Source organism: Lampetra planeri, chromosome 3 (genome assembly GCF_965212315.1).
Source record: "Lampetra planeri chromosome 3, kcLamPlan1.2.h2, whole genome shotgun sequence".
NCBI classification, from domain to species: domain Eukaryota; kingdom Metazoa; phylum Chordata; class Hyperoartia; order Petromyzontiformes; family Petromyzontidae; genus Lampetra; species Lampetra planeri.
In genome coordinates, this window is record NC_136109.1 from 18,434,131 (window position 1) to 18,554,190 (window position 120,060).

General features: G+C 49.7%; 3 protein-coding genes across 6 annotated transcripts; 1 reads left to right on the forward strand and 2 right to left on the reverse strand.

Annotated features, from left to right (window-relative positions):
* Positions 1 to 656: 656 nt before the first annotated feature.
* On the forward strand, positions 657 to 72,359 carry LOC144739587 (phospholipid-transporting ATPase ABCA1-like). 3 transcript variants are annotated; one of them, XM_078622524.1, is made up of 51 exons: positions 657 to 774; positions 1,634 to 1,690; positions 3,047 to 3,113; positions 4,508 to 4,601; positions 12,405 to 12,546; positions 13,395 to 13,534; positions 14,451 to 14,578; positions 15,402 to 15,599; positions 16,572 to 16,661; positions 17,343 to 17,646; positions 18,083 to 18,222; positions 19,125 to 19,241; positions 20,132 to 20,326; positions 27,506 to 27,708; positions 28,345 to 28,518; positions 28,912 to 29,134; positions 31,087 to 31,308; positions 31,966 to 32,170; positions 32,777 to 32,881; positions 35,772 to 35,949; positions 37,500 to 37,631; positions 38,178 to 38,317; positions 39,195 to 39,332; positions 39,852 to 40,126; positions 40,504 to 40,582; positions 41,350 to 41,555; positions 42,085 to 42,133; positions 43,303 to 43,398; positions 44,082 to 44,123; positions 44,865 to 44,992; positions 45,802 to 45,926; positions 47,559 to 47,657; positions 48,763 to 48,952; positions 49,492 to 49,586; positions 53,015 to 53,120; positions 54,614 to 54,688; positions 54,960 to 55,129; positions 55,363 to 55,540; positions 56,648 to 56,763; positions 57,931 to 58,078; positions 59,193 to 59,316; positions 59,805 to 59,934; positions 60,488 to 60,608; positions 60,690 to 60,752; positions 65,824 to 65,930; positions 66,477 to 66,618; positions 67,152 to 67,286; positions 68,096 to 68,199; positions 68,539 to 68,631; positions 69,710 to 70,064; positions 70,828 to 72,359. In XM_078622524.1, the coding sequence occupies exons 3-51, from the start codon at positions 3,048 to 3,050 to the stop codon at positions 70,888 to 70,890; spliced, it is 6,948 nt and encodes a 2,315-aa protein (XP_078478650.1). In that variant the 5' UTR covers positions 657 to 774; positions 1,634 to 1,690; position 3,047; the 3' UTR covers positions 70,891 to 72,359. The 3 variants fall into 3 exon arrangements, with proteins under 3 accessions (XP_078478650.1, XP_078478655.1, XP_078478652.1); XM_078622529.1 differs by lacking the exon at positions 44,082 to 44,123; XM_078622526.1 differs by lacking the exon at positions 1,634 to 1,690 and having other exon boundaries at positions 670 to 774.
* On the reverse strand, positions 72,243 to 80,647 carry CAAP1 (caspase activity and apoptosis inhibitor 1). 2 transcript variants are annotated; one of them, XM_078622548.1, is made up of 8 exons: positions 80,394 to 80,647; positions 80,187 to 80,240; positions 78,924 to 79,166; positions 77,766 to 77,850; positions 77,338 to 77,416; positions 76,085 to 76,185; positions 75,526 to 75,735; positions 72,243 to 74,586 (listed from the first exon to the last, which is right to left on the reverse strand). In XM_078622548.1, exons 2-8 carry the CDS (start codon positions 80,229 to 80,231, stop codon positions 74,339 to 74,341), a joined length of 1,011 nt encoding a protein of 336 aa, XP_078478674.1. In that variant the 5' UTR covers positions 80,232 to 80,240; positions 80,394 to 80,647; the 3' UTR covers positions 72,243 to 74,338. The 2 variants fall into 2 exon arrangements, with proteins under 2 accessions (XP_078478674.1, XP_078478667.1); XM_078622541.1 differs by having other exon boundaries at positions 80,187 to 80,646.
* A 1,338-nt stretch (positions 80,648 to 81,985) lies between these two features.
* Positions 81,986 to 85,419, reverse strand: FAM32A (family with sequence similarity 32 member A). The gene is made up of 4 exons (XM_078622559.1): positions 85,254 to 85,419; positions 84,053 to 84,212; positions 83,424 to 83,477; positions 81,986 to 83,147 (listed from the first exon to the last, which is right to left on the reverse strand). The coding sequence occupies exons 1-4, from the start codon at positions 85,322 to 85,324 to the stop codon at positions 83,079 to 83,081; spliced, it is 354 nt and encodes a 117-aa protein (XP_078478685.1). The 5' UTR covers positions 85,325 to 85,419; the 3' UTR covers positions 81,986 to 83,078.
* Positions 85,420 to 120,060: the final 34,641 nt, after the last annotated feature.

Sequence of the window (120,060 nt, forward strand, 5' to 3'; positions counted from 1 at the left end):
AGACGTGGCCATTATGAACTCTTAGACACACAGCCACGGTGCTTAAACCTTGAATTCAAAATCACAGAGATGATGGTGCAGTGTCTCACACACGGTCATTATGGACTTGCGAATCCAGTGGTTCTCAACCTCTTTGGTATGGCAGCACAAGTGTGTACTTATGTTCCACTTATTTCGCACCGTACGTAGCCAACCGTGTTTAATAGGACGCGCGGGGGCATGACAACAGACTTCACACAAAAAGCAGTTCTAATCGAAGATACCGCTTGAACTCCACCACCCCAAAGACACACACAACTAACTCTTCAGCCAGCGCGGTGTCGCGGCAAGGCATTCTTGTCGTGTCGCGTGTCAGTTGTGTTCTCTTGCACGTCTCCCGAGGGAGGACATTCAAACGTTGCCCTGCACGGTATCCATACCGCCCCGCCACCGCCGCAGATCCCTTTAGAAGACAGGCTTATACTGCCCCCCCCGCCGCCACCCCTCGACTGGTTGATAACCCCTAAGACTAATCCAAATCTATGTGTCACGCAGAGAGAGAGAGAGAGCTCTTGGACTCTGTAAAGACTCTGCGCTGTTGGCTACAGTGAGAGATAATCACCAGTTACAACACCATCGTGGGGTGGGTGAAGGGGTGGGGGGGTTCCAAGTCCAATATCTACAGCGACGTCGCTCGGACGCAGAACCGGAGGCCGACTTCGGGGTGGGGGGCCAGGGAGCGTGTTCGGAAATGTGCGCCGTCGATATCTGAAGCGGAGGCTCGCACGCGCACAGGTGAGCCAAACGTCGTGGGTTCAAGAGAGAGAGAGAGATTGGGCGTTTAATTAGTCGGTGTACAGAATCGCGGAAATGTTGAGACTTTTGCCACGTTCTGCCGGCTGTTGTGTGCTTGTCAGAGGCTTCGCAGTGGCTATGTCAGAGGGCACTGAACCGGCATTACTGAGGTCGTGTGTATTATATATGCTGAGGTCCGTATTTGCTTGTTACATCACACGGCTCTCGACAGATGGGCGACGGATTTTGGGAGGCCTTCATCCAGCAGTGGATTGGCCATGGTTGATAACGAGGTTCAATTCCTACGTTTGGGTAATATGTCTCATCGTCGGTGGGGGTTCACAATGACCGTGACAGGTTCATAATAGCCATGTCATTCATGGAAGCTGTGCCAGCACTGTTGATATGTGAGGGTTCAAAGCCCTCGGTTTGAATGTCTCTCAGAAGGTTCGTAATGGTCTTGTCGGAAACAGTGAACCAGTACATACCATAGAAAGCCTGGGTTCAAGGTTTGTGCCTTGGGTCAGGGTGCCTCTTACGGGATTACGGGTTAAGAATGGTGGCTTTTTGAGTTTCATAACGGCCGTGCCATAGTGAGCCAACGCCACAGAGATAATGACTGTCTTGTTATTGATACGGCCTTTAACCAGACAAGGCCCATCAAGATCCATTATACCACGTGTTGCAGATCTTGAACAGTACACGTACTTGAAACTGTTTATTATGGACTATCGTTACGTCTTGTGATTCGTGTCGTTTAAACAGGTGACACCTCATTGCGTTGAATTTCCTTGTAATTGATAGTTTTCTTTTATCAGACGAGCCGTCCTGTTGTGAATGCCATCCCTTATTTATCCAGGTTGAGCACCCATTCAGTCATCTCTCGCGATTGAAATACAGTACTTCATTTCACCAGGTGAGACTCTATTGAGATATATTTTATTTGTGGTTCACGTTCTTAAACCAGGCGCACCCTGATGGCCATTTTATCGTGACTGGCAGTATTTATTTAGGGCGCCATGATGGCGAGATGTTAACTACCTTGCCTGGTATACAGGAGGTCATGGGTTCGATGCCGACCCTGACGCCTGTGTATTTGGAGTCTGCGTGTTCTCCCCGTGGTTGCGTGGATTTTTCTCCGGGTCCTCTGGTTTTTCCCTCCACATTTAGCCACATGCGTTTAGATTACTTGGCTGCTGCTATACATTTCCACATGACAGACCACTTCGTTGACCTATCATTTGTGTGGCCAGGTCGCTTCTGAAAAAAATATATTTAGATCAGTGGGCCTTACCTGGTAAAATAAAACATGGTTACTCGTTATTTAACCAACTGAGAGACCACTGTGGTTCATTCTCTCCTTCGGTTAGCATAATTTAACCAAGTAATCCTGATTACGATAACAGTAATTATATAACGATTGGCATTTGTTTTTAACCAGGGGAAGGACAATATTACATCGTGAATTAGTGAGTGTAACGGCCAACCTCTAGATTCGCTCATTTGTTCATTAATCCTCATGAATATATGGCCATTCCTCACAGCTGTTGGGAATTAGGGTCAGCAACGTCACATATAAGCATGTCCTCTTAGGAAAAGCCACTTATATTATTAACAACATGTGCAGAATTAATGCCCTGGACCCACAGAGCCAAACTGGGACTCCCTTTGAACTGAGAATCAAAGCCAGAATAAGGGTCCTTTATGACCATATAATCAGACTAATGCCCCCTTCGGGTTCAGTGTTTATGGCTTATATAAACAAATTGTAATATTGTTGAATAAATGTAATATACTCTAGTAGAATTGTCTTGTTGTCAGATAATTTTATCCAGAACACATTATGTTTCAACCAGTATAAGGCTTCTTCTAAATAGGGTTCAGTGTTAATGAGGGAGGCTCACAGAACCAGGTAATGTTCCCCGACGAGTTCATTGTTATTATGCAAGGTTCATAAATCCAGACCAATGCATCCTTAGGTCTCAGGGTTAATGACTCATAATGCCAATCTTTGGCTCACTTGGGGTACAGCGTTCACGGCACAAATTATTACGTAAATGATTTGAAAAAACTACAACAGAAAAATTGTGCAGACTCGAAAGCCACAAGTAATTTGTTGTGTGTTTTACTCATTTGTGCACGTGTTATGTGAAAGTTAATGGCTCATAAAGCCAGACTAACGCTCCCTAAGGGTTCATAGAGCCAGACTAAGGCTCATGTAATGTGTCCCGTTTGTCACTGTAATTCTCCGGTCCCCCACCGCCCTCCCCAGGATGGCTTTTTGGACTCAGCTGCGTCTGTTGCTGTGGAAGAATTTTACTTTGAGAAAAAGACAGAAGGTGCAATATCAAACACATGCACGCTCACAAGACACACACGCACATGCGTGCAAATACACGCATACACAATTATAAATAGTACATGCATTTTGCTTTGGAGTGTTCCACACAAACGCGAGGGCAGCTGTTAGCGGTGTGCCCCCATGCACTTTAATCACAGGTGTTATTAGAAGCCGAGATTGCAGAGGTAGTTTAGAACTTTGTGTCTCGGCAGTAATGCAATGTACCTAATAGAGTCGGCTTAGTGACATGTATTTTGTTTAACACATAGGCTTTTTCGACCAATATCCATAATACAGGTTTTTTGGGTTTTATGACGTAAATATAAATGTGTTGTTAAACCCGCCACCACCCAACACAGCCAATTAGTAAGGTGGTGGCGGGTTTAACGACACATTTATATTTACACGGTCTAACCCAAAAAAAAAACAGTATTATGGATGATGTAGTTTTTTTACGATGTGAGAACTTAAGACACCAGGATAAATTTCATTTGCAAGTTTCCTGGAGCATTAGGCTGTCAGTAGAGGGCAATGATTGGTTTGTTGTATCATCCCAATTGTGTAATTTGTGGGTAATGTTCACATTTTTGGGCACATTTGAAAACTGACGTCAGCACTCAAATTGGCTCACTCTTGCGAATTACATCACAATATCTTTAACGTCCGCTGCGAAGCAGATGGCTCGAGGTATCGTTTCGGTTGTTACACCCACAGTATTAATCAGGGCGGCCACTAGATTTGCACCGTGAACCTTTGCAACAAGTTTTGGATGAACTCGTGAAGCAAATTAGAAAAGGGGACATGTGAACTGCAGATTTAAGATATGGGTATATGAGGCAGGGCTAGGCAACCTGCATGCAGCTTTGAATGTAGATGCAGAGCATTAACTACAATTTCACAATCAGGTGGTCAAGCCAGATAACCTTATCAGGAGTAGCTGGAGTTGTAATATCGCTGTGATGTCTCCTTCGTATTGTAGATATGTTGTACTGACTGTTCTGGATGACCATAGTCGCACACTGAAGGCTTTTTAATTTTCCATTTGTGCATCAGATATCCACATCTGCCATGGTTTGTGTGGATGTGATATGACGTGTTATTGATAAACGTGTTGAGTTTTGTTCCTCTTATTTGTGTGTGTGCGTCACTGCCAACACAGCAGCAGCATCACCAAATAATTCCCTGGTAAAGTGAACACGCAGCCTTCGGTCGGTGCCTGGGTAAGAAGGCTCCTCCATCGCCTTCTCCCCTATTTCCTCTCACCCTCCACAAAAAGAGGGGCAGTGGATAGAGGATGTCGCGTTGTTGCCGTTGAATTGTCTGCGTTAATTTGTCGAATGGAATGTCAAGGAGACCGTTCAATGACTGTCGGCGCCCCTGTTGTCTCCCCAGGTCCGGCTGCTGCTCGAACTAACATGGCCACTCTTTCTCTTCGTCATCCTCGTGTTGGTGCGGAATACCCAGCCGCCCTACAGGCAGCACCAGTGTGAGTGCCCCCCTCCCCCCACCCTAGGTCTGCTCAGAATTAAACTTTCAACTATGTTTTACTTCACCAGGTAAGGCCCACTGAGCTCTGTAGCTCTTTTTCAGAAGCGACCTGGCCATCACAAATGATCATTCAATGAAGTGGCTTATCGCGTGGAAATTGACAGCAGCCAATAACCCTGAATGCATGTTGATCATAAATGTGGAAGGAAAAACCGGAGGACCCGCAGAAAAATCCACGCGACTACGGGGAGAGATACATCTCCAAATATATGTAGGGCTGTTACAGAGAGCCCGTTATGCATGGCAGCCTATGGTAAACAAGCACAGTGGGCGGGGCTACGTCAGTGCACGGGCAGGTGCCCTCTACGACGTCCGCGCTTCGGACGTTACGATCCCCCGGGGCCCCACCCCTCAGGGAGGGGGGTGTATAAAAGGGGAATGTATCGGGGGGCTCGGGAGTGATGTTTAGCTAAAGAAGAGGAGGCGGAAGACGTCTGAGATAGAGCCCTGGACTCCCCCTGGTACGCCGTCCTTATCAGGACCGCGCAGGCTCGAGCCAGTGGCGTGGTACCAGAGCCAGAGCCAGTGCTGGTCTGGACTCTGGGTACCGGGCCCGACTGACCAGTGTCGGGCCAAGATAGCCTCCCCTAGCCCATTAGTGGAGGACTCAGAGGCAGGCTAAGGTTAGCCTAGAGGTGTGTCCTCAGATAGACGGGTGAGGGGGCCGATACCCCCTCAATTGTGTATGTCACAAAGTTGGTATTCAAATAAACAAGTGTGCCTCCAACTCCGGTGTCAACGAGTCATAAGCATTACTACATCTGGCGTCAGAAGTGAAACAAAGTACGAACATGGATACACGCCGGACGACTCGAGTCGGAGTACCAGGAGCGGAGGACACCGCTGCAGTTGGAGAGCCCGAGACGGCTGAAGATGCCATCGAGCAGCCGGGGCTGGGTGCATCCACGCCACAGCAGCTGGAGGAAGGGGAGCCGTCGACGGAGGGGCTGAGGCAGGCGCACGCGAAGCTGGCCGAGCTGCTGTACGCCGCAGCCGCCATGCTCGATAACATCACACGGCTGGGGGCTGCGGGACCGCCACGAGGCGACAGCAGCCAACGACCACAGCGCCTTCCCGCCATTTCAACGGAGCAACATTTTGAAACTCCCGCCATCGCCGCAGCTGCTGTTGAGGGCGTGGCCGCTCTAAGCATCGCGTCCAACGGCGGGAGTACAGTACCTGCCGCGTCACCACGGGTGCGACCGGCGATGCCATCGCTGCTTCGGGCCGACGCTGAGTCGAGTGAGGGAGACGAGGGAGCGCGATCGTCCTCTGCAGCCGCTGCCTTACATCAGCGACTGCCGCCGCTCAAAGAATTTGTGGGCGAGGAGGGCGACTGGGGCGGCTTCCAGCGGCGCTTCCTCGCTCACCAGGAGATGGCACAGTGGACAGACGCCGAGGCTCTCCGAGCACTGCCAGCACTCCTCGACAGCGACGCCCTCGCCACACTAACATCGGCAACGAAGGAGAGGCGTTCCACGCTGCGGAAGGCGATGCAAGTGCTGTCCGCTGTGTATGGGCCACCATCGGACTGTCGTCAACTCTTTTACGATCGCCAGCGGGGGACGAAGGAGTCGCCCCTGGCGTACCGTACAAGCCTCCTGGCGCTGGCAAAGGAAGCCTTTCCACGAATGGACGACGAGGGGATCGACGCCATGGTGACAGAAAAGATACTTTTGCTGGCGGACGACTTAGACATCGTCATTGTCGCACAGGACGATGCAGAAATGTGCTCCCTCCAAGCGGCCCGTCTCCTCCACGCAAACCTGTCCTCTCAACGACGGAAGGCCAGCAAGGCGGCGAGCGGGCGCGCCGTCGCTGCGGCCACCCTCCCGGCGGAAGAGGTTTGCGCCATCAACCATCGACGGCAGCACGGAGCGGGAGCGCGGGGGGACCGGGCCGGTTCAAGCCATCTACAACGTCCATCGTCGCCACCAGCGCTTCCACGCTGCTACAACTGCGGCATCCGGGGCCACGTCGCCTCGGGGTGCCGCTCTCCTCGGCAGCACGGGATGACACCTCAACGGGACGCCGGCCCTCGTCACAAGCTCCACCATCATAATCCGGCGAGTCGCGGCACCCCTCACGTTTGGCCCACGCACACGCCCGTCGCACACTTAAACACCGCAGCGAAGGGGGGGCCAATATCGCGTACCATGGCACCAACACGCACCGCTCTGGGTACTCACATTGAACCCAGCCAGTGGTCCGTGTTGGCCCATCGGGTTGTAGCCGCGTCGTCGGGGTCGTCGGCCGTTGTGGGTCACATCGATGGGGTGGAGGTTCGCATCTTGGTCGATACAGGAGCATCGGCGACCATTATTTCGGAGTTGATTTATAACATTCTCCCTGCCCAGAGCCGTCCTTTGATGCCTGTTAATGTGCCATTCTTTGCTGCTAACGGGGGTTCACTTGGCATCATCGGACAAATTCGAGCCCAAATTTGTGTCGGGGATATTAAATTATCTGGGCCGATTTTTGTTTCCTCCTCGCTGGCGGTTCCGTGCCTGCTGGGGACGGATTTCCTGGCCAAAATGCCGATTAGGATATTAATCGACCAGGGATGCATTGAGCTCCCATCGGGCCGACGCATGGCGTTTTTGCCATCCCCCGCTACGAGCCGGACGGCGTTCGCGACGGTGCCGGCGTTCGTAGATAGAACGGTGCGCGTTCCTCCGGGGGCGCAAATGTTAATTCCTTTGAGACTTCGGCGGCCCTTCGCTAAGGGCATTGGGGCTCAAGGGGTTTTGCTGGGACCGTCTAGGGCCGGGGTCAGTGGACCTAATTTACTCCCGGCCCAGACCATAGTGAGAGGGGATGGAGAACCCTTCATCGCGGTCCTCAATGTGGGCTCGCAGACGGTGGTGGTCCCACAGGGGACCGTGCTTGCTCACGCAACGCCGGTGCCCTGTGAGGAACCCGTCGCGAGTCATGTCGGCGCTGCCCCTGCACCGCGACCACATTCAGACAGCGATGAAGGGTGGCTCGAGGCGCTTTGCGCGGGATCGACGGACCTGTCAAATTTAGAGCGCCAACGTCTTAAGACACTACTGAGGGAATTTTCCGACGTTTTCAGTCGGGATAAATACGATTTGGGCTGCACTCATCTGCTGCGTCACCATATTGATACGGGTGACAGCGCGCCAATACGCCAAAATCCTTTTCGGTTGAGTCCCGCCGAAAAGGACCATGTCAAATCGGCTGTTGATGACATGCTAGCCGCCGACATAATTTCTCCCTCCAACAGCCCTTGGGGAGCGCCGATCGTCCTGGTTAAGAAGCAGGACGGTTCGTTGCGGTTTTGCGTTGACTTTCGGCGCCTTAATAAAATTACGGTTGCCGACGCATACCCGCTCCCACGGATGGACGAATCGCTTGACGCCTTGGCGGGAGCGCGATTCTTCTCCACATTGGACTTACTTTCGGGATTCTGGCAGCTTCCTCTGGACGATGATTCAAAGCCTAAAACTGCTTTCCGTACTCCGCACGGCCTGTTTCAATTCAACCGGTTGCCGATGGGCTTACACTCAGCGCCGGCAACTTTCCAGCGGTTGATGGAATTGGTTTTGGCTGGATTGCAATGGGAGTCGTGCCTGATTTATTTGGATGACGTCATTGTCTTTGGCAAAACTTTTGAGGAACATCTCCAGAGGTTGCGGGCGGTTTTCCTAAAGATGCGGGCTGCTAATTTGAAATTTAAGCCCCAAAAATGCCATTTGTTACGCGAGTCGGTGCGTTATTTGGGGCACATCGTGGGGCGCTCAGGTATTTCTACCGATCCCGCCAAAACGCAGTGTGTAAGCTCCTGGCCGACTCCCACCTCAGTGGGAGAGGTTAGGAGTTTTATTGGGTTTGCGTCGTATTATAGACGCTTCGTCGCTAATTTTGCGACTATCGCCAAACCCCTACATGCTTTAACATCTAAAGGGGTTCGGTTTTGCTGGGGTCAGGAGGAGGAGGCTGCTTTTTGCTCCCTTCGGGATGCTTTGGTAAACGCTCCTCCCCTGATTTACCCTGATTTTTCAAAACCGTTCTTGCTCGACACCGATGCGAGCAACACGGGTATTGGGGGCGTGCTCTCCCAGGTGGTTGACGGCGTGGAACATGTGGTTGCGTACGGCAGTCGGGTGTTGTCTCCAGCGGAGCAACGGTATTGTGTCACCCGTAGGGAACTGTTGGCAATTGTCCATTTCGTCCAACAGTATCGCCCATATCTGTACGGTCGGCATTTCACCGTCCGCACAGATCATGCGGCACTGCAGTACGCCCTGAGGGTTCAACAGCCATCGGGACAATTGTCCCGATGGTTGGAGGTCCTCCAGGATTACGATTTCCAAACCACATACCGTAAGGGCGTTCACCACACCAACGCGGACGCTCTGTCACGCTTGCCAACCACCTCCGAGTGTGCATGCCTCCTGGGGTCTGGACGTTGCAGGCCTCCAGGGGACACATCGGTACCTGTCTTGGCGGCCGCCAACGACGACGATGCAATGGTTCCTAATTCGATCGAACAACAGGGCAAAGATTCCCTGTTGGGGTTGCCCGTCATTGAATGGGGGCGCCTCCAGATGGAGGATGTCTCCCTCCTCGGGTGGCGACGTCGCGTTGGCGGTGCGGCGGGGGGAAAAAGAGGTGGTTCCGACGCATGGGAAATGTGCCAAGGTCTGCTAATGCATTGGGACGGGAAGTCACGTCGACATCGGCTGGTTGTCCCTACTGGGTTGCGGGGTAGGGTGGTATGGGCCGCTCATGAGCGCCTCCTACACCTGGGGACCCAAAAGACTCTCGCCTTGCTGCAACTTGATTTTTACTGGCCTGGCATGACGAGGGATGTGGGGGATTTGTTGGGATCGTGCCCTCAATGTGCACAACGCAAACCGCCGGCACGGGAGTCTAACCCGCCCTTGCAATCGATCAAAGTGTCCAGGATAAACGAGCTGGTCGCTCTGGACATTTTGGGACCATTCCCCGCCACCCCCAGAGGGAATAGATATTTGTTGACGGGTGTCGAGTATTTTACACGCTGGCCTATGGCCTGGCCTTTGGCCAACCAGTCGGCAGCAGCCATCGTGGAGGCCTTTGTTCAGGGTTATGTCCTGGACAAAGGTGCTCCGGAGAGGCTGCTGACCGACCAGGGCAGAAATTTTTCCGGTAAACTACTCAGACAAGTCTGCGATCTCCTGGGCACAAAGAAAATTCGGACCTCCCCATATCACCCACAAACTGACGGGATGGTCGAACGTTTGCATCGCACCATCTCGTCCATGTTATCACAACAAGTTTCGGACTCGCAAACGGATTGGGACCTACAAATTCAGGGGGTCTTGGTGGCGTACCGGATGGCACCCCATGCGGCTACGGGGTTTTCTCCCTTTTACCTCATGTACGGCCGAGAACCAGACCCGCCTGTTCGTGCCCAGTTGCGGATCCCCGTGCCGCAGGGAAAAACTAATCTGGCTGACCACGTTAAATTTAATCTGGACAAATTGACCGAGGCACGGGATGCTGCAATGCAAAACTCTGACCTCCGTCAGAAGGCAAATGAGCGCCTCAGATTGAGTCGAGCGCACATGCTGCAGTGGAAGCCGGGGGACAAGGCATGGTTGCACTGCCCCCAGGTGCCACTGGCAACCTCCTCTAAACTTGTGCGGCTGTGGCGGGGCCCTGTGGAAGTGGTGGTGTTACGTCCGCAGTGCGTGCGCATCAAGTGGGGGAAGCGGCGATGGTTCGTGCACCCCTCCAGATTAAAACCCTTCGCTGCGGTACACAACCCCACTTCACACGCGCGTGGCCAAACATGTGGGGGGTCGGCCGACTTGCTGGGTCCGTCTCTGTCGCTCTCACCAAATGCCTTGCCGGCTGTGCCACCTTCAGGAGCATCAGGAGTGACGGGCTCACGCCCGATCACCCCTCCTGCGGATACCGAGGGTCACGCGGAGTCAGAGGAATGCTCACCTCAAGACGGACAGTCGCCACCTGATGGTCCGCCACGCGGGGTTACCCCGTGTGAGGGGCCCGCTGCAAGGACGCGCGCTAAAATGCGCAAACTGTTGTGAGGCCGGAAAATGTGTACATAGCTGTTGTGTTTATTGGCTGTTGTGTGGATGGTGTGTTTCCCGCTCCTCGGATGTACATATGTTGGGTTCACCGTTTGTTGTGTGTGCGGGGTGGGTTCCCTGCTGGTTGTATATAAGCTGTTTTTTTTACGGAATTCGTATTTATTCGGGGGGGTGCGACGGGTTGTTTCTCATCTTGTTGTTGTGTCTTGTTCTGGTTCCTGTTATGGTTCAAAAATAGTGAGGCACACGTCAGGGGGTGAAGGCACCTTTATTGTCAAATTTTGTATGTTGGCAGCCGGGACGGCTGCATGCTATGTGGGGGGGAGTGATGTAGGGCTGTTACAGAGAGCCCGTTATGCATGGCAGCCTATGGTAAACAAGCACAGTGGGCGGGGCTACGTCAGTGCACGGGCAGGTGCCCTCTACGACGTCCGCGCTTCGGACGTTACGATCCCCCGGGGCCCCACCCCTCAGGGAGGGGGGTGTATAAAAGGGGAATGTATCGGGGGGCTCGGGAGTGATGTTTAGCTAAAGAAGAGGAGGCGGAAGACGTCTGAGATAGAGCCCTGGACTCCCCCTGGTACGCCGTCCTTATCAGGACCGCGCAGGCTCGAGCCAGTGGCGTGGTACCAGAGCCAGAGCCAGTGCTGGTCTGGACTCTGGGTACCGGGCCCGACTGACCAGTGTCGGGCCAAGATAGCCTCCCCTAGCCCATTAGTGGAGGACTCAGAGGCAGGCTAAGGTTAGCCTAGAGGTGTGTCCTCAGATAGACGGGTGAGGGGGCCGATACCCCCTCAATTGTGTATGTCACAAAGTTGGTATTCAAATAAACAAGTGTGCCTCCAACTCCGGTGTCAACGAGTCATAAGCATTACTACATATATAACAGGCGTCAGGGTCTAGATCAAACCCATGACTTCATGGATACCAGGGGAGGGAGTTAACATCTCCCTTGTATCGAGAGCCGTCCCTAGGGTAAGGCGAATCAGGGCGACTGCCCCAGGCTCCGCGCTTTGGGGGGCCCTGCGCTTCGACGACACGGTGTCAGATGTGATACTTCTGGTTTAGTTTGAAGGCGTCGGAGGGGGCCCACACGGTGTGTTTTGCCCCGGGTCCTGCACCGTCCTATGGACGGCCCTGAGTTTATCCAACATTTTCCAAACTAATTATTAATTGTGTTGCTATGACAGACATACCCTATTGAAAACTGGCAATATTAGCCCAAAGGGTTGGCCAAAATTTGGAGACCCAAACCAGAGCAGAGAGGACAACACTCCACTATTTACAAATATGCAAATTAATGTTGTCCCGACAGGTTCCATACTGCTAATTCAATTATTAACATATAAAAAAAATGCACGATTGAAACCATTGCACCAGTAGCTCTCAACCTTTTTACCATGGTAGCCCTCCAATCAAAACCACGGGTTCCCACTCCCCCCCCCCTTCCAAATTGCTAATAGCGCAATACACCGAGAGAGATCACATATCCACGCCAGCTCTTATCAACGCGATGTGAGCAATGCTTGCGTTTGATGTCACGTCGTATTCGTGTGTTTTGTCGCTGCAAACGTGGTGCTGACGTTATCCATTCACAATCATAACATCTCCTGCATGGTTTCGATGCCAAAGCTTGCACCCCCCCCCACCCCCTTAATTCTGCCTCTGTCGCCTTTCAGGTTACTTCCCCAACAAGCCACTGCCGTCGGCAGGCGCCCTGCCCTGGCTCCAGGGGGTCCTGTGCAACGCCAACAACCCCTGCTTCTCTCAGCCCACGCCCGGAGAGACCCCCGGGCAACTAAACAACTTTGGGGGCTCCATGTAAGATGGGGCGGGATAAGTTGCATAAAGACACAATCCAGGGATGTAAGATGGGGAGACAACCAGAGAGACGTAGAACACTATCATACAAAGGCCGAGTGCGGAGGCTGCTACCATGTTCTTCACGAGACATTTAAAGGTTTCTAGATTTGAAGCTTTCGTGACTGCAAGGATTCATACTCTTAGTTTTTTCGGTAAAGTCACGTAGGTAAAAAATGAAATTAAAATTAATAATTTTATTATTATTATATTTTTTCTTAATTTTAATTTCATTTTTTTACCTACGTGACTTTACCGAAAAAACTAAGAGTATTTAAAGGTTTGTCCCGCTCTGCAGATTGTTAATGATTTTCCGCCAATTTAAGGGGCATGTCAGTCAAGAGATGTCTCGTGATTTGTCTCTGCCTTTAAGACATTTCTATCTTCCCATTTTGCCATTTTTATTGCAATTTTCAGCTTCATGCAATGAGATGAAGCAATGTCTTTTTATAACTCTCGCAGAGCGGCACTTCACCCCCTGGTTAAGAGAAGAAGACCCTGCAAAAGCAAATTTAACTTCTTCTGAGGTCCCTTCACAATTGCATTGTCCTCATGCCACGCTTCTCCAGAGACAAAAAAACAACGTCTTAACTCTGCGAGTTGGAAACTAAGCCGCCGTGGGATTCTAGTGCAGTAATTTGTGACCATGCTCAATCAACTCACCAGACTTGAGAATCCACTGTAATCACGAGCAAAAAAAAAAACGTAGAGCCTTAACCCAGCGGCGTCGGCCCAGTTGCACCGAGCTGTTTGCGAGCAGGGAATGGAATACCACGAACACCTTTCCACGTTTCCTTGTGTCGCCCCAGCGTGTCTCGCTTGATAGGTGACATCCAGCACCTGCTCTCCAACGAGACGCAGATGGAGCGATTTGACGAGGCCCTGGAGGACGTGCGGGGTCTGAGCCACCTGGCGGAGACTCTGCGCTACCGGCCCGACGTCGTGGCAGGTGAGGACCGCAATCTCCTTGAATCTCGACTGCAAATCAGTTACGCTTGTACCTGGACCCCAGCAAGCCAGACTCAACAGACTGGTGTGTGGCTGCAGTTGTTTGGGCACTTCGATTTGGCACCGTTTTGGTTTGCATGCATGTGACTGTGGTCGATGCCCAACAAACAGCCGGCCACATTGTCAGGGACTGGCCTTATATGGGCAGCTAGATTAATAATACATTATCATTGCCAAGTTAAAGTTGATTTCATGTTTACACGGATGATCCTGTTTAGCCAGTTGTTTGGTTTATTTTACCAGTTAGATCCGTGGTGCGTGAGCACGGCAGCAATAAAACAAAGACAGAAACATCTAGGGCCAAACCCTTGGATGGCACCTGGCTACAAGGTGAAATGGAAAGTTAAGTGAATTGGTTGGCAAGGCAATTGAGTGGTTGAGTGGTTTGGATATCGACCTGTGATGGCAAACGCAAGCAACAGACTCGGGGGCAAGGGATCTATTTGGGTGGCCAAAGCGATCGGCACAGACTGGGAGACCTGGTGGTGCATTCGCCAATCACCCCATGACATCCAAATCCATCTCACTGACTTCATAAAATGAGTGAATTCTCACCTGTCCACCCACACTCAACTGAGCTTCTCACTGTGAGCTCCTGAGAATACTTTTCTTCCCACATTCCCTCAGTCATCATCACTGCAAGGTGTTGGTTCACCTCTCACCCATGCTCCCTGGGACCTGTCCCCTTGTACATGACCTTCAAAGTGAGCCCCACCTGCGCCACAAAGCCCACCTAGCCTGGCACTAGGTACCATGATAACGCCACTGTCACTCAGTGGTGAACACTTGCTGTTTTCTTGTGATGATGTTGTTGATAATGCTGACGGAGTTGTTGATGTTGTTGTTGTTGCTTGTAGGGAGAGGGGTGCGGGTGAGGGATTTCCTAAGGGAACATGAGAACCTCACGTTGTTTATGCAGAGAGACATGGGCTTGCCGAGACAAGTATCCACCGAGATTCTGGAGATGCGAGTCCGCCTGGAGCAGGTGAGAATCACGTGCTGTGTCCGTCAGTAGAAACTACCCAGAATCCATTGCAGCTGCCACCATTGTTTGATGGCAATACTCCAAAACTGCAATTGCTTTTACATTTTATATCTGTATTATTGTAGTTGACAAAGTCAGTATGATTTAATATTTAATTCTGATTCCTATTTTTTATCGATGTAATATACAATTTTACATTAGCTTATATTTTGTTATTGAGATTTGTGTTTTCGATGCACCTTTTTTACATGCATGATTTGAATTATCCCAGGGCACCCTTATAAACAAGACCATGTTTCGTGTTATCAGAACACGAATGTTTACATCTTCCAGTAAAATAAAAAAAATTCTACTTTTACTGAGACGCTACCATGATATAATGATTAGTAGACTGGATTTGCTATCCAGAGGTCATTGGTTCAATCTCGTGGTGTGGGACTTGAAATACTGGGACAGGATTCTTAAATACCCTCACTTCTGTCGACCCAACAGTGAATATGGGTGCACCACAGTTAGTTGATTGCGTGTGGCCGGGTAAAGTTTGCATACGCCCATCTCGTCTAATTAGTGGCCAGCTTAGCAGAGTAGGCCAAATACCCTTTTGAGGTGTTCTGTAGAGCTCCGCAAAGGCCCTTCTGCCAGCAGTGTCGTAAGCAAGCAATTGCAGGGCTGCACCTATACCTGTTTACATTTACTCGTACTAATGATCAAGGAATGTCCATCACCTCATTGCGGTTATCCCATAATCCTCCTCCCTCCTCTCTTCTCATCTCTCCCCCCACCCTCCCACCACCTGACCATGGTCCTACCCACTCCCCTGTAGTTTGTGGAGGGGATTCCGTCGCTGTCTCTGAAGGAGATTGCGTGCGACGATCAGCTGCTGCGCCACTTCCTCGTGTTCCGCTCGGCGAGAGCGCGCTCCACCGTGCGCTCCGCCCTCTGCTTCCTGCCCCAGCCTCGGCTCCAACAGCTGGAGGATGTCCTCTACGCCAATGTGGATTTCTACAGACTCCTGCGGGAGGTGGGAGCCATGCGGCAGAGGGTTCGGGGGGTAGAGGGGGCGGGTGTGGTTGGGGTAGGGTTATGGGTTGGGGCAGGGGTAGGCAACCGAAATAAGAATGAGGTAATTTTTTTCGAATTCGGTAAAAAAAAACCCTCGATATTTCAAGAGTCGCAATGCAATGTGAATAACGTCACGAAGTAATCGTTAAAGTGCCGGAGCCACATTTTGCCGACCCCTGGGTTGGAGTTAAGAGTTTCAGAGGTGGGGGTTCAGAATAATTACAATAATTTAGTAGATTTGCTCATCAAACCATTTTCAAGAGCGCAAAGGAATGACAGAGGCTGCATTTTTACAGGCAGCCTGCAGTAGTTTCACTGCAGGAGGCGATGCTGCCCTGTGTAATCCCATTTGGGTAATTTGTGTTTTGCTTATGGTTATGAGTTATATAAAGAGGAGTGCCAGAGTTAGGGGTTATGGGTGGACGTTGAAGTAGAGGTGCATTTAGCGCCATGGATAAGGTTATGGGATTGTACTAGGAGTAGGTTTTAGCGGCAGAGCTCGTGATGGCGGTAAGGTTATGGTAGTATGTTACCATAGGGGTAGTGATTATGGTAGTATATTACCATAGGGGTAGTAATATGTGTAGTGGTTGTGTTAGAAATACGGGCAGGGATAGTGTTAGAGGTAGGGGTAGTTGTAGGTCTATTGTTCATCAGTACAGTACATTTAATGTTAAGTATATGTTACTGCTTTTGAAGTATTGCTGGGGGTCATGGGTTATGACTAGAGATGTTAAGATGATGGTTATTGACAGGGGTCGTGTTAGAATCAGTAAATCAGTATTCATAATCGTGTTAGGGCTGGAGTTAGGGTACGTGTAACGATTAAGAGTCAGTATTAGGGTCTAGGTACCCACTTCACCACCACGGTGACCACCACCAACATCATCATAATGCAGTGGTGACGATGGCGAACGTTCTCCGTCCACAGATGTCCTTTGTGCTGGACGATGTCTCTCCTCGTCTGTCAGCGGACGGCTGGAGGGAGGTGACGACGAGTTTAGCCGACCTCTTTCGACAGGTAAGGCGACGAGTCCCGGCGTCTCGCTGCTCATGCGAGCACCAGGCGGTGCTCATCTCCATTAAGCGGCCTTGAGTCTGCGGTGGGAAGTCCATATTCCCATGGCGGTTCCGGCGCTGTCGTAAGAATATCTGGCGTCGCCCAGTGTGAAAACTTGAAAACCTATGCGAATGCACGAATGTTAACGTCCAACACATGAACACGCAAACTAAGACTAAACTATTTTAATTTTACCAGCTAAGGCCCACTGAGCTATATCTCTCTTTTCAGAAGTGACCTGGCCACAAATGATAGCTCAACGAAATGGCTTATCACGTGGGAATGTATAGCAGCCAAATTCTCTAAAAGCATGTTTCTAAATGTGGAGGGAAAAAATGGGGGACGTGGAGAAAAATCCACGGGACCATGGGGAGAACATGCAAACTCCAAATATACAACAGGCGTCAGGGTTGGGATCGAACCCATGACCTCCTGTATACCAGGCAAGGTAGCTAACATCTCACCACCATGAAGAAAGATACATAGAACTAGGGCTTGAACCCAACATGTCTGTGGATGCCAGCTGAGAGGCGTTTGACTCAAATGTTCAGTCCCCCCAGCGACCTGGTCACCTCAGCTGTTTGGTTATTGTGAGTCGCGTCTTCTTGTGAGCGAGACTTCCCTTCCCCCCCCCCACCACAGTTCACATCGCTGCAAAGTTTCACGTCGCTGATGAGGGAGGCTTCCTTCTTGAATGGCCTGGGCCTGGCTGAGAACACGAGCGACGGCCTGCGTGAGGAGCAGGTTGGGCCGGTGCTGTCATCGCTTTCGGGTCTCCTGTGTGGACACCCCGAGGCGGGTGGGCGCAAGATCCTCTCGTTCAACTGGTATGAGGACAACGACTACAAGACCTTCCTGGGCATCGATGATAATGACGACGGTGGTGGTGGCAACGATGAGGAGCGGCAGGGAGGCAGACGCCAACATCAGTATGACAACTCAACAAGTGAGATGGTGGTGGTGGTGATGGTGAAGATGATGATGGTGGTTAGGGTTGATGATAGCTTTGGTTGTGGTAATGTTCGTGGTGATGTTGGAGTTGGTAATTATAATGGTGGAGGTGGTGCTGATGATGGTGGTACTAATAATTATGTAGTTGGTGATGGTTATGATAATGATGGTATTGGGTGTGGTGGTGACAATGCTGATAGTGGTGATGGTGGTGGCGGTGGTGGTGTTGGTGATTGATAGCAGTGGCGAAAGTGATGAAAAAGCTGTTTGTGGTGGTGGTGGTGATCATGACGGTGGTTGAGGTGATGGTGATAGCATTGTTAGTGATTCTGGTTGTATTGGTGACCTCCAAACACCACCTCTTGGCCATCTGTGACCAGCGTGACCTCGCGCCCCAACGACCTTTGTGTACGTGCGTCTCGGCCCTGCAGCCCCGTTCTGTAATGCCCTGCTGCAAGGCCTGCAGACGAACAGTGCGTCGCGCTTCGCCTGGACCATGCTCCAGCCACTGCTCCAGGGCAAGATCCTGTACGCGCCGGACACGCCAGCCACCCGCAGTATCATGCACGAGGTAACCGCACTGTCACCGATGCCGCCACAGCCGCCGTCGTTGTTGTTGCTGCTGGCGGTGGTGGAGGTGATGGTGTCAGTTGTGTTAATCATTGTGGTAGTGGTGGAGGTGATGGTGTTGACTGTGTTTATCATTGTGGTAGTGGTGGAGAGGGTGGTGTAGGTTGTTGTTCATCTTTGTGGTCGTGGTGGACGGGGTGGTGTAGGTTGTGTTCATCGTTGTGGTAGTGGTGGAGGGGATGGTGTCATTGTTGTTCATCGTTGTGGTAGTGGTGGAGGGGATGGTGTAGGTTGTTGTTCATCGTTGCGGTCGTGGTGGAGGGGGTGGTGTAGGTTGTGTTCATCGTTGCGGTCGTGGTGGAGGGGGTGGTGTAGGTTGTGTTCATCGTTGTGGTAGTGGTGGAGGGGATGGTGTCATTGTTGTTCATCGTTGTGGTAGTGGTGGAGGGATGGTGTAGGTTGTTGTTCATCGTTGTGGTAGTGGTGGAGGGGATGGTGTAGGTTGTGTTCATCGTTGTGGTTGTGGTGGAGGGGGTGGTGTTCACTGTGTTTGTCATTGTATTGTTGGTATTGGTGGAGGTGATGTAGGTGGTGGTGGTGATGATGTAGGAATAATGGTGGTGTGATGGTGGAGACAGCAGTGTCTGAGGTGGTATTGATGGAGGTGGTGGAGATGTTGGCGGTGATAATGGAGATGGTGGTGTTTTGTTGGTGATGATGGTGGTGGTGTCTGTGTTGGTGGTGTCGGTCTCATAGAGGTGATGGGGTTGATAAAATGAGAACAACAATAATCATGTTGATAGTGCTGGTGATGTTGAAAGTAGCAAGTATATATTTGTTGACGAAGCTGTTGTTGCTTCTGCTGCCGCTATTACTCCCCAACTGGCGCTGCTGCTGCTGCAGGCAAACCGCACATTCGCAGAGCTGGAGATGATCTACAAGTTCGGTCTTGCGTGGGAGGAGGTCGCGCCCCAGATCTGGGACTTCCTCAACAGCAGCTTGGCCCTGAGGCTACTCAGGGTAAGGCCCACCTCCCCCACCCCCCTCTCCCTGTCATGTTCACCTGCATCACTTGAACCTTATTGCGGTACCCCGGGGTACCATAGTACTCCGGGCTCTCGCAAAATGTCTGTGATGCAGTCATTTTTAGTCTGTTGATGGTCGGCGATGCGGCAATCGACTCATCTCGACGAGCTGTACACGATGCACTATGGTGCATAAGAGCGTTCAGGGTTTCAGCGCAATCGTCCTCGCTGCGTTTCGACATCGCGGAGTAGCACTGATTTCGGATTGATTGGTACCCCAGTCGCGGAGTTAAGTAAACCCCTGGAAAAATTGTGTCCCAGAAATAAAATATTTAATTGCCTCGGCCATTTTGTATTATTTGGTACCCCGGGGTACCGCCATAAGGATCATTTACCCTACCCCTAAATACTGTCCTACCATGGGCATGCTTAATTATCATCTCCAAAATGGCCATTATGAATGTCCTGAGACACATACAGAGACACCCAGACCTAGATGTTGATCCTGGAACCCAGAATCTCAACGGTGTCTGCGTATTGTCTCAGACATAGACATCATAAACCTCCTGAGAGAGGCAGAGGCACATGTATTGAGAGACACCCCGACCCTGGACTTGAACCCACGATCTCGGTAGTGCTGGATTGGTGTCACTAAACCGCCTTCATGAACTTGAATGGACCTTTATGAACCTCCCAAGAGAGGGAGACGAGCATCGTGAAAGACACCTATATCCAAGGTTTTAATCCAGGATCTCGGCAGTACTGGCCTAGTGACGTAGGCATCTTGAACCCAATAAGCAAGAGAGAGATGCACTGCCCCGGAGCTCGAAACGCTTGTCTTGCAACATGGCTACGTTGAACCCACGCCCTTTGTCCCGGCGGCAGGAGACCTTGGGGAACGCGGCGGTGGCCACCTTCGTCGACTCCCAACTCTCGGACACCGGGCTGGATGCCAAAACCATTGCCGACTTCCTCTCTGAGGGTCCTTCGAGGGAGCGAGGCAATGGAACGGCGCCGGGGTGGAGGGAGGTGTTCATGGTGGTGGACCTCGCCATTCGCTCGCTCACCCGTTTCCTTGAGGTACAGCCGGGACAGCGCATGTGTAGGGGTGTTAGAGAGAGAACCCGTTATGCATGGCAGCCTATGGTAAACAAACACAGTAGGCGGGGCTACATGTGTGCACGAGCAGGTGCCCTCTGCGACGTCCGCGCCAGACACCCTGGGGGGTCGATTCGGTCATTATGATCCCCCGGGGCCCCACCCCTCAGGGAGGGGTTGGGTATAAAAGGGGAATGTATCGAAGGGCTCGGGAGTGTTGTGTTAGCTAAGAAGAGAAGAGGAAGACGTCCTAGATAGAGCCCTGGTCTCCCCCTGGCACGCCGTCCTTATCAGGACCGCGCAGGCTCGAGCCAGTGGCGTGGTACCAGAGCCAGAGCCAGTGCTGGTCTGGACTCTGGGTACCGGGCCCGACTGACCAGTGTCGGGCCAAGATAGCCTCCCCTAGCCCATTAGAGGAGGACTCAGAGGCAGGCTAGGGTTAGCCTAGAGGTGTGTCCTCAGATAGACGGGTGAGGGGGCCGATACCCCCTCAGTGTGTATGTCACAACGTATGGTGTTAAATAAACAAGTGTGCCTCCAACTCCGGTGTGAACGAGTCATAAGCGTTACTACATCTGGCGTCAGAAGTGAAACAAAGTACGAACATGGATACACGCCGGACGACTCGAGTCGGGGTACCAGAGGCAGAAGACACCACTGCAGTCGGAGGGCCCGAGACGGCTGAAGATGCCATCGACCAGCCGGGGCTGGGCGCATCCACGCCACAGCAGCTGGAGGAAGGGGAGCCGTCGATGGAGGGGCTGAGGGAGGCGCACGCGAAGCTGACCGAGCTGCTGTACGCCGCAGCCGCCATGCTCGACACCATCACGCAGCTGGGGGCTGCGGGACCGCCACGGGGCAACGGCAGCCGACGATCACAGCGCCTTCCCGCCATTTCCACGGAGCAACATTTTGAAACTCCCGCCATCGCCGCAGCTGCTGTTGAGGGCGTGGCCGCTCTAAGCATCGCGTCCAACGGCGGGAGTACAGTACCTGCCGCGTCACCACCAACGGGCGGAACGTCACCACGGGTGCGACCGGCGATGCCATCGCTGATTCGTGCCGACGCTGACTTGAGTGAGGCGGACGAGGGAGTGCGTTCTTCCTCTGCAGCCGCTGCCTTACATCAGCGGCTACCTCCACTCAAGGAATTTGTGGGCGAGGATGGTGACTGGGGCGGCTTCCAGCGGCGCTTCCTCGCTCACCAGGAGATGGCACAGTGGACAGACGCCGAGGCTCTCCGCGCGCTGCCAGCACTTCTCGACAGCGACGCCCTCGCCACTCTAACATCGGCTTCGAAGGAGAGGCGCTCCACGCTGCGGAAGGCGATGCAGGTGCTGTCGGCGGTATATGGTCCACCATCGGACTGTCGCCAACTCTTTTACGATCGCCAGCGGGGGACGAAGGAGTCGCCCCTGGCGTACCGCACAAGCCTCCTGGCACTGGCGAAGGAGGCCTTTCCACGAATGGATGACGAGGGTGTCGACGCCATGGTGACAGAGAAGATACTTTTGCTGGCGGACGACTTAGACATCGTCATTGTCGCACAGGACGATGCAGAGATGTGCTCCCTCCAAGCGGCCCGTCTTCTCCACGCAAACCTGTCCTCTCAACGACGGAAGGCCAGCAAGGCGGCGAGCGGGCGTGCCGTCGCTGCAGCCACCCTCCCGGCGGAAGAGGTTTGCGCCATCGACCATCAACGGCAGCATGGAGCGGGAGTACGGGAGGACCGGGCCGGTTCAAGCCGTCTACAACATCCATCGTCGTCACCAGCGCTTCCACGCTGTTACAACTGCGGCTTCCGGGGCCACGTCGCCTCGGGGTGCCGCTCTCCTGGGCAGCGCAGGACGACACCTCAACGGGACGCCGGCCCTCGTCACAAGCTCCACCATCATAATCCGGCGAGTCGCGGCACCCCTCATGCTTGGCCCACGCACACGCCCGTCACACACTCAAACACCGCAGCGAAGGGGGGGCCAATATCGCGTACCATGGCACCAACACGCACCGCTCTGGGTACTCAGATTGAACCCAGCCAGTGGTCCGTGTTGGCCCATCGGGTTGTAGCCGCGTCGTCAGGGTCGTCGGCCGTTGTGGGCCACATCGATGGGGTCGAGGTGCGCATCCTGGTCGATACAGGAGCATCGGCGACCATTATTTCGGAGTTGATTTATAACATTCTCCCTGCCCAAAGCCGTCCTTTGATGCCTGTTAACGTGCCATTCTTTGCTGCTAACGGGGGTTCACTTGGCATCATCGGACAAATTCGTGCCCAAATTTGTGTCGGGGATATTAAATTGTCTGGGCCGATTTTTGTTTCCTCCTCGCTGGCGGTTCCGTGCCTGCTGGGGACGGACTTCCTGGCCAAAATGCCGATTAGGATATTAATCGACCAGGGATGCATTGAGCTCCCATCGGGCCGACGCATGGCGTTTCTGCCATCCCCCGCTACGAGCCGGACGGCGTTCGCGACGGTGCCGGCGTTCGTAGATAGAACGGTGCGCGTTCCTCCGGGGGCGCAAATGTTGATTCCTTTGAAACTTCGGCGGCCCTTCGCTAAGGGCATTGGGGCTCAAGGGGTTCTGTTGGGACCGTCTAGGGCCGGGGTCAGTGGACCTGATTTACTCCCGGCCCAGACCATAGTGAGAGGGGAAGGAGAACCCTTCATCGCGGTCCTCAATGTGGGCTCGCAGACGGTGGTGGTCCCACAGGGGACCGTGCTTGCTCACGCAACGCCGGTGCCCTGTGAGGAACCCGTCGCGAGTCATGTCGGCGCTGTCCCTGCACCGCGACCACATTCGGACAGCGATGAAGGGTGGCTCGAGGCGCTTTGTGCGGGATCGACGGACCTGTCAAATTTAGAGCGTCAACGTCTTAAGACACTACTAAGGGAATTTTCCGACGTTTTCAGTCGAGATAAATACGATTTGGGCTGCACTAATCTGCTGCGTCACCATATTGATACGGGTGACAGCGCGCCAATACGCCAGAATCCTTTTCGGTTGAGTCCCGCCGAAAAGGACCATGTCAAATCGGCTGTTGATGACATGCTAGCCGCCGACATCATTTCTCCCTCCAACAGCCCTTGGGGAGCGCCGATCGTCCTGGTTAAGAAGCAGGACGGTTCGTTGCGGTTTTGCGTTGACTTTCGGCGCCTTAACAAAATTACGGTTGCCGACGCATACCCGCTCCCACGGATGGACGAATCGCTTGACGCCTTGGCGGGAGCGCGATTCTTCTCCACATTGGACTTACTTTCGGGATTCTGGCAGCTTCCTCTGGACGATGATTCAAAGCCTAAAACTGCTTTCCGTACTCCGCACGGCCTGTTTCAATTCAACCGGTTGCCGATGGGCTTACACTCAGCGCCGGCAACTTTCCAGCGGTTGATGGAATTGGTTTTGGCTGGATTGCAATGGGAGTCGTGCCTGATTTATTTGGATGACGTTATTGTCTTTGGCAAAACTTTTGATGAACATCTCCAGAGGTTGCGGGCGGTTTTCCTAAAGATGCGGGCTGCTAATTTGAAATTTAAGCCCCAAAAATGCCATTTGTTACGCGAGTCGGTGCGTTATTTGGGGCACATCGTGGGACGCTCAGGTATTTCTACCGATCCCGCCAAAACGCAGTGTGTAAGCTCCTGGCCGACTCCCACCTCAGTGGGAGAGGTTAGGAGTTTTATTGGGTTTGCGTCGTATTATAGACGCTTCGTCGCTAATTTTGCGACTATAGCAAAACCCCTACACGCTTTAACATCAAAAGGGGTTCGGTTCTGCTGGGGTCGGGAGGAGGAAGCTGCTTTTTGCTCCCTTCGGGACGCTTTGGTAAACGCTCCTCCCCTGATTTACCCTGATTTTTCAAAACCATTCTTGCTCGACACCGATGCGAGCAACACGGGTATTGGGGGCGTGCTCTCCCAGGTGGTTGACGGCGTGGAACGTGTGGTTGCGTACGGCAGTCGGGTGTTGTCTCCAGCGGAGCAACGATATTGTGTCACCCGTAGGGAACTGTTGGCAATTGTCCATTTCATCCAACAGTATCGCCCATATCTGTACGGTCGGCATTTCACCGTCCGCACAGATCATGCGGCACTGCAGTACGCCCTGAGGGTTCAACAGCCATCGGGACAATTGTCCCGATGGTTGGAGGTCCTCCAGGACTACGATTTCCAAACCACATACCGTAAGGGCGTTCGCCACACCAACGCGGACGCTCTGTCGCGCTTGCCAACCACCTCTGAGTGTGCATGCCTCCTGGGGTCTGGACGTTGCAGACCTCCAGGGGACACATCGGTTCCTGTCTTGGCGGCCGCCAACGACGACGATACAGTAGTTACTAATTCGATCGAACAACAGGGCAAAGATTCCCTGTTGGGGTTGCCCGTCATTGACTGGGGGCGCCTCCAGATGGAGGATGTGTCCCTCCTCGGGTGGCGACGTCGCGTTGGCGGTGCGGCGGGGGGAAAAAGAGGTGGTTCCGACGCATGGGAAATGTGCCAAGGCCTGCTGATGCATTGGGACGGGAAGTCGCGTCGACATCGGCTGGTGGTCCCTACTGGGTTGCGGGGCAGGGTGGTATGGGCCGCTCATGAGCGCCTCCTACACCTGGGGACCCAAAAGACTCTCGCCTTGCTGCAACTTGATTTTTATTGGCCTGGCATGACGAGGGATGTTGGGGATTTGTTGGGATCATGCCCTCGATGTGCACAACGCAAACCGCCGGCACGGGAGTCTAACCCGCCCTTGCAATCGATCAAAGTGTCCAGGATAAACGAGCTGGTCGCTCTGGACATTTTGGGACCATTCCCCGCCACCCCCAGGGGGAATAGATATTTGTTGACTGGTGTCGAGTATTTTACACGCTGGCCTATGGCCTGGCCTCTGGCCAACCAGTCGGCAGCAGCCATCGTGGAGGCCTTTGTTCAGGGTTATGTCCTGGACAAAGGTGCTCCGGAGAGGCTGCTGACCGACCAGGGCAGAAATTTTTCCGGTAAACTACTCAGACAAGTCTGTGATCTCCTGGGCACAAAGAAAATTCGGACCTCCCCATATCACCCACAAACTGACGGGATGGTCGAACGGTTGCATCGCACCATCACGTCCATGTTATCACAACAAGTTTCGGACTCGCAAACGGATTGGGACCTACAAATTCAGGGGGTCTTGGCGGCGTACCGGATGGCACCCCATGCAGCTACGGGGTTTTCTCCCTTTTACCTCATGTACGGCCGAGAACCAGACCCGCCTGTTCGTGCCCAGTTGCAGATCCCCGTGCCGCAGGGAAAAACTAATCTGGCTGACCACGTTAAATTTAATCTGGACAAATTGACCGAGGCACGGGATGCTGCAATGCAAAACTCTGACCTCCGTCAGAAGGCGAATGAGCGCCTCAGATTGAGTCGAGCGCACATGCTGCAGTGGAAGCCGGGGGACAAGGCATGGCTGCACTGCCCCCAGGTGCCACTGGCAACCTCCTCTAAACTGGTGCGGCCGTGGCGGGGCCCTGTGGAAGTGGTGGAGGTGTTACGACCGCAGTGCGTGCGCATCAAGTGGGGGAAGCGGCGATGGTTCGTGCACCCCTCTAGGTTAAAACCCTTCTCTGCGGTACACAATCACACTTCACACGCGCGTGGCCAAGCATGTGGGGGGTCGGCCGACTCGCTGGGTCCGTCTCCGTCGCTCTCACCTAATGCCTTGCCGGCTGTGCCACCTTCAGGTGCATCAGGAGTGACGGGCTCACGCCCAATCACCCCTCCTGCGGATACCGAGGGTCACGCGGAGTCGGATGAATGCTCACCCCAAGACGGAAAATTGCCACCTGATGGTCCGCCACACGCGGTTACCCCGTGTGAGGGGCCCGCTGCAAGGACGCGCGCTAAAATGCGCAAACTGTTGTGAGGCCGGAAAATGTGTACATAGCTGTTGTGTTCATTGGATGTTGTGTGGGTGGTGTGTTCCCCACTCCTCGGATGTACATATGTTGGCTTCACCGTGTGTTGTGTGTGCGTGGTGGGTTCCCTGCTGATTGTATATAGGCTGTTTTTTTTACGGAATTCGTATTTATTCGGGGGGGGTGCGACGGGTTGTTTTCTCATCTTGCTGTTGCGTTCTTGTTCTGGTTCCTGTTATTGTTCAAAAATAGTGAGGCACACGCGCGGTCAGGGGGTGAAGGCACCTTTATTGTCAAATTTTTGTATGTTGGCAGCCGGGACGGCTGCATGCTATGCGGGGGGGAGTGATGTAGGGGTGTTAGAGAGAGAACCCGTTATGCATGGCAGCCTATGGTAAACAAACACAGTAGGCGGGGCTACATGTGTGCACGAGCAGGTGCCCTCTGCGACGTCCGCGCCAGACACCCTGGGGGGTCGATTCGGTCATTATGATCCCCCGGGGCCCCACCCCTCAGGGAGGGGTTGGGTATAAAAGGGGAATGTATCGAAGGGCTCGGGAGTGTTGTGTTAGCTAAGAAGAGAAGAGGAAGACGTCCTAGATAGAGCCCTGGTCTCCCCCTGGCACGCCGTCCTTATCAGGACCGCGCAGGCTCGAGCCAGTGGCGTGGTACCAGAGCCAGAGCCAGTGCTGGTCTGGACTCTGGGTACCGGGCCCGACTGACCAGTGTCGGGCCAAGATAGCCTCCCCTAGCCCATTAGAGGAGGACTCAGAGGCAGGCTAGGGTTAGCCTAGAGGTGTGTCCTCAGATAGACGGGTGAGGGGGCCGATACCCCCTCAGTGTGTATGTCACAACGTATGGTGTTAAATAAACAAGTGTGCCTCCAACTCCGGTGTGAACGAGTCATAAGCGTTACTACACATGGATAGCTGCATGAGTAGCGGCAAGGATAGAGGAACAGGTAGAGGTATGGATAATGGGACAGGTAGAGGCATGGATAGAGGTACAAGTAGAGGCAAGGGTAGCATGTAGCAGCATGGATAGAGGCAAGGATAGTGGCACGTATAGTGGCACAGGTAGAGGCTCGGGTGGAGGCAGGGTTAGAGGCAGGGGTAAAGGTACAGGTAAAGGCATGGGTAGAGGTAAGGGTAGCGGCATAGGTAGCAGCAGCACAACTCGCACACGTACCGTACACACACACACGAACCCTTAAAAACACGGGCCTCACTCAGTAGGCGCTCGCTAATTCTGCGCTCACCAAACGTGTGGCAGTGCATGGAGCTGGACAAGCTGGAGGGGGTGCAGGATGAGCCCGGGCTGGAGCGCCGGGCACTGGAGCTGCTGGAGGAGCGGAAGCTCTGGGCCGGCGTCGTCTTCCTGGACCTCTTCTCTCCCTCCGCCCTGCCGCAGCACCTGCGCTACAAGATCCGCACCGACATCGACCGCACCGAGAGGACAAGCAAGAGCCGAGACCGGTAGCAGCAGCATCACCAGCAGCAGCTGAGGCAGCAGTAGTGGCAGCGTCATTTCTAGGAGTTGCAGAAGCAGTTGTAGTTGCAGGAACACGAATGGCACAAGCAGAAGCAACAACGTCGTCATTGTCAATGTAAATAAATAATAGTCACAATCATCTTGGGGGGGAGGCCTTCATCCAGCAGTAGGTAGATCATAGCTGATTATGATAATAAAGAATTGTCCCATCTGACGTCTGTAAGTTGCAGGGTGGGTTCCGTTCACCTCTGAATATCGGAACGCGCAAACGACTCAGCGTACATTTTATTTAGAGAGGCCGTTGCTTTTTGAAGACACTGTACTCACCACAGAGAACTGTAGCGACGCAACCGCACTCTACCATAGCTGGTGCCAAACTGTGCCACACACCCTCCCACATGGCCTTGTGGGAGCCTCGGTACCGATAAAGTTAGTTTATTTTAGTTTTTATTTCGTTTGTGTTTTGATGATATACACGTTTGTGATCGAAACGGGAAAGGGTCAAGGGATCAAATTAATTTACCATAACTCGATCTCCGCCATCTCCCCCCCACCGTTCCTTTGCTCTGCAATCCCACAACCCGTTCTCCGGGTTCTCGGCGGCCGCGACGGGATACCAGCTACTGGGACCCGGGCCCTCGCGCAGATGCAGCTGAGGACATGAGCTACATCTGGGGTGGCTTTGCGTACCTGCAGGACATGGTAGAGCGCGGGATCGTGCAAGCGCAGACGGGCGCGGCCACCATGGGCCTCTACCTGCAGCAGATGCCGTACCCCTGCTTCGTTGATGACCCGTAAGGCCGCCCGCGTTCCCTTACACCCCCCTCCCAGTTGTCATCGGTAGTGCAGTGGCCGCAATTTCCGTTGGTAGTGCGAAGCTCTAAAATCAAGCGCTAGTCCTAATATTTAATGCTAGCCCGAACGTCAAACCATAGCCCTAACCCTCACACTAACAATCAACCTAACACTAACCCCCAACTCAAACCCTTCCACTAACGCTAACCCTATCCCTAACCACTAACACTACCCCTTGCCTTAACCCTTCCACTAACCCGAACTCAAAGTCTAACCCTAATCCTATCATTAACAGTATTCCTAGCCCTTGCACTAACCCTAAGCCTTTCCCCGCCCCTACCCCCTCAACTCTGCCCCTACCCCTGAACCCTTGCGCCCTGACCCCCCGCCAGCTTCACCACGTACATCGGTAATATCCTGCCCATGTTCATGACGCTCGCGTTCATCCTGCCCGTGTGCCTCATCATCAAGAGCATCGTCTGGGAAAAGGAGCGCCGCCTCAAGGAGGTGCTGCGGGCCTCGGGCCTAGGCCGCGGCACGCTGTGGGCCGCGTGGTTCACCGACAGCGTGCTCACAATGGTCGTCTCCTGCGCCTTCCTCGCCGTGATCATCAAGGTCGGCGGCAGTGGTGACGTCGCCGGCTGAGGGCGGAGATGTCCGCCAAAATATTTGTTTTTTAATCGGGCCTGCACGATTGGACGGTCAAGTCCAGGGCGGTGTCCACCATCAGTTTCACAACGGTTGGAAATTAACGGCGTCACAAATGGGCGGCAAAAATGGCTGTGGAGCTTCATTTAGTGAACAATACAAAGGAGTGTTGGAATCTGCTGGGTCATTTGTCATTGAGCGGAGATGGCTGAGTGGAGAGTTGGTTAAAATTCTGTAATAACACCAGGCAAGGTTCCTGCATCAGATAGAATGGAGCTTCTGTGCCGGATGAGACAAGCGCTCCGTAATAGGGTTCTCTATCGGATTAGACGAGGGTTCACCGCGGTTTGTGGCATGTACATTGGACGTTGAACTTCTTTCTCGTCGTACGTAGCCAACCGCACCCGTTGGAGGTGTGGGGTTCCACACCATTTGCATCACTTTCCAAAATCGGCTTCGCCTGATGACCGACCGTCGTCGAACTTTTCCTCCCACCCGCTTGTCTCCGTGCCTACCTCGCTAGGTTCTCTCTGGCCCTGAGCCGCTGCTTCGCTCTCTTCATGGTCCTCTCTTGGGTCTTCGCCGTCTCAATGGCCGTCAAAAACGTGGTCCTGGAGAAGGAGCTCCGACTCCGGGAGACCATGCGTTCGATGGGACTGGACGCTCGAACCCTCTGGCTTGCCTGGTTTATCGATTGCCTTGTCTCTGCGAGCCTCAGCAATGTGCTGCTCACCCTGCTGCTCATGGTAATGGCGCTGCGCTCTCTCACTTCTCCTGTCTCTGCGGCCCCGGTCCATCGGGCTTGTATCGAATCTCACCACCCCCCTCCTCCCCATCCCCACCCCCCAGCGGTTTTGAGAAATTGTCACAAATGGGCATCACTATTCATTCCAAGAATAAAATTTTCTCTACCTCTTTTGTCCCCCCCCCCATTTCGTTTTTACGTTTGCGTGTCATTTTCGTGAATTGTAAATAGTTGTAACACATCGTACCATGACTGTTAAAACTATTTTAATTTACGTGTCGTTGCATGCCTATGGTCCACGCGTAGCGATTTCTTTTTTATAAAACATACCACAAAGTAATTGTCGTTATTGAGACAGCCAATTATCACGGTTACTCCGTTCGTATAGCATCTCATCGCTAATATTTGTTAACAATTATTGTCATACGTTTGTTGGGCTTTTTTCTCCCAATTATATTTCACTTGTGTGGCTATTGACTCAATTTCTCTGCTGCCCTTTCTCTCTCAGTAATAATCACTACAGACGGTGCTCATGTCTTTGTTCATTAGACCTGATCACAAAGATCAAACCACTGCGATCAAACCAATTTTTATTAACATTCAATCAATGAGACCATCAACTCATTAGGCTTGTGAACCCGGTTTAATTAACAACGCCGCTGCTAACGAGCTCAGTGGCAAATGAGCGTGTGTTCGAGCTCACCGAAGAACCTCATCGCTTACTTCAGATCGCAAACAGCAAGGAAAATTTTTATGATTCCAACACATTTTAAATGAGCATTAAACAATGTGGCCGATTTCATGATGTGCGAAACATAGGAATTATACCTTGGCTGTATTTTTGTATGTGGACAAAATGGCCAAATCTGCATAAATTGTCAAAGATTTGTCTGTATTTCTGCCAGTTATTGGCAGAAACTCTTTCCACATCTGGCTATGGTGGTGAATGCACGCGATCCAGTGCTGAGGAGGCAGGGTTGGTGGATATCACCGAGATTTATAACACGCTGTGAAACTCCACAACCTGCCAGGCTGCCAGACAGCCAGGGCGACGTGCTGTACAGCAAGTGAGTCTGTGATTACCTCGTACACGTAGGAGTATTCAGAAGTAAGCCTAACCAAACACTGCCGCCCCCCTCTCGCCCCTATCCCACGCGACCTCCGACTCCCGCAGTATGGGAAAGTGCTGCAGTACAGCGACCCTTTGGTGCTCTTCCTGTTCCTGACGGCGTTCGCCGTGGCGACCGTGTCCCAGTGCTTCCTGCTCAGCGTCTTCTTCTCCAGAGCCAACCTCGCAGCGGCGTGCGGAGGCCTCGCCTATTTCCTGCTCTACCTCCCGCACATCCTGTGCTTCATGTGGCAGGACTACTTGACCTTCCCCATCAAGATGGGCGTCGTAAGTTCCACGAAACCCTGCGTGCATCTGTCCGTCCGTTCGTCGATTGGTTGGTTTGCTCATCACCGGGGACTGAGTTTGAGTAGACGGTACGGGAATAGTAGCCGCAGCCATCACGAGAGGTGTACTGGATGTGGTGTATGTATGTACATACGTTTTGTTGAACTTCTTTTGCACCGTATGTACCCAACCGTGCTAATCGGAGATATGCCTGCCTGGTGCAGATATATTTTTAAGGTGGCGTAACCTGGACAGAATTTTATCTCTGGCCGTTAACTCGGGAAGATTTATGTTCGTTCGTTAGTCTTTCAAGCGCCCGTGACCACCTATGGCCACGTCACCCGAACTGCTCTCAATACCAACGTTTCTGCCTCGTAAGCGCTGGATCGCAGTGCTTAGTCGGGTGACCTCCACGCACAAGACAGGCTGTTTTAGGCTGCTGCAGGGCCACATTGTGGGCAGTAAAAGGCCATGCAGCAAAATCCATTGTTGTACTGTGTATCTATGAGGCCTACCTTCACCAACCACTACGAGCTAACATGCTGAAGCCTTGTCAAATAACCCCCACGTACCCCCACGACCCGCACGTACATCACTCACGATCCGCACCTACATCACTCATATTATAACTGAGTGTTCTCTTTGATGTTGTTGCAGAGTTTACTTTCGACCGTAGCCTTTGGCTTTGGATGTGAAAGCATCTCCCGCCTGGAGGAGCAAGGAATCGGAATCCAGTGGCACAACCTGGCATCGAACCCGGCGGCCGGAGAGTCGTACACCCTGCTCACATCCCTGCTGATGATGCTGTGCGACGCGGTCCTCTACGGCCTCCTCACCTGGTACATCGAGGCCGTCTTCCCAGGTGCGTCGGGAGCGGATCTGGAGGTTGCCCGGCGTGCCGGTTTACTCGTGGTGTTCTCCCTTTGCAGTGCCCTTAGGAGGCAGTGGAGAACGGTAGATTACTGCTGCGTATACATTGGCGGAGTCTTGAGTGGTGTACAGTTCAGCTTGGCTTCACAGACGATCCGACCCAAAAGCATGCAGCTCTTCTTCACTAGCTACACCGCTAGGCCGTGTGTCCTGGGCTGAACTGCATGGATTTCCAGCATTGTGAGTGGTAGGATTAGTGGCAAGAGTTAGTGTTATGTGTTACGCTTAATGTTAGGGTTTGGTTTAATTTTAAGTGTAATGTTCGGTTCAATATTAGGGTTAGTCGAAGGACGATGAGCGTTGTGTTTCATGTTAGGCTTAGGTTGGTGTGAGTGGTAAGATGTGTTTACGGCAATGTTGGAGTTAGGCTTTATGCTTCATGGAACAGGGTAAAGCCTTCATTGTCACTGTTTGAGGATAGCATCAATGTTTGGTCTAGTGAAAGTGCCTCCCTCTCCTGATTTTTCTGAGGTGGTAGGTTCCTAATGGCCGTGTCGGGCCCTCCCTCCGTCTTTCTTTCTCTCTCTCTACTCCACAGGACAGTACGGAGTCCCCAAGCCGTGGCATTTCCCGTTCACGAGCTGCGTCACCACGCTGGGCCCTCAGTCCCCACAGGGGACGACCTCCTCCAAACCCATGGCCGGTGAGCCTCACCTGGCAGGGGCTCTACACGTGTACACGTACAATCCACTGTTGGATGAGTGGGGCCTCCCCCACCACGCCGTTGCAGCTTGTGTGGGTTATTCGATACCCTACGCCGCCGCTGGTCGGTGTGCGTTTGGTGAAGGTGGAGAGCAGAGGTGTGGGAGCGTACAAGTACTGTACAGTCGTGCCTTTGTCTAACGCTGTTGTATCGGACGTGTGTTTCGGCTACATGCAGTTTACTTATTGAGGTACGCTTTCCGGAACACGGGGGTGATGTTTCAGCCATACGCGGTTTTAGTTTATTGTATATCAATATATTGTGTGTCTGTTATTATTTTTAAGTGATACCAAGTGGGGTAAGTAATATACAATTAGTGAAACAAAGAGGGAGGGGGGTGATAATTTCAGACCCAGGAACGCAACCCTATTTTCCCATGAGGTAGAATATTTGTCGAACGTGGTTTTGCGCAACATGACATTTTCCAGGAACGTGACCCCCACGTCCGGCGAGGTATTACAAATACAGCAAATATTTCCAAAATCTTAAACAAACACAAGATCCAGGTCCGATTCAGTACAGTACACAAAATCCGTGATCTAATCCCATCTGTGAAGGATGTCATTCCTGACATGCAATATCCTGGAGTCTACAAACTAAGTTGCACCTGTGGTGATTGTTACATTGGGGAAACGAAACGACATGTCTCGGACCGTGTTCGTGAGCACAAGGCAGATCTGAAACACAGCAGAACCAATACCTCCGCCGTGGCTGACCATTGTTACAACGCTGTGGGCTCTCATGATATTGTTTTTTTCCGAGACCAAGGTGCTCTGCAAACCTTCGGGCTACTATCAAAGGTTTGTTCATGAAGCCATCCAGATATATAAACATAGACATAACTTCAACCGAGAAGATTGATACAAATTGAGCAATCATTGGAAGGATGTTATTAACCAGGTTAAACCTTAAATGCTTTATGATGTTGCCTTCATATCCACATCTCCTGTTGCTTTAGCTCCCCACTCCCAGCCCGCTCTCTTTCCTCCCCAACCCCCCCTGACATTTTGTCCCTGCGTACCCTTTAATCCCTTCTAGTCGCACTCCACTTGGCAGCAATCCACTCCCCCTACCCCACACCCCCCTCTCTATCTCTCCTCCCTGGCTCCTCCCCCTTCTCTTACCTACATAGCCTCTTGTTACAGCAGCCCTTTTGCCCACTTCAGCAATTGTTTCTTGCTGTGGTTGTCACTGATGGCGGACGCTTGTGTTGCACCCGAAACGTCATTATTTAATTTATTTTATTTTATACCTGCGTGACTTTACCGAAAAAACCAAGAGTACAGCACAACAGTGGCTTTTTCTACGATGCTCTCTGCTGCCCACCAAGCAGCCCGACAGCCTTTTAGCACTTTAACCCTTGCTTCCCTTGCCGAGATCTGACGAGTATTACGGGTGATTTGTCACTTCAGCGATCGTTGGAACACAACTAAGATCCTCGGTTCAATGTTAAATCTTTTGGGCTGTATCTTTCTTTAGCTTCATCGTCTGCCGTGTATATTTCTAAAACTTCTTTAAAAGCACCCATCAAGTTATAAACTTTTCTCATTTTCTTCCTCCTCCCTTCACCTTTGTCTTTCTCTCCGCCTTCATGTTTCTCCGCCTCGTCTTCTCAAACTGCAACAAAATCGTCAGCAACCATTGCCACGACAACCATAAAAGGCTCGAAGCAGCCAGAGGCCAGCAAGGGTGAGAAAGTGGCACAGAAAGGGGGTGGCCAAGAAGAGAGGAATTCTGGGAAAAAGGGCGGTGGTGACAATGGAAATCCTGGGGGAGGAGGCGGCACTAACAAAAGGGATTCTGGGAAAAGGGACAACCGTGAAGCAGAGGTTTCTGGGACAGCGGTCAATTATGACAGGCGGGTGGCATGGTCAGCTGACATTGCGGAGCGGGCATCCAAGAAGGGAAAAAGGGGTGCCCGGCGTTCCCAAGGGAAGGGCCAAGGAAGCGGTGGAATGAGCCGGAGCAAGGAGAAAAAGTCCACAACGAAGGCAACAAAACGAACAAACGCTGAACCCGACGGACATCTGAACAGGGGTAAAGTCTAGAGTCGCACGCTCATAATGGCTGTGTCAAAGATATTCAGAACTGTTGAGGTCCTGGTTTTGAGGTTCAAGCTCTGGGGCTGGGTGCATCTCTCTCTTGCTCTCTTTCCCTTTCTCTCTCAGGCTGAGTGTCCTAGACACCCAGTCAGCATCAAGGAGATCCTGGATATTAAGAGAATGACTAAATAAAATCCAGAGACCAAGAATGTGTTTTTTTGGCAAGCCATTAAACTAAGATGGTTACCGCATCGCACAATTCCATATGCGCTTCTGCTGCCGTCTGAAACCTTCTTCTTTCCAATATTTGGGAAACCACCGGAGCTATGCACTTCTCAATCTAGATTGAAAACTAATTTATTTCGAACAGCTTTTTGTGTTCAGTTTGTTATCCTTACCCTGCACGTACAGAGCGAAAGAAGTTCAACATACATACAAAAATTTACTGAAATTCCCAAGGCTATAATCGACCAGACTAAGCCTGCAATAACAAATGCTGACTAAATTAATTCTCTTCTTGGTTCTTTCGGTAAAGTCACGTAAAAGGGAAATAATAAAATAATACAAATAAAACATAATAAAATATTTTATTATGTTTTATTTTTAATAATAAAATAATAAAAATACAACATAATCAAATATTTGATTATGTTTTCTTCTACGTGACTTTACTGAAAGAACCAAGAAGATGAATCCCGCGACAGCATTCATTTAAATGAATGCTGTCGCGGAGCCCTGCGTGACACAGTGGGAGACCGACCTCTCCCCCTTTCCGCATCTGTCTGCAGAGGACGTCCTTGTCGAGGAGGAGTCGGTGGAGCTCACGCTGGGAGTGAGCGTGCAGAACCTGGTGAAGAAGTACTCGACCATGGAGCGCCCGGCTGTTGACGGGCTGAGTCTGAATTTCTACCAAGACCAGATCACGTCCTTCCTGGGGCACAACGGAGCAGGGAAGACAACGACCATGTGAGTCACACATGGGGTGCTGGTGGCAGGGAGCGGAAGTGTAAGCGGTTACGAACCCGGCGACCCAAGCTCCATTCCCGCTCATGGCCAACACCAGTGACGATTATCTGAACCCATCCTGGGTTCAGAGACAATGGCGATCGGGCATGGTGCTGGCCACCCACCCCCTCGTGTACCGTGCAAGCCTTCATAGGTGCTTGCTAACTGCACTTACTCCAACAGCCTGTTAAGGCTATACGGGGGATCTTTGTCTTTGGTTTGCTACTGGTGGAGGGGGTGGTGGCGATGGTGGTGGTGATAGCGTGGGTAATTTTGCGTGGCCGGGAGTTGGCTGTGACAGAGATATCCTCTGGCCCCTACATTATTTATCATCTTCTTTGGACACGTAGCTACGGTACAGATACAATGGGAGGCTAATCGATGCCCGTGTACAGTCAAGGGATGGCTAAGCTAATTGCTGCCTTGTCTGAGTTGGAGAAATTACAGCTGAACCTGAAGCATTCCACTAAGAGGTGGGGCCTTACCATCAGCCACATCGAAGACTTGCCTAGGTACTTTATATCATCAAACACTCTACCCCCTCAACTCCCCATGAGCGATGGGGCAGTTGTAGAGAGAGTGGAGACATTTTCGTACCTGGGCAGTTTGCTTATGACTGTATGGCAGGTTTGGCAGCAGAGGTGTTACTCCGAATAAGTTGAGTGGCATTACCTTTTCATCAGCTGCGTAACGCTGTGTGAAAGCTACCTGGCCTATCACTCCATACGAAGCTCCGGGTCTTCTGGGCCACAGTTATGCCCTCTCTTCTCTATGCTTGCAAAGCATGGAGCCCTTTAAAGGAACATTTGCGTTTGTTTAAAACGACGAGCGAATGCAACAAGTTGACACAGTAGGGAGCTCTGCTGGTGGGTTCATCTGCCAGTCATCTCAATCAGTCAACCCATAGCACCTGGGTCTGTCCCGTGAACACCTGTCAGCGAGCCTTCGACACTTCACGTGGCCTCAAAGTGTACCTGGCCTGGCACAGCGGCCGTGGTGATGACACCGCCACTTAGTGGAAAATGGCAGCTGTTGTTGTTGATGTCGGTGTGGGTGGTGATGATAAAAGTGATGACGATTGTGGTGTTGATGCTATTGCTGTATGTGCTGCTGCTAATGGTTGTGGTGGTTTTGCTGGTGATGATGACAAGAATGGTGGTAATGATGACAACGATAGTTGGTGATGATGACAACGATGTTTGATGATAATACTACTGCTGATAATGGTGGTGATACTCATTGACGATGTTGATGACAATGATGGCAACAAATGCTTGTGCTGCTGCCGATGACGACGATGGTGAATATGCTGCTGCTAATGTTGCTGCTGCTGCTGATGATGTTTGATGAGTCTGATTATGACGGCGATGGTGTACGTTGTGATGGTCGTGTTTAAGATCCTCACATAACTCAGTGTCCCCAACGCGACCTTTACGAACCCGACACGGCCATTGTGAACCACGTGAGTCACCCAGCCCTCCTCTTCGCTTGATGCTTAAATTCCCGCTCAGGTCCATCCTAACGGGGCTCTTCCCACCGACGGCCGGCACGGCCCTCATCTACGGCAAGGACATCCGTACGGAGATGGAGTCGATTCGGAGCAGCCTTGGCACCTGCCCCCAACACAACGTGCTCTTCAACCAGTGAGTGCACACAGGAACGTTCTGCACTCACCAGCTTGATTGCTTGCTTGCTCACTCACTCGCTCACCAACTCACAAGCCCAGCCACCGATGTATTTGCTCACTCGCCCATCCACCCTGTATCATCGCGAACGAGTGCGCACCCCGGCTCACTCACTCAATCGCTCATTCACTTATACGCCGACTCACTGATTTACTTACTCGTGTACTAATTGCATCAGTCACGCACGCACTCACTAACTTATACAATCACTGGTTCACTCGCTCATTTAACTTATTCACTCATTCACCTATTCACTCACCCATGAACTCGTTTGTTCACCCACACTCTCTCACTCACTCACCCACTCATTCTGTCACTCGCTCACTCGTTCAAAGTGTCTCCCTGCTGCAATGAGTTTAAGGAGGTGCTCACCTCCCATCGATCCAACACTGAAAATTCCACATTCCTATGGCCGGAGACCAGTCTTCTCCCTCACGTCAATCACAAACTCGGTCTCTCCTCCCTGGGCATTGTTAACGGGCGATGATGTCTTGTCTCCACGAGGTTGACCGTGGAGGAGCACATCTGGTTTTACGCGCGGCTCAAGGGCTGCTCGTCAGAAGACGTGAAAGAGGAGGTGGAGCGCATGCTGGAGGACACAGGGCTGCTGATGAAGAGAGCCGAGCAGGCGGGGAACCTGTCCGGTGAGGCGGCACATAACACGCGGCGGCCAAAGCAGCAGCAGCAGTCAGAGCAGTTGGCAGCAAGAGGATGAGGAGGAAAGTAATTTTCAGTTCTGTCGTAGTAGATGCATCATCGTAATCTGTAATGCAGCAAACCCTTCCCTCTCGCGAGTTCAGCTAACATCGCGGTTTTCTCGCCCAAATTTACTGAGGTACAGTTCACCAATCGCGCCCCTATGTAAGTGTTTGACGGTGACATTCCAGTACGCGTCGTAACTGTACTGCTCGCGATGATGATGCTGCTGCTGCCGCAGAAGAACGCACGCGCTATCTTGTTTCCCAAGCAGCCCATCGTGGGTCCCAGGTCACGTGCTATTCCCAGGCCCCAGTGAGTCAGTGAAGTTTAACCACACCATATTCTTTCCTTTAGTGGACAGTTCTGTACACGGATGCGTGTGGAAAGTGTCTCACAGTGCGACAGGTGAGAGTGAGTGGAGAGGTGAGGGGTCAGTAGGGAGTGGTAGTGCAACGTAGCCTTTCGCGACCGGTATTGTTCATAATGAAGGTTTTTTGAGTTACATAGCTTAAATGCACATTTATATTTACGCAATTTTACGCAAAAACCTTTATTATGGGTAGTGCCATGGTCAGTGTGCTGTGCTATGAATCCGGCGACTTGAGTGCGATTGCCGCTCATGGCCAATGCCAATGAGAATAATCTGAATCGGTTCTGGGCCTTCCCAAGGTCAACTCAGCCTCAAATGAGTACCTGGTGCGGTGTGCAAACATTGCCACTGGGGAGACAAAGGCGGCCGGTCGTGGTGCTGGTCACCCGCCCGCTAATAGCACAGTCTGGTAAGGCTATACGGGGGATTTTGTCTTTATATTTGTCTACCAGGTGGGATGCAGCGGAAGTTGTCGGTGGCGATGGCGTTTGTGGCTGGCTCTCGGCTCGTGATTCTGGACGAGCCGACCGCCGGAGTCGATCCCTTCGCTCGCCGTGGCATCTGGGAGCTCCTGCTCAAGTACAAACATGGTAGGTACGGGTTCAACCCCTGGTCAGGGGACAGGCTGTGTGCCTGCGGTGGAAATCCGACATTCCCTTGGCAGGAAAAAGTATATCGTGATGACAGTGGTTATACATTAACACACACGCACACGTAAATGAGTTATTACTGTATATACAAGACAAAGATAAAGTTCCCCCATAAAGCCTTTAACAGACTGTTGACGCAAGTGCTCTTAGCGAGCACCTATGAAGGCTGGCACGGCACATGTGGGGATGGGTGGCCAGCACCACACCCAGCCAGCTTTGTCTCCCCCGTGGAGATGTTTAAGCACAGCACCTGGTTCTCATTTGAGGTTGAGTCGACCGTGCGGAGGCCCAAGACCGGTTCAGATCATCGTCACCGGTGTCGGCCATCAGCCGGAATCGAACTCGGGTCGCTGGGTTCATAGCGCAGCACAATAAGCACTAAGCACTGCACTAACACTCCCCACACACACCACATGCGCACACATCAACGCTCACCGCCACTCCCCGTCGTGCTCCCAGGCCGCACCATCATCCTGTCGACGCACCACATGGACGAGGCGGAGACGCTGGGCGACCGCATCGCGGTGATAGCGCGCGGGCGGCTCCGGTGCTGCGGCTCCTCCCTCTTCCTCAAGTCCTGCTACGGCACGGGCTACTACCTCACCGTGGTGCGCAGCGGCGCTGACCTGGTGGGGCCCAGTGGAAAGGGCCAGCAGCAGCCGGCAGAAAGGCCGGGGAAAAGCGGCGGAGGTGGTGGCGGCGGTGGTGGAAACTTGGATACTAACGAAGACGAGGTGAAACTTGCACTTGCTGAATCACTCGCTTGCATCCTCAGTCACTCGTTCTGTCTATCCTTCACTCATTTGCTTTCTCGGTTGATCACTCATTCACTTGTTTACATTTTCACTTGCTCATTTAGTCAATGGCTTGCCAACTCGATTCACCAACTTATTTCTGAAGCATTCACTGCTCGCTCACTTGCTCCCTCACTTGCTGACTCACCAGCTTATTTACTTGCTCACACACAGGCTCATGTACTTTCTCACGCACTCTTCCACATAGCCAGTCACTCATTCCCTCACCTCCGATGAGCACGGTTGCTATGTACGGTGCAAAAGAAGTTCAACTGACATACACACAACTCGCTATTGTTGCTGTTTTCTGCTTGCAGACTGATGGGAGTTCAAGCCACAACAGCAGCTCCGATGAAGGATTTAGCAGTGAAAGAAGCTTGGAAGAGAAACTTCCCGGTAAGAGGATCTGCAAATCATGCGATGGGATTTCAGAATGAGAATTTCTACTGATGCTCAGCTCCAGCAGACCAGGTTTTGGGATTTGATTCTTGATTGAAACTGTTTTAGGATCCGAGTCTCAATTAACATTGGATTTCAGGATCACAGTCTAGATTGGGACCAGGTTTGGGGATTCGATTGTTCATTAAGATCAAGTTTCACATTCAGAGTGTCAATTGAGACTGGGTTTCAACATTGGGGTCACGGTTATGACCAGGTTTCAAGATTGGAGTCTCCATTGAAACTAAAACTATTTTCATTTTACCAGGTAAGGCCCACTGAGCTATTTAGTTATTTTTCAGAAGCAGCCTGGCCAGGAATGATAGCCGAATGAAGTGGCTAATGTGGAAATGTATAGGAGCTAAATACTCTGAACGCACATTTCTAAATGTGGAGGGGAAACCGGAGGACCTGGAGAAAAACCCACGTGACCACGAGGAGAACACGCAACTTCAAATATACAGCAGGCATCAGGGTCGGGATCGAACCCACCACCTCCTGTATTTCAGGCGAGAGAGTTAACATCTCGCCACCACGGCGCCCCTTGAGGAGCACACATCTGTGTGCCACCTCAAGGGGCACACACGAGAGAAGATCTACCCGTAGAGCAGCAGCAGGAGGATGAGTGCCGGCAGGTTGCCATCGGCAACGTAGGCCTTCTATTGGAAGTACAGGGACACTAGCGAACCTCTCACCACTGTGGCGCCCCACCCCCCGCCTCCCAGGCGAGGTCCTGATTCTGCAGAGCCTCGTGGAGAGGCTGGTGCCCGGTGCCCGCGTGGTGGAGAACGTTGGCCAGGAGGTGACGTTCGTGCTGCCGTACATCGGAGCCCGCGACGGCTCTTTCGCGCTCCTCTTCAGCCACCTCGACTCGAAGCTCGAGGGCCTGGGCATCTCCAGCTATGGGGTCTCGGACACCACCATGGAGGAGGTGAGCCACAAAGCCGCGATGAGGAGGATGATAATGATGAAGTGTTCTTCAATAGTGCATCTCGGCAGCGATTTGTTTAACGTTTGTGTTTGGCCCATGAGCAAGCGGCCACAAACACGTGTCGTGGTGGGCCATGAGGACTGGCGTTTGAGACGCCCTGTGCTGGGGAAGCGGTGAGTGACGTGCGTGGAGCGAGCGGTCTAGACGTGAGCGTTGTGGTGGTGAGATGTTAACTGCCTCGCCTGGTATACAGGAGGTCATGGGTTCGACCCTGATGCCTGAATATTTGGAGTTTGTATGTTCTCTCCCGTGGTCGCGTGGATTTTTCTCCGGGTCCTCCGGTTTTTTCCTCCACATTTAGAAACGCGTTTTCAGTATTCGGGTGCTTTAAAATTCCACATGATGAGTCACTTTGTCAAGATTTCAATTATGGCCAGGGCTCTTCTGAAAAACGAGCTAAATAACTCAGTGGGCCCTACCTTGCCCCGACTCTCATCATCTTCGCTGTCGTTTTTTCCCCTTGTCGCAGATTTTTCTAAAAGTGGCAGAGGATCCGAGCCTGGAGACCGAACACAAAGGTGAGTCGTCGTCCCCCCGCCTCCCTCACATGGTTAAAATAGAAATACAGCACGAGCCATAAACCTTCATCAGCGTTATCAGCCATGATCAATCCACTGCTGAATGAAGGCCTCACCAAGCCATCGCCATCTCTGTGACAATCCACCACCTAGCACTTGCACGTGAGAGCATTTCATCGCTCCATCTCCGAAGACCTGACGAGATATGTTAGGATTCAGCCCCCACCGACACCACCCCGGTGATTAGATGAAGTTCCACAATTCGGGGGTCATGATTTAAATTATAAATCAATTATTTTTAGTTTCACTATTACTATCTAATTTCTATCATTTCTTTTCTCTAATTTTTTTAAATTCAATTCACGAAGCCTAAATGTATCATCAGCATATCACTTGCATTCCGTTCGCATGAATCAAGAGTAATCGATTATCACACGCACAAATCAGTGTGTGTATTGTGAGCGTTCAAATCAATGTTACTTGATGAATCCATACATTGATGCACGCCCTGAACGTGAGCGATGTGTACTTTTGCTGGGACAGCCTCCTACCTTTGCTGCTACTGAAACAAACCAGGCAGAACAAACAGTACAGGATACACATGAGACTCACGGTACAGGTGAGTGAGGCGCAGCAGGACAATACCGATCAGACGGACATCATAAAGTACAGATGGGATACAACAAGTCAGTAGAGATGAGACGGACAGTACAGACAAGAGAAAGCAAGAGACATTTTTAATCGGCAAGCCAGTGACAATGAGACAATATAGAAGATACAATACAAACAAGACAGACAATGCAGACGAGGCAGGCACTGCAGGCAAACACAGCACAAACGAGATGAACGGTGTCGGTAAAACATCATACAAGTGAGATAGGACAAGTAAGATGAAAAAAATAATGAAGACGAAAAGAGTTGTGATAATTAATGGCACCGTGAGGGGTTCCTGGTGGAGGAGGAAATCTGTTTTTAGCGAATAACAGGCAAACAGACCATTCCATCAATGAAAGATTCTTGAGCACAGAGCGGATCGATAGTTGCATCAAGTGAGTCAAACGAGATTGATTGATCGATCGACAGGAGCGGAGAGAGAGAGAGTCAGATCGACATAAAACAATCGAGGTCAGAGAAAACACCGTTCGGGATGAGCAATGTCCTCGTTGCAGATGAAGGTGTCTCCACGAAGGGCAGAGGGAGGTGGTGGAAGGAGAAAAGCAGCCTCTCGCCCTCCAAGACGAAGGAGAACATGGACACTGAGCTGGGTGAGTGACGACGATGACGACGATGGTCCTGCCAAGCTTTCACAGAAGTGTGCGATGATTGCTACAGTATGTATAATCCCCAATCGGGTAATTTGCTGGTCATTTTTTACATTTGCCAACTTTTAGACCATGACGCCGGCACACAATGACCTACGTTTAGCAATGACACCACAGGATCTCAAAGGTCCACTGTGAGTCAGACGGCACACGTTTTCTTTGGCTATTGCCACAGTAATAATCTTGACTGCCGCTGAATTAAAAACCGTGAACCTCTGCAACAAGCGTCGAACTCGCCACTGCTTGGCCACGTCACCATGAATGATTTTGATGATGGCAGTGATGATGATGATGATGTTAATGCTGCCAATGCTCTGCTGATGATGCTTACACTGATTACGATAACAATGATGCTACTGAAGATGATGCTACATGTTACTACTGATGATGGTAAGAATGATTCTATCTCTACTGATAATAAAACATTAATTATGGTGATCCTTCTGCTGCAGCGAATGCTGCTGATGATGCTTCTAAATAATATCATTGACCTTGCTGCTGCGACGACTAATGCTACGGTAACTGAGCTTGCTGTCTTGACCATTGCTACAGCTGCTATTGATGTTGAAGAGATGCCTCTTGCACTGATTGTTCTTGCGCTTGTGTCATTTGTGGCTCACGTCAAGAGAGGAGACTGGAGGAGAAGAAAGCGAAACGGCAAAAAAAACGTGAGACTTTTTGTCTCAACGGCCATGAACTCTACAGACACTCGAGACTCTGGTCAGGTTTCAGTATCGGAGTCTTGATTGAGATTAATTGAGACCGGGTTTCAAGATTGGATTCTGAGACTCAGGGAGACCAGGTTTCAGGATTGGAGTATTGAGACTCAGGGAGACCGGGTTTCAGGATTATAGTCTGAGACTCAGGGAGACCGGGTTTCAGGATTGGAGTCTTGATTGAGATTCTGTGAGGCCAGGTTTCAGGATTGGGGCCTGAGACTGAGGGAGACTTGGTTTCAGTATTGCATTCGTGGTTGAGACTCATTGAGACTGGGTTTCAGGAGGAGATTCTTAATGGAGACTCAGGATCGGTTCCTCAAACCCAGTTTCCCAGGATCACGGTCAAAACTCTTGTGATTGTATAGTTGTACTCTTTTTTTTTTCCAGTAATGTCACATAGGAAAAAATCTAATCAAATAAATGAAAACAACTAAATTAAATCACGACGTTTCGGACGCAAGAAAAGCGACCTTCTTCACGCTTGTGTTGGGCCCGAAACGTCGTGATTTAATTTAGTTTTTTCATGTATTTTATTTTTTACCTATGTCACTTTACCGAAAGAAAAAAACCAGTATGAATCCTTGCAGTCACAAAAGCTTCAAAGCTAGAATGTATTGTTGTACCTTATCCCTTTTTGACTTCTATAACCCACACCCTTCGACTTGTGACACTTGACCCCGATGTAAACAGTGAACCCGGGAGGAGGCGGCAGTGATCACAAGATTACTGGAGGAGCACTGGCATGGCAACAGTTCCGAGCGCTCATCATCAAGAGGTTCCATCACACGAGACGGAGTCGCAAAGGCTTCCTCTCACAGGTGACTGCGGTGATTGTGGTGGCGGCGATGGTTGTGGTAAAGACGGTCATGATGGTGCTGGTGATGACATTGCGATTTTTGGTGGTGGTGATGATGATATTGATGTTGATTCTTCTGATGATGGTGGTGGTTCAGTTGATGATGGGGGTGGTGAAGATGATGATTCTCATAATGATATCACTGACTTTGCTGCTGTTGATACAGCTGCCAATTATGTTAGTAATAATTATATCATTACTTCAAAAACATCTGGATTACGTGTTGTTGGTGGTGGTGATGATGATGAAAATGATATTGTCGATTGTGCTATAACCGCTGCTGCCTTTAACAATGATGATACTGCTGCTTCTTCTAATGATGATGCTACTGCTGATGATTCCAACAATGATAATTTATATAAATAGGATTTAGCCCTAAATGTGATTACACTATGGATATAATTATTGTACAGTATTGTGAGATGCAATTTGCATGAATGACGTTATATAAAATGAAATTATTATGATTATTATTATGAACGATTTCACTAACTTTACTGCTGCTGATACAGATGCTAGTGATGATGATGTCGCTAATAATATATCATGATGATATTGTTCGCCCAAAAACAACCGGCTACTCTTTCGTTGATGGCGACAATGATGATGACAGTGGTGGAATGCTCTGATGTTCTCTGCCGACCAAGTTATCCGTTGAAAAAAGCTTCTTAGCTCAATGGGCTTTACTCAGTTGGTAAATAAACTTCGAATTCTGATAATCGAGATTGCTGCCTTTAACGACGATGATGATGATGACTATGCTGTGTGCAGATCATCCTTCCCGCCGTCTTCGTGTGTTTGGCTCTCGTCTTTACAATGATCGTTCCTCCGTTTGCCGATTACCCGGTGCTCGAGCTGCAGCCCTGGATGTACCCGGAGCAGTTCACCTTCTACAGGTCGGCGAGCGCCCGACGGCGAAAGCCAACACCACAACATCCGCACACGTGCCCGCACACGCCTGGACATCACATTAGTGAATAGTCTTCATAATCACCATCGCGATCCATGGGCAGATGGTCCGTAGGTGTCCACTGTACATTCCGTTATTTTTGTTTCGACTTTCCTCTTCTGCCAATATGCTCAAGTAGTGTCACATCTTTCTGGCACCAATCTCTGATGTTGTCAAGCCATCTGTGAGGTTTCTAATTGATAGTACATATATCATAGTAATGATCACAATTTATAGCCTTTTGACAAACGGTTGCTGGATAAAGACCTCCCCCAGTCCACATTGATCATGTCGGGGTTGTTTGACCAAACTTCGCCATGCTGGTCAGTGTGGATTGATAGAGGGGGAAGTGTGGTATAGCTGCTAATCTAGATTTATTTTACATCTAAATTGAAAACTAATTTATTTAGAACCACTTTTTGTGTTTAGCTTGTTGTGCCTCCTTCACACCTCTGATTAGCACGGTTGGCTACGTACAGTGCGAAAAAAGTTCAACATACATACAGAGAATAGCCATATGTTATTTTGGTGATGCCTTCCTTTTAAAACGAATCGACCAAACATCTCAAAGGGTGGATTTCATAAGAATACTGCCATGTCCTCACACACTAAGCAAGTTACAGTAATACCACGGTTTACGTCAGGGATGCGTTCCTCCTGAAAGGTGCGATGAGTATCGAAACGACTTAAATTAAAGTAGTTTACTGGGTAGGTGGAGGCAAAGGCCGAGGCAACAGATACGAGAAAGGACGGATGATGCTGTTAGCGACGAGGGGGTTGAGGCGATGCAAATCAGGTCGTGGTCTAAAGCGGTTATAGGAGGAGACGTAAATTGGGGTATTACTGTACTTCTGAAAAATATATTTACATTTATCTTGAACTTCTTTTGCACCGTACATAACCAACTGTGCTAATCGGAGGTATGAGGAAGGAAACAAACTAAACACAAAAAGTAGTTCTACAGACTATTTGGTTATTTCGGTAAAGTTACGTAGGTATAAAATAAAATAAATGAAATCAGGACGTTTCGATTGCAACACAAGTGTCCGTCATCAGTCTCACATCAGTCTCACATCTACGTATGTTTTCTAATGTATGTGTTTCTATCAGTGTAAATCCAAATATGCACGTCTCCATGCCTCTTAATCCACTTACACACTCTGATCCACATTCTTTGTCATGTGTTGCGCCCAAAACGTCGTGATTTAATTTATTTTATTTTATACCTACGTGACTTTACCGAAAGAACCAAAGAGTATGGATCCCTGCAGTCACGAAAACTTCAAATCTAGATTAGTTCTACAGAAATGAGTTTTCAAACTAGATTTAAAAGTGCTCAGCTCCATTGGCTTCCTAATATCGGAAGGAAGAGCGTTCCAGAAGGCCGCAGAAGGCCACATCTGAAAGCGTGCGATGCGGTGATCATCTTTGTTAAAGACCCAACCAGGGCAGGAGGACCCTCCTGAATAACCATCTTGAGACTCAACGAGGGTCTCATGGGAAAAAATATTCCACATTGTTGATGATTGTTTTTGTGTTTTGTTTAACGACTTGGTAAACTTTTCCCATATATTTGCAGCGATGATGCTCCCAACGACCTGACAACGCAGAAGCTTGTCGCCGCGATCCTAGACCCACCCGGGCTCGGCACGCGGTGCATGATGGGATACAGCATTCCGTGAGTACCCACCGCCACGGCACACCTGCAGTCACGTGGCTGAGGGGTTCATAGTGGCCATGTCAGAGGCACCGAGTGAACACCGCCGAGATCCTCTCTTTGAATCTGGGTTTCAGCCACCTGCGATTAATGGTCAAAATTACGTCTCTACGTATGTTTTCTAATGTATGTGAAGTATTCGGAATGACGGCGGGAAACCACTTGACGGGTAGCACACTTTATTAAATTTTGTCTTTCCACAATAACACGTGTGGTCACTATTTCTCACACTACACACTCCACTTTACACGTGTGGTTATTACGGCTCACGCTGCACGCTCACGGTGCACGCTCACGGTGCACGCTCACGGGCACTCCAGCCCCGTAGCGTCCGTGGAGCCTACAGACCCACCCCGGCTTGGGCGTGGGTCACGACCTCTGGGTCCCGCGGGCCGGCCCTCACACGGACGTTCGGCCCCGGGTCCCAAGGTCCCGCCTCTGAGCCACACAGGGTCCCGGACCCCACAAGGACAGCGGGACTAGGTGCCTCAGGGCCCTATCTCTTCCTCCTCCGTCTTCTGTCTTCACTGGTCACCAACTCCCCGTGCGCCTGTGCGCACCGCCTTATATAGCCTCCGCTCCCGGGAGCCGGAGCGTATGCGGACCGCGACGTGAGCACCCCCTTAGTTGACCAATCCCCACGCGCTGCCACACGATCCCCTCGTTGTCAGCGCACGTCACCGATACCCAGCCAATCACTGCCTCATAACCCATGAACCCGCGCTGACCCATGATCCTTCACCGTCAGCGCGCGTCACCAACACACACAGCCAATCAATACGCGCTGGCACACGATCCTTACCCCAGCGCGTATCACCACTACATATGTGTTGCTATCAGTGTAATTCCAAATATGCACGTCTTTATGCCTCTTAATCCACTGCCACTCTCTGATCCACATTCTTTGTCATCAGGCAGTGCTTATGACAAATATAGTCACAATCCTAAAAGCATTGAGGGCTGGTGATATCAATTAGCCAAGCTGTTGCTGGAAACATTATCTGTGCGTTTATGTGGCACGTCATTTTTTATTTTATTCCACAAATTAAAAACTAATATTTTACAGGAACCTTCCATGTCAACCTCGGATGCCCGTGTGGGAGACTCCTCAGGCATCTCAAGCTGCCTTGGACGCCCTAAATGAGGGCAACTGGACATTCGAGGACCCCTCCCCGAGCTGCCAGTGCAGCACTCCGGAGCGGCTCACCATGCTGCCTGATTGCCCGCCGGGAGCCGGAGGACTGCCACCCCCACAGGCAAGACGAGGTTTAGCCGAGTCTTCAGCTAAACTACCGCCCTCTTAATGAAGGCCTCTATTGAACTCCCTTCTCAATATTTCCCTCCTGTGTTCAGATGATTGTCCTCATAATTGAACCTCGTCCTACCCGTGTCTAAACGGACAGGCATGTCACGAGTCACCCCTCCTCCCTACGTCATGATTCATTGCTTGCTCAGGATACAGAGACACGATTAGGTTCAAGAATCTATTCTGTTTTGTCTCATCTGTATTGTCTATCCCTTGTGTTCCGTCAGTCTTATCCGTACTGTCTTGTTCCATCTCGTTTGTATTGTTTTTTTCCATCTCGTTCCAAAAGACCACAGAGTATGAACACCATATCTCTGAATGCAACTCAATAACCAAACGCGGTGCATTGTGGGAGACAGCGCTTCAGCGAGGTCACGAGTTGCGGTGCACCATGGGAGCCGCGGCGTCTTGCTCAACAAGAGTCGGTGTGCGACAGGGAGCGTGATACCCGTGGATTTGGTCTCTTTCACCGTTTCCCCTCCCTCTCAGATGCTGCAAAGCACCACGGACACCCTTCAGAACCTGACCGGGAGAAATATTAGTGACTATCTCGTAAAGACCTACGCCGGCTTCATAGAGAAGAGGTTTGGCACTCACAAAGCATACGTCCTCATGCGGGAAATAATAATTAGCATTTGTATAGAGAATATAAATAACAAAATAAGTAAGAAGACAATATGTCTCCTTCATCTATCCGTCTCTCTGCATTAATAATGAAAGTATTTCTTACAACAGCAATCATCTACACAGCCTTCTGGGATAGCATCATCTCAGCAGCGTTGTTTCAATACAAGCAAACTATGGATCGAGCATGTTGTTCAACTTTTTTCACACTGTACATAGCCAACCGTGCTAATCGGAGGTGCACGGGAAGGACAAAAAAGTAAACATAGAAAACAGTTCTAAAGAACTTCGTTTTCTATTTAGATTTAAAAGTGTGGCTTCGTAATATCGGAAGGAAGAGCATTCTAGATAGCCTGAGAAGCACATCTGACAGCACGCGATGCAGTGACCGTCTTTGTTCGATGCTTATCCAAAAAAAAGTAAACTGTAGCAGTCTTTTAGTTTAAACATACAGTGTATCATCAGCAGAGTAAGGCTTGCTTGCTTGCTCAAATCATGATCCTGATTCAGGATTGTTGGCAAAACATGTGACGAGGGCTCAAAAGGGAGCTTGAAGGCTCAGCAAAGAAAAGAAAATAATTTCCAAATGAGTAACATAATTGGCAAAAAGGTATAAAAACCAACAAATATTGTTTTGATAGAGGTGGCTTTGTAATCCATTGTAAAAAAAAACACACAGGGCCAACAAAAGTGTAGTGGGTTCAACTGAGTCGCAGACATACTCTTGGAGGCAACACATTTATTTAACACCAACACACGGGGTGACTGCCCCTTAACAGAATAACAACATATGGTGGTGACCACCAGGCTAACTACACTAATTACATCGTAACTTTCGATTTAAAGCTTTCGTGACTGCAGGGATTCATCTTCTTGGTTCCTTCGGTAAAGTCACGTAGAAGGGAAGTAATAAAATAATAAAAATAAAACATAATAAAACAATTCTCACGACGTTTCGGCTAAAACGCAAGCAGCCGTCTTCAGGTGAAGAATGAGACACTGCCAAGCTAGGAGCTTATATATAAGCTGAGTTGGAGGTGGAAGAAGAAGAGAGCCTTAACAAAAGAATGTGCATATCAAGAGGAATTTAGCATATTCATGGAAAATGCGTAGGAGGTGGGCGGGGGGGTTTCAAAGTCATATTATGCCCATGCATTATGCAGGATCAGCAACACCAAAGGGAGGGGGGGTAGCATTAACAAAGGGAGGGCATGTTAATAGTATGTAGAAGCAATGAAACATGTGAATGGGAAAACGGTGGCAGGAGATCCGCAGCGGAGCAAATAATGCATTCCCTGTGGAGAACACAAGATACACAGTTAATGCCAGTGAGTGGACTGCTGATTGTTGTTCACGTTTATGGTGACTTTCAGACCGCAGTCCACTCACTGGCATTAACTGTGTATCTTGTGTTCTCCACAGGGAATGCATTATTTGCTCCGCTGCGGATCTCCTGCCACCGTTTTCCCATTCACATGTTTCATTGCTTCTACATACTATTAACATGCCCTCCCTTTGTTAATGCTACCCCCCCTCCCTTTGGTGTTGCTGATCCTGCATAATGCATGGGCATAATATGACTTTGAAACCCCCCCGCCCACCTCCTACGCATTTTCCATGAATATGCTAAATTCCTCTTGATATGCACATTCTTTTGTTAAGGCTCTCTTCTTCTTCCACCTCCAACTCAGCTTATATATAAGCTCCTAGCTTGGCAGTGTCTCATTCTTCACCTGAAGACGGCTGCTTGCGTTGTAGCCGAAACGTCGTGAGAATTGTTTTATTATGTTTTATTTTTATTATTTTATTACTTCCCTTCTACGTGACTTTACCGAAAGAACCAAGAAGATACATCGTAACTGCTACATTGGACAGGGCCACAGCTGGGGTCCAGGTCCACGTGTAGGAGACTCGGTAGAACGTAGGACAAAGACGAAGATTTCTTCAAGATGAACAACAACGCCGGTCCCTCTGGGGGACCCGGCCTATATCCTCTGCGGCGTGGCTGCCTCCACCCTTGGCCACGACCACCTTCCAGAATCCTCGAGCAGGATCTGAACCCCGACCACGTGGCCACCCCTAGCCCCCACTTGGGGGCCCTTTGTAGACTTAACCTGTCACGTGTCCTCTCATGTCAACCAGAGTGCACGGCCTCCAGTAACCCCTTTCCTACGGCCGGCACTTCCACATCCTATCCTGTAGGGCTGGCACTGCACGCCGAACGTAGTGCCATCCAGCGCTATCAATCAGCGCTGACCGAGCCCCTCTAGGGCCGGTACTACACCCACATCATTGTGGTGTCCACAATGCCGTTACATCGCACGCCGTGCCTCTCTAGGGCCGGCACTGTACAGTGACATCCCGTGATGTCACTACAAAAGCATTGTAAAAGGGTATTCATACAATTCACCATTAGCTTCATTGGCAAACTTGTACAGTGGCCGACGAACGATTGTGGGTGCAAAGTTACGTCAAACATTTCAGAGCAAATTGTCTCACCGCTCGGACGTGAAACGACGCTCATATCTCATGGTGCCACTGGAGCTGACAGTGGAACTTCCACATCTCTATGGGGGGCAGTCCATCTCTCAGGATCACCAGTTCTTTGTACTTAATTGCACATTACCACTTTACACTTTGGTTTGCCTAATCTTTTGTTTGTTTATTTCCTTTTTTTATTCCATTACTTCAGCCTAAAGAGGAAATATTGGGTCAACGAGCCGAGGTGTGAGCTTGTAGTATAGCAATCCTTTAGTGTTTAAAGCCAAAGTAGAATTATCTACCCCCCCCCCCCCCTTATTCTTTTGAGAAGTGGTATAGCCCTGTCCAGCTCCCTTCACCTTCACCCTCTCTTCCCTGTGTAAAGGATGGTACGGTCCTATTTAATGTGCCCTAAGGTGCAATAGTGCCCGCCCTCAATGAGCCCCAGGTGGTGATGAATTACACGCTCCTGTGACAGAGCTGAGTGTGTGAGTCTGGCTAAGTAGGACAACTGCATCATGACAGCGGTGGGCAGATGATATTAATGATGGATGATGGTGGTCATGATGATCATCACAATAATTATAATGAATGGTATCATAATTTTGATGATAAGAATTAATTATAATCATCGTGATGATTGATCATGATAATGATGGTGTTGATGGTGGTGATGATGATACTGCTGCTCATGCTACTGCTGATGATGCTTCTGATGATACTGCTGCTGCTACAAATGCTGATACTGACGCTGCTGCTACAAATGGTCGCAACGATGACTATGACGACCCTGATGCCAGCGACACATCGCAGTAGAGTTGACCCCGACCAGGAGTCCAACCCTAGAGTCCGTGTAACCTGTGAAATCCATGTGACCGCTCTGACTCAAGTCTGTATCCCTCCCAAGGTACGGAGGCTTCTCGCTAGGCCAGAAGAACGAGCAGAGCGACGTGAACGCCACGGCACTGAGGAGGCTGTTCCAGCAGGCGGGGGGGTTCCTCAACATCACGGCCGTGAGTGGCACGGATACCGAGACATAGCACGCACGCTGACACTCGCTCTCATGGTACGATTAACACTGCCGCACTAACGCGCATACTGACACTCACTCTCATGGTACGACTAACACTGCCACACTAACACGCACGCTGGCGCTCACTCTCATGGTACGACTAACACTGCCACACTAACACGCACGCTGGCGCTCACTCTCATGGGACGACTAACACTGCCACACTAACACGCACGCTGACACTCGCTCTCATGGTACGACTAACACTGCCGCACTAACACGCATGCTGGCGCTCACTCTCATGGGACGACTAACACTGCCACACTAACACGCACGCTGGCGCTCTCTCTCATGGTACGACTAACACTGCCGCACTAACACGCACGCTGACACTCGCTCTCATGGTACAACTAACACTGCCACACTAACACGCATGCTGGCGCTCACTCTCATGGGACGACTAACACTGCCACACTAACACGCACGCTGGCGCTCTCTCTCATGGTACGACTAACACTGCCGCACTAACACGCACGCTGACACTCGCTCTCATGGTACGACTAACACTGCCGCACTAACACGCATGCTGGCGCTCTCTCTCATGGTACGACTAACACTGCCGCACTAACATGCACGCTGACACTCGCTCTCATGGTACGACTAACACTGCCGCACTAACACGCACGCTGGCGCTCACTCTCATGGGACGACTAACACTGCCGCACTAACACGCACGCTGACACTCACTCTCATGGTACGACTAACACTGCCACACTAATACGCACACTAGACGACACAGCACTCGAACACTAATGCTTGCCCTGACACTAACCAAGCATGACCACGAGCCCTGACACCAATCCTAGCACTAGCTTCAACGCACGTGCTAGCCCTGATACTTAACACTTATATAATTATAAACCCAACACATTGTTGTCCTTTCCCCGCAACTCCGATTAGCATGGTTGGCTACGAACGGCGTGAAAGAAGTTCAACATACAAACATACAACACTAACCCGGACACATTCATGAACATAACCCATCCCCAAGCAAATACCTAAACTATAACACTGATAATAACCATTGATTTGACACCAATCCACACAGGGGAGAAATAGGTAAAGGCTGGGCTCGTATCAGGATTAAGGGTTAGGATTATGGCTACAGTTAGTGGTTCATGTGTGAGTTAGGACTGTTTGTCACGAGTAAATCTAGCAGGTAGGTTACTCGTTGGGTTAAGACCAATACTTTTTACATAAACTAAATTGCAATATTATGATGATAAATTAGAGATTCTGATATTGACAATGTTGAATATGATCGTAATGATGTTGATCTTCGTGAAATTGATGATGATAGTAATGATGATTCTAAGATAATTCTGCTGCTAATGATGACGATTCAAAGACAATCATAATAAACGTGAAGATGATCATAATGATTCAAAGACATTGATAATGATGATGATTGTGTCACATTTGTAACCTTTTCAGGGCCCAGCAACAGAGGAAGCCTCACGTAACCTAGAGGGCTTCATCCAGGCCCTTGGGCCTACGGACAACATTAAGGTGAGATGAGGGTCACAACTATGAACATATTCTACACATTCTGCATTGTTTTGCAGCAGTATGAGTAAAATATAAATAGATCAGATGACCGACAGGCCGCTGGTATTGGATGAAAACTCTTGACAAGGAACAACCTGGTACTCTTATCAAAATACAATAAAAGCAATAAAAAAAAAACCTTTGACGATTGCTACATTTTATGTGAAAATTATTCCATGAACAACAAACGTGGGAAATGATTTACCTATTCACCTCTGTCCTCTGCGTGCAGGTTTGGTTCAACAACAAGGGCTGGCACGCCATCGTCGCCTTCATCAACGTCGCGAGCAACGCGGTGCTGCGAGCGCGGCTGCCCGAGGGTCAAGACCCGCGTCGGTTCGGCATCACGGCCTACAGCCACCCGCTCAACCTCACCAAGCAGCAGCTCACCGAGGTCGCCATGTGAGTCACCCCTCCCGGCGTCGCAAACCAAAAATGTTTTATTACATCGCAAGATTTGAACGGAAAGAATAAAACAAGAAATACCCCTGTTCTCACCATCTCCCTGTGTCTCTCCCATCACTTTCCCGTGCCTTCCTCCTATTTGTGTCCCTCCTCCCCCGCATCTCCCTGCACCTCCCCACGTTGTCTCCGTTCACTTCCCCACATCTCGCGTCTCACTCCCACGTGCCCAGGCTGACGTCGTCGGTGGACGTGATGGTTGCCATCTGCGTGATCTTCTCCATGTCCCTCATCCCGGCGAGCTTTGTGGTGTTCCTCGTCCAGGAGCGGGCGTCCAACGCCAAGCACCTGCAGTTCGTGAGCGGTGTCAACGCCTACGTTTACTGGCTCGCCAACATTACCTGGGACATGGTGCGCATTCGCGAGGGGACACTGTGCACCCTTCACTGGGACTCCAGGTCAGAGGTCGCAACCGGGTACCCGATACCCGTACCCTACCCGATACTCGGCTACCCGTACCCGGCCGGGTACGGGTACGGGTAGCCGTTTGCGACCCTGGTGCGGCCGGGTACGGGTAGGCCGTGAGTCACTGGTGAGTAACCGTTTGTCACTCATTTTGGGTAGGGTACGGGTAGGGAACGGGTACCTGTACCCGGCCGGGTACGGGTACGGGTACCCATTTGCGACCCTGGTGCGGCCGGGTACGGGTAAGGAATCAAAACCCGTTTGCGACCTCTGCTCCACGCTGGGACTCTGCACCCTACACAGGGCCTGAATACAGACACTGAAATGTTAACATTGCCTTTGGCTGTGTGAGTCTCGGGCATCAACACTGAATTCTAAGAGTCCTAAAAGTGCCACGGCTGGCTCTCTAAGTCTTAGACGTTAACACTGAGCAGTAAGTATTACCATGGTCAGCGACGATAAGTCCGCGACTGGATAAAGGCCAAGCCACCACCACGTCTCACCATTTCTTACCATCCTAAAGTGTAATGATACAGTAATGGGCTTATTGTCCCTGGTGGTGCTTATCCTCTCTGAACATTTACAATAGCCTGGCACTTGATCCCAATAAAAAATATTCAAATAACAAAAGGGTATGACTAAGTGAGGAGATATTATCCGTGAACGCACAGGCACCTCATCAGTAAATAATTCCCATTGAATCCCACCAGGCTACCCACTGATGGGGTGTATATGAAATCACACTACCTGTGCACTAACAGAACAGAGGCTGTGTTGTTTTACAGGTAGGAACAACAGCTTCCACACTGCCCACTAGGGATTAGTTGTCTGTCTGTCGTGCAAAGCCACGCCCTCGATTTGTATTTCATAGAGCGCTTCGGGCAGGCTCAGCACCACGTGACGCGCCGCCCCACGCAGCTTGCGCCACGTGACACGGATCGCACGAATGCGCCGTCCAACCAAGTTCCTACCTGTCCAACTCCGAAGGAACGTGTTAATTGCATTTTGTTTCTCGATGCCCCCCTCCGCCCCCCCACCCACCTCACTTCGCAGTGCAACTACATTTTGCCGGCGATCATCGTGGTGGTCATTTTCCTGAGCTTCCAGCAGAAGGCCTACGTGTCCGATCGCAACTTGCCGGCCCTCATCCTCCTGCTGCTGCTCTACGGGTAGCTCTTCTCTCGTAGCTGCACCCCACAGATGTGTGCCTTAGACGATGGGGACGCCGCGGTGGCTAAGAGATGTTATCTCCCTCGCCTGGTATGCAGGAGGTCGTGGGTTTGATCCCGACCCTGACACCTGCTGTATATTTGAAGTTTATGTGTCTCTCTCTTCCTGCTGATGCGTGGAATTTTCTCCGGGTCCTCCGGTTTTTTCCATTCACATTTAGAGTATTTGGCTGCTATAAATTTGCACTGATAAGTCTCTTTGTTGAGATATCATTTGCGGCCAGGTCGCTTCTGAAAAATAAGCTAATAGCCCAGCGAGGTTATACCTGGTAAAATAAATATTGTTTTGTTTTATTTGTATTTTTTTGCGATTTGCTTACCTTACCTATACTTTGCACTTTTATCGTGTTTTTATTGTTTGTTGTAACATTTTGACCCGCCCCGACAGGACATCTAGCTCATCGATTTCTCCAGTGTAAATAAATATTCCGATTCTGATTATTTATTTAGCCAATGCTTTTATGCGTGACTTTCACAGTGACAGCACCAAATACGCGAGAACGATCGATACTTAAATAAATACTGGGCACTGACAAGGAGGCACAACGAGAATGCTGTTCCAATGCTTCTCGACTTGACGAACCACGATGGCTGTCGCACGCCCGACTCCCGCACCGTCACGCGTGTGCGACTGTCGGGTGAGTGTAGACATAGCAGCTGCTGCTGTATGTACGTAGCCAATCGTGCTAATCGGAGGTGTGGTGGGAAGGATTTAAAAGTGCATAGCTCCAGTGGCTTCTTAATATGGGATGGAAGAGCATTCCAGACGGCTGTAGAAGCACATCGGAAAGCGCACGAGCGGCGACCGTCTTTGTTAAAGACCCAACAAGGCAGGAGGACCCTCAGAGAAAGACATTGTCTGAGTAAGAATGAAAACAAAACAATGGTGTAGATGAGTGGTTTGAGACATAAGAATACAATTAATTTTCTTGAGTAGAGTCGATGAACCACTGCACCCGTCACAGGCCCCACTCCCGTACTGTCACACGTGCGCGACTGCCGGACGTAGCAGCAACTGCTGCTGATACTATGCATATGCACGTATGCATGTTGACCTGCTTTCGCACCGCACGTAGCTAAACGTGCTAATCAGAGGTGTGTTCCCAGGTGGTCGATCACGCCGCTCATGTACCCGGCCTCCTTCGTGTTCACGGTGCCCAGCACGGCGTACGTGGTGCTGACGTGCGTCAACATGTTCATCGGCATCAACGGCAGCATGGCCACATACATCCTGGAGCTCTTCAACGGCGACGAGGTGAGAGGGGGACTAGCCGACTTCCTCCTCTCTGATACGGCGTCATCGTCGCCGTCCTCTCGCTCCCCTCCTCTCGCTCTCCTCCTCCACGCGAACGAGTGGCCTTCACTCTCGCTGTCTTCTGAAGGCGGTAGCAGCAGCTGGGTTCACAACTGAGACGCAGATGCATAGCTGCCGCTACTCTCAACTCACATCCATGCGAAGGGAGATGAAGAACCATGAGGGACCCAGGGGGAATTGACCACGTCACGTCCGTATTATGTGAGTCAACTGCCATTCTCTAATCACACAGGCAGCAATCACTGCTGCATGTTAAGCCTCTTTCCTTCAACTCTCCTCCCATAGGAGGTTGGGTGGCTCAGAGGCGCTGACCTGGCACCTCTTGAGACGAGACTGGCGCTGAATATGAATGCCAATGGGGGCGGTGGACGTCTAAGATTCTATTGCCGGAGTGGCAGAGAGGTTCAGAGGTCGGAGAGCTGAGCTGGTACCAGGTTGGTTGGAAATGCAGCCCATCTGTGAATAAAACTAGGTGCTCGAGTCTAGCGAGATTGCCCACACGATAACCATCTTATCATATTTGTTTCGTGCTTAATTTGGTTAAATTTCAACTCTGAGAATTACAAATATTGATTTGTCCCAAATTGTTTCTCCATGTGCCTCGCTGTCTCACCATGTCTTCTCGCGCGTTTCTACGTGCCTCCCATGTCTCCCCAGCAGGTATGCACGTCTCCCACTCTCCGTGACTTTACGTGTCTCATTGGCATTCCCCCTACATCTCTCTTCACTCCCCAACATTGTGCCCGTGTCCCCACGTCTCCCTTGTATCTTCTCACCTCTGCCCCTTGTCTCCCCTGTGTCTCGCTCACTGTGTCTCTCCGCGTTTCTAAACATCTCCCTCCGTGTCTGTCCGTGTTTCTCCGTGTCTGTCCGTGTTTCTCCGTGTCTGTCCATGTTTCTCCGTGTCTGTCCGTCTTTCTCCGTGTCTGTCCGTGTTTCTCCGTGTCTGTCCGTGTTTCTCCGTGTCTGTCCGTGTTTCTCCGTGTCTGTCCGTGTTTCTCCGTGTCTGTCCGTGTTTCTCCGTGTCTGTCTGTGTTTCTCCGTGTCTCCGCAGACTCTGACCCGCATCAATGACATCCTCAAGTCGGTGCTCCTCATCTTCCCGCACTTCTGCCTGGGACGAGGACTCATAGACATGGCGACCAACCAGGCACTGGCAGACGCGTCCGAGCGCTTTGGTAGAGACGCAGAGACAGACACAAATATACAAAAATACACGCTCAGACATTCACAGACATATGCATAAGCCTGCACACAGACATACATATGAGACACATAGATATACGCACATAGACATACAATAATGTACACACTTGCAGGCCGATATAATGCACATACATTATGTCTCATGCTGTTTCTCTCCTATCTCACTGGGTCTCCTTCATGTCTACCCCAATCTCTGTATCTCTCCACATCTCCGATCTCTCCTGTTTCTCCCCGCATCTCTTCGTCTCCCTGTGTCTCCCTGCGTCTCCCCGTGTCTCCCCGTGTCTCCCCGTGTCTCTATCTCTCCCTTTGTCCCCTTGTTTCTCTCCCATCTCTCTGTGTCTCCCCATGTCTCTGCGTGTCATCACATGTCTCACCCATCTCCCTGTGTCTCCCTGTGTCTCCCCCCTCTCCGCGTGTCTCCCCATGTCTCACATTTTCTCCCCGTGTCTCCACACAGGTGAGAGCCGTTTCAGGGAGCCGCTGTCGTGGGACATGGTCGGCAAGAATCTGGTCGCGATGTTCATCGAGGGCAGCGTCTTCATCGTCCTCACGCTGCTCATCCAGAAGGACTTCTTCATCCGCCCACGGTAACACAGCCGCCGTGTTACGGCTGAGCGCTCCTAGGGGTTGCCCGGTACACGCCCCATCTGTTCACCCCCCCCCCCCCTCCATGCCCCTCACCCCATACCCTGGTAACTCGCTTAGTCGTCGATGGTTAAACAAAGGAGGTGGCATTGAATAAGAGGATGCAGCTTTGTGGGGACGAGCACAATAGGTTACATACAAGAAGTGTCCCGGTGGAAATGATGGTAGTGGTGGTGATGGTGAGCGATGATCTTGTTGATGGTGGTAATGGTAGTGGTGATGATGGTGAGCGATGATCTTGTTGATGGTGGTAATGGTAGTGGTGATGATGGTGAGCGATGATCTTGTTGATGGTGGTAATGGTAGTGGTGATGATGGTGGTGGTAGTAATGGTAGTGGTGATAATGGTGGTGGTAGTAATGATCATGATGGTTGTGCTGGTATTGATGGTGGTGATGTTGTTGATCGTGGTGACTGCAATGATCGTATATCGTTAGTATCAGTGATGTTGGTGATGTTGATAATGGTGATGTTGATGACTGTGATGTTATTCAGCTCGATGGAGCTGAATCTGCCTCCCATCACGGACGAGGATGTTGATGTTGCTGCGGAGAGGAAACGTGTGATGGAGGGAGACACATCAACAGACATCCTCACCATCAACGAACTCACAAAGGTGACATCACCACCACCATCAGACAGCAGCATCACCATCACCACCACCATCACCACAGTGTTGATGTTGGTTCTGTTTTAGGTTTATAAGAAAAAAGGTGCTCCAGCTGTGGACAGGATGTGCGTTGGGGTGCGACCAGGAGAGGTGAACTTACACATTCACCCTACACACACAGCCTCACCCTACACACACACCCTACACACTTACACACACACACACTCAACACACACCCCCTTCACACACACCGTACACACCCTACACACTCACCCTTCACACTTACACACTCACCCTACACACACCCTACACACTCACCCTTCACACTTACACACTCAGTCTACACATACACCCTACAAACTTATACACATACCGTTATACACCGACTATTACATACATACACACCGTCCCTTACACATACTCGTTTTTACACACACCCACTTACATAGACAGTACCTCACAATGAGAGTTGTGGTTCATTGGTTTGCTCATTATTGGATTGTAGATTATTGTATTTGTGAATATTGGGATATGCAGATGACTGGAATTATGAGAAAGGAATTTTCAGAAAATTATAATTGCACACGATTTGGCTACAATAATATTAGCAGAAAATCATATTCAGATTGCAAATCATTATATGTGTAGATAATATGTGCAAATAATGAGCTTCTGGTTTGCGGATAATTGGATTTGTGAATAATGGGTTCATATTCTTAGGTTTTTTCGGTAAAGTCACATAGGTAAAAAACATTAAAAAGTAAAATAAAATGAAATAAAAATCACGACGTTTCGGAGGCAACACAAGCTTCCGTCTTCAGGTGGTACCGTTACAGCCACGAAAGCTGTATCAAGTAAATGAGAGATTGCAGGAGCTACCACTCCGTTTATATAATGGTTGGAGAAGGTGGTGGGGCAAGGGCCGCATACTTTTTATTAATATGGTAAGGTGAGGCTTAAGACTAAGAATAGACTGCATAACAAACTGAGCCTTTGTTTGGAGAGGCACGGCTTGTGACTCAACCTGTGACAGGGAGACACCACTAAACATGGTAAAACTGTAATAGTTGTCTGTTAAATAAGATTGGCAAATAAGTGTAGTTAAATCTTTTTTGCATGGTTAATCACATCTTTCCAATGATTACTCAGTTTGTAACCGTCATCACGGTTGAAATTATGTCTGTGTTTGTATATTTGTATGGCTTCGTGTACAAACCTATGATGGTAGCCAGGAGGTTTGCAGAGAACCTTGGTCTCGGAAAAGACAATTTCATGAGAGCCCACCGAGTTGTAGCAATGATCGGCAACGGCCGAAGAATCAGTTCTGCCGTGTTTCAGATCTGACTTGTGCTCGCGGACACGATCAGAAACATGACGTTTCGTTTCTCCAATGTAGCAATCACGACAAATACAACTCAATTTGTAGACTCCAGGATACTGTAAGTCAGGAACGACATCCTTCACAGATGGAATCAAATCACGGATTTTATGCACTGTACTGAATCGGACTTGGATCTTATGCTTGTTTAGAATTTTGGAGATCTTTTTGGTCACGCCTGCTATGTATGGCAACGTGATAGTTTTGGTCGGAGTTTCATGTGGCTGTTTCTGCATGGTGGGAGAAACAGCTTGGCGGATAGTGCGGTCAGAGTATCCGTTCATCCTGAAGGCTCGATGTACATGTCTTAATTCACCGGCCAGGTGGTGTTGGTCAGAAATGCCATGGGCTCTGTGGAATAGCGTTTTGATGAGAGAATTATTTTGAGATGGGTGGTGGTGGGAATCCGGTTTCAAGTAGGAATCTGTGTGGGTGGCTTTCCTGTAGACAGAATGTCCCAAGGATCCGTCAGGCCTCCTCTCAAACAGAATATCCAAGAATGGTAGTTTACCGTCTTTCTCCACTTCCATGGTGAATCTGATGGATGGGTGTCTAGAATTGATGTGGTCCAAGAAGCGGTTCAATGCTGGGAGGCCATGTGGCCAGATGACGAAAGTGTCGTCCACATACCTCTTCCACAAGGAAGGACGCAGGGTGAATGTCTGGATGGCGTCTGATTCAAACTTTTCCATGAACATGTTGGCTATAACTGGTGACAAGGGGGAGCCCATAGGGGTACCCTCATTCTGTTTGTAGAAGGTGCTATTCCAGGTAAAATAAGTGTTGGTGAGGCAATGCCTAACCAGCGCAGGTACATCAGAATTCAATCCATGTTGGACTAAGTCCTCAATTATTGTTAGGGTGTCCGGTACTGGGACTTTGGTGAACAAAGATACTACATCAAAGCTGACGAGGATGTCATCAGGAGATAGTACCATGTCCTTAACCATAGAGACTAATTGGGTTGAGTTGAGTACTGCCGAAGAGTTCTTGCCTGTGAAGGGGAGCAGAGTATCTGATAGAAAACGGGCTAGTTTGTACGTAGGAGAGTTTATCGTCGACACGATGGGTTGTAGCGGGGTGCTTTTTTATGGATTTTGGGAAGACCATAGAGTCTGGGAGGTCTAGCCGCCGATGGTTTTAGAGAGGGACGTTTGCTTGGTTCGATTAGGGAAGTCGAACTCGTGATGATACTGTTGGTTTTTGTCGTTAGGTTTTTAGTGGGATCGTTTTTAATTTTGGAGTAACTCCCATCATTAAGAAGGTCCAGGATTTTGTTGTTGTATGAATCTTTATCCATGATGACCGTGGCATTGCCCTTGTCTGCCGAGAGGATGACTATATCATCTCTCTTTTTTAGGTCCGCGAGTTCAGAGCGTTCGTTTTTGCTGATGTTACTAGTGGGTTTCTTAGCATTCTTAAGAATAGTAGCTATTTCAGCTCTTGTTACATCCGCATGGATGTGTCCTATGCCTCTGAGGGCTACATCAATCTGAGAAATCATATCCTCTACTGGTATATATTTAGGGGTGATGGCGAAATTTAGTCCTTTGGCCAGTACCGTTTTTAGATTGTCAGAAATTGGGATGTTACTCTGATTAATCACGGTCTTGTTAACATCCAGCTTTGCGATGTGTGGCTCTGGTTTCTTCTTAGATAGGAGGTTGATTTAGAAATCAGGTTAGCTCTGCATTTGGCTGACATTGAGTCAGCAGAAGCAGAAGTCATGTAATCAACGTGGTTCCAATCGGAAGGTGACATTTTTTGTGTTAACATTAAATGTGTTTGTAAGAGAGTTTTGTCTAAATTATCGAGTTCAGATCGGAGTAACCTTATTCTCTCCGAGATTAGTGATAGGCTAGCTTTAAATAAGATCTGTTTAGAGTTCGGTGAGGACACACCAGCGGATGTGAGTGTGAAAGCGATGGGTATTACCTTGTTATCTCGGCATCTCTTGAGGAAGGCCAGCGTCTCGAGAAGCTGTGACTTCTTGTCTCGTTGTCTGTTAAAAACTCTAACAGATAGGTGGAATTCCTCCCCGTAGAGGGCATTAATTCTAGATTTGAAGCTTTCGTGACTGCAAGGATTCATATTCTTAGGTTTTTTCGGTAAAGTCACGTAGGTAAAAAACATTAAAAAGTAAAATAAAATGAATCAGACGCCATCCAGACATCCACCCTGCGTCCTTCCTTGTGGAAGAGGTATGTGGACGACACTTTCGTCATCTGGCCACATGGCCTCCCAGCATTGAACCACTTCTTGGACCACATCAATTCTAGACACCCATCCATCAGATTCACCATGGAAGTGGAGAAAGACGGTAAACTACCATTCTTGGATATTCTGTTTGAGAGGAGGCCTGACGGATCCTTGGGACATTCTGTCTACAGGAAAGCCACCCACACAGATTCCTACTTGAAACCGGATTCCCACCACCACCCATCTCAAAAGAATTCTCTCATCAAAACGTTATACCACAGAGCCCATGGCATTTCTGACCAACACCACCTGGCCGGTGAATTAAGACATGTACATCGGGCCCTCAGGATGAACGGATACTCTGACCGCACTATCCGCCAAGCTGTTTCTCCCACCATGCAGAAACAGCCACATGAAACTCCGACCAAAACTATCACGTTGCCATACATAGCAGGCGTGACCAAAAAGATCTCTAAAATTCTAAACAAGCATAAGATCCAAGTCCGATTCAGTACAGTGCATAAAATCCGTGATTTGATTCCATCTGTGAAGGATGTCGTTCCTGACTTACAGTATCCTGGAGTCTACAAATTGAGTTGCATTTGTGGTGATTGCTACATTGGAGAAACGAAACGTCATGTTTCTGATCGTGTCCGCGAGCACAAGTCAGATCTGAAACACGGCAGAACTGATTCTTCGGCCGTTGCCGATCATTGCTACAACTCGGTGGGCTCTCATGGAATTGTCTTTTCCGAGACCAAGGTTCTCTGCAAACCTCCTGGCTGCCATCAAAGGTTTGTACACGAAGCCATACAAATATACAAACACAGACATAATTTCAACCGTGATGACGGTTACAAACTGAGTAATCATTGGAAAGATGTGATTAACCATGCAAAAAAGATTTAACTACACTTATTTGCCAATCTTATTTAACAGACAACTATTACAGTTTTACCATGTTTAGTGGTGTCTCCCTGTCACAGGTTGAGTCACAAGCCGTGCCTCTCCAAACAAAGGCTCAGTTTGTTATGCAGTCTATTCTTAGTCTTAAGCCTCACCTTACCATATTAATAAAAAGTATGCGGCCCTTGCCCCACCACCTTCTCCAACCATTATATAAACGGAGTGGTAGCTCCTGCAATCTCTCATTTACTTGATACACCTTTCGTGGCTGTGACGGTACCACCTGAAGACGGAAGCTTGTGTTGCCTCCGAAACGTCGTGATTTTTATTTCATTTTATTTTACTTTTTAATGTTTTTTACCTACGTGACTTTACCGAAAAAACCTAAGAATATGAACCCATTATTCACAAATCCAATTATCCGCAAACCAGAAGAATATGAATCCTTGCAGTCACGAAAGCTTCAAATCTAGAAATAATGGGTTCGCAATTTACGGATAACGCGGTTTTCTGATAATGGGTTTGCGATTCGCGAATAATCAGATACGTGGATAATGGTTTTGCAATTTGTGCATAATTGGGTTTGTGGTTTACGAGTTTCCGATTTGCGAATAACGGGGTTGGCGGATAACGGGGCTTGGTGGATAACGGGGTTGGCGGATAATGGGTTGGCGGATAATGAGGTTGGTGGATAACGGGGTTGGCAGATAACGGGGTTGCGTTTGTTGGGCTGCCCAGTGCTTTGGGCTGCTGGGCGTGAATGGTGCCGGCAAGACGAGCGCGTTCCGCATGCTGACAGGCGACACGCACGCGACGGCCGGGGACGCACGCCTCGAGGGCTACAGGTGAGTTCAGTCTGAGCCCACCTAGAGGCGGAACACTTCGAGGTGCGCGTGTGTGCGTGAATGGGGGCAGCGGCGCCGTGGTTTGCGCGCTGCGCTACGAAGCCCTCAATCACATGATTTAAATAAATCTGGTTTGCTGCATCTGATTGTATACGGGATTGTGTGTGTACATATATGTATTTGTGGGTGAACGCATGTGTCCATGTTTAATGCATGTGTGTATGTATGAATATGTGAATGGGGAGCGGTGGCGCAGCAGTTAGCATGCTGCGCTATGGACCCAGTGACCCGAGTTCGAATCCCGCTCACGGCCAACACCATCTGAACCGGACCTGGGCCTCCCCGAGTTCCACTCAACCTTAAATGAGTACCTGGTGCAGTGTGTAAACATCCACACTGGAGAGATACAGGCGGCCGGTACAGTGTTGGCTACCAACCCCCCCTCGTGCGCCGTGGCGGTCTTGATAGGTGCTCGCTAACAGCACTCGCCCCAACAGTCCGTTAAAGGCAATACGGGGGGGGTCTTCGTCCTTGTCCTTGGTGCAGCATTCTGTCTCAGCTGAGCTCGGTTCAGAGCCGCCTGGGCTACTGCCCCCAGTTCGACGGGACCGATGAGCTGCTCACGGGCCGGGAGCACCTCCAGCTGTACGCTCGCTTGCGCGGGGTGAGGGAGGACGACCTCGAGAGGGTGAGCACGCTGCCACCATTGTCCTTACCGTCATCTTCATCATCACCACTATCGTCCTTACTCTCATCACAACCTCCATCGTCCTAACACTCATTATCGCCATCATCCTTATGCTCATCATCAACACCATCACCATCATGATCACCGTCAACAACAGAACTACCGTCATCAGCAGAACTATAATCATCATCAGCAGCAGCAGCAAAAAAAAACATGAATAGAACCACCATCACTGCCATCGCCACCACTGCAACCACCACAGGTTGTTGTGTGGTGCTGGAGGTGGTTGACTGAGTGTTGTGTGGCAACAATTTGAACCTCCCATAGGTCGACTCATCCTCAAATGAGTACCTGGTGGAGTGTGTAATCAGCGCCACTGGGGAGACAAAGGCGGTCGGGCATGGTGCTGGCCACCCACCCCCTCGTGTACCGTGCCAGCCTTCATAGGTGCTGCTCGCTAACAGCACTTGCCCCACCAGTCTGTGAAGGCCACACACACGAGGGATCTTTGTTTTTGTTGTGCGGCGCTGTAGGTGGTTGACTGGGCGGTGTCCACGCTGGGCCTCATCTACATCGCCGATCGTTCCGCCGGCTCATACAGCGGAGGCAACAAGCGCAAGCTCTCCACCGCCATCGCTCTCATCGGCAACCCTCCCCTCGTCTTCCTGGTACCAGCCATTATGAACCTCGCGAGGGAGGCGGATGCAGGGAGAGAGCGACACAGCGAGTGCGAGGATTCGGATCAGGATTCGAACTCAGGGTCTCAGTGGTGCTGGCTGGCTCAGTGCTTGACATGGTCATTACAAACCTGGTTTGGCCACTGTACTGTAAACCGAATATGGCTATTGTGAACTGAACAGCAGTATTAGCCAGAGCCAGCTTTTACGAATGTAACACGGTTAGAATGAACCCAACACGGCCGTCACAAACGTAACACGGCCGGTCATGAACCTAAGACAGCCATCGCGGACGTAACACGACCATCACAAACCCATCATTGTCATTTTGAATCCGATATACTCCTGGGATGGACGCCAAGACTGAGGGCTCAAACCCAGAAAGTCAGCAGAGGCCATTGTGAAGGATCAGTGTGTGATCCTGACGTGGCCATTGTGAACCTGCTCCAACCATTATGAACGTCTGGTAACGTTTGTACTTACCTGTGTATCCATAGTTCAGTGTTCATGTGCCATTTTATTGAGGGCCTGTGTGTTATCTTGGTGTGATCTGGGGCTGTTTTTACTGCTTTGTCCAAGCTTGATAATTAATTAATGTATTATGCTTTTATATTTAGTGACTTGCTTTGCGCTTTTTCCCGAAATTGCACACATATAATTATTTTGTATTGTTTGCTGTTGTAACTTGCCGACCCGCCCCCCCCCCCCCCCTACTGGACATCTATGAAAAAGAGCTTCATAGCTCATCGGATTCCTCCTGCGGTCGCAATAAAGATTCTGGTTCTGATGACCGCGTGCAGGATGAACCCACGACGGGCATGGACCCCAAGGCTCGGCGCTTCCTGTGGAACTGCATTCTGGCCATTGTGCAAGCGGGCCGGTCGGTGGTGCTCACATCTCACAGGTACCGTGGGTGGCAGCAGCAGCAGCAGCGGGTTTGCATGTTGGAGTTCGCGGTGTCTCTCTGTCTCTCCCCCCGTGGTGGTCGCATGGATTTTATAATCGACAACACGCGCTTAAAGTGTTTGGCCGCGATAAATGTTCACGTGATAAGTGAACGCGTTTTGTCACCAGGGGTGGGGGGGGGGACTGGGTGATCCGTGGAAATGTGGTTCGCGGGCCAAAAAGATTTGAAAATCACTGCTCGAGGGATCTGTGTTTGTGTATATATATGTGTGTATGTGTATACGATTATGTGAGTGTACCAATGTGTGTATGTGTGTACACGTGTGTGTGTGTGCAGCATGGAGGAGTGCGAGTCTCTGTGCACACGCATGGCCATCATGGTGAGCGGAACTTTCAGGTGCCTGGGCAGCGTCCAGCACATCAAGACACGGTGAGCACACACACGCACAGAAGTACATACACACACACACACAGAAGTACATACACACACACAGAGAAGTACATACACACAGAAGTACATACACACACACAGAAGTACATACACACACAGAGAAGTACATACATACACACACAGAAGTACATACATACACACACACAGAGAGAAGAACATACACACACAGAAGTACATGCACATACATGCACATACATACACACACACAAAAGTACATACATACACATACAGAGAAGTACATACACACACAGAAGTACATGCACATACATGCACATACATACACACACAGAAGTACATACACACACACAGAGAGAAGAACATACACACACAGAAGTACATGCACATACATGCACATACATACACACACACAGAAGTACATACATACACATACAGAGAAGTACATACACACACAGAAGTACATGTACATAGATACACATACATACACATACACACACACAGAAGTACATGTACGTACATGCACATATAGGCAGTCCCCGATGTGTCTCAGGAACGGAACCCGTTCGTTCGTCGGGAAATACCCCTGCACACACAAATACATGAACATGCATGCACACACACACAAATATATTATATACATACGAAGAAAAAGATCCCTATAGCCGACTATTAGGACAAGTGCTGTTAGCGAGCACCTGTGAAGGTTGACACGGCACATGGGGGGGGGTGCGTGACCAGCACCACACCGCACCAGGTACTCATTTGAAGCTGAGTCGACCGAGGGGAGGCCCTAGACCGGTTCAAATAACCATCACCGGTGTTAGTGGCCATGAATCAAACTCGAGCTGCTCGGTTCGTAGCGAAGTGCGCTATCCGCTACACTCGCGATAGCCTTTAAACAGTCTGTTGGGGGCAAGTGCTGTTAGCGAGCACCCATTAAGGCAGGCCCAGAACACACACGTACACACACGTACACAAATAAACAAGTTGCCGCTATTTCCTACGAAGCTGATGCGGTGCTTGTGCCAGGCTAAGTGAACCACGATGTCAGGTGGACAACACTCATTGTTTCTACCCCTTCCTCTCCCATTGACCGTAGCTTTGGCGAAGGACACACTCTGGTGATACGGCTCGCTGCTGCCACTCCTCCTGCTGCTGCTGCTACCGCGGATCCTGCTGCCGCAGATACTGCCGATGCTACAGCTGCTGATCCCGCTGCCGCTGTGGCGGAGTACGTGTGCAAGCGATTCCCACGCACGGAGTTGCGCGAGCACCACCACCGCACCATGTACTTCCACTTGCCGGGCGCCACCACGACTCACGGCGCCTCTGCGGGTGACACCGCCGCGGCCTCCGCGTGCGCCTCTCTCTCCACGATCTTCGCGGCGCTAGCAGAGAACCAGCAGCAGCTGGGCATCGCCGACTTCTCCGTGTCGCAGACCACGCTGGACCAGGTCAGAACGCGCGACAGGTCACTGGCTCACCGGCAATCGATGCTAGCCAGTTGCAGCAGGAGCTAGCTGACAGGAGTTAGTTAACCGCAACAGAAGCTTGCCAGTTGCAAAAGCAGCTACCTAACAGGAGCGAGCTAATTGCAACAGATGCTAGCCAATTGCAAGAGGAGCTAGCTAACAGGCACTAGCTAACCGCAACAGACACCTAGCTCATGCAACTGAAGCTAATAGCCGCTAGCAAACTTCTACAGGCGCTATCTAACTGCAAGATACCCGAGCTAACCACCAAAAAGCACGCGCTAACCGCGACAGGTGCTAGCTAGCCAGGATAGGTGCGAGCTAATCGCAGTGGGCCCTCGCTAACCGCAACAGGTGTTAGCTTACCGCAACAGGTGCTAGCTAATTTCAACAGGTGCTAGGTAACCGCAATGGGCGCTAGCTACCCGTAGCACGGTTGGCTATGTATGGTGCGAAGAAGTTTAATATACAAACATACAATGAACCCAAGCTAACCGCAACCAGTGGCAGCTAACCAGATTTAACAGACTGCCTAATTGACTGTCGATGTACTTTACCAAGTTGCTTATTAACGGAGTGACTGCCTGCCAAAGTGAATGACTGCCTAGCTGTCTAAACGCCTACAGTAATTGTAATATATCCCCACCGGTTCTGTTCAGCGTCTTGAGACACAGTCACATTCTGTTGTATGAAGTGACTGTCCGTGTAACTTTCCCAATGTGACCGTTCACCTCTGCCCGCCCAGGTGTTTGTGAGCTTTGCCAGGCAGCAGCGGACCGACCCCGTGGATGAAGAGACAGGGGTGTGATCCGACTCCACCACCTTCCACCAAGCCGGAGGAGAAGGGGCACTGGCGGAGCCAGTGGGGGGGTGGACGTTATTATGAGTAGGCATGGAACGATTGGGTGGAGGGGTGGCGCTGAAGGTTGGCACACTACACTATGAACCCAGCGAACCAAGTTCGATTTTACGACCACGGCTGACATTGGTGGCGAGCGATGTCATGAACTGGTCCTGGTGCGTGCCGGCTTCACCAACCCGCATTGACCAGCATGGTGAATTTAGCTAAAGAACTCCCATTACCCAACAATGTGTGCTGGTGGTGGGGGGGGGACCTTTATCCAGTGTTAGATGAACAGCTGTAAACTATGAGTACCGCATGCATAATTCACACATACGAATTAATTACAATGTATGCTAATTGTATGAAAATGTAGCATTTATCATAATCGAGCAAATGCAACTGTAGGAAATACGGGGGAGGGGGGTGGGGGGCTTTAAAATACAAATGAGGATGTAAAATATTACAAAGTAACTTGATTTCAATTCCAGCTCCGAATCATCGCAATTCGAATTGTCTCGCTGGGGAGATGAATCGTTACGTGCCCATTACCAAATACTTTTCAGAAACTGGTGCTGTGCAAACACAACATACAAACATGTATACAACGTACAAACATGTATACTCACAAAGATTCCCCACGTTTAGCCTTTAACAGACCGTCGGTGCAAGTGCTGATAGCGAGCGGCCACGAAGGCCGGCACAGCACACGCAAAGGGGGTGGATGGCTAGCACCAGGCCGGGCAGCCTTTGTCTTCCCAGTGCAGATGCTTTATACACCGCACCAGGCGCTCACTCATGGCTGTGTCGACTTTGGGAGGACCCAAGACCGGTCCAAATATCAGCCACTTTCACTGCTCGCGAGCAAGAATCGAACTGGGGTCGCCGGGTTTGTAGCGCAGCGCACGCATCACTCCACATTACCGCTCCCCTAAAAAATACAAACGTTTACACATGCACGCATTTATACACATGCCATTCATACAAAGATCCCCCTGATAGCCTTAACAGACTGTTGGGGAAAGTGCTGTTAACGAGGACCTATGAAGGCTGGCACGGCACACGAGGGGGTGGGGTAGCCAGCAAAACCCTCCGTCGCCTTTGTCTCCACTGTGGCGACGTTAACACACCGCACCAGGTGCTCATTTAAGGCTGAATGAACCTCGGGGAGGCCCAGGACCGGTTAAGATAATCGTCGCTGCTGTTGGTCGTGAGTGGGATTCAAACTCGGGTCACCAGGTTCTCCCAAATCATACATATTCATACATGCACGCATGCATCCACCCACCAACATGCACTAACGCAATCCAATATACATCTACTGCAACAAACCAGATTTATTTAAATCATGTAGCTGCGGTTGTCCAACTGGACTTGAAACGCGTGTATTAAACACTCCTGTATCGTGAACATGTGTTAATAAAAAGTGAAGAGCACTCGTGGAACGCAAACGGAACAGTACCTCCAAGGGCTCCACACATTAAACACACGAGAAAAAGCAATGAAAATATGAACAATAAATAAATGAACTGCCAATTTCACTATTTATACACCACCCAAGGCCTTCTCTTGGAACTATTCTTGGAACTACTCGCCGTGGCTGCATGTCCCAAGTTACGTATGTTTGTTGAACTTCTTTCACACCGTACGTAGCCAACCGTGTTCATTGATGCTGGAAACGGGATTCAAGTCACCATCACGTGCCATTCCGTCATGGCAATAACATCGCTCGAGCACAGACTGAATGGCGACGCCTTTACAGGGGGAGCGCGTTTGAGTGAGGCGAGATTCGTCATTCGTTTCTAAGATATATCAATTTAGCCGCCAGCCTACATGGAGTCAATTTTGGCCTTTAGTACATCGTCAATGGTTAGCGAGTGTAATTGTGAGTTTTGGTTATCCTTATCCAGTTGCTATGCACCGTGTTAAATTGTCAACGAGTCCTCAGTCATTCGCAAATGTGTCATCAGTTCCCGTGAGTAGTCATGAATAATTAACGCTTTAATAAAATCCTGGCGGTATATTCGGTCCGGGATCAGATGCTGGCCCCGCACGATACGAGGGCCCAACGGTGCGTGGGCTCGTCCCGACAACTCCGCAACCTTTTCCTCACCCGAGGTGAAAGAGCTGCTGGGTAGCCAGCTCAACAGAACCCAACCTCAGAACTCACAGCTACCTACCCTGCGTCCCTCTCAGCACGGGGGGGGGGGGGGACCAGTGGGGCATTTTAATGCCGAAAATTTCCCCACGAGCCACACCACCAAGTATACCGTCACGCCGCATTGCTCGTGGCAAGGGTTTGACAAGGGAGCGCACAGGCTGGATTTTCACCGGCCAGCTGTGAGAAGCGTGTTACGGTGGACAAGACAAAAAGCCACCAACTGCGCATATGACATTTTGAGGGTTAAGCACGTGGAGCATTAGACAGCTGTTTTTTTGCCAACCAAGTGCTATGCACAGCCTCTCAAAATAATTCGAGAGGGCAGGAGTTAGCATCATGGGAGTGCGGTGAGTGCGACGGCTCGGCGCGGGTGAACTCACAACAGGAAATTGCACCATCCTGTGGTTAGGGCCCACGGACGGTTCTCCCCGGCTCTCCTGGGTGGCCATTGCCCTTGATCGGGCAGCCAAGTCGGCCCTTAAAAGAATGGTGCCCAGTAAACAACAGGCCACTGGCTGCACCCTTGGTAACCTATTTGTAGCCGCGGCATACGCACCTACCGACGAAGCGCCTGACGACATTAAAAACCATTTCTACCGGTTCTCAGAGCAGACAATGAACCCCACAACACCTCGCCATGTGCCTTGGTGGGAGACTTCAATGCCGTCTCTCGTACTTCCAGAGATGGCCTCCGCACCGTGATTGGCCGCCGCATGGCAGCAGCATCCCCAATGACGACTCAGAAAGGCTCATTCATTGCTGTGCAATACAAGGGCTCGGCATAGGTGACACGTGGTTTCCAGCCCCACGACATTCACAGGCATTCCACTACTTCAAATGACGGCCATGCATAAATTGACCAGATATTTACGAACTTAATTGTTAATGCAATTGACAATTTGTTATCACGTCTCTTTTAATCTTGTGAAAATCTTCGTGTGAATAATCTTGGAATGAGTTTCGATTGGTAATTAGCTATGATGATGATGATGCATAAACTGACGACAATTTGTAGGATCTGTTAGGAAAATCGAAGGCAGAAGAGCAAGAGCCAAAAACGGATGTGGTGGTTAGGATGACATCGTGGAAAGGACACAGCTCAGGGCGGGGAACATCACGGAAACTTGTGCCAAGAGGAAGTACCCCTATCAGTTTCCGTACGCCTTTACGGTAAACTTCTTTCGCACCATACGTAGCCAACCGTACTAATCGGAGGTGCTTCGACCTCTGAACCCGACGGGGGAGGCGGAGTCCTTAGGAGTTCAGCCTGCGCTCATTTGCCTTCATGAGCGACTTGATCGCACGGGCCCGGAGCTCCAGTTCCAGAATGTCGTGGGCAGGGCCACAGCCTGGCACAGGTGTGGCCTTTCCGGCTGCAACGCCCTCAACAGAAGAGCACCTGGGAGACGAGGAGGGGGAGGACGAGGTGGGAGAGGAAGGCAGTGGGTCCGAGAGGAGGGCATCCAGGGTCTGGTGGAGAATGGCGGGGAGGGAGTGTGGGGCTGTGGAGGAGAGGAGGGAAGAGGGAGAGAGGGATATGAGACAAGAGGTAAGGAAAGAGGAGAGAGACAGTTACGTGACAAAATAAATGCAGGATTACATTAAATCACTTTTAAAATGTTTAGTGAGCAGATAATTGGCAACGCCAAGGCAAAATAAATTGTCAGTTCTCGTTAAAATGATATTGTTTATACATTACATGTTATATCATACATTGTAACCATACCTAGAGATGAAAAACCCAGAAAAAAGCAGGCTTATTTTCTGCTAACACCAGACACAGTTTTTTTTTAAACAGAAATTGTCCATAATAAACATAAATGTAATCCTTTCCAATTAGGCACGACATGCCTCTGCGCTACATATGAGCATGTCATAAAAATGTGACTGGGCCCTGCTCAATAAGACTTCAGAACCGGTCACACACGGCCTTCTGTGTGTAGCAAAGCGAGCACAGCACAGGTGGCGATTACGTGACAATGCCAACTGTTGCTGTGATGACGACGAGACGGTGAGACGCATTGTTGAAGGCTGTTTGCTAACCAAGCCGAGCAGTGGTTTTAGGACGATGCTGCTGCTGCTGCTGCGTTCTGTAAATGATGAAGCTGCCTGGCTCAGCGCAAAGGCATAACGCTAAATCAAATAATTTCGGAAAATGTCACCCGCCACGCATTTGTGACGTTGTGCAGTTCTAGTTATTATGGCCGAACGTACAATAAAAAAACATCTATTCTCACACATGCGATTCTATTTATGTATTGCGAGGTTAAGGAATCGATATTGGGGAATCCATGAATCGTTGGCCCGGATAATGCGTAACGTAAACACAGCTAATTCTTACCAAGAGACTGGGGGAGATGTGAACTTAAGAATGACTATTACTCTATAAGTGAATCATCATAAAATCAAGTGTGCATTATGCAAACATAGCAGACCGTTACCATGAGAATCGGGGAGACCTCTGCTGCCCATGGAGCCGTGTGGAGACAGGGGAGCCCCCTTTACCCGCTGCTCTCCCTTCTCCTCCTCCTCCACCTTCCTCTCATCTCCCTCCTGCTCCTTCTTCCCAACGTTCTCCATCTCATCCTCAGAGAGGGATCCGGCCGCCACCAGACTCAAGGCATCGCTCTCCGCGCACGATATTGCACCATCTGCAAAAGGAGTATTGTTTTTAATGAATTCACCAAAGTGTTTCCCAGACCATCTCTTGTCTCCAACTCAACGTTAATGTTCATGAACAACACCAGAATCATTTTGGGCCAGGTCAACGTAGTGTACGACCAGACTCCACGTGTCTCGAAGCCATTGCTAACGAACATGAACCTCATCCGTTTAATTTCAGGTAGAGCTCACCAAGAAGTATGCGCCGGACCATCTGATTCTCATACAAATTGCAATAGCTGATGAGAACATTTGGGCCGAGTGGACTTGGGAGGAGCCCCGGTGGGGTACACCGGCTAAACTCGGTGTAGAATGAATAAAGGAGTGAAGGAGTCTTGCCTGTGGTGGCGACCGGCGTGGCCTCATCGTCAGGCTCAGCACCAGGCTGGGTGCACGTGACAGAGGCTGCACTTGTGGTGTCCATGCACTGGCTGTTTTGCCTGGCACACGTACACATATGCATATAAACACGCGCAAATAAACACGCAAATGCACACGTATTAGGCGAGTGCTCACGATATTCGGAAGAATCTGAAAAATCTGAAAATCGGGCCAAGATCATACGTTTTCAACGATCCGACATTAACTTTTGTTTCGGACCGATCCAAAAACAGAAAATGACGCGACTCATGACATCACATCTGGGATTTTCTCGCCAAAATGGTGTCATGTGGTATCGGGTAATGCATCTTTTTTTGTTAGCAGGAAGACATTTTACATGATTAGTGCGGAATGGAAGTCACTCGAAATCTGATTAAGGTAGTGGTCACCAATCCAAGCACTAATGAGGCTAAACTCTGTTTAACCCGACAGATCTGATCAGATTGGGTACATTCCTGGTAATTTGGTAATTGGCATTTAAACAAATGAATGAATACATTAGGATTTCATATTTTAAGAACAATTTTGGACATTCAGCTTAACAGGTAGGCTATCCAAAAATATCCACTTCCATCACCATTATTACCAATGGTATCAAAAATTTTGGATTACATTAAAACATGTAAACAGCCATAAAATACCCAGCGTTGAGCCTCGGTAGTGCTTGGATTGGTGATCACTACGATCACACACAATTGGCAGTTATCGGCTGCAGCGTTGTGGACAGTGCACAAAGTCTATTGTTGCACCACACTTCTGTACAGATACGCGTATGCTCCCCATCTCGACCAACCCGCACTGAACAGCATAGTAGCGTGTGGTCAAACAATCCCCATCTCGACCAACCCGCACTGAACAGCATAGTAGCGTGTGGTCAAATAATCCCCACGGCCCACGTGGCATGGGGAGGCAGTGGCCTGAAAATGGTTGTGGCAGCGGGCCTCCAAATACCCATATTGCTGGGGCATGGTGCTGTTCACGAGCATCTGTTAGAGTGTACGTACGTTTAACTTCTTTCGCACCGTACAAAGCCAACCGTGCCAATCGGAGATGCGGGAGAAGGATACCTATGGAAGCTGACACGGCGCACAAGGGGATGCTGTGGCTAATCACACACCTGGTCGCATGTCTCCCCAGTGTTGATGTTCATACACACCACACTCGGTACTTATTTAAGGCCGAGTTTATCTAGGAGAGGCACACACACTTACCTGTTTTCACACTGTTCTGTTCCGTCCTTGGTGGTTGCCCCGATCTTATCCTCTTCTGAATCCGACCCAACTGGCTCGCCTAACAAGAGAAAAAAAGTAAATTTACCAACATTAAGACACTTTTTACAGAACACAAACCCAGAGAGAGAGGCTCTGTTAGGGTTCAAGTAACCAAGCAGAGCCTTACATGTGATGCAGGGTGATGCAGGGTGATGCAGGAGCCTTAAAGAGCCAGAAAATGACTCTCTTAGGGTGCAGTGTTGATATAAGGCTCCCTTATCATGTACGCATCTCAGTTGGCAAAATTGTTTCATTTTTAACAGGGCTGGCTCACAGAACCAGCCTAAGCCTTGTTAAGGGTTCAGTTTGAAAGTGTGAGGTTCATAGAGCCATACAAAACTCATGGAGCCGGACTAGGTCAGCGTTACCTTGCAGGACCTGGTGGATTTGTTTGTCCGACATCAGCATTAGTTGCTCCAGACAGAGGGCCTTCACCTCCTCCAGGGTACAGGCCTGAACGTCACCGATAACATCACGATTAGCAATACTGGAGATCAATGTGATAACAATCATCATTTGCAAAACCACCATCACTTCCATCACAATTATTACCAATGACATCGTTAACATCACCATCATTGTCATCAACACCAGCCAACCATCGATACGGTGTTAGAATTATAAAATTATTATGCTTTCTGCTACTGATGCAACTGCTGCGGCTGCCACTCGGGAAGCTATCACCACTGCTGATGCTTTCCATGCTGCTGCTAGTGACACTGCTGCGATTACAACACCAACCCCCTGATTTGATTGAAGAATCTATTGTTTTATATTGCAGTAAATTGCAGCACCCATGGGTGGCTGTTGGGGTGACGTGAATATATTACGTGCCACACAACACGAATTGACAAAACATGACTTCTTACACAGCAGATACGATGGAAGTATTATGAGCTTAAGAATTGTTATTAATCGATAATTTGATACATCATTCCATCATTTAAAATAATGCTGTTAGAACTACATCCATTGCTGCTATTATAACAAAGATCCTGCTGATACGACATGCTGCAACTAACGATGTTAAACACATTTATTTATATTTTACCAAGTAAGGCCCACTGAGCTATTTCACTCTTTTTCAAAAGTGACATGGTCACAAATGATAGCCCAACGAAGTGACTTATCACGTGGAAATGTATAGCAGCCAAATACTGTAAACGCATGTTTATAAGTGTGGTGTGGAGGGAAAAATCGGAGGACCCGGAGAAAAATCCACGAGACCATGGGGGGAGAAAAACACTCCAAATATACAGCAGGTTCTCAGGATCGAGATCGAACCCATGACGTTCTATAGACCAGGCGAGGTATTAACCATCTCTCCGAGTCAGGATCGAACCCACGACATCCTGTATACCGGGTGAGGTAGTTAACGTCTCGCCCATCGTGGCGCCCCAATAAAGTTGAAATTATTTCGACAAATACTACCGATGACAAAGGTGCAACTAATACTGCTAATGACAATGATCTTGCGGATGTCATTGGTGGTGGTGGTGGTGCCGCTGCTGGTGCTGCTCCATCACCGAGAGTCTCGGCGGGAGGATCCTCCTCGTCTGTTTGTCCCCCACGGCGCGGAGGCTCTGCTCCAGCAGCTGGGGCCGGTCGTGAACGAGCGACGTCATCGTGGGCAGCTCCACATCGAGGTCTGTCCCACCCTCCTCCACGTAAACCTCCTCCTGCTTCTCATCGTCCACTTCGTCCACCCCCTCGGCCTTCGCGGTCGCGGCTGTGGTGGTTGTTGTGGGATGAGGCGATCGCTGTGGACTCTTGACAGGGATGGGACAAGCATACGAACACGGGGGGAGGCCCTTTGTCAATCCACTGCTGGTCATAGAAGTGCAGTACAACAAAAGATCTTGCTGCCCTTCCCTCTGCTGTTCACCACCGTAGGGCACTCTTATGACACCTTATTTTTACAAGGAGTCATGTTTGCATTGACCACAATACCTGCAGTCGGAATGCAAACAAAAAACACAACTCTGATAATGTATGCACTGTCCTTGAAATTGATTGGTCCACACCCGAGACAGCTTTCTTTAGAGCCTAGTCTTACATGGTGTTGGACCAGATGACGCCAAAAGGCGCACAACTCAAAGACAATGCACCATCAGAGTATAAGAGCTCGGGGTAAGCATTTACACCATTGGAACCTCATTTGTCAGTAGCAAAATATGATAATTGTTTTTTACCCTTTTATCTGGCAACAACACTGACACCTTTTTTACAAGGAGTCATGTTTGGACCAATCAACTTCAAGGACAGTGCATACATTATCAGAGTTGTGTTTTTGTTTGCATTCCGACTGCAGGTATTGTGGTCAATGCAAACATGACTCCTTGTAAAAAAAGGTGTCAGTTTTGTTGCCAGATAAAATCGTAAAAAAACAATTATCATATTTTGCTACTGGCAAATACTATATGGGAGACCTTTCAAGCTGGTATCAACATATCATCCTGCCGACAGCATTCCTCGCGAAGGGTTTCTGGTTTGGTGTTTTTAACATCTTAACAACACGTGTTTCATTACTCTTTGGTTATTTCGGTAAAGTCACGTAGAAAGATAAAATAATAAATTAAATAGCAGACGACGTTTCGATTGCAACACAAGCAATCATCATCAGGTACAAATTAAAGAGAAAACAATACCTAGTAAAGTTAGAAATACAATGCGATACAACACAGAGAGTCTGCTAACACAACAGTCAACACCCTACCTGGTTGATTACGTTCTTCCAAAGATTGCTAAATGTAAGAGAGAGAGAGATTAAACACAGAACTTTACATTACCTCGCATTTCTGCCTCTTCGCTTTGCGTGGAGCCTTGGACGGCATTTGACGCCGCTTTTAAATAAAAACAAACTAAATTAAGAACAAAAGTACCGACAATCTCGCAACTTCACGACGACGACGACCAACTTTAAGATCTTAACGCAGCTAAAATGAAACCAATAGTTTAGTAACCAACACACCGGTGCTGCTGTAAGGAATTGTCACCTTTTACTTGACACACCAAACTCAACTAATTGGCTGCGTCGGGGTAGCGGGCGGGGTGGGTTCAACGAAACATCTATAATTTGCGCGATCTAAGCCAACAACAAACAAAACCAACCTCTACCCGCGGATAATTAAATTTTTCTCGCCAAAAATCCTCTCGAATCTACGTCCACGACGAAGTTAAAACGCTCCCGCGTCCGCCGCCGTCGCGTGCGATCTGAAACACGGCCCAGGGAGGATGAACATTTAGGCGACGCTTGCTGCCCTCGAGGCGGATTGAGCGCCCCACGCGCGGCCATTCTCACGCGTCCACCGCCTCCAGGGCAGCAACCCGTTGCAAATATTCTCCGACGTAGAGAGAGGCAAGTAGATGCGAGCTCACGCGGTTCACTCGCAAAGTTCCACGCTCACCCCAACGCCCCCCCCCCCCGGAACATGAATGAATGCTTAAAGTACCGGATTATAAGACGCACACGAATCTTCTTCTGGTTCTTTCGGTAAAGTCACGTAGAAGGGAAATAATTAAAATAAAACATAATAAAATAAAATTCTCACGAAGACGCTGTCTTTCCGACAGCCCTGTTCTTCGCCTGAGGACGGATGCTTGCGTTGTGGCCGAAACGTCGTGAGAATTTTATTTTTTTATTATTTCCCAAGATGAATCCCTGCAGTCACGAAAGCTTTAAATCGAAATTTATGCACACGAATGTCATGTATTGGGGTGGTGCTGATGTGTTGGGCAGTGGTGCACAAAGCACAGATAACCTAGCGACAGAGTTTCTGTGTAAGTTTAATACGTAGGCTTTCGCGAACAATATTATCCATATTAGAGGGGTTTTTTTGGCTGAGATCGCGTAAATGTGTCGTTACACCCGCCATCACCAATTAGTAAGGGTTATCACGTCAACAGAACATTCCAATTCGTTTATAGTACAGCTCACCGGTGTGTTGGGAGAGCAAATCCACATTTACAATCGGAGCACGACGTTTCGTCAGTAATTGCAACTAGCATCATCAGGCGATAGCCAGATTTGTGGAGAAATTTTCCCGTTTCGTTCTTAGGGGGGTACATTTGATGTAGTCACTTGTGAGCCCTTCAAGTGCGAAGGCCGGGGAGAGGGGGTAAGAAAAACCTCTATTGAGTCGTAACAATTCACCACACCAAGCAATTGGTAGGTTTGTAATTCAGGGTGCCGATTCAGGAATTCATTATTTGTAACATTGTGGTGAATGTTCACGTGAACCCACAACACTGGAAAAGATAAATTCTTGCGCAAGGGATTTGATGTATGAAATGAGATAATCTACTATATATTAATGAAGGTACCGATACATCATTATACCTATAGAAATAGTTAGTGGTGTATTTTGATGGCGTTTGCTCAACAAGTGATGCTATCAGGCGCGTGATTTTATATGATTGAGTGGCATATGAAGTTGAATTGAATGCAACACGGGTGCTTTATTGGAGGACAAGAATTCTGGATTTGGTTTGGACGGGAAAGAATCTGCATAGGTTGACAAGGTTCTGTATTGAATGCAAGCAGTATTCTGCATTAAAAAAATAATACCGTATTGGACAAGACCAGGAATTTGTTGTATTTTTTATTAATATAACCAGACACTTTAGGTTAAAGAAGTTAGGACAGCCGATGCCATTGGCACAATCACACCTTGCTATCACTTCCTTCTGCCAGATCCTGCAGCTGTTGCAGTCGGCGCCCGACCTCCAAGGACAGCTTTGTCTCAACATCACCATCGTCTGTCTGCCTTTAGGTCTTCTCCTTGTTATAGTCCGTACATCTTTCAAGGACCCCTCATACAATATCATCACCGCCACTATCTTGTTTGAAGTCTTCCCCTTGGTCACTGAACTCTGGGTATCGGTAGAGTGCCCTCCTGTATCATGTACACTTGTCTTCTAATTACATCTACAAGGATTTTACACCACTTTAGAATCTGAACCTCCACATTGTCCGCTCTTATCCTTCTATGGAATTAATAGCATATATTTGGACCTGTATGCAAAGGTCAGAAGCAACAATTTTAATTGCCTGTGTAAAGTCCAACTCACCAATAAAGTAGGGCAGACATTACAGAAACATTATTCATACACGAATCGTTTTTTTATTTAAGCTACCCAAAAAGTCAACAGCATATTTCTTTCCAACATGCACATAGGCTATGTGTCCAAAGCTGTCAGATACAAATGAGAAGCTTCAATATTGAAGAAAAATACTATGAATTGACTCTTTAGGACAGCCCAAGTGATCTGACAATGATGTAACGAGCAAAGTTTTCAAAGTCACAACAAGGACATCTCTTGAGTGCATCCATATGAAAACAATCTCACAAACATTCAAAGAAATGTAGGGCAGCCCAGGGAAACAGAACATAGGTTGGTAGCTTCTAGAGAAGTCAAATGTTTTTGGGTTGGATCTAAAACCAGAAAAGCCCCTCCAGTCTCACAAAGCCACTTTGATCAAGTGTCCATATTTGGAACGTTTGGCTACATCTTAAGCAATTTTTGACATTTTTTATTTAGCTCTCGAGTGGGGGAAACATTGGATTGCCTAAAGAAAACCCACCCACCACATATTAGAGGTAACAATAAAACTCAAAAATCTCCACCATTAAGCCAGGATAATGCCTGCGGTACTGCTTTTTGAAGGAACATGAGGAGCATTATTTTGTCCAGCTGACTTTAGGAATGTCGTAATGTTCAGTCAGTGTGTCGAGGTGGCGGTTGAATTCCTGTAGACAGAAACAGAGATCAACATCAGAAGCAGCTTCATAGAAGTAGCAGCAACACCATCAGCAGCAGCAACTTCAACATAATCATCATTAGCTTCAAAGGCAATCGTCACATTTGTAGGATTATCAGCAGCGGCTTCAATATCATCGCTTCCATCACCAGCAGCATTATCGATCAATTACCATCAGGATTGTCACTACTTCTTCCACATAACATGGAATCTTAACTGCAAGAGATGGTGGGTAATTACCACAATGACATTGCAAGATGCTCACCTCTACACGCTGCTTGTGTGTCTTGGATGCCTTCTGCAGCACTCGCTCCATTTGCTGAGTAAGCACAAAAACATACATATAAATAAATACACTTGTACATATATAACATGTACTAGCATGAATACAATATATGCATAAACTACACATACAAAGTTCTAAAAGCCAAGCACATCACCTCCCAAAAATTGTGACATTATAGCTGATATCAACCAATCAAAGCCTGCTACAAAAAACAAAGATTCTTCGTTTATCCTTAACAGACAGTTTGGGAAATGCTGTTAGCACCGAAGTCTGCTACCATACATATAAGCACGCACATCAACATATATCATCATCAGCCATGGTAATTTTACTGATAGATTAAGGCCAACACAAGCTGCAACTATGTCAAGTACATGTGATGTAATAATAAACCTACATCTCGTTGGTTGACGTCCTCTCTGACGCATACCACCCCTTGGCTGGTGCGAGCGTTAGTGTTAAAGCTAGTAGTGTCAGTACTTGCATCAGGGCCTAGTGTCATTGGTAGTGTCAGAGCTCGTGGTACTACGTGTTAATGATAGTGTCAGTGATTGCATCATGGCTATCACCATGACCAGTGTCAGTTAACTGTTTAGGGTAATCCATACCCTCTTCTCCTGCATCTTGTCGAACGCCTTCTGAGCGGGAGTCCTCGTGTCTATATGTCCCCGCGGTGTCTCCCTCTCGTCCTCGTTATCTCTGCCTCCCTGGGCGCTGCTCACGCCGGTCTCCATCACTTTCCTCGCATCTCCGGAACGCTTACGCTTCCTGTGAAACATGAGAAGATGCAGGAAGTGACAAAAATTAATAAACAGACGCAAGGGATAACACAAGGGTGGGGGGGTTGGCGAAAAAATAGGTTATGCAGAGCCAGGACGACGTAGATGAGACACTGGGTAGTGGGTGGAGGGCAGAAATGAATACAAATACACACGCAGAGAGAATAGGTGGAATACAGGGAGACATGGTGGAAACCCACAGGGCAACGTGAAGACAGGGAGACTCACAGAGATACGGACATGAAGAAATACAATAACATGCAACTATAGACATGGACTAAATCTCCAGGCAGAGGCACACAGATTACACAAAAAGACAACACAGGCACGATATACATATACACACAGGGAACAAAATAGTCCAAAGAAATAAGGCACAGTCATTAAATACACTGAGTCACAGATTAAATACTAAGACACAAAGGCCGTGCAGCACACACAAACACACCGATATAAACAAAAACACAAACAAGGATAAAAGACACGTTTACTGATACATCGATAGACACTGAGAGCATCAAATACGTACAGACACGGACAGATATATATAAACACGAACCGACAAAGACAAATGTACATTAGGACAAAAACATAAACACGCACACAATGACAAGAATCAGACATTAGATACAGAGACACGCCGAGACGATCCACACACAGGGTCAGAGATAAACACACAGACCAGAAGATACAAACAGACTTAAAGACAAACATCACGTAATACAACTCTGTGACAATTCACTAAATAAGCAGTATAAGATTAATCATAAAGAGTTCATGCATAATTAGACCCATCTATAAAAACGTTTCCCGATAGCGCAATCGTGTACCGGCCTCGCCTGGCCTCGCCGTACCACTGAGAGAGGGGTTGCTCGGTAGCTCCGCCAAGCAACACCGTAGGCTTCATAGGCCTCAACTAGGCCGGAGTACAATAACGATCCAAATATGGACCAATAAAGCGCGACACAAATATGCGGACATTTAAAGAAAAACATCGTGAAAACGTCGACGCTACACAACGAGTGCTTACTTTTTGACTCCCAGTTCCTTCACTCCTTTCAACTTGAGCGATCCCTTCTGAACGCTTTCGTAGTCGGCCATCGTTTAGTGCGAGACGAGCCCAGCGACGAACCCGACACGGAGACTCGGGGCGGCTACGTCACGGCGCCTCCTCCTATTGGCTGGAGGCGAACACGGCCACACAAAAGGCACCCGGATAGCCTCAAAGAGGGCGGTTCAGGGGCAAGTGCAGCTCCCCCCATATCGATAATCTAAATGCAAGTGTACCTCGGTTAACGATATTAATTGGTTCCACGAAAATCATCGTTGATGTAAATTACCGTTGATCGAAAATAGAAATACATCATGGGACCTCCTTTGACAGTAACCAAAATATGAGGATAGGTTTTCCCCTGTTATCTTCATTCCTTGTGAAAGGTTTCAGTTTGGTGTTTTAACAACTTAACACCTGTTTTGTTGCCAGATAAAAGAGGAAAAAACTATTATCATAGTAAATACATGTTAAAAAGGCTTAATTTGTTCCGAGGCGATCGAAAGTTGACCCTTTTCACCATAAAAAACGTAGCTTCTAATATTTAAACACGATATTTTAATCAATAGACGTTATGAGAACATATTCAATATTTACATTCATATAAACACGGATAAGTAATGAATCAATAAAGCATACAATTTTGCATAAATAGAGCATAAAATAAAAACAAATTTCTTAACTTAGGTTAAGAAGATGGGTGGCTTAACGGATTGATGGAGAAGTTGGGGTGGGAGAAAATTAATAGTTATTGATCTTCTTTAACTTTTTAGTAAAAAAAACCCCCACTAAGTATTCAAGGGAGCCGTTTCCAGAAGCAACGGACGATCAATCACTGATGAGGAGCCAGCAGCTAATTGCTCTCAAAACGCCCATGTAAGGAGCATCGCTGATTGGCTGTAGGCCGCCGAGTCTCTACTTAGGAGCGCTCCGATTGGCTGAAATTGGCGACCGGGTCAATATCGTCAGACATTTGTTAATCGAACATTTTTCGTTTATAGAAACAATCGGACCCTATGGGAGGCGGATCGTTAATTCAAATATCGTTAATCGATGTCATCGTAGAACGAGGGACCACTGTGTGTATACTGGAGAAATCCGATGAACTATAAAGCTCTTTTTCACAGATGTTACAACAACAAACAATACAATACAAAACACGATAAGAGTGCAAAGTATAGGAAGGTAACCAATCACTTAAATATATATATGTACTAAACTATTTACAAATGTATACAAACACAGCTAAACTATGTACACATGCAATTTTAATTTAGATACGTTATTTATTAAAGGGGCGCCACTTTGCTATTGTGATGTTAACTTTCTCGCCTGGTTACAGGAAGTCGTTCGAGATTCAATCCCCATCCTGACGCTTGCTGCTGAATATTTGGGAGTTTGCGGTGTCTCTCTCCCCGTGGTCGCGTGGATTTTTTTTTTCTCCGGGTCCTCCGGTTTTCCCCTCCACATTAAGAAACATTTCGATTTATGAGTGTGCTAATCCTACATAATGCACGGGCATAATATGACTTTGAGACCCCCCCCCTCCTACGCATTCCACAAGTAGTGACTAATCCCATATCTGCATTTCCCATAAATATGCTAAATTCATCTGTTGATATGCAGATTCCTTTGTCAAGGCGCTCTTCCTCCCCTAACCCAGCTTAAATATACGCTGCCAAGCTTGGTGGTGTTCATTCAGACGCTGTCTTTCCGACAGACCTGTTCTTCACCTGAGGACGGCTGCTTGCGTTGTGGCCGAAACGTCGTGAGAATTGTATTCTTTTATTATTTATTATTTTTCTTATTTTATTATCTCCCTTCTACGTGACTTTACCGAAAGAACCAAGAAGATTAAGAAACATGTATTTCGATTTTATTTAGAGATTTCGCTGCTCTAAATGTCCACGTGATAAGCCACTTCGTCGCGCTATTATTTGTGGCCATGTCGTCGCTCCTGCTAAAGAGCCGTGAGGCTCAGTGGGCCTCACCTGGGTGTAATTTAACAATAGTTCGGAGTTACTGTGGTAAGAAACGCCGTGCCAGAAGATTGCCTCTGCGCAGCCGCTCGGCTTCACGAACAGCAGAGGGCGACTCGTGATCGCGAGCCGCAGCCTGCGTGGTCTGTGCCCAATGGGGCCGTCCATAAATGACGTCACGCGATTTTGGACGATTTTTGAACCCCCCCCCTCGTCACACGGCTTCACAAAAAGTCAGACCCCCCCCTAAAATATGACGTCACAAAGCTCTACCCCCCCCCCCCCCCCTAAAACCATTTTTCCATTTTGAAAATGAAACATGCTTCAAATCGCTTTAAACTATTGTCATTGTAGTGCGTATTTAATGTTGCGGTGCACTCTGATGTTGTAGGTGAAAACATTTATTAAAACGTCTATTTACTTAAGTAGAACGTGTTGTCTATCTATATATATAAAATCGCAAATCTGTCTGTCTGTCTGTGTGTGTGTCTGTGTGTCGCCGGACCATACGCAGTTTCATTGGACGGCGGTTGCCCCTGGCAACGGGTAGCGACGCATTCGCTGCGGGGTGGACTCTCAGGTAAAATCATCAAAGTTTCACATCCTCTTCACTCCCCCCCCACCACAATGTGTGCAATTACTATTATAGGGTCGGTCAACTTTGTAATTACTTTTAAACCCGACGCGCCAAGAATCGATTCTCTGAATCGCGCAAAGGAATCGAATGTTGTAGATTCCTTTAGATTCGGACGATTCCCGTTTACTATAAGTTGCTTAAAGTCGATATAAACTGCTACGAACGGGAAATATCCGGCGTTGACCGGGGGAAAAATGTAATTAAAAACTCCTGAAAAAATAAAAAAATAAAATAACAATGAAAATGAAACTCTATCATTCAAAATGTAAACCCCCAACATGCCAGGAATCGATTCTTTGAATCGCACAGAGGACTAATCGAAGGTTGTACATTACTTTAGGATCGCGCTTCCTGTTTAATATAAGTTGTTTATAGAGTTGATATAAACTGCTACGAATGGGAAATATCCGGCGTTGACTGGGGCAAAAATATAATGGTGAGGGCAGTTGTGAGTGGCGATTGTGAGTGGTGATTAGTGAGTGGTGAGGGGAGGTTGAGTGGTGAGGGTGAGTGGTGAGGGTGAGTGTTGAGGGTGAGTGGTGAGTTGTGATTGGTGAGGGTGTGATTCGTGAGGATGAGTGGTGAGGGAGAGTGGTGAGGGAGAGTGGTGAGGGTGAATGGTGAGGGTGAGTGGTGAGTGGTGAGGGTGAGTGTTGAGGGTGAGTGGTGAGTGGTGATTGGTGAGGGTGTGATTGGTGAGGATGAGTGGTGAGGGAGAGTGGTGAGGGAGAGTGGTGAGGGTGAATGGTGACGGTGAGTGGTGAGGGTGTGTATATATGTAAGGTTATTAAGAAATATATTTTTCACCCGGGCAACGCCGTGTACTACTGCTAGTCAATATATATAAAATCGCAAATCTGTCTGTCTGTCTGTGTGTGTGTGTCTGTGTGTCGCCGGACCATACGCAGTTTCATTGGACGGCGGTTGCCCCTGGCAACGGGTAGCGACGCATTCGCTGCGGGGTGGACGCCATTTTTAATTCCCGTTAAAAATATGCGCACGCATTAACACGCGACTCTGAGGTAAATTCATCAAAGTTTCACATCCTCTTCACTCCCCTCCCACCCCAATGTGTGCAATTACTATTATAGGGTCGGTAGATAATCAAATTATAGCGATTACACAGTATTATTGTAGCGGGGGGGGGGGGGAACGGCACCCGTACCCAGCCTCAGCCGGATGGGCTATTTAGGCGAGGCCGGAGGCTCTGCACGGTACTAGGCCTCGACACCCACCACGCGACTCTGAGGTAAATTCATCAAAGTTTCACGTCCTCTTCACTCCCCCCCCACCACAATGTGTGCAATTACTATTATAGGGTCGGTAGATAATAAAATTATAGCGATTACACAGTATTATTGTAGCGCGGGGGGGGGGGGGGTAACGGCCCCGGTACCCAGCCTCAGCCGGATGGGCAATCTAGGCGAGGCCGGAGGCTCTGCACGGTACTAGGCCTCGACACCCCACCCGTGTCAAGCGACGACTTTGTGGTATGAACTCGATATACCCAGCGTTGCCCGGGGGGAAAATACATTTAAAATCTTATGAAAACTTTCAAACATTACATACCAATGAAAAAACAACTGTGTAATTACTTTTAAACCCGACGCGCCAAGAATCGATTCTCTGAATCGCGCAAAGGAATCGAAGGTTGTAGATTCCTTTAGATTCGGACGATTCCCGTTTACTATAAGTTGGTTAAAGTCGATATAAACTGCTACGAACCGGAAATATCCGGCGTTGACCGGGGCAAAAATGTAATTAAAAACTCCTGAAAAAATTAAAAAATTAAATAACAATGAAAATGAAACTCTATCATTCAAAATGTAAATACCCAACATGCTAGGAATCGATTCTTTGATTCGCACAAAGGACGAATCGAAGGTTGTAAATTACTTTAGGATCGCGCTTCCTGTTTAATATAAGTTGGTTATAGAGTTGATATACACTGCTACGAATGGGAAATATCCGGCGTTGACTGGGGCAAAAATATAATGGTGAGGGCGGTTGTGAGTGGCGATTGTGAGTGGTGATTAGTGAGTGGTGAGGGGAGGTTGAGTGGTGAGGGTGAGTGGTGAGGGTGAGTGGTGAGGGTGAATGTTGAGGGTGAGTGGTGAGTGGTGATTGCTGAGGGTGTGATTGGTGAGGATGAGTGGTGAGGGAGAGTGGTGAGGGAGAGTGGTGAGGGTGAATGGTGAGGGTGAGTGGTGAGGGTGAGTGTTGAGGGTGAGTGGTGAGTGGTGATTGGTGAGCGTGTCATTGGTGAGGATGAGTGGTGAGGGAGAGTGGTGAGGGAGAGTGGTGAGGGTGAATGGTGAGGGTGAGTGGTGAGGGTGAGTGTTGAGGGTGAGTGGTGAGTGGTGATTGGTGAGGGTGTGATTGGTGAGGATGAGTGGTGAGGGAGAGTGGTGAGGGAGAGTGGTGAGTGGTGAGGGTGTGTATATATGTAAGATTATTAATAAATATATTTTTCACCCGGGCAACGCCGGGTACTACTGCTAGTATTTATTTAAAGTTGCGCATTTTGATGTGACGTCACATTTCTCACCCCCCCCTCCTCGTCACACATCGTCACAAATGTCTGACCCCCCCCCCCCCCCAGGTGCGTGACGTCATTTATGGACGGTCCCGTAGACTTGGCCTCAAAAGAGTACCTGTATCGGTAGTATGCGTGTCCTCGCCGAGGTCGACGCAGGCTTAGTTGAGTACCTTGCGCGGTGTGTAAACATCAGCTCTGGGGAGATAAAGGCGGCCGGGCGTAGTGCTGGTCACCCCCCTCCCCCCCTCCTCGTCTGCTATGCTGACCTTAATAGGTGCTGGCCAACAGCATTTGCCCCAACAGTCTGTGTCGGCTAAAACGGTGAAATATCTATGCATGAGTGTGTGGGCGAATATAACATGGGTTTACCGTTGCAGGCAGGATAGATCGACATTTCGGGCGACTGGCCGTCTTCAGGACAGATAGAGTTCAACACACACACACACAGAGAGAAAGATAGTATTACAGATACTGTAGAGGCCCGGTGGGGTTTGGGTGATGGTGAGAGATGTCAGAAAGAGTTAGATTGAGTGGTAATGACTGGCTCCCGCAAGTGCAATGAGTCCTCGCTGCATCCTAATGAGTTATCAGAGTGTGCCGAAATGCATGCAGGAGGTCGGACAGTTGCCCAAATCAGTTTCAAGACAAATACAAAGATCTCCCGTATAGCCTCTAACAGACTGTTGGGGCAAGGGCTGTTAGCAAGCACCTATAAAAGCCGGCACGATACACGAGGGGATGGGTGGCCAGCACGACGCCCGACCGCCTTTGTCTCTGCAGTGGCGATGTTTTTGCAAAAACGCACCAGGTACTCATTTGAGGCTGAGTCGACCCAGGGGAGGCCCAGGACCGGTTCAGATAGCCGTCACTGGTGTTGGCCATGAGCGGGAATCGAAGTCACCAGGTGCTTAGCGTAGCACGTTAACCGCTACACTGCTGCTCCCCATACGGAGACACCACACACACACAAACATGTAAAACAATAACTCGGCCTTTGGTTCATTTATACAAAATAAAAACCATTAGCAGTCGCTGAACAACTTCATCACATGTTGCCCTCTTGTCATAGAGGTCGAGATCTAAACAGACACAATGTGGCCAAACGGACAGAAGCAGCAGCAGCAGTTGAGAGGCAGAGATTCCGGCCTGCATTCGTTGACAGATTTGGTCAAATGTGAGCATCGGTGTGCACCGCTGGTGCGCTGGTCAGCGAACTGAGGCCAGCCACCCGCTGGGTGGCGTATGATCAAACATCCCCAGTGACAGATAAGGCACGAGGAGGATTTCGTCCAGCAGCGTATTCTCTTCAAAGGCCTGTTATTGTTTGAATGGGTTCGGCCTGTTAATGTAGAGATTATTTTTTTTTCCAACAAATATTAAGCCAAACAACTGCATTCGGTTGAATAAAACAGCTTCAGTGCAGGACTGAAGTTAGTTTAACACGTAGGCTTTCGCGACCAATATCATTCATAATACAGGTGTTTTGGTTTAGATCGCGTGAATGTAAATGCGTCGTTAAACCCGCCACCACCCGACACGGCCAATTAGCGAGGTTTTGTCGCGTAAACAGAACATGCCAATTGGTTACTAATACAGCACACCGGTGTGTTGGGGAGCAAATCCACATGTACAATCTGTGTACGACATTTCGCCAGTAATTACAACTCGCGTCATCAGGCGGACAGCCAGATGAGTAGTGCAGTTCTCTGCATAGAGGTGGAACTTATGCTGAGCGCGTGAGTGCGTGTCACCCAACAGCGTGGTGGTGGGGCGGTGGCGCAGTGGTTAGCTCACTTCGCTACGAACCCGAGTTCGATTCCCACTCACAGCCAACATCGGTGGCGAATATCTGAACCGCTCCTGGGTTCTCCCCGAGGTCGACTCAGCCTAAAATGAGTACCTGGGGCGGTGGCTAAATATCAGGACTGGGGAGACAAAGGCGGCCGGGCGTGATGCTGGCCACCCACCCCTTTCGTGTACCGTGTTGGCCTTTAATAGATGCTCGCTAACAACACTTTTCCCGACAGTCTTGTAAGGCTATATGGGGGATCTTTGTCTTTACTCCATGAGACGTATTTCTGACACAGCAAGGGTTAATATCGCATCTTCTTGGTTGGCTTGGAGTAGGGATTATCGGCATGCACTAAGAGCGTGATTGAAGCCTATTCGTAATAATAATTATATATTACGCTATTTGTTTCGTAATGTCATACAATTGTAATATAATACTAAAATTATTGTAAGTTAATAATATTATTACTACTATAGTATATTCATATAATCCTATGAATTATTTAGAACAAACACTCGATAGCAAGATGCGATATGGATGTTACGTGGCCAAAATAATTCCCGATTTTGCGTTGAAATGAATCGTTCACTGATCGCGAGTGTTACCATCGATTTTTGGAATATGATCATACTCGATTAATCAATGCTAGGTCCTGTAGCTGTGGAGAGAGCACTGCGAGAGTAAAAGCCTGCAGGGTTCAATGTGCGCGCGCGTGTGTTTTTGTGTGTAACTCGGCTCCCCCCCTCCCCTCTCCCCCACCAATCTCCCCGCTCTCTCTCTCTATAATGAATGACTTGTTTTCATTCCATCCTCATTAAACTCTCATTACCACCACCGCGATCCCCAAAATCTGGAATTAGAGTCTCTCTCTCTCTGTGTTCACGCGCGCGCGCGCCTTAAACACGCACACGCACGCGCGCGCACGCGGATGCACGCGGGCACGCGCACGGGCACGCGCGAGGGTTCGGGTTCGGGCCAGGGTAAGGAGGGTTCGTGGTCGGCGCTAGAGTTAGGGTCAAGGTTCGTTTTGGGGATTTCATGTTTGGGTCAGAGGGTACGCGTCGTGTTGGAGTTCGTGGCGAGGTTCGAGTCAAGGGCTAGAACATGGGCAATGGATGGCGCTCTCGGCTTCGTGTTGGGGATATTGTTGGAGGTGAGGGTTACGACCTTATGGGTGTTGTTAAGATCGCTGTTAATGTCAGCCGGAGGAGAAGGGTTCGTGTTAGTTGTATAGAGTCAGCGTTGGGGTTCGTGTTAGTATGTATGTTGCATTTCTTTTGCACCCCACGTCGTCAAGCCAACCGTGCTAATGGCAAGTGCGGAGGGTCAGTGTTGGAGTTAAACGTCGGGGTAGCAGCGTTAATCTCAGTGGCAGTGGCGGTGTTAGTGTCGTTGCAGGCAGAGCGGGTTTAGAGTTAGCGGTGGTGGTGCTCTCATGGTCGTGGTGAAAAGGAGAGGGGTCAGAGGCGAAGGGGTTAGAGGCCGAGGGTCTCCAGATGTCCCCCTGCGCGTGGCTGATGGAGGCAATTAAACACTTGACTGATGAGGGAGCTTTAATGAGCAACGACTTAATTAGTGACTAACGGGGGAGGGAGTGGGGTGGTGGGGGGCATGTCCCTCGCCCTTCCTCTCCAACGTCTCCCCATCACGTCTCTTTTCTCGCTCCTCCCTCTAACGTCTCTCTCCTCTTCATAACGAATCGTGTTTCTCTCTCTCCCTCCCTCCCTCTCCATCCGCCCTCTCGATCCTCCGTCTCCTTCCACACATCCTTTCGCACTCTCTTTCTCTCTCTCTTTCTCTTAACATCTTCATGACACGTCTCATATCCCGTCTGTCTCTTCCCCTCTTCTCATTCTCTCCACCCTGTCCTCGAGCTTAAAAACTATTTTTTTTAACTGATTTTGTGTTTCGTTTGTTGTCCTTCCCCCACACCTCCGATTAACACGGTTGGCTACGTACGGTGCGAACGAAGTTCAACATACATACCTCATTTCCTACCTCCCCTCACTTTCTCTTTCTCTCTCCAACAGCTTTATACAAATGTTACATCTCCCCCCCTTCTCATTCTCTCCTCTGTCCCTTACTCTATCTGTAACATCTTCCTATGAAACATCTCATATCCCCCACGTTCCTCTCTGACCCGCTTCTACTGGACATCTGTGAAACAGAGTTTCACAGCGCATCGGATGTCTCCAGTGCAAATAACGATTCGCATTCTCTCCTTCACTCCGTCGCATTGTCGAGTCTCTCCCTCGTGCTCTCTCGAAAATCTCCTTTCTGCTTTATTTGCTTTGGTCGCTCATACAAATATCGGTGCTGTGTTTGAGAGCTTTCGTTCATGCATTACTACAGCAGCTTTTGAAGTGCGTGGTGTGTGTGTGTATGTATGACTATATACACATTATGGTGTGGGGAGCGGTAGTGTAACGCGCTGCAAAGCCGGCGATCCAAGTTCGATTCCCGCTCACAGCCAATAATAGTGACGGTAATCTGAATAGGTCCTGCGTCTTCTCTAGGTCGACTCAGTCTCAAATGAGAACCTGGTGCGGTATGTTAATATCGCCAATAGGAAGGCAAAGGCGGCCGGGCGTGGTGCTGGCGATCCACCCCCTCGAATGCCGTTCCGTCCTTCATAGGTGCTACTCGATAACAGCACTTGCCCCAAAACTCGGTTAAGGCTCTACTGGGGGATCTTTGTCTTTGTACATTCGGGTGCCACTTAAAATTCAAATTTGTTATTTTCAAGTTCCAACCTCCTGGCTTGATTCATTCGCCTGTTAAACTGAAGCATTGCGTGTTTAAAGACAATCCGCTCCATTTTGACTGATTTCACAACGGAGCTGAGCCATGCTTTACAGTCAATAACGAGGCAGAGACGCAGAGACGACGAGAAGGCGGGGATTCTGAGCAGCCTGTACATTTGAAGAGGTTAGAATGAGATTCTCAGCAGCTGACCGTTACACCCAGGGTCTGATCCAAGAAAACCGAACCTCACCGTTTCATGAGCACACTGAGTGGTGCCCTACGTGGAGTGGAGCGGTGGGTAACGCACACTGCCATACAGAATCAAAATCAGAATATTCATTTATACTGGAGGAATTATATGAGCTATAAAACTCTTTTTCACAGATGCTCAGTAGGGGCACGGGGTAAGAACGTCACAACAACAAACAATACAACAACATCATAGTCGTGCAAAGTACGAGAAAGGTAAAAACATGTCACCCAAACACATACAAAAAAACGAAACCATCGCCATCCTACCAGGCAAAGCCCACTGAGGTATTCATTTATTTTTCAGAAGCGACCTGGCCACGAATGATAGCTCAACAAAGTGGGCCATCATTTTGACATTTCCAGCACCAAAATAATCTCAATTATCTCAATGCATGTGTTTAAATGTGGAGGGGAACCCCGAAAGACCCGGAGAAGCCAACGACCTGAGTTCGATTCCCAGGCCACAGCGAACATCAATGGCGAGTGGTATTTGAATTTGGTTTGAGGCCTCTCCCCTCCCCCCCCCCTTCGCCAACTACTACTAATCACACGTGGTGAAATATGGTCAAACAACCCCGAATTTACTGACACGACGCATTCGTCAATATTACTGTGTGTGGCCTTGAAATTTAAAATAATATATAATAGGGTGACGTTTCGGGCAATGGCCCTTTCTTCATTGCACGTGACACGGCGTGGTGAGGAATCATACAGCAGTGGATTGACAAAAGGCTGTACGATTAGCACGGTTGGCTACGTACGAGAACCCCACATTGTGCCCCTCCTCTGTCCTCAATTCGCTCCTCCTCCTCTCCCGCAACTCTCTCTCTTCTCGATCTTCTTCCGCTCTCTCTCTCTAAATTCTCTCTTCTCTCTCTCCCCTCTATTCTCCCCTCTCCTCTCTGCCTCCCCCCTTCCCCCCGCTCTCTCCCCCCCCCTCTCTCTTCCCCCCCCCCCCCTCTCTCTCTCTAATGGATCGCTGTTAGTTTAGCTCTCGGTGTGAGATTTCGCTAAGAGGCGCTCATCCCTGGATTAGACTTCACTCGGCACTGAGAAAACGGGACCTCACAGACTGACACATGCGCACATACACATATACACAGACAAAGATCCCCCGTATAGCCTTGAACAGACTGTTGGGGCAAGTGCTGTTCATGGCACGCGAGGGCGGTGGGTAGCCAGCACCACGCCCGGCCGCCTTTGTCTCCCCAGTGCTGACGCTTACACACCGCACCAGGTACTCCTTGGAGGCTGAGTCGACCTAGGGGAGGCCCAGGACCGGTTCAACTAGCTATTAGTCACCGATGTTGGCCGTGAGCGAGAATCGAACTCAGATAGCCTGGTTCGTCGCGCGGTGTGCGACACACACACAAAGACACACAGATAAATATACTGTATACACATATATACATAGATATGTAAAACATTTAATTCCACATACATGTAGAGAGACATATAAATACTGTACACGTATCCTCTTCCAACACGTCTGATAAGCGTGGAAGAGTAGGCCAAAGTAGGCTCTAGAGGGGCTCTCTAGGGCTCCCTCTCGTGGAGGTCCTTCCACCAACAGTGGCGTCAGCAGGAAATTGCAGGGCTGCGCCGTTTTCGCATGCACGCACGATGTTGCGGCTACACACGGAATTGAGCTTTCGGGAGGTGGAAATTCCACATTCCTATGGCAGGAGACAGTCTTCCCATATATTAAGCACTGTTGACTTATATTCCAAAAAGAGTACTCATTTTATCGACCCCGATATTATATTATTTCAAACTAATGTTAGCCGTGGCCGGGAATCGAACGCAGGTAACTGGAACCATAACACTGCACAAATCACTACACCGCTGCATCCTTTAACACCCACACAAAGATCCCCCGTATAGCCTCAACAGACTGTAAGGGCAAGTGTAGCTGGCACCTATGAAGACCGGCACAGCAACACGATGGGATGGGTGGCCAGCACCACACCCGGTCGCCTTTGTCTCCCCAGTAGCGATGTTTACACATCGCACCAGGTACTCATTTGAGGCTGAGTCTACCTAGGGGAGGCCCAGAACGGTTTCAGGTAATCATCACTCGGGTCGGTGTTCGTAGCGCAGCGCGCTAACCGCGACAACACCGCTCCCCACGTACACACCCAGACACGCGCACACAGATTCCCTCTCTCCCTCTCTCCTTCAGAATTAATCTGTGAGCCGAGCACTCGGATCGGATCAGAATGGATTAGAGACAAGATGCTCCCTTAAGTCTCCTTAGCTCTCCCCTAACTCCCTCTAACTCTCCCAGATAAGATGGGAGACGGCGTCAACAGACAAACTCACAGACACACCGTCCATCGACACTCTCCCCCAACTCTCCCCAATTCTACGCCACTATCCCCAACTCTCCACCATCTCCACCACTTTCCCCAACTCTCCACCACTCTCCACAACTCTCCACCATCTCCACCACTCTCCCCCAACTCTACCCCGTCCCACCACTCTCCCTGCCGCTCCTCAACTGCCGTTGGCCCAGTTGCATCAAACATAGTAATAGGTTTTTACCCTTTCAACTGGCACAACAACTGACACCTTTATACAAGGCATCATGTTTGCAATAACCACAACACAAGCAGTCAAAATGCAAACAAAAAGAAACAACTCTGATGATGATAATGATATGCACTGTCCTTGAAGTTGATTGGTCCACACCCGAGACAGCTTTTCTTAGAGCCTAGTCTCACATGGTGTTGGACCAGATGACGCCAAAAGTCGAGAGCACCATGCTTCAGTGTGCTCACCTACTCGGAGTCAATCGAGGAAGGCTTTCTCTGAGGATACCACAGGCCACGTGTGTCAACTCTTCCTAACGGTACCCCCCCCCCCCTTGCCCATCCTCATCTCCCCCGGCTCCCATCTCCCCCCCCGCCCTCTCTTCTATCACCCACGGCTCCTGTAAGGTCGACACGGCGTGTGGTGGCACGGCACCGTGGCCTGTGTAACCCAGCTTGTTGGAGAGCGGTGGTGTAGCGGTTAGCGCTTTGCGCTACGAACCCGGCGACCCGAGTTCGATTCCCGCTCACGGCCACCGACACCAGTGACGATTATCTGAACCTCGTCCTGGGCCTCCCCTAGGTCGACTCAGCCTCAAACGAGTACCTGGTGCGGTGCTTAAGCATCGCTACTTTGGAGACAAATGCGGCCAGGCGTGGTGATGGCCAGCCACCCCCCTTGTGTGTCGTGCCTGCCTTCATAGGTGCTGCTCGCTAACAGCACTTGTCCCTACAGTCTGTTAAGGCTACACGGGGGGTCTTTGTGTTTATGGGGACAGTGAGGGGATGGTGGACCGCACAAACGACAAATGTCGTGAAATCCTCCCCCCTATGATGGCAGTACGGCAAGTGGATTCATCACCATCTGTATTCCATCTGTAGGGAAATGTAGTGTCACCCACCTTGTGCGCGTGGGCTTTCTCCAGATACTCCCGATCTCCTGCCACGTGTGTGAATACTCGTGTATCGAGTTGGCCAGACATCACGATAATGGACCACAGAATTTGAGCAACAGCTGGCGCCAATTCTGGCCTCTTTCTCTCTTGTCGGTGGTTGCCTCCCGTGTCTCTTGATGAAGCTCAACTCCAAAACTATTTTTGTTGTTTATCAAGCAAGGCCCACTGGAGCTATATAGCAATTTTTTTAGAAGCGACTTGTCCGCAAATGATAGCTCAACGAAGTGGCTTATCACGTGGAAATTGACAGCTACCAAATGCTATAAATGCGTGACGTTAATTCTAAATGTGGAGAGAACCCCCGGAGGGGCCGGACAAGAAATCCACGCGACCGCGGGGAGAGAGAGACACCGCAAACTCCACATTTTCAGCAGGCGTCGGGATCGAACCCACGTCTTCCTCCATACCAGGCGAGGTATTTACATCTCGCCGCCGTGACGATTCTCTCTCTCTCTGTGAGCGTGAGAACTGTACTCGCGTTCTAAAGTATAGAGATAGCGAGATTAGCGTGGCTCACCCCTACACTCACCACCCTCCTCGCTTCTCCTCCACCCGAGGATTTGAGGACTGATGGGGAGGAGTGGAAGTTTCATTTGAGGAGGTTGCGCGCAAGAGATCATGATAATGAGTCCAGGTGTCTTCACGTACAACACACACATACACTAGCAATTAATACGTGCATTAAAACATACACAAACACATGTCACAATTCGCTTTCGAAGACGACGTGACCAACATTAGGGAGAAAAAAAAATATCCGCGTCCGTTAAAGCGCTCTTGTGATGTCCCCGACTCGTCACCCCCACGCACGGTGAGTCGGTGGAGCATCAGGAGAGGCCCAAATCTCTCCCCTCTCACTTCCCACCCTGCTGCCATCTCCCTACAATCTCCCCTCTTCCATCTTTCTCATCGCTCTCCACTCTCAATCATCCCCCCCTTCTCCTCTCTCTCTACTCCCTACGCTTCTAAATCCTTCCCGCCTCACTTCGTCCCCCTCCCCTCTCTCCTCTACGCTCTTCCCCTCTATCCATCTCCACTATCTTCCACTATCTTCTCTCTCATCTACCCTCTTCATGCTCCCCTCTATCCCTACATCTCATCTCCCACCTCTCCTCTCCATTCTCCCCTCTATCCCTCTCATCTCTCTCTCATCTCCCACCTCTCCTCTCCATTCTCCCCTCTATCCCTCTAATCTCTCTCTCATCTCCCCCCATCTCCTCTCTCTACATCTCTTCTCCCATATATCCCTCCCATCTCTCTCCGCGCTCTCCCCCCCCCTCTCTCTTTATTAATTGTTGGTGTCGCGAGCACCTAATTGAAAATGATTCCGAGGCCGAGGAAGCATCTGTCATGCGGCTCATTAACCCCCCCCCCTCTCCACCCCATCCCCCCCCCCCCCCACAATTCCCCTCCCAGCCAATTACCAACAATAACGGCAATTAACGCGCGTGCTTCAAAGCCTAGCGGGCGTGACGGTAAAGACCCCCGTGCGTATGTGCGGGTCGAGGTGCGTGTCGGGGTGGGTGGGTGGGGGGGGAGCGGTGGCGCAGTGGTTAGCGCACTGCGCTGTGAACCCGCATAACCGAGTTCGAGTCACGATCACCAACGCCAGTGACGAATAGCTGAACCGGTTCTGCGCCTCCCCTGGGTCAACTCAGTCATAAATGAGTAACTTTGATATCTAGACTGAAAACGGATTTCTTTAGAACTGATTTTTGTGTCTAGTTTGTTGTCCTTCCCCCGCACCTCCGATTAGCACGGTTGGCTACGTACGGTGCGAAAGAAGTTCAACACACGTAAATAATACCTGATGCGGTGTGTAAACATCGCCACAAGGAAGACAAAGGCGGCCGGGCGTGGTGTCGGGCCCTCTCACCCCGTCGTGTGCCGTACCGGCCTTAATATTTGCTCGCTAACAGCACTTGCCCCAACAGTCTGTCAAGGCTATACGGGGGATCTTTGTATTTGTTTGTGGAGCAGTAGGGTAGCGGTTAGTGCCACAAACCCGGCCAACCTGAGTTCGATTTCCGGCCACGGCTAACATCAGTGGCGAGTGAAATACACCTACTTGTGCCGGGCCTCCCTTAGATCGACTCAGCCTTAAATGAGAAAACAACGGCACGAGGGAATCAAGCCGTGCTGGTTCCGTGCCAAGCCGAGAAACACGACTTAGGCCGCGTTCTCTGGACTGGCCTTCACCAACCAGAAGACTTAAAAAAAAACCTTAAAATCGACTTTCATGAGCACAATAATAGCACGCGGCTTATATCACAGCGGTGTGACTGCAACTCGGAGTCGTCTGGAACGGCGCGGGAGACGCGGGCCTCGGTGTGTGGAGCGATAACGGGGCCGTCCATAAATGACGTCACGCGATTTTGGACGGATTTTTATTGCCCCCCCCCCCCCCGTCGTCACACGGCGTCACAAAAAGTCAGACCCCCCCTCAAATATGACGTCACAAAGCTCTGCCCCCCCCCAAAACCATATTTCCATTTTGAAAATAAAACATGCTTCAAATCGCTTTAAACTAGTGTCATTGTAGTGCGTATTTAATGTGGCGCTGCACTCTGATGTTGTAGGAGAAAACATTTATTAAAAAGTATATTTAATTAAGTAGAACGTGTTGTCTATTTAATTGTCTATATTTATTTAAAGTTGCGCATTTTGATGTGACGTCACATTTCTCAACCCCCTCGTCACACATCGTCACAAATGTCTGAACCCCCTAGCTGCGTGACGTCATTTATGGACGACCCCTTACCGAAAAGCTGTGCGTTTGGGTTGTGCTTTTTTATTCCTGTAAACTCCTGCCGCATGGTTCTTAGAAATCCATCAAACATCCATCTCACATCCATAACCACGTGGCTTCTCAACATGATAGTACGTCTGTGTGCATTGCTGCCATCAGAAGCTTGCTTGGTGCATAATGAGGCCAGGATTATTCACAATGACCTTGTCAGAGACACGGAGTTCCACATCGCTGAGAACCTGAATTCAAGTTCCGAGTATGGATATGTCTTGCTTTCTCTCTTTCTTTCTCTCAAGCGGACTCACAATGGCTGTGTTAGCGACACTGAGCTTGTCCTGGCAAGATCTTTCGTTTCAATCACAAGTTCAGGTGCCGGTTCTCAGCTCATTCAACAAAGACTGCGCAAACAGTCACGCGTGTTACATTAGGTGTGTAATTTAATTCGAATTGTGCCCACCCTGAGTATTACACGTGATGCAAATTATTTTGTCAAGGCGCTCTTCCCCCTCCAACCCAGCTTAAATATACGCTCCAAGCTTGGGGTGTTTCATTCAGACGCTGTCTTCCCGACAGACCTGTTCTTCACCCGAGGACGGCTGCTTGCGTTGTGGCCGAAACGTCGTGAGAATTATTTAATTATGTTTTATTTTTATAATTTTATTATTTCCCTTCTACGTGACTTTACCGAAAGAACCAAGAAGATGAATCCCTGCAGTCACGAAAGCTTTAAATCGAAACATGACGGGTTGTCACGAAGAAACCCCCTCGGAATGTTGCGCCACGCCGTGTGGATGCGAGGCAGTTGAAGGAGAGGCCGGCCCCGGGTGGCTCAGAGGAGGCGGAGCGCTGAGACGCCGCCAAGAGAGGCCCGGGGGTTGACCTTGAGATTCAGCCGCTTGCGATTAAACCCTGTGCTCGAGTGGAGTGAGTTGGACGCCTTAGCGCGGTCACCACTGATGTACAAGACAGATAAAGATTTCCCGCAGTGCCGTTCGCGAGGACCCGATGAAGGTGGCCAGTGGCGATATTTGCACACCCGTACCGGGAACTAATTTGAGGCTGAGTCGACCTAGGGGAGGCCCAGGACCGGTTTAAATAATCGTCACCGCTCCCCTCCCCCCACATACACACCCCACACACAAGAACACATCTATCCAACGAAACTTGCTTCTTCATTACTGATTTCACCAAACTCTTATAGCTCGGAGTGAATTCCAAATGGACGTTCCGTTCATTCATCACATTCCACGACATCGATAAAACGATCCCAATCAAATTGGGACCAAGGCATCGATAAAGAAACGCGTTCACTGTTTATCTGTTGCAACCTGGATAATTATGTTTATTGCGAGCCACGTGACGTTATTTTGGCCTGTGCTCAGCGACTGCATTTTCACAATGCCGGGCGGTGGTGGCTACGCACGTGACCTATGACCCATCGCTGTGGAGGCAGCGAGGGTTGGTGGATCACGAACATGTTCCCGCGGGCGTTGAGGAGGGGCCGAACCCCTGGCTCGCCAGGAGGTGGTACAGCAAAGGACGTGCGCACTCATCATATCAGCTGTCCCTTCTGCATGGAATTGAGCGTTGCTCCCTCGCACGCGTCAATGTATGGTCAACTCATTGGCTGAAAATGTCTTAATATATAGGGGGCCGCAGAACTTGGGCTATTGTTGGGCAATTGTTGGCCGGCTCACTACCTGGCTGCCCCCCCCCTCCGACGTGTTCGTGGTTGCTCAGTGATTGTGAGATGCGATTTGCATGAACAACGCTGCATAAAACTAAACTAAACTCTACGTAATAAGAAACGATTGCACAGTATTTAAAATACTTGAGGAATGTGTCTGTCACGTCATTCTACTGGGTGTTAGAGACATCCAGATGGCATTCCTCTGTGCTGGAAGAAACAGCATCGCGGGAGACATACACAAACGCCGGTCATCATCATTTTGAGATGTTACGGAGAGTAAGCGGGCTTGGCGGGCAGGACACGTCGCTTGTCGGGATGGATGGATGATGGGCAGATGGATGAGACTTGGTGATGGGGGAAGGAATAGCAGCCGCTGCCGAGAGGAGACGGTGTGAGATGACATCATCAGCTTGTGGAGCAGGAGTGAGATGGGTTTACGGCAGCACAGCAGCTCGAGATGTAGGAAGTGATGCGGGGGGGGGGGATACCTTAATCCATCAGTAGATAGTTACTGGCTCATTTACGGAGACGATGGTGATACTGGTGATGAAGAAACGACTGAAGCACACGATAATACAAATGCAACTGATGCTACTGCTGCTGTTGCCATGTATGATGATGCTGATGACGGTACCCTGAGGATAATGACAGCACTGCGGTGATTGATAATGATGACTTGTGATTGATGACGATCGTGCTAATGATGACAATCCTGCACCTGACGTTGATACCGATGACTGCTGATGACGGGCGATGTTACTGCATGTACGGTAAGTGACGATAGACGCTCTTAGTAATAGTCGAGACAGTCTTAGCGACAGTACGTGCGACTCACTAGTCAGATATACTGTCGGAAAGACTGTCTCTAATTTGCATACGCAATGAGGCGACCCTCCCCCCACCAAACCAATTAGGGTGAGCGGGAGTGGGTGAACGCCCTGGAGGGGTGACCTCATTAAGGCTGATTAGCACCCCCAGATTCATTACGCGGCCACTCGGCCGCATGACGCTCAAGCGGACATCGAGTGTTGAACCGTGGCAGCGAGTGGCAAGCAGCGGGGATGAAGCCGCTGACGACTGGGACTTGGGTTTGACTCCTCGGCACGGGCTAGAGGTGACGTTACGTACGGTGCAATAGAAGTCCGGCATGCATACCAAGGGGTGGTGAGATGTTAGCCGCCTCGCCCGGTATACAGGAGGTCGTGGGTGTTCGATCCCGACCCCGACGCCGGGTGTATATTTGGAGTTTGTGATGTTGCTTTGCTCGCGGTCCTCCGGGATTTTTTCCCCCTCCACAGTTATGAACATTACCTTTAGGGCACTTGGCTGCTATAAATGTCCACGCGATAAGCCACTTCGTTGAGCTATCATTTGTGGCCTTGTCGCTTCTGAAAAAAGAGCCATATAGCTCAGTGGGCTTTACCCGGTCAAATAAATATAGTTAGTTGGAGATGATGTTACATGCGGTGCGAAATAAGTTCAGCATACGTACGTGTACGATAGGGCTGCGTAAACACAAGCATCACACGTGCATATACAGAGAGTACAACGGACACACGCACGTATACACGAAAACAAACACTCAACACACTCGTTTACAGCACCGCCTTGAAAGGAAGAGAAAAGATCATTGATAACAGGCGACGTTTCGGGCAATGGCCCTTCTTCATAGCACATCACGTGCTATGGCTACAGTGTTGTCGACGAGTGTGTTTAGCGCTGGTATTAATCGTTCCCTGTGCACCGCTACCAACGCAGCGGCGTCGCCAAATAAGAGGCACACAACATCCTCGTCGACAGACGTCGCACGTACGAGGATAGATTACCCACACTCGCACATTGACATCTAGACACACACAACGACACAAAGACGAAGATGCCCTGAACAGACTGTTGGGGCAAGTGCTGTTAGCGAGCAGCACCTATGAAGGTGGGCACTGCACACGATGGGATGGGTGGCCAGCACCACGACCGGCCGCCTTTGTCTCCCACAGTGCTGCTGTTTATACACCGAACCAGTTATTGTGCTCATTTGAGGCTGAGTCAACCTAAGGGAGGCCCAGGACCGGTTCAGATAATCGTCACTGGCGTTGGCCGTGAGTGGGAATCGAACTCTGATAGCTGGATTCTCAGCGCAGCGCGCTAACCGCTACACTACCGCTCCCCATCGACACGCATACACACAAACGCACAGACATTACACACATACATAGCTACAGACACCCCCACACACACACACATGCGCGCACACACACACAGAGACGCACACACTTCGCCCCGTCACCTGCGGGAGATAAGTCATTCCATTCGTCCCGGCTCAGGGATGTCGTCTCACACCATCACGCACCCACCATCATCACTTGCCATCATCATACCCACCATCACACCGTCACGCCCCCACCACCTTCACACCCACCACCACCCCCCACCACCACCATCACCCACCACCATAATCACAATCACCATCATCACTCCCACCATCACACCATCATCACCCCCATCAGCAGTAGCAATATCACCGTAATCATCACTCATCATTCGCTTAATCGTTAACAGCAACAATAGATGAATATAACCATCATCTTTAAACCCATCACCATCAGCAATAGCAGCAGCATAATCATGATACACGAACCTGTACATACACGCGTTCACATATTCACACATTCACAACCTCATTCACAAACCATTGGAGCAAGGAGACACTGACTTTTTAATGCAATCAAACACAAAGATCCCCCGTGTAGCCTTTAACAGACTATTGGGGCAAGTGCTGTTAGTGAGCGCCTACGAAGGCCGGCACGGAACACGAAGGGATGGGTGGCCAGCACAACACGCCCGGCCGCCTTTGTCTCCCTAATGGTGGTGTTAACATATCGTAGCAGGTCCGCATTTGAGGCCGAATCGACCTAGTGGAGGCCCAGGACCGGTTCAAACAATCGTCAGTGGTGTTGGCCGTGAGCGGGAATTTAACTCACGTCGCCTGAGTTCATAACTCAGCGCAGTGCGCTAACCACTGCGCCACCGCTCTCCGCATAGCCGCAACGCCCCCCCCACCACCGCTCTCCCCACGCTCTCTCCACCCCACACGGAGCTAATGTAAAGGCGGTGACGCGTTTACACCTGGAGAGAGGGGACGAGGGGAGGAGAGGGAACCGTGTCAGAGCTATTAATGAAGTCGACTTTAGAGAAAGGGGAGATAACCCAGGCGGATATGCGCGCGCGTGTGTGCGTGCGTGTGCGTGGGGGGTGGGAGCGGTGGCGCAGCGGTTAGCGCACTGCGCTACGAAGCGGTAGTGCAGCGGTTAGCGCGCTGCTCTATGAACCCGAGTTCGATTCCCGCTCACGGCCAACACGAGTGACGATTATCTGAACCGGTCATGGGTCTCCCCTAGGTTGACTTAGCCTCAAATGAGTACCTGGTGCGGTGCGTAAAAATCGCCAATAGGGAGACAAAGGCGGTTGGGCGTGGTGTTGGACAACCACCCCCTTGTGTGCCCTGCCGGCCTTCATAGGTGCTGGCTAACAGCACTTGCCCTAGAAGTATATTAAGGTATAGGGGGGAACTGTATCTTTGCGTGTCTGGGTACGTCTTCAATAACTGCCGTAGGGTTATACTCGCGTGGTTGGCTACGTACGGCGTGAAAGAAGTTCAACATACATACAAGCAACGTTTAAACTCGGGCACTCCACGGCAAGGGGAGTAGAGTTAATGATGTAAGGTAAGGGAACAGCAATGGTAAAGGGAAGTTCAATAATAATGGGAGCAAAGGGCCCGGAGAGATGAGGATCGGGGCGGACGAGGGTGCTGAACGAAGCGGCGTGTGTTTTCACAGCGGGCGGCGGTGGAGAAGTGGATGGGGGGGGGGCTTCAGAGTGGGGGTGGCCACACAAGTCGCGGGATTTAAAGCAGACGTCGATACAGTGTATATGAACTGTATACACATACTCTGCTGTGTTTACAGTTGTGTCCCGATCATCGCTGCGTTTGTTTCGCGAGCGAGATACTCGCGATGGTACACAGAGGCGGACCGCAGCGCTTTCTGGAAGCCTGGATTCGATTAAGAAGGGCCATTGCCCCGAAACGTCGACCCATAATCTACTTGTTTTCCTTTTGAATGCCACGCGATGCTATTGACGAATGCGTTGAGTGTTGTGAAGTTCACGCGTCCAATGTGTCGAAGGAAAGTGCCGATGCACCCCATGATGGGACGAAAAATTGAGATGAGGATACGTACCATTCCGAGTACTGTGGCAAGTAGATCGTCGTCGACTGAAACCGCGTTATAGCGGTGCGCGTTCCGCGTTATAGTGGTGCGCGTTCCGCGTTGTGCGGAAACGTGTTCCCGAATTGAAGAAGCACGTCATAGCGAAAACGCGTTAAGCGAGGACGTACCGTGGTGCATCATTCTCGCCGTTAAGACGTGGCCTTGAGCAAGGACATGCGGCTAGACGAGGGAGATGATGGCCAGTGGTCAAGGCGAACATCATAATAGCAGCCAAATCAGAAAAGGCGTCAAACATTAAATCAACTCATGCGCGCAAGTGCTGGATGGCTTTCTACTCTGCACAGCTGTGAGTGTTTGGGGAGGGCTTCATCCAGCAGTGGATTGATCATGGCTGATGATGACGATATGTATGTGTACGTGTGTGCGTGTGTGGGTATGGAGTCTGTTTACTGGGTAACCAGTCTACGCCTCGCTCCATACAAAGACAGAGATCCCCCGTGTAGCCTTTAACAGGCTGTTGAGACAAGTGCTGTTAGCGAGCACCTATGAAGGCCGGGACGCACACGAGGGGGTGGGTGACAACACACACACACACATAAAAGAGACAAAGAACTCCTTAATAGCCTTAACAGCCTGTTGGGTCAAGTGCTGTTTGCGAGCACCTATTAAGGCCGGCACGGCAGACGAGGGAGTGGGTGGCCAGCACCACGCCCGGCCGCCTTTGTCTCCACAGTGGTAATGTTTACACGCTGCACCAGGTACTCATTTGAGGCTGAGTCGACCTAGGGGAGGCCCATGACCGGTTCAGATAATCGTCATTGGTGGTGTTGGCCGTGAGTGGGAATCGAATTCGGGTGGCCGGGTTCGTAGCGCAGCGCGCTAACCGCTACACCACCGCTCCCCATACGCTCATACACACACAGACACACACACAGACACACGCAACCACCACAGACACACACATACAGGCCCGCACATCTGTGCACGCATGCCCGCACACAGACACCTATACACGTCTCCCTGTATCTCTCTCTCTCCCCTATCCGCTCTCTCCCTCTCCCGTGAGGTTAATGGACGGAGCGATTTGGGCTGATGATGTGAGGAGTCGAGAGGAACTCAATCTGGTCAGGGGGTTAAGCACATATTTTACTCAAAATAATATACACACACGCGCGCACACACACACACACTAAGTCATATACACACATATACATACACGCATAGAAATGACACACACACATCGACAAACATATAAAATGCATGAATATACGAAGTCACAGATGGTCTTAAACAGACTGTTGGGGCAAGCGCTGTTGACCGAGCGTCTATGAAGTCATATTCTACACACAAACACAAAGATGCCCCATGTAGCCTGTAACAGACTGTTGGGGCAAGTGCTGTTAGCGAGCACCTATAGAGGCCGTCACGGAACACGAGGGGGTGGGTGGCCAGCTTCAGCCGCCTTTGTCTCCCGAGTGGTCGATATTGGTGAGGCCCAGGATCGGTTCAGATAATCGTCACTGGCCGTGAGCGGGAATCGAACTCGGGTCTCCGCATTCGTGCGCTAACAGCTGCACCACCGCTCTCTATATGCACACACACACGTATAGATTGGTGCTTACAACAGCCGCGATTCACCGCTAAGTTGCGATGACGTCACCGCAGCTGTCGTGGCAGGCTAGGTGCACCTTTGGGGCTATCACGTGGAAGTGTTGAAGGAGGTGACGGGGGCGGTTCCCAGGTGTTCGGGGTTAATTCCTGAGGATGACGCACCTGCGCTGCCCACTGTGCCACCTCGCTGGGGCTTTATCTGCCCGGAACTCTACTCCGTTGTTGTGAGCGTCGCCCTTCTACCCTCCAGCGTCGTTGTTGCTGTTGCTGTTGGAGAGCAAATGCTAAGATTGCAAGGCAGAAATGTGCGGCGTGCGCACATTTATGCCAATACAGTAATACCCCGGTTTGCGTCGGAGATGCGTTCCTGAAAGGCGACGTCAATCGAAGCGACTTCACGAGGTAAGGTGGAGGGCGGTGGCCGAGGCGACGGATACGAGAAAGGACGGACGATGCTGTCAGCGATGTGAGTTGAGGCGACGCTAATCAGGTAGCGGTGTTCATAAAGTGACGACGTATTTGTGAAAACGACGTAAAAGGGGGAGACTGAAACGGGGGCATTACTGTTTATAGATGTGAATAGCGCAGCACGTGCGCGTTTGAGCAAAGTAAAACTCTTGGCCGGTTCGACTCGATTTGCAGAATTATTTTCTGTTTAAATGTTGCTGGTAAACGTTGGTCATGGAAGGCTCACAGGTTGATGGACCTAACAGGTGATTTTCTTTATTGTTCATGCCCAGAGACTGGCTTCAATGTGTTATTGCACGTGAATGAACAACGCCTTTCACGGCCTGTTTGGGGTGAGAGCTGGTAGCGAGCAGCTATGAAGGCCGGCAAGGCACACCACGCCCGGCCGCCTTTGTCTCCCCAGTGCTGGCTGATTTACACACCGCCCCAGGCCGGTTCAGATATTCGCCACTGTTTTGGGTTGTGAGCGGGAATCGAACTCAGGTCGCCGGGTTAGTAACGCGGTGCGCTAACCACGACCCCACCGCTCCCCACATGCACACATAACACACCTTATATAAGTACAGTAACAAGACGAAGACCACCCCGTGTAGCCTTAACACACTGTTGGGGCAAGTGCTGTTAGCGTGTAGCACCAATGAAGGCCGGCACGGCACACGAGGGGCTTGGGTGGCCAAAACCACGCCCGGCCGCCTTTGTCTCCCTCGTGGTGATGTTTACACACCACACCAGGTACTCACTTGAGGCTGAGTCAACCTAGGGGAGGTCCAGGACCGGTTCAAATAATCGTCAGTGGTCTTGGCCGTGAGCGGGAATTGAACTCAGGAGTGCACTAACCATTACCCCACCGCTCCCCACATCCACATGCAGTACATACACACACACTTTATACAGGTACACACCTTTCTAAACATACACACACGTAAATGCATACACTACACACACACTATAAGATCTACTGTGGCGAGTGATATCTGAACCGCTCCGAGCCCCCCCCGCCCATCCCACTCCACCCCATTCACAAACCTGCACTGACCAGCGTGGTGAAGTATGGTCAAACAAAAGGAAAAAGAAGGGAAGGGAAATGAAGGAGGGAGGCCTCGTCCAGCAGCGGATTGACAAATCGTTGTACAGCGAACGACGGCACGCACGTGGGCACAGCTGTTGTGCCCACGTGGGTCTGGCGTTTGACGTGTGAACAACGGCAGCACCGGGGAGACAAAGGTGGCTGGGCAATGGTTCTGTTCACACAACCAATCGGCTCGTGTACCATCTGCAGCGTTTTTTTTCCCACAGGCGTTCGCTAAACAAGAGCGCGTATTCCCAGACACTCTGTTCGGGGGCTATACGGATGATCTTTGTCTCCGTATGTATATACGCGCGCATATGGCTTGCGTGTATGTACGTAGATGTGCGTGTGTTGATGTGTCTGTGTTGATTCAACCCCTGGCTGGAAGTCAGTCTCTGTCTGATGCATTAACATAATGAGGCGTGAGATGGCGACATTAGAGTCGTGAACATTAGCCCTGTGAGGGCTCACCCCATTACACACGCCCATGCCCCACGCGCGCATATACATACATACATACCCCACACACACACACACGCATATACATACATGCCCTCATACACAAAGATAAAGATCCCCCGTGTAGCCTTGACAGGCTGTTGGGGCAAGTGAAGCTTGCGAGCACGGTGCACGAGTGGGCGATGGTGGACAGCATCCTTTGTGGCGATGTTTACACATCACACAAGATACTCATTTGAGGCTGAGTCGACCTAGGGGACCGTTTCCGACCACCGCCACTGTTGGTCGTGAGCGGGAATCATGACATCGACAGGGGACGATGCCGAATGGTTAGCAACACAGGGATTCTCAATCCATAGATGTATGTAGAACTTCTTTCGCACCGTACGTAGCCAATCGTGCTACTAATCGGAGGTGGTCGCCGGCTGGGTTCAATCTCCCGGCGTGAGAGACACACACGGGCGTCTGACCTCACTCACATGGACAACGCCAATCACGGCAGCCCCATACTCGTATGCTGATTGTGAGCACGGTATCGTCACCTCCGCATATATCAGAATCGTTATCTATCCGATGAGTAGAGCAGCCCCTCGGGCACGGCGGATCGGAGCGAATAGAAGCCCCCCCCCCTGAGTAACGATAGGTACGGAGCGTTTACAGGAGTCAAGATGGGAGGTCTCGTAAATATTGGAAAGTTTTCGAGTGGATTGCTGGCAAATGCAACAATATTTTGGGTGCCGCGGTGACGAGATGTTAACTTCCTCGCCTGGTATACAGGAGGCGTGGGTTCAATCTGACCCTGACGCCTGCTGCTGTAAATTTGGAGTTTGCGGGTCTCTCTCCCCGTGGTCGCGTGGATTTTTCTCCGGGCCCTCCAATATTTCCCTCCACATTTAGAAACGTGCGTTTAGAGTATTCAACTGCTATAAATATCCGCATGATAAGCCACTTCGTTGAGCAATCATTTGTGGCCAGGTCACTTATGAAATAGAGCTATGCAACTCAGTGGGCCTTACCTGGTCAAATAAAAAAAAACTTAGTTTCGTTTAAAAACGCGACTCTTAAACTGGGCGATATTCCTCAGATGGTAAAATCGGTGTCCCCGTTACGGACGACACTCCTGACATTGAAGCGTCAGTTCCTCATCGAGCAAAACGCCCAGATTTCACGCCTGATGAAAAGTCCACCAGCTGGCTACGACCTCCCAAACTAGAGACCGGGAGCCTGCCCAGGCGATAGCCACTTAACTTGGGCGCCCCGGGTTCGAAACCATTACCTCGGTCTGGTCAGGATTCAGCCTCAGCCATTTGACATTCACCCAGTCTTGGATCTCTCCGGTAGAAAGCTGTTCAAAAAGTTGAGACAGCTCCACATTGTTTGGGCACGAAGGGCACGAGTAGCCGAGTAGGAGCTGCATAGCAGGGAAATCTCAGGCTATACCGCCTTGTAAATGTCTTCTGGCGGTACACTTCGGACGGACGAAAGAATAGAGCCCTGAGGCTGCCCGCCACACGACAGGGAGAAGTTGCCCGAGGAATCAATCCCGGACATGACCCTCTGTGAGCTCCCTGTGCAGGAGAGACGCGAGCCATCGTGTTGAGGACTGTTCCAGACGATCCCACAGACCCGTGACTGAGATATAACGCATTGCGGTCCACCGTGTCAAACGCTGCGGAGAGATCAATGGGAATCGAGATAGAACGGCTCTTCCGATCTATTGCTATCTGGAGATCGTTTGGTGTCCGAACGAGAGCCTGGAGAAGGTCACAAGACGATCCTCCATTTGCAGGGCCGCAACCTTCCTGCTCAAGATCCCTACTTACCAATAATAGTCGGATGGAGACAGCTTTGTAGTGAGCACTACAGCCCCCCCCCCATCCGCACCCGGGTCCAGAGGTTTACTTCTGGGAGGTTCCACCAACGGAGAGATGCCTCCCCCAGGGTGTCAAGTTCAGGTGTAGTTTGTTGAACCGCGTTAGAACTCAAGAGACCGGGGGACAGCCTAATTTGCAAGAGTGACCTGGAGGTCAGGAATCCTGTCTGCCTCGATCGAACACGATAAGCCACTTGCTTCGTTGAGATATAATTTGTGGCCACGTCGCTTCTGAATGAGAATCAAATAGCTCAGTGGGATTTACCTGGTAAGATTGTTTCGTTTTATTTGTATTTTATTTGTATGTAAGTGATTTGTTTACCCTTCCTATACGTTGCACCCCTATTGTGCTTGTGTATGGGTTGTAGTTGTAACGTTCTGAACTACCCCTACAGGACATCTGTGAAAAAATTGCTTTACAGCTCATCGGATTCCTCCAGTACAAACAAATATTCGGATTATGTGAGTCTGAATGCGGGACTTTCGCCAGTATAGGCCCGAGACTCTCCACGCACCCTGCCTATGGGTGGGGGGGGGGGTGTCACATCGCCTGCGTGACCTTCACGATACCCACCACCATCGGACTTCCGTGTGACCTCCCACCGTCCAGTACTCAGCAGGGTTGAGCCTGGGGTCACGTGCTCGGATCGGGTGGCCGCCGCGTACACGCGGTGCGGCTGTCACTGCCCACCGCGGGCAAGAAGTTGTGGGCAACAGAGAGGGACGTGGTGCAGGGTCGACTGTTGTACTGTAATCTATGTTTCCCTTTAATGTCATTCTGTGCTCACCCCCCACCCACCCACCTCACCTTTACCAACTCATACCGGAGTACCGTATGGCACTGCGTGGGGAGGAGGCACTCATGCAGCGGTGGATTGACACAGGGGGATCGTCGCCGGGTGGAACGTGCAGTGGTGCAGTTGCGATAAAAGGTGGCCAAACCGGCCGCTTTTAAGTTTTGTCTTCAAGGTGCCAACTCATCACCCGCACGTGAGTCGTCCGGATTAGCTCAACGGACTCACGTTTATTCTGGACGACACGACAACTCTGGGAAGCCTTGATCCCTTTCGTCGGACTGACGAATGGGGTTTAACAAGCCCTGCTGTGATTTTAACTTATTCCTGCGGAGGGAGCTGGTAGGAACGTTGGGTTGCTCGGTCAATGGCCAGGGTCAACGGCGGCGTGGTGTATTCAGCAAATATGCCCGACGTTGAGTTTTATAAGGGCACCACGGGGTGACCAGCCCCTCCCCACCCAGCCCCACCCAGCCCCTCCCCACCCTCCCCACCCAGCCCCTTCCCAACCTTCCCAGCCAACCCCTCCCCACCCTCCCCTCCCCACCCAGCCCCACCCTCCCCACTCAGCCTCTCCCCACCCTCCCCTCCCCACCCAGCCCCTCCCTCCCCACCAGCCCCTCCCTGCAGGACGGACACAATAATTCCCTGTGGGCTGGTGTAACCAGGAGGTTCCTACCAGTAAATTCAACATCCTATCATGACCAGGTGGTTTGCTGCAAGCGTGCACACCTGCCCAACGGGTGGATTTGAGCTTCTGTCTCTCCCAGGATCTGCTGTTTCCCCGAGGATCTGCTGTCTCACGAGCCCAGTTTAAATCCTAGCTGTAATGAAACATGCAAAGTTATGAATATAGGCCTGAGATCCATCAGTGGCTTGTGAACCCATGTTCCCAGATCAGCAGTCCAAGAGCCCTGACCATGAGGCAATGGCTCGTGGTGTAGGGTTGCTGGTTCAATCTTATTTCACCTCGTGTTCATAACATCAATAACAAATAGAGAGAAAACATCCCCCCACCCCCCCGTATAGTCTACATAGATCGTCGGGGCAAATGCTGTCAGCGAGCACCTATTAAGGCCAGAACAACGGTGGTGGTGTGGCCAGCACCACCTCTCGGCCGCCACACCAGGTAGTCAGTTTAGGCTGCGTCGACCTAAGAGATGCCCAGGAACGGATCTGATATCACTTGCCACTGATGTTATCTACCAGCGTTCATAGTGTAGGGGTGTTAGAGAGAGAGCCGTTATGCATGGCAGCTTATGGGAAACAAACACAGTGGGCGGGGCTACGTGAGTGCACGGGGGGGGGGGGGGGTGCTGTCAACGACGTCCGCACCAGGTAGCCCGGGGCACCACCCCTCAGCGGGGGTTGAGTATAAAGGGGGATGTGTCAGAGGGCTCGGGGCAGAATGTTAAAGCTAAACCAGTGAAGACTGAAGATCGTCTAGCTAGAGTCCTGGACTCCCTTGGGACGCCGCCCTTGTCAGGGCCGCGCAGGACCGAGCCAGCGGCGTGGTCCCGAGAACCAGAGCCAGTGCTCTGGGACTCCGGGTACCGTAGCCCGACTTACCAGTGTCGGGCCAGACAGCCTCCCCTAGCCCGTTAGTGGAGGACTAGGAGGTAGGTCAGAGATAGCTAGCAGTGTATTCCCAGCTAGCCGGGTGAGGGGGCCGATACCCCCTCCAGTATTGTATGTCCGCGGTTGTGACAACTGTTGCGGAATAAATACGTGTGCCTCAACCCCGGGTGTCCAAGAGTCCTCAACGGTATTACAATAGCACAAGCCACTAACCACTGCGCCACCACTCCCCGCATACAAAGACCCCCGTATAACCTTCACAAACTGTTGGGGCAAGTGCTCTTAGCGAGCACCTATGAAGGCCCCCACGGCACACGAGGGGGTGGGTGGCCAAGAACACGCCTCGCCGCCTTTGTCTCCCCAGTGGCGATGTTTACTACACACCGCGCCAGGTCCTCGTTTGAGGCTGAGTCGACAGAGGGGAGGCCCAGGCCCGGTTCAGATAATTTACGATGTATAATCATCACGATGTTTGTGGCCGTGAGCGGGAATCGAACTCGGTTCGCCGGGTTCGTAGCGCAGCGTGTTGCTAACTGCTACACCACCGCTCCCCTGCGCACAATCACACAACAACAACAACAGCCGCCATCCACCACCAAAATTGGCAATGACATCACCACGGCGCTTGTGCCAGGCTAGGTGCACTTTGAGGCCACGTGAAGTGTGGAAGGCTCGCTGAAGGTCACGGCACAGGTCCAGGTGCTGTGGGATAAATGACTGAAACTACCCTCCAGATGCACCACCTGTGCTCCACATTGCACCAACTCGTACACGCGAACACGACGACGCGTGCGAGCAGTTGATTAAGACGCCATCACTTCACACGCCCGTAACTTGGCACAGTTTTATTTTGCGTTTAAGATATGTCTTCGTTATAACAGGCTTTGCATAAGAACGTACGGTATTTTATATAGCGTCCGGGCATGACCTGCGTTGAGTTATGCCAAATGGAAACACGTCAAAACCCTTAAAGTGGCTCCTCTGATGCACAAATCGACGCATCCCCGCTCCTTATACCAATTTCACGCCACTCTGCTGACAAGAAAGTGATGGTTGAGAGGATCGAGTGGTCGCCCAGGTCCTGTAACAAGTTCTCGCTAGGCCAAGCGAGTCTTTTCAACAGGGGCCATCGATATTCGTTTGGGTCGTGTCACCACAACTCGCTGCTCTTATTTTCTACAGCGGTGGTTCTCAACCCTCCCGTGGCTATTGTAACCCCATTTGTTGAATTTAGTTTCAACCGAGTATCCCTTTGCCCGACTCAACATGGTTCTGAGAAATAAATGTTCGAATAATGAACATCAATATTTTTTAACAATTGTCCATTCTGTGAAGTATCCTAACGAGCTAGTGAGTAACTGCAAGTGAATACAAAAATCAACAGACGCTTTGCATGCATCACGCCATGTGTTCGCGCTTAATGGTTACTTTAACACGTAGGCTTTCGCGACCAATATTATTCATAATAAACGTTTTAGGGTTAGATCGCGTTATTTATAAATGTGTCGTAACCCTCCAACACCCGACACGGCCAATCATTAAAAAAGTGTCACGTTGACAAAAGACAAATAGTTCACTACTTTAGCCCCCACCGTTGTGTTGAAGAGTGAATCCACAACATTTACAATTTTTGAGTACGACGTTTCGCTGGTAATTACATTCAGTATCATCGGGCATTTTGCCAGAATGGCAAATTGAAAACCATCAATGAGTTTACAAAGGTATTTAATATCGTTATAGGTTACCATATGGATTTATGTTATATCGTACTTATTTTATATTGGCAGATTCACACGTGATTATTCACCAATGACTCTTATGTATGATATAATTTCACACATTTATAAATCACCTGACGTACCCCCTGGGACATTGCCACTTACACCCAGGGAACCGCGTACCCCCGGTTGAGAACCACTATTGTATAGGAACCACCTCGTTGCTCAATAGTTAGAAGCCACGTATCCTCATCATCACCATCATTGTTATCACCATAATAATTATAGAACCCATGCTCCAGCACAAATCCAAATAAGTGCTCATTTACGATCGCAAGTCCAAGCCACCCGCTCGAGATTGATTTAACATGTTTCAGGAGTAACGGATTTTTTTACTTTTAGGATTATGGGCATATACACATCGTTCGTATACGCGACAGGTAATATATTAGCACGAACATCTCATAACAATGTATTAAACCTTACACAGAACTCAACAGCTGATGTTGAATGGATGTGGAAACCGGTCTGAATAAAACAGCTCAGGGTACAGCGGGCACGGGTAAAACACTGGAAAATGGTCAAATGCACAGCAACGTCCCGGTGAGATCCAAATACCTCTTCATTAAATGAAGACCTCAATAAATAAATAAAAATACCCAACTTGATTAAACCGGGTGCGAGATGACAAGAGGCATGCCATCAATTAAGACCTTAAAGGAACATAATATCCGTCTGTTATTTAATCAAGTTGAGCACAGGATGACAAGACGAGAGTTCTTTAGCTAAACAGTTCTTCAGCTATGTGGAGCGTAGGCCCATTTAACGCCTGTTGTTTATTTATCCAGAGATTAGGGTGCGCAAGAGGTGATGGTTAAAAGTTTTCACTCCTCCTGATTATGAACAGCGAAGAAAAATGGCATCAGGCCTAAACTAGGCCGAGGTTTCAAGAGAGCATCGATTTCAATGAATGAACACATACATTAAGCACGTTTAGTGTGACACACACGAGCTTACCGGTACATTTTCCATGAACACTTAATGACAACAACAAATCATATCTCAACTAGAGCTGCAATACTTTATCGAATAGTTATTGGCTTAAATAAACCGAGTAGATGACTCAGTCTGTAATCACAACTGTATACCAACCTACGACACACCATTGTCTCGACCCATCTGATAAATAATCCTCGTCTAAGACAGAATCTTCATCTTATCTGACGCAGAATCCTGATCTGATACAGACTCCGCATGTTGTCCAATACAGAACCATCGTCTTGTCCAATAAAGTCTTGATTTGTCAGATATAGAATCCTTGCTTTATCCAGTACAGAATTCCAGTTCCATCAATTATAGATCCCTTATCTTGTCCATTATAGAACCATTGCACCCAATACAGAATCTTCATCTCATCTTATACAGAACCCCCGTCCAATCCAACAAAGAATCCCAATCTCATGACATGGAGCCCTCACCTTATCGTACAGACAACCTTTGTCTTGTTATGGTGCCTTCAGCTCAAATATCGCCACCCAATTCCAGTAAACCATACAAACCTGTAGGCTTTGTCACGTCACCTCCATCAACACACATAGACCACCGTTTATGACAAATAGATCAGTTAGAACAAACTACTCTACACTGTTTACACTTCAATGCTATCACAGTTGCATTGCTCCTGTATGTACATACAAATTTACATATACATAATATTAACACACACTCACATATTTTACAGAATATATATCTGAAACATCTAATTATTACGTCTTGATATCTGGGGGTTATCAATGTGACGTCTGTATCAGTCACTGTGCTTCTGAGTGGCTCAGACGCAGCCATGTGACCTCTAATGCTGGAGGGTTGTTTGGAGCCTCGATCCAGGCACAAACTCAACTTTCTGTAAAAAAAATGTGAAAACCAAACACGGTCATTATTCTGAGACGATCATTAAGCGAACATTATTTACAAGCTCAAGAACAACATAATTGAAAGTAAAAAAAACGTAATATTCTAGTTATGCTTACAAGTTAAACGTCACAAATGTACAGAACGTTGTGTAATACACGCAAAACAAAACCGTAAATGTTTCAGTCTTTAGCGTCCATGAGTGTGGACAGATTTTCATTTTTTAATTCTCGTCTCCAGTTTTTTGGCGGTGGCTTAACGTCCCTGCGCGATGGACGACGCGCACTCTTGCAACCGAGTGTACTTACGCATTTGACAATGCGGTCTAAATAAATATAGTTTCAAAAGAAAGAAACAAACAAATAATTCAATGACGGTTGGATCATCACCGAACCTTCGTCCTGACCGAAGCACGCCGCTTTCAGTCGTGGTCTTGCCCATTACGATACCGGTCACTGACCGCACCGGCTACTTTCTTGATTTTCCGACTGCATTGATGGCACCTTTAATTGGTCAAATCGAGTTTGTCGACATCAACTATATGTAAATCCGAGTAAGAGTGTATCAGCCTAATTCTGGTGAACGTACAACCCTCGTCTCCCTCCAATAGAATGAAGGTACAGTTGCTTAAAATGTATCAGAGCTTACTCCTCTGGCCTTCGCCACAACCCAAGGCATAAGCTTAAAGGGCCTCTTCTAGATTCACCACCCAGCAAGTGGAGTTGGCCTAATCCACATAATAAACGGTTTCCTTGGCGAGTGTGCCCACGTTTTGTTTTGGGTGCTGGGGATCCTGGTAAAGGCCCAAGGCTTGCAGAGCGTTTGTGATTCAAGGTTCAACAACGTTGTGGAGTAGGGGAAGGCCCAAAGAATATCAGCAATTAGAAGAGAGCAGACGGCTTCGAAGTATTTGCATCGTTATCGCTTCGATGGAAGGCCAAAAACGGCTGGAAATAGCCTTTAAATCCTTGAGGATGAGAATGATGAGATTCAATCCCACACCGTCTTCTTCTCATCTCATCCTCCTTGCCTTCAATTTTCTATCCTTTAATTTGTAGACCTTTCCCCCTCTCCTTTTCCATTTCCTCTTTCCATTTACTCTTGTCCTTCTCGCTTCATCACCCGGCCTCCCGTCCCTCCTCTACCCTCGATCGAGCATCTTCATCCAATCTATTTTATGTTCTTCCTCCAACATTGACTTTCTCA

Excerpts from the sequence above, each read along its gene's own strand:
- LOC144739587 (XM_078622524.1), top strand. The coding sequence starts at position 3,048 with ATGGCTTTTTGGACTCAGCTGCGTCTGTTGCTGTGGAAGAATTTTACT. Across the intron at positions 39,333-39,851 it reads CCTGCTCAAGTACAAACATG|GCCGCACCATCATCCTGTCG; the intron begins GTAGGTACGGGT and ends TCGTGCTCCCAG. Across the intron at positions 60,609-60,689 it reads CCATCAACGAACTCACAAAG|GTTTATAAGAAAAAAGGTGC; the intron begins GTGACATCACCA and ends GTTCTGTTTTAG.
- FAM32A (XM_078622559.1), bottom strand. The coding sequence starts at position 85,324 with ATGGCCGACTACGAAAGCGTTCAGAAGGGATCGCTCAAGTTGAAAGGA. Across the intron at positions 84,213-85,253 it reads AAGGAACTGGGAGTCAAAAA|GAAGCGTAAGCGTTCCGGAG; the intron begins GTAAGCACTCGT and ends CATGTTTCACAG. Across the intron at positions 83,478-84,052 it reads ACAAGATGCAGGAGAAGAGG|CAAATGGAGCGAGTGCTGCA; the intron begins GTATGGATTACC and ends GTGCTTACTCAG.
- CAAP1 (XM_078622548.1), bottom strand. The coding sequence starts at position 80,231 with ATGCCGTCCAAGGCTCCACGCAAAGCGAAGAGGCAGAAATGCGAG. Across the intron at positions 77,851-78,923 it reads TCCTCCCGCCGAGACTCTCG|GCCTGTACCCTGGAGGAGGT; the intron begins GTGATGGAGCAG and ends GGTGACGTTCAG. Across the intron at positions 75,736-76,084 it reads CACGCCGGTCGCCACCACAG|ATGGTGCAATATCGTGCGCG; the intron begins GCAAGACTCCTT and ends CTCCTTTTGCAG.